At 43.9% G+C, this 128,258-nt stretch overlaps 4 protein-coding genes and 1 pseudogene across 5 annotated transcripts; 3 read left to right on the top strand and 2 right to left on the bottom strand.

Annotated features, from left to right (window-relative positions):
• The first annotated feature begins 4,571 nt into the window (after positions 1-4,571).
• On the top strand, positions 4,572-28,146 carry F11R (F11 receptor). Its single transcript, XM_082613203.1, has 10 exons — positions 4,572-6,265; positions 23,688-23,756; positions 23,923-24,030; positions 24,218-24,364; positions 24,656-24,858; positions 25,033-25,135; positions 25,266-25,373; positions 25,603-25,615; positions 25,921-25,969; positions 26,106-28,146. The coding sequence occupies exons 1-10, from the start codon at positions 6,202-6,204 to the stop codon at positions 26,139-26,141; spliced, it is 900 nt and encodes a 299-aa protein (XP_082469329.1). The 5' UTR covers positions 4,572-6,201; the 3' UTR covers positions 26,142-28,146.
• A 14,425-nt stretch (positions 28,147-42,571) lies between these two features.
• On the top strand, positions 42,572-49,189 carry LOC309799233 (intelectin-1-like; the record flags this gene model as incomplete). Its single annotated transcript, XM_082612212.1, is given in 10 exon segments — positions 42,572-42,586; positions 42,811-42,874; positions 43,497-43,598; positions 44,556-44,797; positions 45,124-45,282; positions 45,685-45,783; positions 45,787-45,805; positions 46,661-46,716; positions 46,718-46,765; positions 49,037-49,189. Coding segments are annotated over 10 exon segments (957 nt in total).
• Positions 49,190-49,388: 199 nt separating this feature from the next.
• LOC309799232 (non-selective voltage-gated ion channel VDAC2-like) lies at positions 49,389-53,970 on the bottom strand (annotated as a pseudogene). The gene is made up of 3 exons: positions 53,584-53,970; positions 51,445-51,744; positions 49,389-49,463 (listed from the first exon to the last, which is right to left on the bottom strand). The product of its transcript is annotated as a non-selective voltage-gated ion channel VDAC2-like (transcript).
• Positions 53,971-77,772: 23,802 nt separating this feature from the next.
• On the top strand, positions 77,773-102,712 carry CD244 (CD244 molecule). Its single transcript, XM_082615572.1, has 9 exons — positions 77,773-78,159; positions 91,618-91,956; positions 92,046-92,321; positions 93,772-93,879; positions 94,324-94,391; positions 96,538-96,591; positions 98,660-98,725; positions 100,167-100,223; positions 101,532-102,712. The coding sequence occupies exons 1-9, from the start codon at positions 78,099-78,101 to the stop codon at positions 101,610-101,612; spliced, it is 1,110 nt and encodes a 369-aa protein (XP_082471698.1). The 5' UTR covers positions 77,773-78,098; the 3' UTR covers positions 101,613-102,712.
• Positions 102,713-104,301: 1,589 nt separating this feature from the next.
• Positions 104,302-120,641, bottom strand: LY9 (lymphocyte antigen 9; the record flags this gene model as incomplete). Its single annotated transcript, XM_082612210.1, has 10 exons — positions 104,302-104,733; positions 107,064-107,135; positions 107,503-107,825; positions 110,810-110,863; positions 111,858-111,965; positions 112,952-113,221; positions 114,391-114,729; positions 115,252-115,527; positions 119,502-119,828; positions 120,629-120,641. 10 exons carry the CDS (start codon positions 120,639-120,641, stop codon positions 104,665-104,667), a joined length of 1,851 nt encoding a protein of 616 aa, XP_082468336.1. The 3' UTR covers positions 104,302-104,664.
• Between the last annotated feature and the right edge of the window lie 7,617 nt (positions 120,642-128,258).

Raw genomic sequence — 128,258 nt, 5'->3', positions numbered from 1 at the left:
TTTATCATTTTAGCAAAAATTTAGATGTTTGATAAAACACTTTTAGCAAGACTGTGGGAAAATAGATATGCTAATAGATTATGTAAATATAAATTGGTACAACCTCTATGGACGGCAATTTGTCAATATCAATAAAAATAATAACCACATATATCCTTGGACCCAGCATTCACACTTCTGGAGATTTATCGAACAAATAACCTTGCATCCGTGTGAAATGATATATGTATGTGTTTATTCATTACCTTATTTTATTTATTTATTTATTTATTTATTTATTGGCCGCAGCACGCAGGGATCTTCATTCCCCGACCAGGGATCGAACCTCTGCCCCCTGCAGTGGAAGCACAGAGTCTTAGCCATTGGACCACCAGGGTAGGCCCTCATTACGTTATTTATATTAGCAAAAGACTGGAAGCAATCCAGGTATCTATAAGTTAAAACTGGCTAAATAAACAACATTATAAGCATACAATAGAATATTATGTAGCTGTAAAAAAAAATGAGGAAACAGTGCATTTGCGAAGGATCTCCAAGACATGTTTCAAGTGAAAAAAAAAATGTAGCGTAAAAAAAAAGTAAGATAATATGAATATGTGTTTATAATTGCTTATATTAGCAAAAAGAAACTCTGGAAAGACACAGAGAGAATTAGTAAAATGCCACTCCCTTGAACACCTCTTTAGCATCCCTGCTGCTTTCTCCATCCACTTCTTAGGAAAATCCCAACTGTGGTCCCACCCAACTAACCACTTACACTTTTCCTGCAGTCAAACAGCTGGAGTAAAATTCATACCAGCTTGACTGGTCTCTCTTTAAATTTATGTCCAAAATATCTAGTAGGCACTTGATACTGCTCACCAGGCCTAATACACTTCCCTAGTATGTTCAGTTTCTGTCTCTGCTTCTCCCCACTCTACGATCTCCTAAACTTCCCTTTTTCCTCTGTACTTTTAGCTAATGGCTTTACCTCACGCTCCAGAGAACAGAAGGCAGACCAAATTTTTATCATCTTCCCACCAACAAATGTACCAACTGTACCATATACTTCCCTCTTGTCATGGTGGATGGTTGTCTCTGCTCCCTTTTGACCCTCAACTTGGGCTCTGGATCCCATCTCCTCTCTCCTCAAGAACTTGGTACCGCAACTAACCCCTCTTGTTTCATACAGCATTAATTTTTTCCTTTCTACTGGGTCATTGCCATTAGCAAACAATCATTTCCATGTAAACAAAATACCTGCTCTACCTTCATCCAGCACCCTTCCAGCTGCTGCTCCTTTTTTCTGCTGCCCTTCTCAGCAAAAACTCTCTTGAAGTGCCTGTAGCCATAGTCTATATTTCTTCGATTTACATTCTCTCCTCAGCCTACTCCATACAGGTTTTATTCCTTACTCCACTATTCCATTGACACTTCTTTCAAGGTGACCTATGAACAATTTACAAGGATTAGACATTAGATATATGTCTAATCCCTGTACATATCTAATCCCCTCCCCTGGGAAGGGAAGGGCGCATGTCTTTGGCCTAGGTGCCTCTCTTTGGTGGAGGCAATTCCCAAAGAGGCCAACAGCTGGGGAAATTGTTCTTCATTTCTGAAAGGGAGTCTGGGTAGCACATCACAGCATCACTACAGTATGTTTGTATGTACAGAAAACCCTACATTCCAAAAAGGATAAAAGAAAAAAAAAAAGTCAGGGCTAAGGGAAGATTGAATAGCATAGTCAGATGAAGTCAGGATAAAGTCAGGTGAAATGAGGAATGCATGTCAATCTTTGGACTTGCATTGCAAATTTGGGCTTGGTCTTCCTAGAGAGTAAAGCAAAATGACTAACCAGATTGATTATAAGATGTAAGGTATCCATATGACCAGCATATGACAGAAGCACATCATCTCAACAGGAACCTCTGGGAATAGCAATACCTAGAGTGCTATTAGCGTACTGTGCCAGCTTGGAAAGAGGTCACTTAAGGATTCTGTTTTCAACTCTGTCCTTCTTCAATATTTTTATTAACTTATTGAATTGGGTCATAGATAGCATGTGTATGAAATCTGCATATAACACAGATTCAGGTGCAACTGCTAATATACTGGATGACAAAATCAAGATTTACATTTAATAGTCCCTTCCAGAATTTTCTACTTTGCAGACAAACTCACCAGTCTGAAGTTTACAAAATCTGGCTTTCAAAAAAGACTACAGAAGGGGCTTCCCTGGTGGCGCAGTGGTTGAGAGTCCGCCTGCCCGATGCAGGGGACACGGGTTCGTGCCCTGGTCTGGGAGGATCCCACATGCCACGGAGCAGCTAGGCCTGTGAGCCATGGCCGCTGAGCCTGCGCGTCCGGAGCCTGTGCTCCGCAGCGGGAGAGGCCACAGCAGTGAGAGGCCCGCGTACCGCAAAAAAAAAAAAAAAAAAAAAAAAGACTACATAAAACAAATGTCAATGATAATGAAATTTTAAAATTTATTATTGATTTAATCAACTTTATGGGAAAAGGAACCTGGTGAATATCAAATTATTTGCATGCCCCAAAATTACTTTCATGCTTTGTAAATATTAATATATACATAAATGTTTTATATGGAAATAACTGGAATACATGTTATTTGTATTTACTTTAATCATTAACATTATTACGTGCATACTTTTCTGTATACATGCTCTTTTCTAGAGCTTGCGGGCTCTAGAGCACAGGCTGAATAGTTGTGGCGCACAGGCTTAGTTGCTCCACAGCCTGTGGGATCTTCCTGGACCAGCTTCCCGGACCAGCTCGAACCCGTGTCCCCTGCATTGGTAGGTGGATTATTAACCACTGTGCCACCAGGGAAGCCCTTGAGTTTATTTTTGAATATGGTGTGAGGAAATGTTCTAATCTCATTCTTTTACGTGTAGCTGTCCAGTTTTCCTAACACCACTTATTGAAGAGCTTGTCTTTTCTCCACTGTATATTCTTGCCTTCTTTGTCAAAGATTAATTGACCATAAGTGTGTGGGTTGCAAATGCATTCTTAGACTGTAAATAATCAGAGTGATGGAAATAGCTACCATTTCAGTACTTAAAATGTACCAGGCCCTGTGCTAAGCATCGTACGTCAATTGTATTATTTAATTCTTATTTTGCCATAAGGTAAGTCATATTACCATCATCATAACTACCTTCTGGATGGAGAAAGTTTCAGACAGATGTGAGCTGGCCAAGGTAGCTAGATTGGGGAACTGGGTTTGAACTGAGACCTGTCCATCCCATAGAGATGGTTTCTCCAGTGCCTGGTTCAGTTCTTGGTACAGTAATAAACACGGGGTTATCCAGAGGAGTGAGAGTAATTGGGGGGTGGCATGTAAATCTGTGCTATTTTGTAAGCAGATAAGTTAGGGGGTCCCAGGAGAAAGAGACCAGGAATGGCTTTCATGACATGAGAGAATCCATTTTGGCCTAAGCCATTTTGTGATCTAAGCCTGGCCGCAATGCTTGCCCCTTGAACAGGTCTCAGTAACTAATGATATTAAGGGAACAAAAGAATGCAAGAACAGAGAAAAGGCTGTCAAACAATAGCGCAGTGATAAAGCAGAGTCCTAGTTCCTCCTCAAGGGATATACATAATAATATATCCTTGAGTTCTGTAAGAACTAAGGCCCCCAACCAGGTGAAGGATGGAATGGTGACGTTGAACCTCCTGGCTTCAATCAGTTAAAGTTTGGACTCTGTTGACCTTTGCCCCAATTCTATGCTGAGTTCTCTGCTCAAGCCCCTTTATGAATATGCGTGTACCCTTAGCTTAAAAGTTCCCCAGTTTTGCTGTTCAGGGAGATGCTGCTTTGGGAAAGATCCCCGGTGCTCTCCCTACTTGCTGCTAGTAATAATAAATTCTTCCTTCTCCCGATCTTTGGCTTGGTTGTGTCTATTGGCTCGACACCCACCAAGAGGCGAACCCAGTTTTTGGGTAGCAATATGAAGACTATTTGAAGGATAGTTTAGCTTGGAGAAGGAAAGGAGGCTCATAATAAGAATCTTAAAATACTTAAAGGAAGGGCTGTCATTGGTAAAGAATAATGATACATTTTGTGTAACTCCAGAGAGCAGTGTTTGGAAGCAGGAGACATATTCCAGTTTTGCTGAAAGAATATTTTAACAATTAAAGGTTGTAAAAAAAAGGGAGTTTCCTGGTGGTCTAGTGGTTAGGATTTAGCACTTTCACCGCTGTGCCCCAGGTTCAATCCCTGATCAGGGAACTGAGATCCCGCAAGCGTGAGACACGGCCAAAACAAACAAACAAACAAACAAAAAAGAATTATTGAGTTTAACCAGAGCTTCCCTGGTGGCGCAGTGGTTGAGAGTCCGCCTGCCAATGCAGGGGACGTGGGTTCGTGCCCCGGTCCGAGAAGATCCCACATGCAGCGGAGCGGCTGGGCCCGTGAGCCATGGCCGCTGAGCCTGCGCGTCTGGAGCCTGTGCTCCGCATCGGGAGAGGCCACAACAGTGAGAGGCCCGCGTAATGCAAAAAAAAAAAAAAAAAAAAAAAAGAGTTTAACCAGAGGATGTTTAAACTCTTGGTGGTTGTATTGGCCTTTCTGTGAAGGGTGAGAGGATGACTTAAATGACCTCTAAGATAACCCTTCTACCCTTCTAAGACTGATCTCAGAGTTCTTTAAACCCCTGCTCAAGTTCCCCCATCATAAAATTTTCTCTGACAATCACAGCCCAGAGTGACTCTCCAAGCTCTTCCCTCTGCTCCTCTTTACTCTCTGACTTAATTTCATGTATATGTGTCTCTCTCCAAGAGTTTAAATTCCCTTGAGGGTAAAGAATAGAGCTTTCCAAGTGGCAGGCACCCAAATATTTGTTTCAATTTAGTAATACAAAGTTTCTCTTTTGGTTACATATTGTCCTGTTTTCTGTATTAGTCTTGGAAGTAGATTGTAAGCCATTTGAAGTCAGGGATTGTGGTTTATATTTATTTGTATTCCCCCACAGTACCCAATAGGTGCTTGATAAACATTGCTTTAAGTTGGGTGAAACCAGAAGTAGACTTTTGGCCCAAAGGAATGAGAACAAAGGTAAAAGAAGCAAAAGGTCAAAGAATACCACTGTTTTGGATACAAGTGTGGACCTCTTACTTGCAGTGAGATAAGGCTCAGGAAGTTTTCCCACAGGCAACCTGGATATACTAAGATTACAAAATAAAATCATTATAAAATAGAAACTAGAAATAGTAAAGGTGTTGAGCACGAGTTTCAATTAAAAATGATGTAACAGTATAAATATTAACGGAAAGCTTGAGTGTTAACATAGCCTATAGAAAGAGGGTTTAGTCAGCACCCAACTGTTAGTCACAGTGAGAAGATAAGTAATTCTGAAATGCAGAGCTCTGCTGACTGATTAAACAAATGTAAAGGACATATCCACAGTCACTCAGTGATGTTTATAGAGCGTCTGTTGGTCAGTTTGTATTATCTGGGTTTGTTTGGTAATGTGATTCTGCTTTTCCCACTATTGAATTGAGCGCTCCTTTCCCCTTTTCTCCTCTCAGCGCAGCCTTGAATGCTGCGAATGGAGTGGACAGAGGAAACACAGTTTGGGGGGTAGTGTCAACATATCATTCCCCACTTGTCTCCTGGTCTTCTCCCCCAACCCTTGCATATTAATACATGTGGTTTTCACTTGCCAAAGGACGGGACCAAGGTTTCTGCAGCACCCAGCAATTTACATTCGAACAAACAAACAAAAGAACTCAGGCCTGTCTCTCCCTCGTCCCACAGTAGGACTACCTTCCCTACCACCTCCTTTAAGGTATTCCTCTAATCTTCCAGCTCCAACACAAAACCTAGCCAGTCAGAAAGTCCCTACTTCAGGAACGCCGCCCAATCACAGTGTCCTCACCTGCAGAAGGTGAGGTCTGGGTCTCTTTACGCGACAGTCTCCTGGCCCAATCAGAGGCAGCTTGGTCTTGGAAAGGCGCCAGTCAGTCCTAGTGGGGAGTAGTGGGCGGAGTTGCACCTGGCGACGGTGAATCACTCAGTGGAGCGGCGGCTCCTTCCACCAATCGGAATGTGCACAGGCGGGACGCCGACCAATCGCGCGTGAAGGGAAGGGCTGGGCTGGGCTCAACCTGGCGGCTGGAGTTTAGTCCCCGCGCTCCTGCTGGGTGAAGCTGTGTCTGTTCCCGGGCTCCGGTGACTACTGTCGTATCGGGATCTTGATCATGTTGGGGACAAAGGCGAAAGTCGGAAGGAAACAGTTGCTTCTCTTCACATCGATGATCCTGTGTAAGTTCCCGGAGCTTTTGGAGGAATCTGTGGGTCTGGTCAGAGGTTGGAGGGAGGCGCTCCCCACAGCTCTTGTCCGCGAGAGGGGAGGGGTTCAGAAGCCAGTCCGCCTCACCCTCCTAGTCCTCGTTCCACCCCTGGCTCGTCCCTCTTCTTTCCCGTCCCCCTTACCCTGGTGAGTGGCTGGCTCCCCTCCCCCACACTGGTGAATAATGACCCCTCCTCTTACATCTCCTGGGAGGGAGCTGCCTTTCCGCACGTTCACCAAAAATAACGGGGAGAGGTTGGTTCCCCTTTCCTTCATCCTCACTTACTGGTGAGGGCCAGTGGGCGCGAGGGCCCTGCCCAGCCGGGATCACACACCTGGGAAGGGGACCATCCTGCCCCTCCAACACGCATCCAACATCCGAGAACAACACGAGAGAAGTCGGAAGCCTCTCATACCCTGACGCCCTTGGCCCCTGGATACTCTGCTACTTAAGGGTCCTCAGAGAAAATCTAATGGAGATGGGGTGGGGCGGAAGTTTCTTTCCCTGGCTGTTGCTGAAGGGTTTCTTTAGCTTTCCCCGGATCTTTGGGTTGCTATTGTTGCTCTGGGAAAAGTGTCTAGGTGCAAAATCTGGAAAAAAAAAAAAGGAAATAAAATTGAAACCTAAAGTTTCTCAGAGCACAGCATTCAAAGTTCCTTTCTAGAATAACTACTTCCAGAGTCCTTAATAAATGTTGTTGACTGAGTGACTGTTCGCAGGGGGAGGTCCTGTCTTTTGGTTGGCTGGTTCCTTCTCAGAGCCAGAACTCTGCCCTCCCCCCTGGCCTTGTTTGAGAGTTTTTGTTTCCTTTGTAAACTCCCTTTCCTGTGGAACAATGAGACTCACTTGTTGGGGCAGGCCTCCGTCTATAGATATGCTTGTGCCCGGCCGAGTGTGTGGTTTGTGCCTTAGTCTACCTGTGTCAGCACCTGTACACTTATCTGTGTGCTTCTGTGGATAGTTGTGTCAGTAGGGGATCTGTAAGATTCTCCATTTCCCTCTCAACATCCATGTTTTAGGAAATAAAAGAAATGAACAATTATGATCAATATTAGCAGTTATAAGATAATTCACTTTGCTTAGTTTGAAGGGTGTCTTAAGGCAGATGAATTGACTACTCCTTTGTCCCTTATCACAAAAACATTAACATTTGGGGTGGACTGGACCAGTGACAAGCCGAATCCTCTCCCTATTGTACAGATAAGGAAACAGGTACAAAGAGGGGAAATGACTTTTCCAGATTGACAAAAGGACCTGGGACTGGAACCAAAGTCTCCTGACTGACTTCTTTTCCCACTCCTGGCTCCAGCGTCTCAGGCACCCTGTGGCACAGGAACCAGGATATCAAAACATCAGTTTGGGATACTGCTCCAGAGTCCACTTATCTTACCTACCTTTTTCAATTTTTCTTTCCCACTAGATTCTTTCTTTTCTCACTTCTCGCTTTCATTCTACTCCTCTGTTTCCCCCTTTTCTTCAGTTTCCACTCTTTTCCTCCTCTTCTTCCTCATTTACTTCTGTCTGTATCTTAGAACTGCTAGTGATACCCATGGTCATTTTTTGGTTCTGGGTGGTACTCAGTACTAAACACGTTGCCAACACCTGTGCTGTACCAGTACCCCCCACCCCCAACCTAGAAGTTTCTGAGTCAGTGACTATTTGTGACAGTATTTGTCAGGCTTATAAGCTTCCTAGAGCTGCATCCTTCTCCCCTTTCCTTTTTCTTTTCTCTCCCCCTCATTTTTTATAATGATCACATACTGACCCTGAAAGAGTTGTGATATCACCCTTCTGAGCCTGGGAGTGTCCTCTAGTCTGTTTAGGGAATCAAGAAACAGTGGTTTAGAGGGAGCTTGAGATGATGTTGTATTAGCTTGATAGGACAGTGGATCCTCGAAAGTAACATGTCCAGGAGATGGAGGAACTGACCTTGTCACATGTAAATAGGGCTAGACCTGGGGGGAGCAATTTGGTTAGTACAATGAGGATGGAGATAGCAGCCAGGCCATCCCACCTGGGTTCTAGCTTGGCTTTCTGCCTTATTTGTGATCTTAGTCTAGTAACTCAGTTTTTTCATCTGTAAAACGGGAGTAATAATACTTGTCCTAACCTTGTCCTGAGGATCAACTGGGATAATAGCTACATTACATATACATGAAATGATTATTATCGGGCAGCTTTTATCCCCTTTGGATTTTGTGAGGATGAAAGGATGCTGCCCATAGTAGAGCAGGTCAAAGGAAGCAGGGAGAGACCCTGCTAGATTCCAAAAGGCGAGAGTGAAAAAGTAGGGGCTTTCTTGGGCGTCTAGTCTGTCCTCTGCCCTTGGGATACTGGAAGCATATATAGGATGCCTGCATGTTCTCCCTCCTCCCTCCAGGGCTGCTCCTCATGTGGGCTCTGCCATCAGGGAGGAAGAAGAAAGGATCAAGCAAAGGCCCAACCCCAGCCTGGGGAACCTAGTGGAGAGGAAGGCCTGAGCCTACTGAGACAGGGATGGGAGAACTGGGCCTGGGAAAAGTAAAACTGGTGACAGAGAGTACTCGTCTCCCTCCCCGTAGAGAGCCTGTGCTTAGAAAAGTTTCCAGCTATCTCCCAGGCAGGAAGAGGCATTTCTGCTTAGCAGGGTGTTGTGTGCATAGGATGACTTTTTGGTGTAACTGCAGAGGAGAAACAGGAAACCTAGGTTGGAATCCTGGTTTTTGCACACACACCTCTTACATCATGTAGTGTCCCCACTGAAACATTCCAGGAGGGAGGAACTGCTGCCCTGTGTCTGGGTCAGTCTGTGAGTCCCGGTGTTTCTTTCGTATTGATGTTTCTGCCTTTCTAGCTTTGCTGTTCAGGGTTAGATTTACCTCAAACTGTAGATTGGTGGGTCACTCCTCCTTTCCCCTCCCTCTACTGGGGGGTTGAAATTACTCTCATGAAAGAATTGTTCCCTCGAAACCAGAACCTAGAAACTAGTGACACAGCAAGTTGGAACTAGGAAGTGAGTGGTAGTGGAATTCCAGTGTCTTAGTCTTTCCCTCCTGGCTCCAGAACACTTTTCACTTTATGATGTTTCTCTTCAGTTTCTTTGTGATCTGGGCTTGCCTGGAGTCTCCAACCTAGTTTTGGCTTAGGGTGGAGCTGCTGTAATTAAAAAAACAAAGTTTATTTATTTAGAAGAGGTTAATACATTAGTGTGGTTCGAGAATCAAAATGATATAAAAGAGTGGGGTTATCACTCCCACCTTGTTCCTGTTCACTCCATATCTCCCCTAGTTTCCTATACATCTTTCCAGTGTTTTGTTATACAAATATCAGTATATATAAATATATATTTCTTTCTTTTCCCTTTTCTTACACAAAAAGAGGCACACTATATTCATTGTATTCCATCCTGTATCTTGTTTATTTCATTTAATATACCCTGGAGATCTTTTCATATTGGTGGTGTGGCCTTGGCCATTAGAATATTCCACCCCCTCCCCCGCCCTCCTCCCCAAGGCCTCTGGGTCAAGGGGCATCTGTTCTGTGGACTCAGAAGTGGCTGACACTCCTGCTCAAAGACAGATTTAAAAGCTATATACATTTTATGTGAGAGATTAGGAAATGATGGGGCTTGTTTTTCACATCTGTTAGCATTAAGGAAAGACCTTGGGGAATCTCTAAACTCAGACCTGCTTCCTCTAGAGGTTCAGGGAAGACCTGGATGGCCACTTGTCAAACGTAATTGTGGAAGAGGTTTCAGTGTTGTCAGGGGGTTGTGAGATGTAATGTGAGTGGATACATACTGGGGTTTTCCAGGCATTGAAAACTCAGAGTTCATCTGCCTGGGACTCCCTGATAAGCAGAGTTTCTGTCTAAAGTCCGCCTGGTGTCATTTGTTTTACAATGTGTAGGACAGGAGGAAGCAGCTGGTTGGCAGGAAGTTTGATGCCAGGCCCCCTGGAGTGAGCCCTGGGCAGGCAGGCAGAGCCTTCCCTTGTAATGGGGAGATGGGTGGGGGAGGAGAGCTGAGCAGGTAGAACTGGAAATTCTGCTGAGAGAGGGCAGGAGGGAGCAATGGCGTGAAAGCTCTCCTGTCCTACACTGCCATCACCACTTTCCACCATCCTCAGAGGGCCTTGCCAGTTGAACGACGTCACTGAAAATACAGCCAAGCCTGGCTGTTTAGAATCAGCCCAGCCTGTTGCTGGGCTCACAGAGCCTTCCTCTTGCCCACGCATTCCTTATCTGTCCCACCCCAAACCCCAGGAGTAACTTCAGTCTCTACAGGGTGAGCGGTGGGAAGGAAAGAGCAAACTGGGGATGGAAGCCCTGGGTCCAGGTTCTAATTGTATTGCAATGTCAAATTCATTTGTTAATCCAATAAACATTGGTGTTTACTATGTTATGAGCACTGTGCTAGAGATTAGGGATAAAAAATGAATAACATCTGCTATCAAGAAGCTCTGAGGGGAGTCAGGTATTGTAACAATTAGCCCGAGGCTCTAGCTCCCTTACAGTGGGAGTGTCCTATGAGGCTCATCTGCGTAGAGGGGAAGTTTGGATGAATTCTTAGAGAAAACCAGAGACTGGCTTGGCTGGCTGGCTGGCTTCCCTCCTTTTCCTTCCTTTGTTTGTTGTTTTTAAATGGATCAAAACAAAAGCATTGCACGAAAACAACTTAAGGAAAATTCTAATAATTAACAGGATGCATAGAGAAAACAGAGTTCTTAGTAAAGCAGCAGAAGGAAGTAGCTTTTCTGTTGTGGGTTTGACCTGCATGTACAAGGGAGGGTTGTTGGTGGGTTCTGTCAGATGTCTGGATGCCTCCACCCTCTGTGACCACCTTTCTCATCACAGCATTGCTTGAAAGTGGCAAAGCACAGTGCTAGGAACGGGGGAGGATAAAAACATAATTTGGTTTCTCTGTTCTCAAGGAACTACAGACATACATTGACTAAGTAGAATACAGAGCACTGTGTGTCAGGGGCTGTCATCGAAGCACGAAATGTTTGGGGAGCATAGAAGGAAAGAGTTACTTTTTAAAATGATAAATTTTTTATTAAGAAATAATAGATGTTCAATGTGGAATAATGGGAAAACAGAGGGATATAGAGAAAGTAAAGTCACATGTCATCCTATTATCTAGAGATAAACACTGATTGCTGGTTTTATTCTAGTCTTTCCACTATGAATAAATGTGTGGTATAGATGACCTGTGCAAAATATATCAGAGAAAATAAAATGGCTGTTTGGTGTCACTGACTTTTCCTTAAGTCTTGGCTCTGTGGGCAGAAATTGATTAGGGTCACACCAGCTCAACAGAAATCCATAGATATCAATGTTTAAACCAAACTGTGTACTAATGCTACTTTGAGCTGTGGCCGGTTTTTCAGATTATGTAGGAATTACAGTGGGAAAAAACAAAACTGTGTTATAGATCTCTTCTCATTTAGATTATTAGTTAATGACTGAATACTAGTTTTAAATGAGGTAGGTGACTACGTTCTATGACAGAGAGGATAGGAACATCTATGTGCCCTGGTATGGCGGTAGCATGTCCTGACTGTATTTTTGTTGTTGTTGTTGTTGAGCAAAATACACTTTAAACGAAATCCCTTCTATAGTATTCTACTGTATGGCTATCCTGTAATTAACTGTTCACCTTTTGTTGAGCATTTAAGGTTTTTTTTTTTTTCTTTGCTGTACGAAATACATTAAATTGTCCTTGAACATACGTCTTTAAGCTTACCTTTAATTATTTTATTTTCTTAGGCTATATTCCTAGAAGTTGGAGAGAGATTAATTTTGATTGGGGGAAGGCATGATGGATCAAGGGACACTGGAACAGGATCTTGAAGTATGAATGGTGTTTCCTTGCTGCTCTGCTGAAAATGCTGTGTAGTGCAGTAGTTTTGGAGACTCAGAGTTAGGCAGACTTGGGTTAAGATTCCCACCTTGTTGTTTGCAGCTGTGTGATTTGGGGCAACTGTACTAAGCCTCAATGTTCTCATCTATAAAATGGGATGATAGGGCCTCCCTGGTGGCGCAGTGGTTGAGAGTCCGCCTGCCGATGCAGGGGATACGGGTTCGTGCCCCGGTCTGGGAGGATCCCATATGCCGCGGAGCGGCTGGGCCCGTGAGCCATGGCCGCTGAGCCTGCGCGTCCGGAGCCTGTGCTCCACAACGGGAGAGGCCACAACAGTGAGAGGCCCGCGTACCGAAAAAAAAAAAAAAAAAAAAAAAAAAAATGGGATGATAACAGTAGTACTTGTCTCCCAGGGTTTTTCTTTTTTTTCTTTTTTTTCCCCCTCACAGAGTTTTTAATGACACAATGCATGTGCTCTCATTTCTTCCTGCCCTTTTTCTCTCCTTAAAATTTATCAGACTCACATACAGAATCTTGATAGTGTAATAATCTATTTCTTACTCATCTGTTACTTCATTTCACCTTTAAAGTCTTATTTAATCATTCTGTGCTTCCTGGTGTGTCAGTATTTGGGTATTTCCTGTTATTCTTTATCATCCTTCCTTTCCTTTTGCCTTTGTTTTTGACTCTCCTTTCTTGCTTTGTTTTATTTTTCTTTGCTTCTTGTGATCTTTATTATTCTTTTCCCTTTTTATTCCCCTTCCCACTCTTTTTTCTTTAAATTAAAACACTTAATACATACTTGTTTATTACACAAATGTAGAACATAGAAGAGAAAAGCTGCCTGTATTCTCATCTCTCAGATAATATGCACTGTCAAGTGTTTGGAGTCTATTCTTAGAGATTCCTTTATGTGTATATTCGGGTTATTTTTATTATTTGTAAAAATAGGGTCATGTTCTACATATTGTTTTTACATTTTGGACATATTTCTATGCCTGAACAAATTGATTTACCTTGACCTTTGAGATGGCAATATGGTTATTTTTATTTGTTTTTGTTTTACATAGTTGTGTAATGTATCATACCGTGGAGCCAGATTACCTGGGTTAGAATCCTAGCTCTGCCTCCTACTAGCTTTGTGAACTTGAGCAAATTACTTCAGTTCTATGCCCCGATTAACTCACATGTAAGATGGGAGCAATAATAATATTTATTTCATAGCATTATTACAAGGATTAAATGAACTAAACCTGTAAAGGGCTCAGAAGAGTATCTGGTACATAGTATTCAAGAAATGTTAGCTGCTATTATTTTATTCATGCTATTATTTTATTCATTTGGTCATGCTCAGTAACATGTGTCTAGAATTTGGATATAATTAATTAAAAGTATAGGACAAACCTTGCAGAAGTCTTCAAGAATTCTGTTGATTTTTTAAAAATTATTTTATTGAGGTATGTTTTGCATACAACATTATTTTAGTTTCAGGTGTACAACATAATATAATATTTATAGTTATTGAAGAATGATCACCACAGTAAATGTACATCTATCACCATACATGATTACAGAATTTTCTTCCTTGTGATGAGAACTTTTAAGGTCTACTCTCTGAGCAACTTTTAAATATGCAATACAGTATTATTCACTATAGTCACCATGCTGCCCATTACATCTCCATGACTTATTTCTTTTATAACTGGAAGTTAGTACCTTTTGATCCTCTTCACCCATTTTGCCTCCCAACCCCCCACTCCTCACCTCTGGCAATCACCCAGTCTGTTTTCTGTATCTATAAGCTTGGTTTTTTTTTTTTTTTTTTTTTTTTTTTTTTGCGGTACGTGGGCATCTCGCTGTTGTGGCCTCTCCCGTTGCGGAGCACAGGCTCCGGACGCGCAGGCTCAGCGGCCATGGCTCACGGACCCAGCCACTTCGCGGCATGTGGGATCTTCCCGGACCGGGGCATGAACCTGCGTCCCCTGCGTCCCCTGCATCGGCAGGCGGACTCTCAACCACTGCGCCACCAGGGAAGCCCTGTTCGTTTGTTTTTGATCTCACACATAAGTGAGATCCTGTGGTATTGAACTTTCTCTGTTTGACTTAATTCACTTAGCATAATGCCTTTAAGGTCCATCCCTGTTGTCACAAATGGCAAGATTTCATTCTTCTTTATGGCTGAATGATATATATATATATATATCACCACATCTTCTTTATCCATTCATCCATTGATGGACACTCAAGGTATTTCCCTATTTTGGCTATTGTAAGTAATACTGCAGTGAACATGGGGCTGCATGTAGCATTTTGAGTTAGTGTTTTCATTTTCTTTGGATAAATACTACCCATAAGTGGAATTGCTGGATCATATGATAGTTCTATATTTAACTTTGTAAGGACCCTCCATACTGTTTTCTACAGTGGTTGTACCCATTTACATTCCCACCAACATGAGCTTTGTATGAGGATTCCCTTTTCTCCACATCCTCACCAGCAACTGTTATTTCTTGTCTTTTTTTGGCCGTGCTGCGCATCATGGGATCTTAGTTCTCTGACCAGGGATCAAAGCCGTGCCCCCTGCAGTGGAAGCACGGAACTCTAACCAATGGACCACCAGGGAATTCCCTATTTCTTGTCTTTTTGATAATAGCCATTCTGACAGGTGTGAGGTGATATCTCATTGTGGTTTTGACTTGCATTTTTCTGATAATTAATGATGTTGAGCATCTTTTCATGTACCTATTGGCCATCTGTATGTCTTCTTTGGGAAAATGTCTATGCAGATCCTCTGACAATTTTTAAAACAGATTGTTTAGGTTTCTTTGCTATTGAATTGTATGAGTTCTTTACACATTTTGGGTATTAACCCTTTGTCAGATAAGTGAGTTGCAAATATTTTCTCCTATTCTCTAGGTTACCTTTTCATTTTGTTGGTGATTTCCTTTGCTGTGCAGAATGTTGATTCTTTCACTGTGCATACTTGAGTCAAGGCTGTAGTGACTGGAGATTCAACCAGAATGTCCACAGCTGATGCCCAATTTAAACCTTTGTATTGGTATTTTGGGGATGCCATGACAAAATACCAAAGACTGGGTGGCTTGAACAACACTAATTTATTTTCTCACAGTTCTGGAGCCCAGAAGTCCAAGATCATGGTGCTGGAGGGATGGTTTCCTCTGAAGCCTCTCCTTGGCTTACAATGGCAGCCCTCTTGCTGCCTCTTCACATGGTCATCCCCCCTATGCATGAGCACCCTTGGTGTCTCTTTGTAGAAGGACACCAATCAGATTGCATTAGGACATATCCTAAGGTCCTCACTGTAACTTAATTACATCGTTAAAGGGCTTGTCTCCAAATGCAGTCAACTTTCTGAAGTACTGGGGGTTAGGACTTTCACATATGAATTTTGAGGGAATACAATTCAATCCGTAAAAACCATGAACCATTTTGAAGATTCTGTAGAAAGAGCAGTGATCTAGTCAGGTGTCTCCTCAGATGACTTGAGTCTATTTGGAGTCTTGGGTTGCTCTTGTGATCATAAAAGAAATGGGGGTGTTGTAAATGGATTCACATCTTTTCCCCATTCCCCCCCTCCACCCATTTTAGACCTTGCATTAGAAGGTCTAAAATGTGTGCAGACCTTGCATTGGCTCTGCACACTTCTACTGGATGTGAGAAACCAACCTCTACTGTTGTGCATGCAGACACCTACAGGCACACTGCAGCCCAGGTGCAGAAATGAGGCCCTTTTGCAAAATGGCAGGAGGAAACCACTCATGTGCAGAGAACTTTAATTCTGTTTCATAACTATGAAGCAAACTAAAAACACTTAATTCTTAAATTGTGAAGCTAAATTAAAAAAAAAGATTAATAGAACACTCTTTTTTTTCTTCTGAGAACTAAACATTAAAAAAAAACACACTGTTGCTAGTATTAAAATTTTTTAAAGATTGGGCTTGAATCAAGTTTGTTTTTTCTTCTTCTTTTTAAAAATATTTATTTATTTATTTATTTTGGTTGTGCCGAGTCTTGGTTGTGGCGTGCAGACTTCTTAGTTGCAGAGTGCAGACTTCTTAGTTGCAGCACGCAGACTGTCAGCTGTGGCATGCATGTGAGATCTAGTTCCCCGACCAGGGATCGAACCCAGGCCCCCTGCATTGGGAGCGTGGAGTCTTACCCACTGGACCACCAGGGAAGTCCCAAGTTTATTTTTTCTTTATTTGGGCGTGCCCCATCTGCCAATTTGAAAAATGGGCTTATCTTTGTAGATAAACCTTAACAAGTAGATGTTATAGTGAATGGTCTGCTCTGACCTAATTTGTTAAGGCTCTATGTTGTTCAATGTCAGTTTGTACCAGGCATTATGCTAAGTGCTGAGAACTCAGAATGATAGATTAACATATTATCCCTGCTCCTTTGGTAGTTTACTGACTGATAAGGGAGAGATATAGGCGCATAGATGATGTCATTATAATGTGGGAAGTGCTTTGACAGTGTTTTGCATGGGGTAGTGGAAGCCTAGGAAAGAGACCTTAACTTGGCTGTGGTGAGGATTGGGGGTGGGGTAAGTCATTTCCCATAAAGTAATGTGTTTGAATACCTGCTGGCCAGGTGGAGAAAGAGGGGACAGGGTGTTCCGTATAACAGGAGTAGCATAAGCGAAGGCAGAGGTTGTGAAACTGCACGTCTTTGCTGGGAATTGTAAGTAGTTTTGTATTGCTGGAGGTTAAAATGCAAGAATAGGGAGTGTGGTGAAGATGATAAGCTTATCACCAGTTCTGTTGGTGCTAGAACTCTTGCCTGGCTGAAGAATTTGGATTTTATCTTACAGGTAATGTGGAATCATTGGAAGCTTGAAGCACGTGTTAGATTTGCACTTTTTAGAAGGCTGTATAGTGTAGCCCAGTCTCTGGAATTGGACTGCCTTGATTTGAAGCTGTACCACCACTTAACTGCTCTGGGCCTCAGTTTCCCCATGTAGAAAACAGAGGTGATAATAACAGTATCACCCAACTCCTAAGGTTGTTGTAGGAATTAAATCCATGTAATGTGCTTATAGCAGTGCCTGGCATATACTATTGTAAGTGCTCAATAAATGTCAACTCTTTCTCTAGCAGTGAGGTGGAGGATGAATGTGAGTGGGTCAAAATTAAACAAGGCAGAGAAACCTATTGAGAGACCAAATGCAATTCTTCAGATGACGATGGTACTAAAAAGTGGCAGTGGGTCTGGAGAGGAGGTGCCAAATTTGAGGGAGATTTGGGAGATGACATTGTAATGCTTTGGTGTTTGACTAGAGTGAAGGAAAGATGGTGATGGCTTAAAATGTTCTAGAGTGAGTGACCAAGTAAATGGTGATACCACCAACCTGGAGAGAGGTGGGGAAGCGAGAGGTAGTGGGAAATGGTGAGCAGCGTGAGATTGCAGGAGGGGGTGTGTGAAGTCCACGTAGAACCGTCAGGAGGCACAGCAGTAGGAGTCTGCAGCTCAGGCAAGAGGTAGTATCTGGAGCTGGCCATACACTGGTGTAGAGGAATGTTGTGTATTTGAGATTTCCTAGAGAGAATATGGAGAGGAGAAAGGGCACGGGATGGAATGCTGGGGATTACTAATATTAAGGGATGGACAGAGGAAGCAAAGTTCAAGAAGGCGAATAAGATAACACTGAGGTGGGGGGAGGACCAGAAGGGTTGAACGCAGAAACCAAGGGGGTGGAGTGGCTTGCGGAGGCGAGTGGTTAGCAGGGTCAAACATCTCACAAAGGCCACAGGAGGTAACTGAAAAAGCAAATACTGGATATCTTTAATTATAAGACTACTTTAATGTTTTAGAAATTGGGATGTGACTTACAGCCCATGTACATATTTAATACGATGTTCCCCCAAGAAGCTATTATTAAATTGATGTTATATCTTATAATCAGGGTATCTTAGAATTGAGGAATACGATTGGTGACCTTAGTAAAATCAATTTTAATTTCAAAGTGAGAGCCAAAGACGTATTGCAGTAGGTTGAGCAGTGAATGTGTATGTTGGGCTGGAAACAGTGTGTGTAGACTACTTCTTTAAGAAGTTTAGAGAGAAAGGGAGGAAAGGATTTTCACTAGAGAGGAGTGCAAGATTGAGTGAAGGTTTTCTGTACATGAAAGGGCCAAAAAATCTATTTTTTTTGGTCTTTGTGTACAGTCTTTATTTGTTGAAATACCATTAGATTTTTCCTCAGGACAAGAGCAAAGATCATCCCCTGCAGAAACTTTGGAACTATGTACAGAACTTTACAGAACAGAGGACAACACTTTAGCTGAAGCCTGCCTGCTGACCAGAGAAGGGTGTTCCGAGTGGACTCAGCAAAGAAAAGGAAATCAAGCGGGGAAAGAAAGGTGCCCATCTGAATCAAACTTCAGCTGCCATCAGGGCAAGTCTTGTGATGGTCACAGATTGGAGGCTCTGTTTATGGAAGTTTCGAGTACAGCACAGGGGTTCCATGTATCTTTACGGCTACACCTCAGGCTGAGGTGCCATTAAGTCAATGTCGCTCAAATTCCTGGCCAGCCAAACTCCGGCAGCAAAGAGTCCCAAATTAAGGATCAAGTTCCTCTGGAAGAGGCTTCCCTGGTGGCACAGTGGTTAAGAATCCGCCTGCCAATGCATGGGACACAGGTTCAAACCCTGGTCCGGGAAGATCCCACCTGCTGTGGAGCAACTAAGCCCGTGCGCCACAGCTACTGAGCCTGTGCTCTAGAGCCCATGAGCCACAGCTACTGAGCCCACGTGCCACAACTACTGAAGCCTGCGCACCTAGAGCCTGTGCTCCACAACAAGAGAAGCCACCGCAGTAAGAAGCCAGTACTCACCACAACTAGAGAAAGCCCATGTGCAGCAGCGAAAACCCAACACAGCCAAAAATAAAATAAATATATTAATTAATTTAAAAAAATTTCCTCCAGAAGTCACTTCTATCGGTGGCAAAGCGGTAGACTCCCTGAAGCCAGTCTCCCACTTGTCTGGAATTTCAGGAGCTTCATTTGCTGAGCCTGCAGTGGTCATGCCAGCCCCACTGGAAGCGATAGCAGCACCTTAGCGCTCTACAAGGCCTCTCAGCACGCACCTTCCAAAAAATCTATTGATGCCTTTGACTTTGTAGTTTTTCTTGTTGTGAACGTGGAGTAAATTAAACCTCACAATGGAAAAGGTGAAATTTCCTTCTGTTTTGGTTTACCATGTTAACTAGTAGGACATTTGTATGTACAGTATGCCAAGTATAGGTCCAAGGTTAAGTGCAAAAGGGAGGTCGTGATGAGGTAAGGGAACATATAAAATAGATGAGGAGAATGGATGGGGAAATTGTGGGTGTTGTGAGAGAAAGCCCTCAGCTCTGCTGCTCTATACATGATGGTTCTAGAAAAGAGTTAGTCTTTTTTTTTAACATAAATTATTTATTTATGTATTTTGGCTGCATTGGGTCTTCGTTGCTGCACTCGGGCTTTCTTTAGTTGCGGCGAGAGGGGTCTACTCTTCCTTGCGGTGTGCAGGTGGCTTCTCTTGTTGCGTAGCACGGGCTCTAGAGCACAGGCTCAGTAGTTGTGGCGCATGGGCTTAGTTTCTCTGCGGCATGTGGGATCTTCCTGGCGCAGAGCTCGAACCCATGTCCTCTGCATTGGCAGGCGGATTCTTAACCACTGCACCACCAGGGAAGCTCTAGAAAAGAGTTAGTCTTTCCAAGGCAATTACAGTGATAGAGCAGAGATGGTTTAGTGGGCTGGAATGTAAGCATTTTTCTGGCAGTATTTATATTTATTTATATGTCTTACTGAAGAAAACTTTGAAGTCAGAAAAAGAAATATGTACAGAAGAACCTATGGGCAGATGATGATAATAATAAGACATAATACTTATTTGGTGCTTCCTGTTGGTCAGACACTCTTGTAAGCATTTTATTTGTATTAGCTTGTTTAACTCTCAACAACAGCCCTTTGACATAGAAACTCTTATTATCCCCATTTTACAAGTGGGCAAACTGAGGTTCAAAGTGACTAAGTGACTTGCCCGGGTCACACAGATTATAAGTAACAGAGCTGGGATTTGAATGCAGGCAGTCTGGATCCAGAGGCTTGTTCAGGAACAAGAAGGGGAACGTGGATCAGGATGTCTGAGGTGTCCTGGGGTCACTAGGAAGGAAGGACATGGTGGGGAGGCTGGACTTGACTCATGGTGTGAGATGCAGTGACAGTAGAGTTTTGAGTACTGCAGTCAGGCCACAGGCAGACGTCAACAGTCCTGCATAAGAGGAAGGTGAGAAGGCCTTGAGGTGAAGGGCCCTGTATTTTAAGCAAGAGGAGAGAAGCCTGGACTAGGTAATAGCAGCCAGAATTAATGAGAAGGGGAAGATGCCAGTTGCCCAATATGTTTGTGTATATATGTGGTGGTGTCATTCCTGCACATGTTTTAGATCTGATAATCTGAGAGGACTCAAAAAAGAACTTCAGCTAAAGTTAGAAGTGAGGCAGAAGCAATCATCAAATTCATATGCTGTGATTTATTTATTTATTTTCTTTTGGGCGGCCCTTTATTTCAAAGGCTAGTTTTTAGTTTAATTACAAGCTGTTCTTCATTTGGGTGGTGTCATAGGTTGGGTTCTTGGGAAACTGACTCTGAGATGTCAATTATTGTAGCAAGACATTTATTAGGGAGTGTTCTTGGGATCCACACCTATGGAAGCAAGACTGGGCAGAGGGAAAAGCTGAGTTGCATTGTAGTCCCAACAAGGCCTCAGCTTACTGCACAGGGACCTTTGAAGCAGAAATAGCCCTTCAGTATTGTCCCAAGTTGGGGAGCTGGAGTGATAGAGCTGGGACTTCATATGTGTCCTCCCCCCACTTTTTTTTTTGTCCCACGTGGCACGTTGGATCTTAGTTCCCCAACCAGAGATCGAACCCGAGCCCCCAGCAGTGGAAGCAAGCATGGAGTCTTAACCATTGAACCACCAGGGAAGCCTCCATAAGTCAGTTCTTGCTGGTTCCTTTTTTTTTTTGGCCGCAGGACTTGCTCGATCTCATTTCCCCGGCCAGGCATTGAACCTTGGCCATGGCAGTGAAAGCCCAGAATCCTAACCAGTAGGTCACCAGGGAACTACCCCCCCAACTCATTGATCAGGCATTGGATGCCAGTGCCCTGACCCTGTTGCTGCCTGGTAGGAGGCATGGCCCTGGGCAAGGCAGTGTTCTGGGAATCCTCAGAGAGGGCTGATGGCTGCAGGTCTTCTTCTGGCAACAGTCCCAGCAGCTGAGACAGCAAGTCCTTCATTCCTGAAGAGAGATCTGGTTTGCACATCTCGGTGTACATCACAGGTAGCAAATTGTAAATTTCGAGAATCTTGAAAAAACAAGGTCCCATCATCAAAGCAGAGAAAGTTGACTTGGGCAAAAAATCAAAACATTTAATTGTCAGCGTTCTTGATGAGAGCTAGAGACTTCCATGTCCTCAGTTTTCAATTTAGTAAAGACTATTTGGGTTAATTTCTATATCTGTTATTACATCTGATTATAGATTTGACTTTGAAATATAATGCCAAATATACAGATACAAAGTAATATGATTAGAAATAATTTCTAGATAAAATGGACCTGACTTTTAAAAGAATCATATTTTAGTACATAGTTTGCCTCCATTACACTAGTGGCTTTTCTGAAAAGCAACATGGTGTATAAAAGTATGGTATAATAAGGGAAAAAAAGAGGTATAGGAGAGACCTGTATGCTAATCTCAGCTCTGCCATTTCCTAGCTATGAAAACTTGGATCAGCCACTTAATCTTTTATTTTTTCTATTTATTTACTTATGTATGTAAGTATGTATGTATGTATGTATGGCTGTGTTGGGTCTTCACTGCTGCCTGCGGGCTTTTCTCTAGTTGCGGTGAGCCAGGGCTGGTCTTTGTTGCGGTGCGCGGGCTTCTCATTGCGGTGGCTTCTCTTCTTGCGAAGCACAGGCTGTAGGCGCCCGGGCTTCAGTTGTGGCGCGCAGGCTCTAGAACGCAGGCTCAGTAGTTGTGGCTCGTGGGCTTAGTTGCTGCACGGCATGTGGGATCTTCCCGCACCAGGGCTCGAACCCATGTCCCCTGCATTGGCAGGTGGATTCTTAACCACTGCGCCACCAGGGAAGCCCCCAACCTAATCTTTCAGGTTTAAAAAAAAAAAAAAGAAAGAAACAAGAAAAAGAACCTAAAGGATTTCAGAGAACATCTAGTTCAAACCCCTCATGCTTCAGATAAGAAAAGGGAGGTTCAGGGTCGAGAGACCATATTCAGTTACTTGGGTAATTTAATAACGAAAAAGTATACTTGCATTGAACAGATGTGCTTGCATTTATCTAAAGAAGACAGGACTTTGACTTAAAGCTATAAATAAAGCATCCTTCATGAGTTTGAGCTTTGAAAACATGAATGAGAGTAATTGTGTATGTGCAGGTTGGTAACTATATCACACCATCCTAGAATCCTCTGGCACTGGTGCTTATTTTGGGACGTGTGGGCCCCTCCTGTGAGCCCTGCTGCCTCTCTCCCACCAGGTTATTTAATTAGCCTTGCCTCTCCTTACCTCCTCTCCCCACCTCCACCACACACCACATTTTCCTTCTCTTCTCCATTGGGCAGAAGGAGATTCTAATGAGATGATCTGAGCCCACTTCTGGTCCAGAACCAGCTGTGTGATCTTAGATACATTTCTTTACTTCAGTTCCTCCTGTAACACTGGGATGATAATATTTGTCCTGCTGATCTGTCATGCTTGTTTCAAGGATCAAATGATGTAACTGTATGTGAAAACACTTTAAAAAGCACAAAAGGCCCTACAAATGTATTATTATTATCCTATTATTGCTCCTCGCTTTCTTCCCTCCCTTGCCTCCAGCTTTGCTGGCTTCCTGCCAGGATTGTCTGACAAGTGACTGCAATTATTTGCTGAGAAGCTTTCTCTGAACCATGAAATGTCATTTAGAAAGCTGCTCTTAGATTAGGAGGAATCTGATTAGATTATTGGGAGTCACAGAGGGAAAAATTTTTTTTTTTTTTTTTTTTGCGGTACGCGGGCCTCTCACTGTTGTGGCCTCTCCCGTTGCAGAGCACAGGCTCCGGACGTGCAGGCTCAGCGGCCATGGCTCACGGGCCTAGCCGCTTTGCGGCACGTGGGATCTTCCCAGACCGGGGCATGAACCCGCATCCCCTGCATCGGCAGGTGGACTCTCAACCACTGCGCCACCAGGGAAGCCCAGGGAAAAAATTTTTTAAATAAAGAAATTGCATTAGGAGGAAATCTTTTATTTCCATTGATTAAAACAAGTATTAGCCTTCAATTGTAGCAAAAAGCATTTTTAAAAGATATTTAGAATATTTGTGAGAAAGTGTGAGATCCGAGAGGAATGTGAATCCCTTGACCTTGGAATCTCAGCATGGAGAGTCCCAGCCCTAGATGCCCATCAGCTGGGGCTGCTCTTCCCTCTCCACAGCATTCCTCTGTCCACTCCTGATGGACCCACCTCTCTTCTTCTTCTCAGGCTCACTGGCACTGGGCAGGGGTGCAGTGCAAACTTCTGAACCAGTAGTCAGAGTTGCTGAGAATAAACGTGAGTTGGGAGGGGCTGTGGAGGGTGGCGGGAGTTGGAGGGAAGGGAGGTGAGCAGGTGCAGACCCCTGGGGAACATCCAGCCCAGACTGTGGTTTGGGGCCATTTCCCCAGCTTCTCCATTTACTGCTGTTTCTTCCTCCCACTCACTTTGATCCTGTCTGCAGCTGCCAAGTTGTCCTGCTCCTACTCGGGCTTCTCCTCTCCCCGCGTGGAGTGGAAGTTTGCCCATGGCGACATCACCAGCCTCGTTTGCTATAACAACAAGATCACAGGTGAGTCGTTCCACCTCCTTGCTGGCTGCCTAGGTTGCAGGGGGCACACCCTGGGGCTGAAGTCCCCAGGGCCTTCCTGTCGCCTTTTCTGGGGGAAGAAGAGAGCCCCCTGTGCCTTGGGTGCCACCATCACCAGCTTTTCTTAGCTTTCCAGCTCACTCTGCCCTTGTTTCCTCTGTCCTGGTAGCTTCCTATGAGGACCGAGTTACTTTTTCGGACAGTGGCATCACCTTCCATTCTGTGACCCGGAAAGACACGGGGATGTACACTTGTATGGTCTCTGACGAAGGCGGCAACACCTATGGGGAGGTCACCGTCCAGCTCATTGTGCTTGGTACGTGCCACAGGTCTTCTGTGTGGACTTGCAATCAATTGCTTCCCTAAACCCTTAGCAGGCTCTGCTAAGCTTTGGAGCTTGCTGATGGTGAAAATGCTTGTGGCAGTGGGCTGGGGAGGGGGGTGTTCAGAGTCCTGGTGCTGTCAGAGAAGAACGAGCCCCTGGTTAGGGGGAAACTAAGGGCACAGTAAGGGAGGAAGGCTAGAGCTGATGGATGGGAGTGTCATGCTACTTGGCCTTCAGGCAGCCTTCCTGCTCTTGTGACAAGTACCTTCTCTCCCTCCCCAGTGCCTCCATCCAAGCCTACAATCAATGTCCCCTCCTCTGTAACCATTGGGACCCGAGCAGTGCTGACCTGCTCAGAGAAAGACGGTTCCCCGCCTTCTGAATACTTTTGGTTCAAGGATGGGGTACTGATGCCTACGGAACCCAAGAGCAATCGTGCCTTCAGCAACTCTTCCTATACCCTGAACCATAAGACAGGGGAGCTGGTATGGATGGGGTCAGGGTAAAAGATGTGTATGAGGGGGCGCAGGGTTATAGAACCCCCGAAAGTGGGAAAGAAGATCAGGCAGCAAGGTAACCTTGGCATTAGGGTCAGGAGACATAAAAGACAGGTGCTTGGCTTCTTCAAGCAGGAAGCCAATTCGTCTTCTGCCCTCCAGATCTTTGACCCCATGTCGGCCTCTGATGCTGGAGATTACACTTGTGAGGCGCGGAATGGGTATGGGTCACCCATGAAATCAGACACTGTGCACATGGATGCTGGTGAGTGAGGGCGTGGCTGGGGCTTGAGCTCAGACCCCAGGGTGGGGTTTGGGGTCTGCTTTCCATCCTGGCTTTGGCAATGTTGTCAAGGCAGCTTTCAGGTGCCTTACCTCTCATTTGTGTCCCATAGCGGAGCTGAATGTAGGGGGCATCGTGGCAGCTGTCCTTGTAACACTCATTCTCCTTGGAGTCTTGATTTTTGGCATCTGGTTCGCCTATAACCGAGGCTACTTTGACAGTAAGTATTTGCGCTCAAAGGCTCTCCTTTGTATCATCCCCATTTCAGGGCCTGGTTCTTGGGTGCCACCTGAGTACTGCCCTGATACTGAGCCCCGTGTGTGTTGGGGTTACCTCCCAGGGAGCACCGGTCACCCGTATCTCAGGGCCACACGCTAGGTCCCCCATCTTCCTGCGCCATCCTGTCTTCTACCCTGCTGACACTCATGGTCCCATTTCTTGTCTTTCAGGAGCAAAGAAAGGGTGAGTGAGCTGCTGTCCTAGAGCTCTCTAAGGTTGAGTACTTGGATGTATATGGTTTGAAGCTGAGATGTGCCCGGGGGAAGGGGTTGGAGGGGAAGGCAACTAGCCTGGTAGGGAAAAAACATCTGGATTTCTAGCCCTGTCCACTATGGTCCTGTGCTTGTCCTTTCTCCCTGCACCCAAACCTCCCTACCGAGAACTCTGTGCTTCCATTAAGTTATCAGTCCTGGCCTCTAAAGTTAACAAGCAGAGGTTAAGGAGAGGGACTTAGGGGACTGAGTCTCCATCTTCTGACTTGTCCATAGGACCTCGAGTAAGAAGGTCATTTACAGCCAGCCCACTGCTCGAAGAGATGTGAGTATGCCTGCCCTGGGATGGGGAGGACCTCCCGGCTGGAGTGAGGGGTTTCCAGATGGTGTTTATATGTATTCAGGGGATTATCAGCTAAAGAAGACTGTAGAGAGTTGACTTGAATGTTTTATTTCTCCAGGGGGAATTCAGACAGACCTCATCATTCTTGGTGTGACCCTGGTCCAGCTCATCTCCCGTCCTCTGTGCTTGCCTTACTCAGGTGCTACCAGACTCTGGCCCCTGATGTCTGTAGTTTCACGGGATGCCTTATTTGTCTTCTAGCCCCCACAGGGGCCCTCACTTTTATCTTAGTTAGGATGTGTTTTTTTTTAATAATGTCTGCCATGTGCACCTTCTTCCTTCCTGCCTCCCTTCCTTTCCCACCACTGCTGAGTGGCCTGGGACTTGTTTAATGCTCTTTTTCCCCATCCCTACGAGGGATCAGACAGAAGTCCTGACGGATGCCTGCTGAGTTCCCTTCCAAGTAGACTGCGAGGGTGGCGGGGCATTCACTGCCCCCTGCGTGTGGTGGTCCTCAAATAGGAAGGGATCTTGAGCTTGGTTCCTTGGCTCTTTCTTGCCGTACTGAGGACCGGTACCAGCTGTTCTAGAGTGGGGACTGGAGACTGGAGCAGCTGAAATGATTGTTTGTTGACAACGTCAAGTCTCTTCCGCCTCTGCAGCCCACTTTCTTCTGTCTTCCCGCCAGAAGTGCCATGGGATCCTCCTGCACCGTCCTCTTTCTGAACACAAGCAGACTGACAGCAACTATGTCTGTAGAGAAAACAAGAGCTTTTGTTGTGGAGATCATAGTAAACTTTCAGAGCACACGGAGCAGAAGGGTTTTTACACAACTGATCTACAGAAAAGAAAGCTGGAGCTGGTACCTCAAGCCATCACCCTTCCCTTGACTGGAACAAGTGGACCCACACTTTTAAGATGTGTCTGCAGGGTTGTGGGAATTTGTGTAGTAGTCAGCTCTGCTGAGCACGTGTGTGTGTGTGTGTGTGTGTGTGTGTGTGGTCTCAATTCTATACTGAAATTGAGTGTGTGTTGGAGGGCTTCTTAGCTCTTTGGTGAGATTGTACTGTGGGAATGGGAGAAATGAAATACCTAGGTTCCTTCTTAGTACAAACAAGAAAATCCCCAAAGCCCTGCTTCCTAGCAACCTGGGCTGGTCCCTAGCTCACTGTCCTACCCCTTCCTGGTTCCTGCCTTCAAGACAGACAGACACTGGACCCTCATTTTCCAGAGTCCTCTTGTGGCAGGAGAAGGGCACCCCGGGTGAAGTGATGGTGTACTCTGGCTTCTACTTGGTCTGATCCACCCAGTGAGAGGAGAAGCGCCCACCCTGCCACCTCTGGCAGCCAAATGCACTAATATACTTCCCTGAGGCTACAGGAAAAGCTGCTCCAGAACCTGAGGCAGGATTTCTCAAATCATTTTCAGAATCACTTCTTTAGTAGTAGTTTAAAGTAGTCCTATTTCTCTAGGGGGTAGGTGTAAGGAGAGCAGGAGTGAGCAGGGTAGTCCTGCCTGCCACTGCTTCCCTTGTCCCATCTTGACCCTTCTTTGCCCTTAAATCTGTTTCTCCCTCTACCCCAGCAGCCCCAGTCTATTTATTAACTAGCAAGAGGGCAAATAAGGGGTCTTCTAGGATTGATTTTGCTAATTTCTGTGGAGGATACTGAACACCACTTTGCCATATTCTGTTCCCTTATCTGACAATCCATCACAGAACTAAGTTTTCTTTTCATCAAGGATCCAGAAGGAAAAACAAAAACCAAATCGTATCGTCACGCACCAATAAAAAATAAGCTTTCCAGCTGGAAATAAAATCTAATTAGGCAATAAAAGTAGTGATTGTGAAACGGTTCAGTAAGAATGAGATTTTTGAAGTATGTTTCAGTTTTGTATCACTGTTGGGGGACAGGGTGGGAGGGATGTGGAGAAAAGGACACAGGGAAACAGAGGTGAATCATTGCTCCTGTAAGTCTGAAGCAAATGGCTCTTCACTCCCTAGGTCACGACTTGTGAGGAGTATGAGTCAGTTATTTAGCAGCCTTGGACTTTACTGCTCCAACTTACAACAGTCCCTTTGAGTTGGAAAACACCTCGTCTGCTTTCGTTTTAGAATGTTACAACTAATTTTTGTAATAAATGTTTATTTTTCACATTGAGTTTGTTTAAGTCCTGAAGTTTTAGCTTAAAAGAATTGGGACCCCCAAAGTGACTTGAAAATTCAAAAATCTTACCTGTAGTCTTTTTTAGAAAGAGATTAGAGATATCCTAAATAGTCTGGTAGTTAGATTTCAGTTTAATTTACCATTGGCCTGTACTTGAATAGGAATGCTTCAAGTGGACATTTCCTACATTAAAAGGAGACTTGGGGGTTGAGGAACAGGGTAATCCATAGAGATTAGTGTTTTAGACACGAACCCACCCTGATTAGGGATAAAATGATTGAACATTAAGGATGTATTTGTTGTCCCTGTCTCAACAGGATCTGCAGATCAAGGCCAGGGGAGGGGAAGGTGGGAAATGGGGTTGGTCCATTTCTGAATGACAGGACAGTATGTTCTATGGGGGCATGGGGACAGCTTAGTAAAGGAGATAAATGAAGAAAAAGTACAACTTGCACTTTAAGAAAAAAAAATCTCTAATTTTGTAGCTCTTCCAATTTATTATCCCTTCTTTGGTACTAGCTGTAAAAATTTAATACGAAATGGAACTTTTTTTGAGGGAAGTAATTTTTTTTTTTTCCTTTTGGCTGCACTGTACAGCTTGCGGGATCTTAGTTCCCTAACCAGAGATTGAACCCTGCCTGGGCCCATGGCAGTGAAAACCCCGTGTCCTAACTACTGGGCCACCAGAAAATTGCCCAGTAACTTGTTGAATAATTACTATCATCCACTAATTTCCTTACTGGGTATTACTACTATCCCCATTTCACAGATGGGGAAAAGAGGCACAGAAATGGTCAGGAACCTGCCCATGTTCACACAGTACTAGGCAAGTAGTAGATCTGGGATTCAAGACGGCTGGGGAGAGGCTGGATAGCATATGTCCTGCTCACAGTGACCCTACCGGAGGAGGAGCTGGAGATAGAAGTTAACTTTCCCTGTAGAGGTAGGTATGTGGGAATTAGAAGAGAGGACATTGAAAGTAATGATGTCCACCTGGGGTTTTCTCTGGACTGTTGACTACCCCAACAGTATCTACAGGACAGTGAGACAAGGAATTATGAAGCTCTTGGTAAAATGGAGGGCCTATGAGTGCCACCTTCTGGAATGAAGGATAACATCACTGCATTTTTGCCAGTGACCTAAATGAAAAACAAGGCATGCATATCATATTTGTGGATGGCAAGGAGATAGAACAACAACTTCATCAGCTTGCAAAATGAGAAGTCCAAAAGATCTCAGTAGGCAGGAATGATAAACTCCATTTAACAAGGTGAAGTTCAGTGGTAATAAGTGTTAAGATTCTGCCTTTGGGCTCCCAAAACCAATACTTTTTTTTTTTTTTTTTCTTGCGGTACGCGGGCCTCTCACTGTTGTGGCCTCTCCTGTTGCAGAGCACAGGCTCCGGACGCTCAGGCTCAGCGGCCATGGCTCACGGGCCCAGCCGCTCCGCGGCATGTGGGATCCTCCTGGACCGAGGCACGAACCCGTGTCCCCTGCATCAGCAGGCGGACTCAACCACTGCGCCACCAGGGAAACCCCTAAAACGAATTATTCATGTATAAATTTGGAAAGATGCAGAACGTCTAGAACCAGAGGGATACTCTGCTGATGGTACTAAACCCCTGTGTCAAGTTCTGTTTTAGATGTCAAACTTTAAGATGATTATAGACAAACTAGAATATGTTCATAGAAAGTGATCTGGATGGTGAAGGGACTTAAAACTAGAAGCCATCTAGAAGCTTAATAAAAGAATCAATGTCAAGCCCAGAGAATCAAAGACTCAGGCAAGACAAAATTAGATATTTGAAGATTACTGGATGGATGGTCCCAAGGCAGAAAATTAGGACCAGTGGATGATGTCTAAGAAGACTGGTTATAATTCAGAATGCCCTTCAGAGCTTTAAGGAGGAGGTGCTGTATGGAAGAAAGAATAGCAGTTTTGGAGTCAGGCAGAACTTGTTTGATTCCACATTCTCCTGCGATGTTGGCAAATTTTTCTCTCTGGGTCTCAGTTTTGTCATCTAAAAAATTGGTGATAGGGCTTCCCTGGTGGCACAGTGGTTGAGAGTCTGCCTGCTGATGCAGGGGACACGGGTTCGTGCCCCGGTCTGGGAAGATCCCACATGCCACGGAGTGGCTGGGCCCGTGGGCCGTGGCTGCTGAGCCTGCGCGTCTGGAGCCTGTGCTCCGCAACAGGAGAGGAGGCCACAACAGTGAGAGGCCCGCATACAGCAAAAGAAAAAAAATTGGTGATAATACTCACCCTATGAAATTTTTAGAATTAAATGAGACAAGATCTGTAAAGTACTTTATAGTACCTCACATTATAAGAGCTGTCCATAATTGCTTTCAAACTGGATGTTCTAGGCCAGGAGTTGACAAAGTTTCAATAAATGGCTAGATAATTTTTTTTTTTGACTTACGAAGGTGTTTTTTTTGTTTTGGCTGCCTTGGGTCTTTGTGGCTGTGCGTGGGCTTTCTCTAGTTGTGTGGTGAGCGGGGGCTACTCTTTCATTGCGGTGCACGGGCTTCTCATTGCAGTGCCTCCTTGTGGAGCATGGGCTCTAGGCACGTGGGCTTCAGGAATTGTGGTGCACAGGCTCAGTAGTGTGGCTCGTGGGCTCTACAGCACAGGCTCAGTACTTGTGGCGCACGGGCTTTGTTGCTCCATGGCATTTGGGAATCTTCCTGGACCAGGGCTTGAACCTGTGTCCCCTGCATTGGCAGGCGGATTCGTAACCACTGCACCACCAGGGAAGTCCCCTACGAAGGTGTTTTTATTTTTTATTTTTAAAAGGTTTTAAAAAAATTATGTGTAACATAGACAAAGTTATTTGTCAATAAATTTTTAAGGAATTTCACATGTTCTGATTCTTTCCACTGCCAATCACCTTAGTTCCTCCAAACTCATAATCTTCACGATAAAATAGCCCTTTCAAAAAGAAGTTGTCACGTGAGTCAGCCCACAGTTCTTTTGGTTAGGCTTCTTTGATCTCCCGTGGAATATGGACACACTTCAAAATTCCCCACCTGTAATCTTTGGTATCCAATTTCCTCAAGCGATTTACTTTAGGACCATGTTTAGAGTCAGGAGATGGATCTGCCTGGTTCTGAATTTGACATCCTCTAAAAATGTATTAGGTTAAAATCATATTCACTCCTAAGCCATCACACCCTAGAACAGTACAGATCATTGGGATATGCCAATACCTAAGATTAAAAAAGTTTGTTAGGTTTTTCATAGTTTACTTGGCAGCTGTCTTGTAGTTCTTTCCCACAGATCTAACAGGTAGTTCTATGAGTAAAGGAAACCACACCATTACTCTATGAGACGTTTCCGACGGTGTAGGTTTACAGAAAAGACCCCGTCAGGATAGACCTCAACACGAAGTTGTTTTTAAAAAGAAAGTTTGATAAGAAAATATACACAACCCGATTTTTATATCAGGAAAACAGTTGCTCTGGATGGGGGATGTGTAGAAGCAGTTGATTCCTCTGGTGAACACAGCCGTTGGTTATAAACGCTGGAAGTCTTCTAACATGATGATACTATTTGTATTAACCACCATTCTGGTATTTTTCTGTTGCCCGCTCGTTACCATCTCCACACATTCATCTACCACAGGGCTCATAAAGGGATCAGATCTCCACAGTATTCCTCAGACATGTCTGCCACAGTTTAATTTCAATGACAACTTCTTTTCTATACATTGTTTTCTTTTTTTTTGGCCGTGCAGTGCGGCTTGCAGGGTCTTAGTTCCCCTACCAGGGATCGAACCCCTGCCCGCTACAGTGGAAGCACAGAGCCCTAACCACTGGACCACCAGGGAATTCCCCATAAATTTTTTTTCAAATAGGGAGGGTGAGCTTGGCTCATGGTATCTGCCCAGTGGCTCAAAGTTGCCTCTAGAGGATAACTTTTTAGGCTTTGTGAGCCACACAGTCTCTATACAACTTTGCAGTTGTAGCAAGGAAGCATCCATAGACAATGAATGAGTGTGCTGTGTTCAACTAAAACTTCATTTGTTGACACTGAAATGTGAATTTCATGATTTTCACACGTTGTGACACAAGTAACAGATCTTTTTCAATTGTTTAAAAATGTAAAAACCATTCTTAGGTCCCAGGCTGCACAAAAACAGGTGATGGGCTGGCAATTGGTGTGTGTGTATATATATATATATATTTATATATAAGAATATTTTAATTCTTGTTCTTAGAAACTGTAAAGACTATACACCATTTGGAAATGAGTCTGTACCAAACAATGGCCAGAGAAGAATCATCCACTCTATGCCTTCTCTTTTGTCTGGTTACTCAGAAATATGTTATCAGTTATAACCGTTGTTGCTTGTCACCTCACATTATTTTTATCCATGTATTCACCATAGTCTAGCCTACTTTCCCTTCCACATAAATTCGAGACCACTTTTTCACATACTGATGGGACCGTTGGTATTTTATTCATAGTTGAAGTTAAAAGAAAGCAACTAACCCCCTTAAAATTTATTTATTTATTTATTTATTTTTGGCCGTGTTGGGTCTTCTTCGTTGCTGCGTGGGCTTTGTCTAGTTGCAGCGAGCTGGGGCTACTGTTTGTTGCAGTGCGTGGGCTTCTCACTGCGGTGGCTTCTCTTGTTGCAGAGCACGGGTTCTAGGCGTGCGGGCTTCAGTAGTTGTGGCTCGCAGGCTCAGTAGTTGTGGCGCACGGGCTTAGTTGCTCTGCAGCATGTGGGATCTTCCCGGACCAGGGCTTGAACCTGTGTCCCCTGCATTGGCAGGCGGATTCTCAACCACTGCGCCACCAGGGAAGTCCCCCCGCACTTGGTTTTGAATGCAGACTTTAAGATTTCTTTGGCCCAGGTCTGTAACATCCCTGGGGAGAAAGTAACTCAGACAACAGAGTGAGTGGGAGCAGCTGGACAAGAATAAGAGCTAAATCATTGGAGCCTGCAGGAGAGAAAGGATTGAATGGAAAACCAGTATGTCAGTGAGAAGTGATGTGGGAGGAGGGTGTTTTAACTAACAGGGAGACTCATCCCCACTATTTTAGAACAACACTTAAATCCAGTTTCTGTTTCTAGTTGGTTCTTAAACTATGTGGAAACAATAATACAGTCATTTTCAGTAATAAATTATTATTTATAGCTCCTTGTTTGATGTCACCAACTTCCTTGAGGGCAGGGAGCTTGTCATGGTACATGCCCAGTGTCTGGCACATCATGCCAATCGATAAATGGTGAATGAATGAGTATCATGTCCCCATATCTAAATAAGTCAAGGTAACTGAGGAGCTGCTATGTTGCCTGTCATCAGCATTACTACCTCTTGTTTTTTGTGTGGAATCCAAATGAAAATAAGCTGAATGGAGCTGGGGGACAGAGGAGCCCAGGCCCTGGATTTTTAAACGTGCATTTTGTTCTTGGTGTATAGGCAGTGGAGGCAGTGGAACAGGGTACAGGGCCAAGAAGAGAATGAAGTGGCCTCATGCCCTCCCTCTGGTGTGCTGAGTCCTTCCAAGTGGGCTGGGCTCCTGGATTTTCAGAGCTGCTCTTCCTACCTCTGAGACCAGCTCACGGTTTAAGGTGTTGAGGTGGCCAATAAGGAACACATTGAAACCTTCCTCAGGGAGACATCAACCCATACAGGAAAGGCTGAGTGCTGAGAATGAGGTCCCTTTACCCTGCTGTGGAAGGAGCCTGGCAAGGGCAGTGTGGCCAGAGGGATACAGGAGGAGCAAGGACAACTAAAGCCTCATCCCCCTCTCTCTCACCCTTTTCCACCAATGTTTTGGCAACATTCCTAAAAGGCTTGTGACTTCCAATTCTGTTTGCACTCAGAACACCTGAAGTCTATGCTGTAGGGGAAGAAAAACATAACTTTTTCCCACTACCCTCCTAGGTTCTCCAGTTGGGGCCCGTCATTAGACTGACAAGACAGATTAACAAGAGACAAAGAAACAGACTTTATTAACATGTGTCATGCATACACAGGAAGAACTCAGATGAGTAACTCAAAGGAGTGGTTAGAACTTGGGCATATACAGCATCATAACAAAAGAATAATACATTTTTAAAGAAGTGATGAGACAAAAGGAAAAGGACTTTCTAGGCTGGCAAATTGTAGGAAAGTAAGTATATGGGAAAAACTAATGCGAGATAAATGTTAGGTTTGTTATGTGGATTTCTTCTGGTGCCATCTCTGGGCTAAAGGTCTAGAGTTGTCTCTGGTGATTAACTTCTGTCCTTCCTGGTAGAGAAGGTAGGTAGGCAGGCACCTTTACAAATTTCTGTTCTGCTTTTAGGCAACTAGGGGAAGGGCAGAGGGCTTTTCTTGTATCCACTTCTCATTCCCTTCAGCTCGAAATGATCAATATACCAAAGTGGCATATTTTGGGGTGGCATATTCTGCTACCCTTCAATGTCTATTTTTGGAGGGGAGTACTCCACAAAACACAGGTCGAAATCCTTAAAGATGTCCAGGCTGAAAAGAGACGTCATTGTTGGGTAAAACCATCACAGATTAAAAAAGCTGTGAGAAACATGAGCATTCTTTAGAGCTCTAGATAAGCAGATTTAGGTGAAAAACAGCCTTATATTTTTCCCTCATGGGGCTATGCATTTAGGAACCACAGAAGAGGGGATGAAGCTGAAGCTGTTCCCTAGGGAGCAGCAATCTGGTTGGAGGGCAGGAGCTGAAGCTGTATTTGTGTAGTGCTTTACGTAATAATAGTTGGCCTGGAATTCTCATTAGTGCCAGGCATTGTTCTATTCGCTTTCAATGTACTAACTCATTTAATCTTCACACCTAAAAGAAAGGTACTGTTATCATCCCCATTTTCAGATGAGGAATTGAGGCAGGAAGAAGTTAGTGCCTTGCCCAAGGTCATATAGGCGTAAGTAGTAGAGCCAGAATGCCAACCCAGACAGACAGGCTCCAGAGCCCCAATTCTAAAGACTCACTATCCTGCCTCTACCATGGTTACAGAAACATAATTATCTATATGGAAAAGAGATATTGGAAAGCTTCCCTAAACCACCCCAGCACTGTCACTCAGCACACAACTCCAGAGGCTTTTTTGGAAAATTTACAGGTAAGAGATGTCACGTTAGGAGGCATTGCAGGCCAGAGGTGCCACTCTCATAGAATTCAGTGTGAGTGATACCAGGAGGACACAACTTGGGGCTCTTGCCTGTGGCTCCCTGTGGTGCCTGCAGAATCCAGGGCTGGATCTGAAGTCTGTTTCAAGAAAGCATTTTTTACGGATGCAGTTCAAATTTCCTATTCACTGAAAACTTGTTTAGTCCTGAGATAGGGCCTTATAGTGTCACCTTTAGGCCTTGGGCATGTAGAAGAGAGAAAGAAAAAAAGAAAAGAAGAAATAAAAGGAAAATAGGTTTGGGGAAAAGAAGCTGGCTAGTGGGGAAGCAGGTGCTGACAACCTCTAGTCTCCAACATTAGAAAAGAGCCTAAGGTCCAGGTGGTCTAAAGTTGCCCTCTGCTATGGTCTGAAGGTTTGTGTTCCACCCAAATTCATATGCTGAAAGGCGAACCCCCAAAGGTGATGGTATTAGGAGGTGGGGCCTTTAGCAGATGCTTAAGTCATGAGGCTGGAGCCTTCAAGAATGGGATTCGTACTCTTATAAAATAGGCTCCACAGCGCTCCCTGGCCCCTTCCACCGTGCAGGATACAAGGAAAAGTCTGCAATGAGGAAGAGAGCCCTCGTTCAACCACACTGGCACCCTGACCTTGTAACAGGGAAGAGCAAAATCTGACTCCATGTTGGATCTGTTTCTTTGACTTTAACCTTTGCTTTTCATTGCTTTTGTTATTATAATCATACATAATGGCCTGCCTCAGGGAACCCTGCCCACTTGTGAATGGCTGCAGAAAAGAAGAAACTAACACATCCCCTCCCATATGCTGGCCAAGCCAGGCAAAACTAATGGCCTTTTTACTTTACTTCCTCACCTCCTCTCCCTCTCTGCTCTATAAAAGAAATGGACATTCAGACCCCATAAGATGGTTCTCTGGGGACACTAGTCCACCATCTTCCTGGTCTGCTGGCTTTCCGAATAAAGTCACTAGTCCTTGCCTCAACACCTCGTCTCCTGATTTATTGGCCTGTCGTGAGGTGAGCAGAGTGAGCTTGGACTCAGTAACAATCTCAGACTTCCAGCCTTTAGAACTGTGAGGAATAAATTACTGTTGTTCATAAGCTACCCAGTCTATGATATTTTGTTATAGCAGCCTAAATGGACCAAGGCACCCTCTAGTATTTTAAAGAGTCTAATGGACAAAGGGACTAAACTACAGGTGTACTTGTGAAATGAGGTTGGTAAGAGGGTGAAGCCCAATGTCTGGCATGACAAAACCCAATCCCTTACCTTTCCCCTGTCTGGAACTTGGTGATAAAGGTACTACTCTCTCTTAAGTTGAAAGCTGGCTCCCCCAAAATACCACAAAATAATCTGTTGGTAAGGCAAAACCGAGTTTCTTGCTTATTGGAGTAACAGAGAGAACGCCATTGATAAAGTCTTAGTAGAGTCTCAGAATGGGGCTGCAAAGGCAGGGTATTGATGGGAATTCTGGAGTCTGGTTTACAGGGGGTATTTCGCTGTGGGGGGAGGCAGGGGTTGCTGATTGAGATTAGGCATACTCTGTGACAAAATAATTTAGGATTGGTGGGAAATATTTGCTAGGAAAGGGTTTCCTAGCTACTCTTGTTTGATGAGTTATTTTATGCTAAGGACACTTTGTCGGGATGTCTAGTTCCTGGGCAAGAGTTTCCTGGGTTAGTAAGGTCTTGTTAATGCAGACCTTCACATAGTGAAGTCAGGTTAATGTAAACAGCAAACTGTGTGGGTGTGGATTATTTTAGTGGTCATTTAACTCACAAAGTTTGGCATATGGCACATGCTGTAGCCAATAGGAAAGGGGTTAGAATACACGTTTTTTTCATTAGGGAAGAAGGGGCAGGAGATTTAAGAGGTAAGCAAATGTGCAAAGGCACAAATATCCCTGAAGTAAAGGTACAGTACTTTTCCTGCAACTAGATATGTAACCACCAGGTGGAGCTAGACCCTTCTGGCATGGGTATTCTTCCAAACGTGATGCTATGTTACAGGCATGATTTCCTGGACACAGAGTTAAGTATGAGGAATTAAAAATAGTTAACTTCACTTATCAGATTGGAAAGATTTATTATTATTATTTTATTTATTTATTTATCATTGGCTGCGTTGGGTCTTCGTTGCGGTGCGTGGGCTTCTCACTGTGGTGGCTTCTCTTGTTGTGGAGCATGGGCTCTAGGCGCACGGGCTTCAGTAATTGTGGCACGCGGGCTCTAAAGTACAGTCTCAGTAGTTGTGGTGCACAGGCTTAGTTGCTCTGCACCATGTGGGATCTTCCCGGACCAGGGCTTGAACTGGTGTCCCGTGCACTGGCAGGCGGATTTTTAACCACTGCGTCACCAGGGAAGCCCCGGAAAAATTAAAAAAGCTTGTATAGGGGAGGAAAGAATACTTTACCTCTACCCTTCCAAGTTCTTGGTTGAGGAAGCCCCCTCCCTCCAACATTAAAAAGATTAACAGGAGAAAAAACAGAAGTTTAATAACATATATACCTCCAGTACACATGGGGGAGTTCCAGGAAAACTCACCAAAATGGCTGCAGCTCTCACCTTAAATACTATCTCTAGCTAAAGACACAAAATGTTGGAGGTGTTGGGGATGCAGAGCTAGTTATGGGAGGTTTTCAGGCAAAACACAGTAAAAAGGGTAAGGTTTGTTATGCAGATTTAAGTCTGTGCTTTCTCCATTGATAAGAGATTTCTAGAGACTTGGTCATGCTCCTCTTCCTGGTACAGAAAGGGAGACACCCTTACAGATGGAGATTTCCCTTCAACATGTAAATTTCTCTTACAAAGGGTAACCTCTACTTGGTTTTCAGAGGTTTCCCGTGTCTGCTGTTTCTAAAAAGTAAGCAACTCAAGATAATCCTTATGTCAATGTAGGGGAGCAGAATTTGCCGCTTTAAAATATGTCTCATAGGCATATTTATTGTTTGGAGCTGGTTATTTTCTGAGGAACAACAGACATGGGAAGGGCTCTGAAAACCAAGTAGGACTTGCCCTTTTGTAAGAAACATTTACATTTGTGAGGGAAATCTCCATTTGTAAGGGTGTATCTTCTCTGTACCTGGAACAGGAAGAGGACCAAATCTCTGGAAACTCTTAGCAATGGAGAAGGCAATGACTTAAATCTGCATCACAATCACCCTTGTTTACTGTGTTGTTCCTGGTAGCTTCCCATAACTGACTGCCCCCATCCTAAAGGTTCTCTTTTGACTTTAGGTGAGGATGGTATTTAAGGTGAGGGCTTTGGCCATTTTGGTGAGTTACTCAGTTTTCCTGGGTCTCTGCCCTGTATACATGTTATTAATTAAATTTTGTTTGATTTGCTCCTGTTAATCTGTCTCATGTCAATTTATTTCTTAGACCAGCCAGAAAAACCTAGTTGGGTAGAGGAAAATTTCTTCCTCCTCAATACCAAAAAGGTATATTTTGGGTGGCATTTTCTGCTCCCGTTCACTTGATAATACACTTGATCACCAAGGCTGTGAGGGAAAGAAACACTTGTATGTTGTTGGTGTGAATAGAAAAGGGAGGGCGGGACTTCCCTAGTGGTCCAGTGGTTAAGAATCCACCTTCCAATGCAGGGGACACAGTTCGATCCCTGATCGGGGAACTAAGATCCCACATGCCTCAGGGCACCCACGCACCGCAACTACTGAGCTGACGCAGCCAAATAAATAAATAAATATTTAAAAACACACAGACACACACACAAACCAAAAGGTAGGGCAATTTGTCAATATCGTAAGTACATATACATTTAAAATTTGACCTGGCTATCATGTTACCAAACCAAACTCAGGTCCACTCACCTGCCATGCAGCAAAGCCAACCTATTGATATCAGGTTGTGGTGAAGCAAAGTACAGCATTTATTGCAGGGCACCAAGCAAGGAGAATGGGCAGCCTGTGCTCAAAAGACCCGAACTCCCGATGTCTTTCAGGGAAGGGTTTTTAAAGGCAACATTTGGGGTGAAGATTGCAGCTCATGGAGTTTCTTCTGACTGGTTGGTGGTGAGGTAACAGGGTGATGTTTCAGGAATCTTTTTTTTTTTTTTTTTCCACTCTATGTGGCTTGCAGGATTCTAGTTCCCTGACCAAGGAATCGAACCTGTGCCCCCTGCAGTGGAAGCACAGAGTCCTAACTCCTGGTCTGCCAGGGAATTCCTGATGTTTCAGGAATCTTAATCACCAACCTTCTGGTTCCAACCAGTCTGGGGTCTATGTGCTTGTAGTCAGCATGTAGTCACCATCCTATACCTGGGGCGGGGGTGGGGGGGGTCTTAGTTTCTGCAGAACAACTCAAAGATATGCATCAGATTGTTATCTACTCCCTTGAGGAGGAAATAGAACACTGTTTAGTGGCTGAAATATTGTTAAGCTATCATTACTTTTCTTGCTTGACTGCTTTTCCTTTTTTCTGCATTCCTTCACTTCCCTAATAAGTAACTGTTTGAGTCTGCTCTTCGGAACTCAGAGAAAGCCTAAGGGACTAAGTCCTTTTTCTACAAACAAGAAACAGGGGACAAGGAGGACTTTTTGTACCTGGGAATTCCCTCCAGGGTCCTGCTCATTTTTCAGTCTCCTCCTTTTCTTTGTTACTTCTCAATCCTGAGGGGAACAGGGGCGGGACAAGAAAGTGAATAAAGTTTTGGATAGAGAGGTTAATCATAAACTGAGCAGGAGAATTCAGTTTTAGGGGGACTCAGTTTCAATCCCATTCAAATTCAATCTAGGAATTTACCCTGAAGATATACCTCTAACAGTATGAAAATAAATGTAGGGACTTCCTGGGTGGCGCAGTGGTTAAGAATCCGCCTGCCAATGCAAGGGACACGGGTTCGAGCCCTGGTCTGGGAAGATCCCACATGCTTTGGAGCAACTAAGCCCGTGCACTACAACTACTGAGCCTGTGCTCTAGAGCCCGTGAGACACAACTACTGAAGCCCGCACACCTAAAGCCCGTGCTCCACAAGAGAAGCCACTGCAATGAGAAGCCTGAGCACCGCAATGAAGAGTAGCCCCAGCTCACTGCAACTAGAGAAAGCTCGTGCAGCAACAAAGACCCAACACAGGCAAAAATAAATAAATTAATTAAATTAAAACAAAAACAAAAACAAAAAACAAAGAGCATTTGTGGAATAGAGATTTATATAGTAGTCAGGAAGGGCCTTCTGGAATAAATCAACTAAGTTAGAAATAAGCTGGGCAATAAAACTTTGGGGTAGTCTTCAATCATTTGTGTTTTTACGAGGCAAAAATTGACAACTTAACGTGTAACTTCAGAGTTTAGACCCTAATTAATTGCAGCTAGTAAATGAAAGGTTTGTACCTTAGAGCAGCACTGTCCAATAGAAGCAAAATGCAAGCTGCATAAATAATTTAAAATTTTCTTTTAACCCTATATAAAAAGTAAAAAAAAAAAAGTGAAATTAACTTTAATATATGTGTGTGTGTGTAGCCAAAATATTATTATTTCAATATGTAGTCAATTAAAAAAATTTCTTTTCTTGCTTAGTCTTCAAAATCCAGTGTGTATTTAACACTCACATACAGCTCAGCTCAATTTATTTACTATATATTCATCAGAATTGTTGATGTTGCATTTAGATTTCATAAAATTTATAGTGAAAAAGTTGTTCCAAACATAATTAAAAATATACTGTGAATTCTCTGGCAGTCCAGTGGTTAGGACTGCTGAGGGCCTGGATTTGATCCCTGGTTGAGGAACTAAGATAATGCAAGCCGTGTGGTGTGGCCAAAACAGACAAACAAACATCCCCCCAAAAACCCACCCAAGATGCAAATAAAGACAAAGACTTACATTAATATATATGTATATATATATATGTATATATATATATATTTTTTTTTTTCTTTTTTTTTTGCGGTACGTGGGCCTCTCACTGTTGTGGCCTCTCCCATTGCGGAGCACAGGCTCCAGATGCGCAGGCTCAGCAGCCATGGCTAATGGGCCCAGCCGCTCCGCGGCATGTGGGATCTTCCCGGACTGGGGCACGAACCCATGTCCCCTGCATCGGCAGGTGGACTCTCAACCACTGCCCCACCAGAGAAGCCCCTTTTGCTTGTTTTGTAAACTCCCTGGGGATTGCTGCTGAGTCCTTTAGGAGGAAAGCCCAGTGATGCCACTGCCCACATATTTTGCTCAGTGGAGACAAGGACTTTGGTTTTCTCAGGGCCAGCCTAGGCTCAGCACAGACTCATAGACTTAGAATTTATCATGAAGTTCATTTACTTCCATGGGAAACAATGTAAAGTTATAAAAGTAAAAAAATTGCCAATTGAAGATTAAGAAGCAAAAATAGAACATCTGTTATCAATATTGATAAGTTGATAATTGCATGTAGTTATATATGAGGATATCCCTATTAGGCAAATACACACTTATCTAGGGGAAAGGGCCTTCATGTATGTAACTTACCTCAACTTGTTCAGAAAAAAGTGTGTTTGTGTATGCATAAAGAGAGAGGGCATACATGATAAAGCAAATGGTATAAAATACTAACTATAGGTGAATCTAGGTAAAAGCTATATGTGTGTTTTTGTGTTATTTTTATTTTTGCAATGTTCTGTAAATTTTCAATTATTTCTAACCAAAAAGTAAATAACACATGACAGTGTGAAGCATGTCATAATCTGAGTTGGGACAAAGTCCAGTAGTAGGACAGGGGAGAAATCCATCAGCTTTGCCTGTGGGTGGGCATGTCAGGGAAGGCTTCACAGAGAAGTTTCAGGAGAGACTTGAAGGATGCCGTCTTGACAGAGGTGTGTGAGGCACTGGAGCATCTGACTGAGGTGGGAGTAGGACAGGTTGCAGGGAAGAAGTGTAAGGTCCCATCCATCCTGAAAGTCTGTTACAGAATGTAACACTGTATGTGCTCTAACCCAGCAGGGTTCCCCCTCCTCAGACGGTGAGTGTCACCAGTGTGACCAAGAGCACTGCTCCTTGCCCCTCCAGCCAGTCACACATTCCTTCTCATTGCCAGGGTTCAAGGCCCGGGGACCTTCAAGGGAAGGACTCCCGAGGGAGGGACCTGCAGCCTGAAGTGAGCAGGGCTCAGCAGGGCCCTCGTGGTTTGCTCTCCCCATAAAGGCTCAGCACTTCACCCACCTCAGGACTCTCTGCAGAGGCGGTAGCTCTGAGTCTCCACTTGGCTGGGAACTCTCAGCTCCTGGCATCTGTGAGGAAGGAAGGAGGGAGCTCTCCGTGCTGTGAGGAAGGTGTTTCTGAGTCTGAGACAAGATCTGAGTGTGTGGGGAGCCATGATGCCAGCTCAGGTCTGGTCTTGGTCTCAGAGATGGGGAGTTTCAGAGAAAGGAGCCCATGGCCCCTTAAGGATTTGTAGCATTGGATAGGGGTGGGGGCTATTCCAGGAGGTTCCAGAATGCTCATAAGCCCATCACTTTCCATTTGAGGTTTCCTTACTCAGAAAGTTCAAAGAGCAAGGATGGAAGGAAAAGATGGACAAGCCTTTGACCTTGTGCATCTCCTTTCCCCTTAGGGGCCAGGGGCCAGATTCTGCCTCCTGCTGTTCCTCTCTTTGGCCAGCAGAGGGCCGAGTGCAGGTCAGTCACTCAGGAGCCGCAGTTTCTTCAGCTCACCTGAGGTGTGCAGTGGAGCAGAAGCAGTAGAGCCGGGCTGGATGCTGAGGTCCTGGGCCAGAGGGGAGTTATGAAGATGCAGAGAAGCACACTTTGCAGCCGACTTGAGATTTGGCCTGGGTGCTGACTGCTTGCCTCTTTGGGGTCTGGTCTGAAGCTAAGGCATGTCTTGGGGCTGCACTCTGTGCCTCTGTGTGGCTTAGGAGGCTCAGGGAGCCATGATAAAGACTGTGCTCCCTTCTAGCTACTCCTACTGCTATGGCCTTGGCCCGGGGATTCCCAGAGGGAGCTGGGTGGTCAGAGCTGTGTCCAGGGAATATCCCTCTTTAGTCCCCATCCTCACGATTCCATCCTCACAGTAGGTGTAATGATAATTTTCACTTTTAATTAATTGAGCAGAAGAATGCAAGTGTTAAGCCTGTACTCGATTGTGGGTCAGCTAGTCATAGCAGAGAGGATCCTGACCTCTGGGGCCTCATAGCGCAGTGTGAACTGGTGAAGTGGGCAGGGGCTGGGATCTGATGGCCAGAAAGGCTGCTGTCAGCAGTACCAGACTATTAATGAGAATTATCTTTGCATCCTCTAGCAGCGACCCATTCTCCTGAGACATTTTGGGAGAGCAAAACCTGTGCTTCTTTCCTGCCTAGAAGCATCAAGGAAATCAAAGAAAGTTGTGGTGAAGCAAGTGGTGAGTTATAAACCAACCCAGCATCCTCTCATTTGAGCCACCTTTAAGCTAAACGGACCCCAGTCATGGACAGCAAGAGGAGTGTGCCCATCACTCCTGTCTGCTCTGACTCCTGCTACAGCCAAGGAGATTTCCAGTGAGAATTTTGAGACTTTTTGGTCCGACCCAGGTGCAGCAGACACGATCTTCTGAACACAGAGAGAATGCAGTGTTCCTGGTGACAGGTGGTGGCCAGAGCAGTGATGAGTCTAAGATTTTCCCCTTCTTGTAAGCTAAAGAGTTAGCCTGCCACAGTTTCATAGATGCTGGCAGAAAATATGAAACTCCTGACAGTGAGACAAAGAAATTTATTATTCACATTCATAGCAGTAGCCAGAGGATCAGCATTTTCTTGTGCTGGTTCCCTGAGTCCCATCCCCACAGGGTGATGTGAAGAGGGCCAGGAAACATTTGCAGATTTAGTTTGTTTGCCAAGCAGCTCGTAAATTGGGTTTGTCAAGCAAATACAAACCTTTTCAGAGAAGATAGTTTATTCTCTTTGGGGCTGAGTATGAGGAGGAACTCTGCGCTTAGAGAATCTGAATCTTATATAAAGGGCTGAGACCATGACTACCCTTTACTCTTAGTTGAGAGGCTACATCTTGATGTAGACTTGAGATGTGGTTGGCTGCTGATTTCTGGCCTCTCCAGGCCAGAAGGAAGCACGATCCACTGAGAATTAATATCTCTGTCTTCTAAGGATGTTAGTGCTACAGAGTCTTTGAATATGTAGCATGGAACAAAGGCTGTCAGTGTCCCTGTTCATAGATGACCCATAGAGAATTGTACTCTAACAAATGGATATGTGCGGGAGCCTCTAGGATACATTTCTGACTTCCCAGGGTGTTTCTGGTTTTGGAGTCTGAGATGGACCCTGTGCTCACAGACACGGGCTCTCTAGGCTGGTTCCGTCCACAGATGGCCTGTATTTCCTCTACACTGAGAATGGCATCATCTACCAGGCCTTCTGTGACATGACCTCTGGGGATGGCGGCTGGACCCTAGTGGCCAGTGTGCACGAGGACCACATTCCTGGGAAATGCACGGTAGGTGATCACTGGTCGAGTCAGCAGGGCAGCAGGGCACACCGCCCAGAGGGTGACGGCAACTGGGCCAACACGTTTGGGTCTGTAGAGGCGTCCACCAGTGATACAAGGTTGGTGGCACTGACCACCCAGCTGGGAAAGGGTGGGGAGTGTGGCTGGAGCACAGCATGTGGAAGGGAGGGTGGGAGATGGGGATGAGGAGGTAGGGCCGGAGAAGAAGAAGGAAAAAGGTCCATGTCTTGAATCACGACTTTCTCCCCCCGGGTCTTTTTGGGCGGTGGGGCCTTACCGTCTGCTGGAGGGGGCAGGGGTCAGAGCGCTGTTGCCACCTGCCCCCCAGGAGCCCAGAGCTCTCAGCTCAACTGAGAACTGCATGTGTGGGTCTTTGGTTAGTGGGACCTCCTGGGCTGTTCAGGATCAGTGTGTGTGTTGCTCTGCAGAACCCTGGTTACTATGACATCCAGGCCCAGGACCTGGGCATGTGGCATGTGCCCAACAAGTCCCCCCTGCAGCACTGGAGGAACAGCTCCCTGCTGAGGTACCGCACCAACACTAGCTTCTTCCCGAATCTGGGACACAATCTGTTTGGACTCTACCAGGTGTATGGGGCTGCTGGCTGTTCACACTTCTTTTGGTGAACAGAGAGCCAAATGTCTGGGGTGAGGAGTAAGTCTGCTCTGGGTTCCGTGTCACTAGCAGGTGCTTGTGCTTGGTGTTTCTTCCACCTGTGGGTCAGGTGAACTCATGTGCTACCTCTCTCAGGAATCTGAGCTGAGCACGGGATGAGGCCTATGAAGGAGGAGAGAGGGGGTAGAGTGGGAGAAGGACAAGGGGCTTGAAGCTAGTTAGGAACCTAGCTATGGGGTGGTGGTGGGGGGAAGGAGTCACTATTATTTAGACTGATTTCTGCATATTGACACCCGAAGGCTCTAAATCCCCAAATTCCCAATGTGGCAGCTTCTCTACTGTCCTCACACAACCTGTATCTTGGGTCCCTGCAGAAATACCCAGTGAAGTTCGGATCAGGGAGCTGTCAGACTGACAATGGCCCAGCTATTCCTGTGGTCTATGACTTTGGTGATGTTGAGAAAACTGCATCTTAATACTCACCAATTGGTCATCGTGAGTATCTGCTTCCACAGCCCAGTCATCAATCCTTCCCTGCACTCTTGGGGAAAGTGTAAATAACAACAATTAACAATTGCTAGCATTTGTTGAACACGTACAATGTGCCAAACTCTTTTCTAGGAACTTGACATGGTTTTGTGTCATTTAATCATCGTTAGAACACTATGAAGTTAGAATTACTATCCTCTCCAATTTATAAGATATAAACCCAGGCTTCTTAACCAATATCCTGTATGGCTCTTAAAACAGTAAAAACTAGGCTAATGTTCACAGGTGAGAACAACTTGCAAAGTGGCGAGAAAAATTTATTTTTGTTATGATGGATAGCTATTATTTTAAAGAAGATATTTTTTCAGCATAATAAAGCCACAGAATTTAAGTCTTTGGTAGGAAAACAAGAGCCATTACTTTTTACATTTACTATTTCAGTGAGAGCAGCTAATGGTAGGTAGGGCAAATAAAGTCATGGTAATTGGATGAGAAGTGTGCCAGCATAAACAGATGGCCACATCTGATCATTGCTTATTGCTGCTGGACCTCTGGAGGTCTTCTTGCTGATCTTTCAGTGGAGTCTAATTTCTCCTATGAGCATTAGGCAGACAAGTGACCTCTTGTGAGCCCATGCCTTGGTCCTCTTTCCCCAGATGGAGGGAGGTTCTCTTCTAGCCAAGTTCAGGGTCAGGATGTAGCAGCCACTGTCCACAGAGGTGCAGGGCTCTCTCCCCACAGCTTGGAGTGTTGAGCTGTAACCTGATCTGTTGGTGTAGGGAATCCCTGTGCTGGTGAAAGGGAAGCTGTTTCCAGTTCTTCCTTTGAATACTTGGCCCTTCTCTGCCTCTTCTTTTCCAGGGGAATTTGTTGCAGGATTTGTCCAGTTCAGGGTGTTTAATAATGAGAGAGCAGCCCAATGCCCTGTGTGCTGGGATGAGAGTCACGGGCTGCAACACTGAGCACGTGAGTTTATTTATTTATTTATTGGCTGTGTTGGGTCTTTGTTGCTGCACGCAGGGGCTTTCTCTAGTTGCGGCGAGTGGGGGCTACTCTTTGTGGCAGTGTGTGGGCTTCTCATTGTGGTGGCTTCTCTTTGTTTTGGAGCACAGGCTCTAGGCACACGGGCTTCAGTAGTTGTGGCACGCAGGCTCAGCAGTTGTGGCTCGCGGGCTCTAGAGCACACACTCAGTAGTTGTGGCGCACGGGCTTAGTTGCTTTGTGGCATGTGGGATCTTCCCAGGCCAGGGCTCGAACCCGCGTCCCCTGAATTAGCAGGCGGATTCTTAACCACTGTGCCACCAGGGAAGTCCTGAGCATGTGATTTTTGACAAGATATACGGCCTGGTGTGTTTGTGTGTGTGAGTGTGCACACCCACCCTATGGAGTACGTTGATGTGTTTCTCCATGACTTGCATTTTTACTTTTTTGCTGGTATTTTGTGGACATAATTTTTAAATTGTTACTATTATTTTTTAATTGAGATGTAATCAACATATAACATTATATAAGTTTCAGGTGTATAACATAATGATTCTATATATATATATATATTTTGTTTGTTTGTTTGTTTGTTTTTTGTGGTACGCGGGCCTCTCACCGTTGTGGCCTCTCCCGTTGCGGAGCACAGGCTCCGGGACGCGCAGGCTCAGCGGCCATGGCCCACGGGCCCAGCCACTCCGCAGCATGTGGGATCTTCCCGGACCGGGGCACGAACCTGTGTCCCCTGCATTGGCAGGCGGACTCTCAACCACTGCGCCACCAGGGAAGCCCTATATTTTTATATACTGTGAAATGATCACCATAATAAGTCTAGTCAGCACCCACCACCACACATAGTTACAAATTCTTTTTTCTTGTGATGAGAACTTTTAATATCTACTCTCTTAGTAACTTTTCAATTTACAATACAGTATTGTTAACTATAGTCACCAGTCTGTACTTTACATCCACAGGACTAATTTTATAACTGAAAGTTTGTACCTTTTGACCACTGGACATAATTTCCTGTATTGAAGTGCAATTTATCTGTATTCTCAGATATGATTAGTACTTCTATGCTGTGTTTAAAAATTATTTCCATATGCTGAGGTCATGAAGATATTCTCCACTATTCTTATTAACTTGTAGAAGCTTTATGTTTTTGTTGTTTTTCCAGTCTTGTAGAAGAGAGCACCATAAGGGTGGTGACTGGAGACTGCCTTTGAGGGAAATTTTGTAGCTGGAAGGGCAGGAGGAAGATGGAGTCAGAGCTATAAGAATAAGGGCATTCCCGCAGGGCCTTTTCCTTCCTTTCCTTCCTGTCAGTCTGAGAAATGTGACCCTGAAGTCAAGAACATCTTCACTTCCCCCATTAATTATCAGTTTGTCCATTTGTCAGTCAAAATGAGGCATCTGTGACCTTGTGGAAGGACCCCTAGTTTGTGATTCGGAAGACAATCCAAACATGTGTCAAACTCAAGTTTGACATAGCAGTGTGGAGGATATGGATTCAAGAGCAGGGAAATTAAGGGCAGGGAGGTCATGAGGCAGATGTAAAGGTGCAGATGTGAAATAATAAGGACCTGAGCCAGGGTGTTCTTGATAAAGTTGAATGAGCAAGGACAGATACATAGATGGTGGAATCAACCGTTCTTGATGACCAAATGAATATGGGGAATGGCAAGTGAAGGAGACTGAACATACTTCAGGTTTTTGTTTTGGGTGACTGGGTGCTATCAATTAAGATGGGTGACAAAATGAGGAATAGATTTAAGGGCAGCAAGAGAGAATTAGTTTGGTTTTGCTCAAGCAGAGTTTTAGATCTAGAGATACTTAGGTGGAGACATCCAAGTGGCGGCTGGATATGGAGTTTCAAGCACAGAAAATATCTGGCTGACCTCCGACATTTAGGAGTATCTTGACAATATATGATTATGCTGGTACTAGCTAAAAGTCACGGGAGAAGATGAACCATCATCGGGGGAGTGAGGTGTGGACAGAGCCGTGAGGAATAGCATTTGGGGGATCGATCGAGGAAAAGAGGTGAGCTGAGGGGCCTGAGAATAAATATGAAGGAAGGTAGAAAGGAATTCAGGAAAGAGCATGATTTCAGAGTCCACTGGAGGGAGGGTTTTGTGTGGGGCCGTGGTCAAGGCCAAGTAGGATGAGGACCAAAGATTCCAGGGGATTCGACCATTAAGAGTTCACTGGTGTCCTAGCCAATCCCTCATTGTGTCTCTTTCCCCTGCCCCCCAGCACTGCATCGGCAGAGAAGGATTCTTCCCAGAGGCCAATCCCATGCAGTGTGGGGACTTCTCCTCCTTTGACTGGAATGGATATGGAGCTCACAGTGGTTACAGCTGCAGCCGGGAAACAACTGAGGCAGCTGTGCTCTTGTTCTACTGCTGAGAGCTGTGTGGTGTGAGACGTGGAACCCAACTCCTAAGCTCTGATACTCAGAGATGGAAAAACAGAATGTTAAGAAGGAGAGGAAGATAATAAATTACATCACATTGTGGTCCTAAGTTACTTTGAATTCTTTTTACAAATTGACTGAGACCTGGAGGGATGTTTTAAAATAATGCCTCTTATTCTGGTGATTTCTACTTTAGACGGTCTGAGTTTGGAACTTCAGGTCTCTGGTATCCCAGAACACAAGTTTGCCCCTCTTTCTAGGGAAACCCTGAGTGAGATTGAAGAGCAGGGGGAAATCTTTCTTGCTAAATTTCCTATCATACTGTTATTGTTTAATGAAATAAAGCCCTCAACATCAACATCTTAAGGAAGACAAGGTGACTTATTTAGATTCAGTAGGAAAAAAGAATTAGAGGTCACAACTGTCCATTTCTTTTATTCCTCCTGCTTTGACAGTCGGGATAGTATCCTTAAAATGATTCTAGAGCAATTCCAACATGTGTGTTGGGGAGGGTTCTCACAGCACCAAGAAATTCACTGACGGCTAGCTGGATGTCCTACAACTCAACTCAATTTTGACCCAGTCTATCAGGAGACAATGTCAGATCCCCATGTGAAGGGCTCAGTCCTACAAGTCTGCCCCTGGAATCCCTCACTCCAGATGCCAGTTGCAAGTCCAGATTGTCACCTGTGCTTCTGACTGACTGGCTATAGATTGGAGGTTCCAATGAATCCTTTCTTGGGTTCAATTAATTTGCTAGAGTCGCTCAGAGAACTCAAAGAAACATTTTACTTACTAGGTGATCAGTTTATTATAAAAGGGTATAACCCAGGAACAGCCAGATGGAATAGATGCTTGGGGCCAGTATGGCTGAAGGGCACAGAGCTTCCTTGCCCACTCTGAGCATGGCATTTTCCCCCAATCTCCACATATTCACCAACCCAGAAGCTCTCCAAACCCTATCCTTTGGATTTTTATAGAGGGTTCATTACACATGCATGAATGATTAAATCATTGCCCAGGGCAATTGGTTAAACCTGCCACTTCTCTCCAGGAGGGTCAGGGTAGGTGGGACTGAAAGTTTCAACCCTCTCATCACAAGGCTGATTCTAACTTCGTTAATATAACTGAAGGCACCCCTCCTTTTTTTTCTCTGATCCCTTAGGTATTGTTAAGTGTTTTAGGAGCTCTTTGCCAGAAACAGGATGAAGGCCAAATTTATTATTCATATTGTGATTCACAACATCATGCTCCCCAAGGATGGATGTGAATGGCAAGGTCTGGGCTCCCATCTTCTGTTGCTTATTCAAAAGGGGAGCCAAAGGTTCCAGTGAGGTCTCAGTGTTTCATCTGTGGAAACAGGAAGCTGATGACAGCAGTCCTGGCCTGTGAGCAGATCAATCTTTCTACAGTTTTGCTCAAAATGCACATCTGATCATAACATTCCCCACCTCCCATCACCATACTTTTTCTTTATTGCTCCTGTGGATTAGGGCAGTGGTTCTCAAATAGGGTGGGAGGTGGGTGGTATCTCTTCTCAGGTAGGGCAGCCAGATTTAGCAAATAAAAACACAGGAGACCCACTTACATTTTAATTTCAGATAAACAGTGAATAATGTTTTTAGTATAAATGTGTCTCCTGCAATATTTTTCTGGTGACCCTACCCCAGAGAACATTTGGGAATATCTGGAGACATTTTCATGACTGGTAGGTGATGTGTGGGTGGGAGAAGTACTACTGGATAGAGGCCAGGGGTGCTGTGAAACACCTTCCATTGCACAGGACTCCTCCCCCAAATGGAGAATCATGTGATCTGAAATGTCAGTAGTGCTGTGGTTGAGAAACCCTGGATAGAGGACTTTGTCTTTACTATTTTTTTTTAAAGCAATTTTCACAAAGGTCAGTTTCATTATTGGTGGTTAGTACATTTAACAGTTAAATAGATTTAAATAATTCAAGGTGACTGCATGACTGCAGCATTGGTAACTAGACAGATAACCAATTTAAGCAGAAGCCAGCTAACATGAAATTGCCTACACATTTAAAATACAGTTCTTGTTTAGATGGTCTTTTGTTTTGATCACTGGGGGTCAGGAGAGGGGGAGTGAAGCCTACTGTCAAAGGGGAAATGTATTCAGGCCAAACCTTCTGATATCTCTTCCCAGAAGTTTCTACAGCTGGATTCTCCCCCAACCCCAGAGAAAGCCCAGGTTCATGGCTTCCAGCAGTAATGTGCTTCCTGTTTACCAGAACAGACAGTGTCAGCTTCACACCAGGCACAGAGGCTGAATGTAGCCCATTCCAAGTGAACTACAATTGTTGACTTTTGCAGAAACAGAAGCAGTGGGATCCAACTGATATTTAGCTGCAATGCCCAAATGAGTGCAGCCGGTACCTAATATCCAAGCAAGATTCACCCAAGTGTCAAGATCTTCACATCCTTTCTGATTAAATTGATCCTCCAAATTCTGTCCCCAGAATCACTGGCATAGTATGCAGCTGGAAGTCCCCAGTCCTGTAGGGCACTGCAAATTTATTCCTTTTCAGCTTTTTTTTTTTTTTTTTTTTACATCTTTATTGGAGTATAATTGCTTTACAATGGTGTGTTAGTTTCTGCTTTATAACAAAGTGAATCAGTTATACATATACATATGTTCCCATATCTCTTCCCTCTTGCGTCTTCCTCCCTCCCACCCTCCCTATCCCACCCCCTAGGTGGTCACAAAGCACCGAGCTGATCTCCCTGTGCTATGCTGCTGCTTCCCACTAGCTATCTATTTTAGGTTTGGTAGTGTATATGTCCATGCCACTCTTTCGCTTTGTCACAGCTTACTTTTCCCCCTCCCCATATCTTCTAGTCTATTCTCTAGTAGGTCTGTGTCTTTATTCCTGTCTTGCCCCTAGGTTCTTCATGACATTTTTTTCCCTTAAATTCCATATATATGTGTTAGCATACGGTATTTGTCTTTCTCTTTCTGACTTACTTCACTCTGTATGACAGACTCTAGGTCCATCCACCTCATTACAAATAAGTCAATTTCATTTCTTTTTATGGCTGAGTAATATTCCATTGTATATATGTGCCACATCTTCTTTATCCATTCATCCGATGATGGACACTTAGGTTGTTTCCATCTCTGGGCTATTGTAAATAGAGCTGCAATGAACATTTTGGTACATGACTCTTTTTGAATTATGGTTTTGTCAGGGTATATGCCCAGTAGTGGGATTGCTGGGTCATATGGTAGCTCTATTTGTAGTTTTTGAAGGAACCTCCATACTGTTCTCCATAGTGGCTGTACCAATTCACATTCCCACCAGCCGTGCAAGAGTGTTCCCTTTTCTCCACACCTTCTCCAGCATTTATTGTTTCTAGATTTCTTGATGATGGCCACTCTGACTGGTGTGAGATGATATCTCATTGTAGTTTTGATTTGCATTTCTCTAATGATTAATGATGTAGAGCATTCTTTCATGTGTTTGTTGGCAGTCTGTATATCTTCTTTGGAGAAATGTCTATTTAGGTCTTCTACCCATTTTTGGATTGGGTTGTTTGTTTTTTTGCTATTGAGCTGCATGAACTGCTTGTATATTTTGGAGATTAATCCTTTGTCAGTTGCTTCATTTGCAAATATTTTCTCCCATTCTGAGGGTTGTCTTTTGGTCTTGTTTATGGTTTCCTTTGCTGTGCAAAAGCTTTGAAGTTTCATTAGGTCCCATTTGTTTATTTTTGTTTTTATTTCCATTTCTCTAGGAGGTGGGTCAAAGAAGATCTGGCTGTGATTTATGTCATAGAATGTTCTGCCTGTGTTTTCCTCTAATGAAAGAAATTAAAGATGATACAAATAGATGGAGAGATATACCATGTTCTTGGATTGGAAGAATCAACATTGTGAAAATGACTCTACTACCCAAAGCAATCTACAGATTCAATGCAATCCCTATCAAACTACCACTGGCATTTTTCACAGAAATAGAACAAAAAATTTCACAATTTGTATGGAAACACAAAAGACCCCGAATAGCCAAAGCAATCTTGAGAACGAAAAATGGAGCTGGAGGAATAAGGCTCCCTGACTTCAGACTATACTACAAAGCTACAGTAATCAAGACAGTATGGTACTGGCACAAAAACAGAAAGATAGATCAATGGAACAGGACAGAAAGCCCAGAGATAAACCCACGGACATATGGTCACCTTATCTTTGATAAAGGAGGCAGGAATGTACAGTGGAGAAAGGACAGCATCTTCAATAAGTGGTGCTGGGAAAACTGGATAGGTACATGTAAAAGTATGAGATTAGATCACTCCCTAACACCATACACAAAAATAAGCTCAAAATGGATTAAAGACCTAAATGTAAGGCCAGAAACTATCCTTTTCAGCTTTGATTTGGCACTGTCCCAGGTCATGGGCTGGTACCCAGCAAGCTAGCCACCACAGTCAAAGACAGCTGAACCACTGGTTGCAGGTCCAGAAAAACCCAAGTCAACATCACAACCAAGGTTTATACACTCCCTCTTGTAAAAAGACTTGATTTTGCCATTTTCCTTTACCATGTTAGTGTGAGAAGGTAGTACCAAATCTTATAATCAAACCTTGAAAAATCTTGTCCTCATTTGTAATTTAATTCTGCTCCCAGCATGTTATCAGTGTTCCTTTGTTCTGTGCTAGATCATATAGTATATGTATTAGGTCTCCAAGGTCCCAGGAAATTGACCTGTGTCCGTATTAGATGATCCAGATGTTGAAAATTTTGTGTCAGTGCGATTTTGTTTTCATATCCAGACAACCCCAAAACAAATCCTTCACTGAAAATATCTCCGGCAGATTTGCCAAGGTCAGCCCATGACAGAGCCCATGATAGAGGAATACACATTGTTCACACACTCCATGGCAAGACTGTGAGAAGAGGTGCCCTGTTTTTTCCTGAGGGGAGAACTGCAGCCACAGCTGAGGCCACTGCACTTGCTCTGGGTTGGGCGGCAGCTGTCCTGGCTAGAGGGTGAAATAAAAGCCCTGTGCTTGTTCTTGGCTAAACCTGATTTGTATGGTACTTGGTCAACTCCTGTTAATGTACAGTTGATCCCTGAACAATGTGTGGGTTGTGAAGACCAACACTTTGCACAGTCTAAAATCCACATATAACTTATAGTTTGTCATCTGTACCCATAGTTTTGCCATATCTGTGGTTTCTCTGTGTTTGTGGTCGCAGATTCAAAGAACCATTAATTGTGTAGCACTGTGTTATTTACTATTGAAAAAAAACCCACGTGTAAGTGGACCAGCACAGTTCAAACCCACTTTGTTCAAGTGTCAACTGTATTTGCTTTTTTCTAGTATCTTCTCTTTTTTTCACCTCCCTAATAAATCTTTGTTCCTTACTACCTCATTCCTGATTTTCCTTCCTGCTCTTTTATTCCTTCTTTCTCTACTCATCTTTGATACTTCTTGCCTTATTTCTCTCTCCTCATGTCAGGGTGTTACAAAACCAAATTTGAGTCCATATGCCTGTGTGCAGTATAGCCAATCTACTGACACAGTGTTGTGGTGAAGGAAAGTGCAGTGTTTACTACAGGTGCCCAGCAAAGAGTTCGGGTAGGTAATGTTCAAAAGCCCCTGAATTCCCAGTGGCTTTCAGGGAAAAGTGATTTTTTTTTTTTTTTTTTTGCGGTACACGGGCCTCTCACTGTTGTGGCCTCTCCCGTTGCAGAGCACAGGCTCCGGACGCACAGGCTCAGCGACCATGGCTCATGGGTCTAGCCACTTCGCGGCATGTGGGATCTTCCTGGACTGGGGCACGAACCCGTGTTCCCTGCATCGGCAGGCAGACTCTCAACCACTGCGCCACCAGGGAAGCCCCAGGGAAAAGTTTTTAAAGACAGGGCGAGGAAGAGGGTTACAGTGTGCGGCATCTACTAGTGGACATTTTTCTGATTGGGTTGATGGTGAGGTCATTGGGATCAACATCATCAACCTTCTGGTTCCAACTGGTCTGGGGTCTACCTGCTTGTGGTCAGCATATAGTTAACTTCTTCCACTTGGTGAGAGTTTTAGTAATCGCAAAACAGCTCCAAGGATATGGCTCAGAAGGCGTTTGTCATCTGGAAGGAGTATTTTTGGAGCACTGGCAAACTTTAATTTCTTAAACAAGATGGCGATTCATAGGTATTTTCTTTTCTGTAATTTGTGAAACTGTATATTTATGTTTTATATCCTTTTCTATATGTGTTTTAATTTTTTCCAATAAAGTTTTTTTTTAACAGTAAAATGTAAACAAGTCACTTGGAGAAGCTGAGCCGGATGTGAGGTTGGAAGGGGGTTGGCTATTTTCCACACTATTCTCTCTCCACACACACACATACTGTCAATTTTTTTTTTTTTTGCCTAAAATACATTTTGAATTATGTTGATAAAGACTGGTGATTGGTTATGAGTTGAAATTCACAAAAAGCAATACTCTATCAGAGTCAATTTTTTATTCCTTCTTTTACATTGTTACCAACACTCCTTCACCTTCCAACAATTTCCAGCTTGTCACCACACACAACACAGCCTCAAACTCTACCTTGTCTCCCCAGTTGAGTCTGTCCTGTAGTGGAAAGATCAGTTGGCTGCAATCCGTACCTCCTAACATTTACCTCACTTTTCCCAGCTCCTTTTCACTGCCAAAGCTGTAACGTTCCTTGCTGCTTCTACAGTTTCCCTCTTAACTTCTCTTGCTGATTCCTAACTTCTAGTGCACATGGAAATTCAGTGATGAGAGAAATTGATCTACAGGGCATAAGGGCACAAAGTGGGGAAGAGAAAGGTAGAGAGGGCAAGTGCCAGGTATTCACGCAATCTCACTGACCAGCAGCAATGGGTCCCTCTTCCTTTCAGATATATGAGAAATTTGACTCTAAAGCCCATCCTGACAGCCTGTTTCCAGAACCATTTCTGTGCTATTTATCTTAGCCTGCATCCTCCACATGTGAAAGCCTGAGGCAAAGATGAAAGTGCTAACACTTGAGTTGGAAGCTGCCAATTCAGAAAGATAAGGATTAGGAAAAAATGGAAGAGATGAAGAAAACATTAGAAACTATGTTATTTGTGATCTCTCTGCCTATCTCTTTATAATGATTCTGGAAGAGACATGGAGGACGCAGAGTCCTGGCCAGAAATCTCTCCCAGGTCCCATGGTGAATTGTCCAGTGTGGGAGAGAGCTTGGCTGACGACACCTGATTCCATATGAGGAACAGGAACAAGTAAGGGCAGAGAGAGGAAGGAGGGAAAGAGAGGAAGTGGTCAGGAGTTAAAGAACATGAAGAGCAAAAGAAGTGAGAGTAGGGAGAGTGATGGCAAAGTCGAGGTGCTGGGGGGTGGCAGGATCATTTAGGGAGGAGAGAAGGAGAGAGAAGGTATTCAAATGTCCCAGTGACACCATGTGCAGTAGAAACAAGCCGTCCCCACTGAGCTGTTCTTAAATTGCAGACTCAGGAGCAAAAGAAATTATTGTTGATGTGTTAAGTCACTGGGTTTGGAGTGGCTTGTTGTACCACAGTAGATAACTGATCCAACCTCCATGGTGTGCAGTTTGAGCCTGGTGCTCTAGCTGATGACATGACTGTTTTCAGTGGGATTGTGGTAGTGCTTTGTGGTATATAAGGACCCTTGCTGGCAGCAGCAGTGCGGGGAAGGGATTGGAGTGGGCCAACACTGGACACAAGTGAAGATTAGGAGGGGTCAGGAGGCCAGTTTAGGAATGGAGGACCTTGTTCTATGGTCACCAACATCATTCCATGTCCAGATGATTAGTTGGAGGCAATCAAAGTCATTCCACCCTTCTGGCCAGAGGCTGATTCTGGAGTGGGCATGTGTCCCATCTCTGCCCAATGAGACATTAGGAAAAGTGTGCTGGAGCCTCTGGGAAACACTTCATTTCTTCTAAAAAGGAGTCAGAGGAAGTGATCCCTCTTTTTGCTCTTGATATTTCTTAGTCTTATAGATTATTATGGGTTGTACAATAGAAAAATGGGCAGAAGACCTTAACAGACATTTCTCCAAAGAAGACACACAGATGGCCAGTAAGCAGATGAAAAAATGCTCAACATCATGAATTATTAGAAAAATGCAAATCAAAACTACAATGAGGTACCACCTCATACCAGTCAGAATGGCCATCACTGAAAAGTCTACAAATAACAAATGCTGGAAAGGGTGTGGAGAAAAGGGAGTCCTCCTACACTGTTGGTGGGAATGTAAGTTGGTGCAGCCATTATGGAAAACTAAAAACCAAAAACTAAAAGCCTCAGAAAACTAAAAATAGAATTACCATATGATCCAAGAATCCCACTCCTGGGAGTATACCCAGACAAAACTATAATTCAAAAGGATAAATGCATCCCTATGTTCACAGCAGCACTATTCACAATATCCAAAACATGGAAAAAACTTAAATGTCCATTGACAGATGAATGGATAAAGAAGATGTGGTACATATATACAATGGAATACTACTCAGTCATAAAAAAGAATGAAATATTGCCATTTGCAGCAATATGGATGAATCTAGAGATTATCATACTAAGTGAAGTAAGACAGAAAGAGAAAGACTAATAGCATACGATATCACTTATATATGGCATCTAAAATATGGCACAAATGAACCTATCTACAAAAACAGACTCACAGACATAGAGGGCAGACTGGTGGTTGCCAAGGGGGAAGGGTATGGGGAGGGAAGGACTGGGAGTTTGGGATTAGCAGATGTAAACTATTATATACAGGATGGATAAACAACAAGGTCCTACTGTATAACACAGGGAACAATATTCAATATCTTGTGATAAACCATAATGGAAAAGAATATAAAAAAAGAATTGTCTATATGTGTATAATTGAGTCACTTTGCTGTACAGCAGAGACTGGCACAACATTGTAAATCAACTCTACTTCAATAAAAAAATTATAAAAAAATATAGATTATTATGTGTTGAAATGTGTTCCCCCCAAATTCATACCAGAACTCTAACTCTGAGTACCTCAGAATGTGAGTGCATTTGGGGATTGGGTCTTTAAAGAGTTTATGAAGTTAAAATTAGGCCATTAAGCTTGGGTCCAATCCACTCTTATTGGTATCCTTACAAGAGGAAACAATTTGGACAGAGTCATGAGGGATGCATCACAGAGGAAAGACCTTGTGAGGACATAGTGAGAAGGTGGTCATCCACAATCTGCAAGCCAAGGAGAGAGGCCTCTCAAGGACCTAGACCTGCCAACATTTGATCTAGGACTTCTACCTTCCAGAAATTTGAGAAAATACACTGTTGTTTAAGTGCCCCGCTCCCGCACAAGTCTGTGGTGTTTTTTTATGGTAGACCTACAAAACTATTACACAGATGCTGCTTGGAGCACTGACAGACATTTTACTCTCAGCCAGAGGATGAGCCAGGGTAGAGAGGCTGAAAGTGCTGGGGTCTTGAAGACAGTGAGCTGGTGCCGAGTCAATTAAGCCTGAAACTGCTCTGCCTCTAAATTTCCTATTTCATAAGGTGATGTATTTACTTTTTGTTTAAGCCATTTTGAGGTGGGTTTTCTTTTTCTTTTCTTTTTTTTTTTTCAGTATGTGTAAACTTGAGTATCATCACAGCCTATGACCCAGCAATTCCATTTCTAGATATATACCCAACAGGAATTCTATACCAAAAGACATGTACAAGAATGTTCATAGCAGCATTCTCTATAATAGCTCCCAAATGGAAACTACTCAAATGCCTAACAATAGAATATATAAGTAAATTGTGTGATATAGTCATACAATGGAATACCATCCAGAAGTAAAACTATTTCACTCACCAGCAAAGATGAATCTTACATCATGCTAAGCAAAAGGAACCACTCAAAAAATTATACACACATCTAGCCATGACAGAGTAACTAGTACCAGACTAAACCTCCTGTCATAAGCAATTAGACAACTGTACAATATGTAGGAAATAACTGTCTTCAGTCATTGGACCATAGGCAGCCCGAGACAGTGATTTCTGAGAGAAAGGAAGAAGTGAAGTGAGCCCTACAATTTCCCTAGCTTTCTGCCTGGTGGCATTTACCAAATATCAGCATAGGAATGGGGGTCCCAAGTAAAGCATGACAGACTTGCTAAGCTCAGGAGAAAAGAGTCACAGCTTGTAGAGACTGAGGCAGCTAAAATTTGTGGAACAGACTACCAGAGAGATGGGAGCATATGTATGCAAAGGAGATCCAGAAATCTGCACAGGAGTTCCCTTGTGTCTCTGGCCAAATAGAAAGCCAAGCAAAGAAACCCGTAGGGGAGAATCTTTCCTTGCCTCTTCCTAGCTTCTGGTGGGTTTCCATCAATCCTTGGTGTTCCTTGGCTTGTAGCTGTAGGACTACTATCTGCCTTTGTCCTCACATGGCAGCCTGTCTTTGTGTGTCTGTCTCTGTGTCTCTTCTTTTCTTCTTATAAAGACACTTGCTATGGTCTGAATGTGTTCTCCCAAAATTCATAGGTTGAAACCTAACCCCAAAGATATTAGGAGGTGGGGACTTTGGAATGTGCTTAGGTCATGAGGATGGAGGTCCCATGAATGGGATTAGTAAGTTTTATATTAGTGAGCTTTATAAAAGAGGCTCCAGAGAGATCCCTAGCCCCTTCCACCGTGTGAGGACACAGCAAATAGATGCTAGCTAGCAAACAGAAAGTGGGTCCTCATCAGAAGGCAACCGTGCTGGTGCCTTGATCTTATACTTCCCAGCCTCCAGAAGAGTGAGAAATAAGTGTCTGTTGTTTATAAGCTACCCAGTCTGTGGTATTCTGCTGTAGCAGCCTGTAGGGACTAGGACGACACTAGTCGTATTGGATTGACCGCCCACTCTACTCCAGTCTGATCTTTTTTGTTTGCAAATATCTTTTTATTTCACCTTCATGTTGAAATATATTATTACCAATTGTGGGTTGGTAGTTTTTTTACCCCTTGTTTTTATTTGGTTTCATCAGTTTCAAGATGATAGTTCAATTTCCCCTGGCTTGTATTGTTTCTGATGAGAACTCATCAGTAATGTTTATCTTGGTTTCTCTGTATTTATTTATTTATTTATTTATTTTGCGGTACACAGGCCTCTCACTGTTGTGGCCTCTCCTGTTGCAGAGCACAGGCTCCGGACGCGCAGGCTCAGCAGCCATGGCTCACGGGCCCAGCCGCTCTGCGGCATGTGGGATCTTCCCAGACCGGGGCACAAAACCGTGTCCCCTGCATCGGCAGGCGGACTCTCAACCACTGCGCCACCAGGAAAGTCCTGGTTTCTCTGTATTTAATGCATCATTTATTCCTTGGTGCTTTAAAAAATAAATTTATTTATTTATTTATTATTTATTTTTGGCTGCGTTGGGTCTTCGTTGCTATGTGCAGGCTTTCTCTAGTTGCGGTGAGCAGGGGCTACTCTTTGTTGTGGTGCACGAGCTTCTCATTGCGGTGGCTTCTCTTGCTGCAGAGCACGGGCTCTAGGCGCTCAGGCTTCAGTAGTTGTGGCACATGGGCTCAGTAGTTGTGGCACAAGGGCTTAGTTGCTCCACGGCATGTGGGATCATCCCAGACCTCGAACCCATGTCCCCTGCATTGGTGGGCGGATTCTTAACCACTGTGCCACCAGGGAAGTCCCTCCTTGGTGCTTTTACGATGTTCTCTTCTCAGTGTTTTTCAACAATTTGATTTTGTTGTGCTTTGGTATGGCTGGGGTTTTTTTCAGCATTATTGGCAAATAAAATCATAAGATATTTAAAGTGTACAACATGATGATTTGATATAGGTATAAATTGTGAAAGGATTCCCCCATCCAGTTAATTATCACAGCCATCACCTCTCTTTCCCTTTCTCTTTTTCTTTCTCTCTCTCCCTCTCTCTCTTTCTTTATTGGTGAGAACATTTAAGTTCTACTCTCTTAGCAAATTTCACTTATACAATACAGTGTAATCAACTGTCGTCACATTGGTATGCTTTTCCTTATGTATATTCTGCTTGGACGTCTTTGAACTTCTTGGAATTTAATGTGTCATCAAATTTGGAAATATTTCTGACACCAGCTGTTTTTTGCCGCTTCCCTCTCTTGCTGGAACTCCAACACACATATGTCAGAACGCTTGATATTGTCTCACAGATTACTGAGGCTCTGTTAATTACTTTCCAGCCTTACTTCTCTGTGCTTCAGTTTAAAGGGTTTCCATTGCCCTGTCTTCAGATTCATTGCTCTTTGCATCTCCAGGGCCTAATTTACCCAGTAAATTTTTAATTTCAATTGTTGCATATTTCAGCTCTAAAATTTCCATTTGGTTCATGCATAAGTTCTACTGGGGTTGCCATAACAGAATACCACAGACTGGATGGCTTAAACAGCAGAAAATCATTTGTCACATTTCTGGAGGCTATCCCGTAACAAGGTGTTTGTATATTTGGTTTCTCCTGGGACCTCTCTCCTTTGCTTGCAGATGGCTGCCTTCTCGCTGTGTCCTCACATGGCCTTTTCTCTTGTTCGTGTACCTCCTTGGTGACTCTTCTTCTTCCTTGCTGGCTCTTCCTTGACAGTAGGTTGCTTGCTAGATCCATGCACTCAGTCTTGTCCTTCTCTAGACACACTTGCGACACTACCGGGTTTCCGCAGCCTCCGGGAGGTGGGTTTTCTATTAGTTGCAGTTGAAAGTCCTGTAACTGATCTAGACCTGAACTAATCAAGCGTCAGAGGCAGTACGACTCGAGGGCGGTGGTGTGGGAAACAGATTTAAGAGGAAGTAGGAGATAGAATAAATGGGACACAGTCATTGGTTGTGACTGGATGTAGGTGGTTTGAAGGGGTGCTGTCCCTAGTTTACTTCTACCATTTCCCCAGATGCTTAGGTGCCGTCAACTTTAGATCATTCCATAATTTATATCCCATGAAGGGTGGGATGCACAATGAAATTAAAGATGTCAAAATATGAAAAACTATGTCTTAGAATCAATAAAAGAATGTATTACAAGAAGCATAAGTTTTCTTTTTTTAAAAAAATAAATTTATTTATTTATTTTTGGCTGCGTTGGGTCTTCGTTGCTGCATGCAAGCTTTCTCTAGTTGTGGTGAGCGGGAGCTACTCTTTGTTGTGGTGCGTGGGCTTCTCTTTGTGGTGGCTTCTCTTGTTGCAGAGCATGAGCTCTAGGCGTGCGGGCTTCAGTAGTTGTGACACGCGGGCTCAGTAGTTGTGGCTCGTGGGCTCTAGAGCACAGGCTCAGTAGTTGTGGTGCACGGGTTTAGCTGCTCTGTGGCATGTGCATTCTTCTGGACCAGGGCTTGAACCCGTGTCCCCTGCACTGGCAGGCAGATTCTTAACCACTGTGCCACCAGGGAAGTCCCAAGAAGCCTAAGTTTTCTCTGGAGTTTTTCTTGGACACTTTTATTTTCCTTTATCAATGTACCCGAGTATTTTGTGTAAGTCAATACTTTGAACCTACAAAGACAGAAAATGTTAGCTTAACAACAACAACAAAAGGCTCAGCCTTAGCCTAAGGCTTGCGATGTTATCAGCAATATAATAAAGTGATGTATTAGGTATGCGGTAATCACTGTGGATGAACTGATCAATTCTATTATAGCTGAAGGGAGAATCTGAGAACAGAAGAATGCCATTGAGACAGAAATGATAGATGAAGCTTGAAGCATCAGAAGTGGTTTGTACTGACTTATCCTGAAATGTAGTCTCTTCATTTGCTCATCTGTAGTAAATATTCACCAGTTTGTGGGAAAATGAGAAAATAAAAGACAAAGTAGTGTCATTGTGTGAAATTACATTTATTTCAACTGAAGATTTATATGTATTCTGAGAAGATCAGTTCCAATTTTGTTCTTAAAATATCTTTTTTTCTATGAACTGATGATGATGGTTGATGTTTAATTGAAAACACTTTTTTTGTGTATGTTTTGCCAGAAGGAAAAACACAAGCAAAAAACCAAAAGTATCACCAGTTCTTATTAGTCTTGTCCTCATGTGTTTTTTTTTGTGTGTGAAAATAACACAGGTCCATGAAATCCCTGCATCTGGACACTATGCTGCTAGTTGATCTTTAAGATTTGTCTTTTATAGGCTGTTGAGCTTCTAGAGAGAAAGCTCTTAGGGTCAAACTGGCTGTCACCTCTTGGTTCCTGGTCCCAGTGTGGAGGGAAGTAGGGGACTATCTGCACTGTGCTGCTGAGACTCAGACAAGATCTGTGAGTGCGGGAGCCCGGATTCCAGCTCAGAGATGTGTGGAGGACAAGGGATTCTTAGCCTTTAAGTCTTTGTAGGACTGGACAGGGGTGGGAGCTGGGACTGAGGGAAAAACGATGATCAGGAAGGTAACCTTCATCTTGTTTTTCCTTAGATTACAAGGATCCACCCCGGCTTCCTGCTGTTTCTCATGGTGGCCACAAGAGGGTGCAGTGCAGGCGATTCTCTCCTGGAGCAGCACTTCCTCCCCTTCTCCTCTAAATGTCAATAACAGAACTGGGCTGGGCTCTTCTCAGGGTCCTGGAGACTCTGGGCCAGAGGGGATGTCTTTGAGCTGCACAGAGACCACTTCCTGCTGCAGATGAGCTTCACAGTGACCACTTCCTGCTGCAAACTTGAGATGCCTGAAGGCTGAGTGCTGATTTCTGGCATCTGGTTGGATCTGGTCTGTAGAAAGCAGTTCGGGTGTTGGGTGAAGCATGTCCTGGGTCCCAGCTCTGTGCCTCTGTGTGGCCCTCAGGGTGGCCCTCAGCGGCCTGTGGTAAGAACTGTGTCCTCTCCCAGCCTCTCCTCTCTCCAGTGGGATTGGTCTTGGGATTTCCAGAGGGGGTCGAATGGTCTGTTTTGTTCCCAGGACTGCTCTCTTCCCAGTCTTCCTCCCCACAGCAAGACTAGCAATGGGGGCTTCCCTGGTGGCGCAGTGGTTGAGAGTCCGCCTGCCGATACAGCGGACACGGGTTCGTGCCCCGGTCCGGGAAGATCCAGCATGCCGCGGAGCGGCTGGGCCTGTGAGCCATGGCCGCTGAGCCTGCGCGTCCTGAGCCTGTGCTCCGCAACGAGAGAGGCCACAGCACTGAGAGGCCCGCGTACCACAAAAAAAATAAAAAAAATAAAAATTGTTTTACTCCCCCAAATTTTACTAATCAACTTTTAGAAGTTTTATATGTCATGTAGAAACAATATTGCTCATCTCCATCAGCTGCTAGGTTGGGTCTGTGTCACTAGTTACTATATTGCACATGAGATACCACATAGCAAATACATGCTCTTGACTGAGGTGCATGGAGACAAAGATTTTAGGAGTGGTATTCGTGTGTGTGTATATATATATATAGTGCCTGCATATGTGTCTGTGTGTGTGTGTGTCCTGATTAAAGATGATTTATCACGGAAATTTTTCCATACTGTTTGCCTGTTGAAGACCCAGCATCAGTTATTCCTTTTGCTCCTGCTTGCAAAACAGACCACCTTTTCTCCCTGAGGTCCTGTCCTTTGTAATATAGAACCAAGGCAGCTGACATGCAGTGCTCACATTGTTTCCCAGAGGTCTTCCCTTAAAGCTCCAGTGCAGTAGGTACATCACATACCTCCTGAGATACCATAGGCAGCACATGTAACATTTTCCCTACAACAGAACACAGAACTCCATCCTTTTAACCTTCAAGATTAGTTTCTTCATCAGCTATAAGCATGCCACCAAGCCAGGGCTACATATTTGAGTTATTTCATGAGGCTGGGAGAAGGACAATGTTGACTTGTGCCCTGCCTGGTAAAGGCTTCAGCCTGAAAATAACCTTTTCTGCTTACATTCCTTGGCTAGAACAAGTCCCATGGCCCTTTTTAACTTCACAGATAAGAGATGCAGTCTTCCATGTGCCTCTAAAAAGAAGTGAATTGAATCAGAGTGAACAACACTGATGATTACCTGAAAGTTTTTCTGATGAAGTGACATTAGTGATCATTTCCTTATGGCTGTAAGAAACAGCAGAGATGCATGGGAGACAGGTCGGTCCTCTCTCTGTATCTCCTTCCCTCTCTCTCCTTCCTTTCCTCCACCCCTCCCTCTCCCTTTCCAATTTTTTTGTAATGACTTAGACACTTATAAACCATTACCCAACCCCAAAACTGGAATGTTATTAATAACCTATACCTACCCATGTGCTCCTTAGACTTACTTGGGCCAAGATTGTGGCCTGAGCTCTACTTCCTCTCATAGGCACAACAAAATTAAAACAGAGTAACTATTGATGAGAAAGATTGGAATCTAGCAGAAAAGATCTTCTACAACTAAAGATATAGAGAAGGAATCTCAAGGAGATAGGTAGGAGGGGTGGAGTCTTGATATATCAAGACCCATACCCTTGGGTGGATGACCCATAAATGAGAACATAATTACAATTGCAGAAGCTCTTCCTGAGGAGTGAGTGTTCTGAGCCCCACATCAGACTCTCCAGACTGGGGGTCCTGCACTGGGATGATGAGCCCCCAGAAAGTTTGACTTTGAAGGTTGGCAGGGCTTACTTTTGGGAGAGCCAGAGGCTGTGGGAAACAGAGACTCGACTCTTTTTTTTTTTTTTTTTTTTTGCGGTACGCGGGCCTCTCACTGTTGTGGCCTCTCCCGTTGAGGAGCACAGGCTCTGGACGCGCAGGCTCAGCCCATGGCTCACGGGCCTAGCCGCTCTGCGGCATGTGTGATCTTCCCGGACCAGGGCACGAACCCGTGTCCCCTGCATCGGCAGGCGGACTCACAACCACTGCGCCACCAGGGAAGCCCCGAGACTCCACTCTTAAAGGGGGCACACAGGATCTCACATACTCCAGGACCCAGGGCAGAAGCAGTAATTTGAAAGGAGCTTATAGCTCATAGCCACCTGCTTATCTTGGGAAGCCTCCTGGAGAGGTAGGAGGTAACTGGAGCTCACCCTGGTGACATAGACATTGATAGCAGCCATTTTTGGGAACTTGTTCTACTACCTGGGCACTGGTGCTGGCAAACACCATTTTGTAATCCTCTGTCTAGCTTATTAGCACTGGAACCTGCCCCACCCACAAATACAGTGATGCCTCAGGCCACACAACTATTTGGGGACACAGTCTCACCCACCAGTAGGCAGGCTGCCTTAAGACTCCCTGAGCTGACACCTTCCTTGTGACATGGCCTGTCCACCAGAGGGTCCAGGAACCTGCCTCCCACACCAGGGCATAGGCAGTAACCCTAGGACCCCCAGAGCCCTGCAGCCAGAAATTCCATGATCTGGCTCTGCCTGCCAGTGGGCTGGTAGGCCAAACAACCAGTAAGACAGAGATACAGCCCCATCCATTAAAAAAAAAAAAGGAACAAAAAAAAATATGTTACAACGAAGGAGCAAGGTAAAAACCTACAAGACCATATAAATGAAGATGAAATAGGCAGCCTACCTGAAAAAGAATTCAGAGTAATGATAGTAAAGATGATCCAAAACCTCAGAAACAGAATGGAGAAAATACAAGAAACATTTAACAAGGATCTAGAAGAAATAAGGAGCAAACAAACAGTGATGAACAACACAATAACAGAAATTAAAAATACTCTAGAAGGAATCAATAGAAGAATAACTGAGGCAGAAGAAAGGATAAGTGACCTGGAAGATAAAATGATGGAAATAACTGCTGTGGAGAAGAATAAAGAAAAAAGAATGAAAGAATTGAGGTCTCAAAGACCTCTGGGACAACATTAAATGCACCAACATTCGAATTATAGGGGGCCAGGAGAAGAACAGGAAGAAAAGGGTCTGAGAAAATATTGGAAGAGATTAGAGTTGAAAAATTCCCTAACATGGGAAAGGAAATAGTCAATCAAGTCCAGGAAACACAGAGAGTCCCATACAGTATAAACCCAGAGAGAAACACACTGAGACACATATTAATCAAACTTTCAAATATTAAATACAAAGGAAAAAATATTAAAAGCAACAAGGGAAAGCAACAAATAACATACAAGGGAATCCCCATAAGGTTAACAACTGATCTTTCAGCAGAAACTCTGTGAGCCAGAAAGGAGGGGCAGGACATATTTAAAGTGATGAAAGGGAAAAACCTACAATCAAGATTACTCTACCCAGAAAATATCTCATTCAGATTTGATGAAGAAGTCAAAAGATTTACAGACAAGTGAAAGCTATGAGAATTCAGCACCAACAAACCACCTTTACAACAAATGCTGAAGGAACTTCCCTAACTGGGAAACACAAGAGAAGAAAAAGACTCACAAAAACAAACCCAAATCAATTGAGAAAATAGTAATAGGAACATACATATCGATTATCACGTTGAATGTAAAACGATTAAGTGCTCCAACCAAAAGACACAGACTAGCTGAATGGATACAAAGACAAGATTCTTATATATGCTGTCTACAAGAGACCCACTTCTGACTTAGAGACACATACAGACAGAAAGTGAGGGGATAGAAAAGTGGAAATCACAAGAAAGCTGGAGCAGCAATACTCATATCAGATAAAATAGACTTTAAAATAAAGACTGTTACAGGAGATAAGGAAGGACACTACATAATGATCAAGAGATCAATCCAAGAAGAAAACATAACAATTATAAATATTTTTGCACCCAACATAGGAGCACTTCAATACATAAGGCAAATGCTAACAGCCATAAAAGGAGAAATCAACAGTGACACAATAATAGTGGGGGACTTTAACACCCCACATACACCAATAGACAGATCATCCAGAGAGAAAATAAATAAGGAAACACAGGCTTTAAATAACACAATAGACCAGATAGACTTAATTGGTATTTTTAGGACATTCCACCCAAAAGCAGAAGAATATACTTTCTTCTCAAGTGCTCACGGAACGTTCTCCAGAATAGATCACATCTTGGGTCACAAATCAAGCCTTGGAAAATTTAAGAAAACTGAAATCATATCAAGTATCTTTTCTGACCACAAAGCTATGAAATTAGAAATCAATTACAGGAAAAAAACAGTAAAAAACACAAATACATGGAGGCTAAACAGTGCACTGCTAAATGACCAAGAGATCACTGAAGAAATCAAAGAAGAAATAAAAAAATACCTAGAAACAAATGACAATGAAAACACGATGATCCAAAACCTATGGGGTGCAGCAAAAGCAGTTCTAAGAGGGAAGTTCATAGCAATTCAAGCTCACCTCAAGAAACAAGAAAAATCTCCAAAAACCAATCTAACTTTACACCTAAAGCAACTAGAAAATGAAGAACAAAGAAAACCCAAAGTTAGTAGAAGAAATCATAAAGATCAGAGCAGAGATAAATGAAATAGAAACAAAGAAAACAATAGCAAAGATCAATAAAACTAAAAGTTCATTCTTTGAGAAGATAAACAAAATCGATAAACCTTTAGCCAGACTCATCAAGAAAAAAAGGGAGAGGACTCAACTCAATAAAATTAGAAATGAAAACGGAGAGATTACAATTGATCCTGCAGAAATACAAAAGATCATAAGAGATTACTATAAGCAACTTTATGCCAATAAATTGGACAGCCTGGAAGAAATGGACAAATTCTTGGAAAAGTACAACTTTCCAAGATTGAACCAGGAAGAATTAGAAAATATAAACAGACCAATCACAAGTAATGAAGTTGAAACTGTAATTAAAAACCTTCCAACAAACAAACGTCCAGTTCCAGATGGTTTCACAGGTGAATTCTATCAAACATTTAGAGAAGAGTTAACACCTATCCTTCTCAAACTCTTCCAAAGAACTGTGGAGGGAGGAACACTCCCAAACTCATTCTACAAGGCTACCATCACGCTGATAGCAAAACCAGACAAAGATATCACAAAAAGAGAAAATTATAGACCAATATCCCTGATGAACATAGACACAAAAATCCTCAACAAAATATTAGCAAACAGAATCCAACAATACATTAAAAGGATCATATGCTATGATCAAGTGGGATTTATCCCAGGGATGCAAGGATTTTTCAGTATATGCAAAACAATCAATGTGATACACCATATTAACAAATTGAAGAATAAAACCATATGAGCATCTCAAAAGATGCAGAAAAACTCTTGACAAAATTCAACACCCATTTATGATAAATACTCTCCAGAAAGTGGGCATAGAGGGAACTGACCTCAACATAATAGCCATATATGACAAACCCACAGCAAACATCATTCTCAATGGTGAAAAACTGAAAGCATTTCCTCTAAGATCACAACAAGATAAGGATGTCCACTCTCACCACTGTTATTCAACATAGTATTGGAAGTCTTAGCCACAGCAATTAGAGAATAAAAAGAAAAAAAGGAATACAAATTGGAAAAGAAGAAGTAAAACTGTCACCATTTGCCGATGACATAATACTATACATAGAAAATCCTAAAGATGCTAGGATTCTAGAAACAAATGAAATCAGAAAACTACTAGAACTAATCAATGAATTTGGTAAGGTTGCAGGATACAAAATTAATGCACAGAAATCTCTTGCATTTCTATACACTAACAATGAAAGATCAGAAAGAGAAATTAAGGAAACAATCCCATTTGCCATTCTCAACAAAAAGAATAAAATACCTAGGAATAAATCTACCTAAGGAGGCAAAAGACCTCTACTCAGAAAACTATAAAACACTGATGAAGGAAATCAAAGATAACATAAAAAGATGGAGGTATATACCATGCTCCTGGATTGGAAGAATCAATATTGTGAAAATGACTATACTACCCAAAGCAATCTACAGATTCAATTCACTCCGTATCAAATTACCAATGGCATTTTTCACAGAACTAGAACAAGAAATTTCACAATTTGTATGGAAACACAAAAGACCCCGAATAGCCAAAGCAATCTTAAGAAAGAAAAATGGAGCTGGAGGAATAAGGCTCCCTGACTTCAGACTATACTACAAATCTACAGTAATCAAGTCAATATATGGTACTGGCACAAAAACAGAAATATAGATCAATGGAACAGGATAGAAAGACCAGAGATAAACCTATGCACCTATGGTCAACTAATCTATCACAAAGGAGGCAAGGATATACAATGGAGAAAAGACAGTCTCTTCAATAAGTGGTGCTGGGAAAACTGGACAGCTACATGTAAAAGAATGAAATTAGAACACTCCCTAACACCATACACAAAAATAAACTCAAAATGGATTAAAGACCTAAATGTAAGAATGGACACTATAAACTCTTAGAGGAAAACATAGGAAGAACACTCTATGACATAAATCACAGCAAGATCTCATTTTTTAAAATTAGTTTATTAATTTATTTTATTTTTTGGTTGTGTTTGGTCTTCGTTTCTGTGCAAGGGCTTTCTCTAGTTGTGGCAAGCAGGGGCCACTCTTCTTCACGGTGCACGGGCCTCTCACTATCATGGCCTCTCTTGTTGCAGAGCACAGGCTCCAGACACGCAGGCTCAGTAGTTGTGGCTCACGGGCCTAGTTGCTCCGTGGCTTGAACCCGTGTCCCCTGCATTAGCAGGCAGGTTCTCAACCACTGCACCACCAGGGAAGCCCCCAGCAAGATATTTTTTGACTCGCCTCCTAGAGTAATGGAAATAAAACCAAAAATAAACAAATGGGACCTAATGAAACTTAAAAGCATTTGCACAGCAAAGGAAACCATGAACAAGATGAAAAGGCAACCCTCAGAAAATATTTGCAAATGAAGCAACTGTCAAAGGATTAATCTCCAAAACATACAAGCAGCTCTTGCAGCTGAATATCACACTCACACACACACACACACACAAAAGCCCAGCCCAATCCAAAAATGGGCAGAGGACCTAAATAGACATTTCTCCAAAGAAGACAAACAGATGACCAACAAATACATGAAAAGATTCTCAACATCACTAATCATTAGAGAAATGCAAATCAAAACCACAATGAGGTATCACCTCACACCAGTCAGAATGGCCATCATCAAAAAGTCTACAAACAAGAAGTGCTGGAGAGGGTGTGGAGAAGAGGGAATCCTCCTGCATTGTTGGTGGGAATGTAAATTGATACAGCCACTATGGAGAACAGTATGGAGGTTCCTTAAAAAAACTAAAAATAGAACTACCATATGACCCAGCAATCCCACTCCTGGGTATATACCCTGAGAAAACCATAATTCAAAAAGATACATGTGGGCCTCCCTGGTGGCGCAGTGGTTGAGAGTCCGCCTGCCGATGCAGGGGATACGGGTTCGTGCCCCGGTCTGGGAGGATCCCATATGCCGCGGAGCGGCTGGGCCCGTGAGCCATGGCCGCTGGGCCTGCGCGTCCGGAGCCTGTGCTCCGCAACGGGAGAGGCCACAACAGTGAGAGGCCCGCATACCGCAAAAAGAAAAAAAAAAAAAAAAGATACATGTGCCATAAGGTTCATTGCAGCACTATTTACAATAGCCAGGACATGGAAGCAACCTAAATGTCCATCAACAGATGAATAGATAAAGAAGATGTGGCACATATATACAAGGGAATATTACTTAGCCATAAAAAGGAATGAAACTGAGTTATTTATAGTCAGGTGGATGGACTTAGAATCTGTCATACAGAGTGAAGTAAGTCAGAAAGAGAAAAACAAATAGCATATGCTAACGCATGTAAGTGGAATTAAAAAAGTGGTACTGATGAACCTAGTGGCAGGGCAAGAATAAAGACGCAGACGTAGAGAACGGATTTGAGGGCACGGAGGGGGAAGGGGTGGTTGGGATGAAGTGAGAGAGTAGCACTGACATATATACGCTACCAAATATAAAACGGATGGCTAGTGGGAAGATTCTGCATAGAACAAGGAGATCAACTCGACGCTTTGTGACGACCTAGAGGGGTGGGATAGGGAGGGTGGGAGGGAGGCTCAAGAGGGAGGGCATATGGGCATATATATATATACATATAGCTGATCACTTTGTTGTACAGCAGAAGCTAACACAACATTGTAAAGCAATCATACTCCAATAAAGATGTTAAAAAAAAAAGAACAACAACAACAAAAATAACAAAGAGCCTAGAAAAGAGCATAAAAAGGAATAGCCAATGGACTGAAAATGTGCCTGAGAAATCTTTTGGGGGTGATGAAAACGTTCTAAAACCAGTTTGTGGTAATGAAACTGCAAAACTCCATAAAGTTACTATAAGCCATTAAATTGTGCACCTAAAATGGGTGAATGTAAATTATACCTCAATAAAGTTGGGATGGTTTTTATTTTTATTTTTTTTTAAACAAAACAAAACAAAAGAACAAAAAGAACAGGGCAGGAGGAATCAATGCGTTTAGAAAATAAAAAGGGGCTGGTTGTGAAAGATAAAATGCTATTGTTCAGACTTGAGGAAGTGAATAGGAATAAAATTTCTGGGGTCCAAGACCCAAAAGTTATCCTTTGATATAGGCTGAGAAGAATTACTAGAATTAAAACACAAGGCAATAAGAGTCTCTGCCAAGGACTTATAAATCTGAAATGATGCTTTAAAAACCTCTGTTGGAATGAGGCTGATGTACCTTTTGACATTTAATGGTGTGTCTAACACTTGTGCTTGTGCTGGATTGCCCTGGCTGGGATGGAGGACAGAAAAGCAGTATCAGATAAGAGAGTGGAGCAAGGGGAGGTCAAAGTATGTGATCCCCAAGTCTCTTTCCTCACAAGAAGAAAGCACACAGATGTGCTAAGGAACACCAGCAGAGGCAGTTAGAACAGTCTGCCAGAAAGACTGAGAGAACTTCACATGAAAGTTATATAGGGAGGTTGGATGGGGGGAGAAAAAGGGGAACTCTTGGTGGATGGGAAATCCGATCTAGGCTCTTCATTTTTTGTGGTTTAATATGTGGGTATGTGGGCATGTGTAACCTGTGTAGTAGATGTAACTGCACATGGAAGCAGGAAACCTGTCAGCACTGATATGGATTATACATGATAGGCAAACAACAATGTGGAGAAAAGAAAATCCTCCAGAATAGAGCTTGCCATGTCAAGAGAATTTCATTTACAGTTTATTGCAAATGTTCATATCATTAAAAAAACAAGATAATTTGGTTTTAAGTTCCTAACTGCAGTATGAAACTTTGATCACATGTGCTTGTTTTCAGAGGTGCCAGTGTACCACAACTTAAAAAATTAAAGGGAACATTGGTTTGCACAAATTGCCTTATCATTCAAACCTCAATTTTGATCTTCTAAATTTATAATTCACAAAGTAGATGTAATTCACAAACTAGGTGGCAGGGCACCTAGAGTCATTATGTTTTCTTTTCCATTTTTGCAAAACACTCTGATATATTAATATGTCAAATGTAACAGTTTAAGTATAAAATTTGATGCTAAATCAGATTCTGATTTATACTATACAGTTGACCCTTGAAAAATGAACAATGTGGAGGTTAGGGGTGCTGAACCCGCCCCTACCAAAGTCTAAAATGTGAGTATAACTTTATAGGTGGCCCTCCATACAGGCGGTTCTGCATCCGTGGATTCTACCAGTCACAGGTCATGTAGTACAGCAGAACCTATTTAGTGACCAAAAAAAAAAAAAAGGTTTACTCTCCCTCAAGTAAGAGAAAATTCTCCTGCCTGATGACCTTCAAACTGAGACATTGGCTCTGCAGATTTTGGATTTGCCAGCCTCCATAATTTCATGAGTCAGTTCTCTATAATAAATCTCTTTATCTCCATCTCCATTTCCATCTCTATCTCTCTATCTATGTCTTTATATCTCCTATTGGTTCTGTTTCTCTGGAAAGCACTAATACATTGATCTTATGTTATGTAGTTGAAAACCTGGGAACTTGGAGAACTGATATTTTAAATCATCGCACATGTAATATAGTTATTGTAAAAGGTTCTGGACAGGAAGTATATGTGGAATAAAAAGTAAAAGTCACTCACTCACCTCTACTCAAAATTCTATTTCTTTATCTAAAAGTTGCCATCATGAATATATATATATATATATATATATTTATTATTATTATTATTTTTTGGCTGTGCTGGGTCTTGTTGCTGTGTGCAGGCTTTCTTTAGTTGTAGCAAGCGGGGGTTACTCTTTGTTGCTGTGCACGGGCTTCTCATTGTGGTGCCTTCTCTTGTTGTGGAGCACGGGCTCTCTAGGTGTGCAGGCTTCAGTAGTTGTGGCACCCGGGCTCAGTAGTTGTGGCTCATGGGCTTAGTTGCTCCGCGGCATGTGGGATCTTCCTGGACCAGGGCTTGAACCCGTGTCCCCTGTTTGGGGATCTTCCTGGACCAGGGCTTGAACCCGTGTCCCCTGTGTTTGCAGGCGGATTCCCAACCACTGCACCACCAGGGAAGTCCCCATCATGAATATTTTTCCCCAGGCATGTTTCTTTGCATTTACAACCATTCAGAGAACATAAATACACACACATTAGTTTGTCCACCTAAACAGAACTATATTATGCAGATGGTTTTGTGAGTGTCTTAAGGTTCTTTTCATGTGAGTCTGTAGACATTTATTTTACTCTTTTAAAAGCCTTCTTAATATACTGTAGTATAGAATGAATACACCATATTTTTAAAACTGTTCCCCACTGATTAACTCTAGGTTATTTCCGATTTTTTACTTAACAATGCTATAAGGAAGAATCTTGCTTATCTTTGGGCATTTGTGAAAGTATTAGTGAGAGTATTTCTGTGGGTAAATTCAAAGAGGGGTATTGCTAGGTGAAAGGGCATGTGTATTTAACATGTTAATGATTACTATTAAATTGCCTTCTAGTAAATTACCAAAATTGAAAGTGGTCTTAGGGACCCCAAATTTAAAATTAGTCTCAGAAGTGGGTGGATTGTTTCAGACATTACATGAAATTTCTAAAAATTTTATATGTTCTGGTATAATGTTTTAAATCATAATTCTAGTTACTACTTTAAAATGTATATCTCAGAAATAACTAAATTTCCTTGTCAATTGCATTATTATGAACTTTCATCAAATCTTTAACCATGATCATTTTTAAGTCTTTTGTCATTTACAGATAGTTCTGGATGTACTCTGATGCTTTTGCAAAAATGTTCCTATAAAAGGGTTTCATCTTCAAGGAATCCATGGAAAAGACTCTGACAAGTACAGGTTTCTGGTAACTGACTATACTGCTGAACTGAATGAATAAGCATTTTCAGAACTCTAATGGAAAACTGATGAATTCATAAAAGTGTTTACAAAAGATCAAGATAAAAAAATTAATTACATGGAACTGAGTGAACTGATGAGGAGGATTATAATTTTTGTGACTTTCTGTTTGAATAAAAAAAAAATCCCACAAGGACTCAGAGGCAAAAAATATACAAATCAATTTTCACTGCAAAGTAAAGGAGCTGTTACAGTGGAGGATTACTGGACTGAATGTCAATATTATGACGCAGTATGAGTGTGTTTCCTGTTTGGTAATTGCAAACATTGTTGCTTTTGTTGTGGTCATCCAAAAACAACAACTAAAAGAAGAAGTGGGTGGATTTGGGGACTCATCAGTGTTGTAGCTGGGATATACTAGAATGACCTTGACTCCTTGAAACATGGTGAAAGTGTGATTTGAGAAAAAGAAGGATGAGAGGGTGGGGGTTGATGAAACTTTCATTCTTGGATGGTCACTGACCGTTAAATGTCCAAGACTTACAAAGACCTGGGGAATATGCATGGGAAATGGGAATACAGGAGTTTCTGAGTTTATGTGGACTTTGTAGCATCTTGGGTCTTCATACTAAAGTGGCTGGATTACACAGAAGGTCTCTTTGTACAAGGATCCTGCAGGGCAAGATATAAACTCCATGAAGGTAGGGACCATGGTGACTTAGTTTACCAGTGTATCTCAGAGGGGAGGGAAATGCTCTCTCTAGGGAACTCATTCATTCCTTCAGCACTCACAATCTATAACCAACTATTAACAGCCAGGTACTGGGCCAGGCTCTGGAAACACTAAACTAAGGAGAGAAAAGACTTCATGTAGAAGACCTTAAGGTCAGGCAGGGCAGTGTGTAGAACAAGTAGCAGTTATCATGGGGTAGAGTATGGTAAGGATCACAAGACACAGAGTGGTACATCTGCTTCCAGTTCAGTTTCCAGGGGATGGTAGGTCATCCATGTGACTGGTGGGAAGAGGATGGAGCTGGTGCTGGGGTCAGGAGCGGTGAACCAGATTCCTAATTCATGTTGTCCATCAGTTGCTTGGAACAGATGGACCTTGTCCTCCATCTTTAACGGGAGGAAATTTACTCTTCCTTATTTTATCATGCCTTGAGCATCACTTCTTAAGGTCAAGGGCATGGCCAGATCAACTCTGAGGAAATTTCCCAAGGCTGGGGGCTGCCCCTTGGGAGGAGAAAAATGAGAGAAGAGCTGATAACCATTAGATTAGCTGGAAAAATCTGTGTCGGTCTATGTTTAAGGAAACAAACAAAACCTTACCGTTGTCCAGAGTTTTTTACACTCATCCTCTCAGGTACAGTTTTTCTTTTGCGGTACGCGGGCCTCTCACTGTTGTGGCCTCTTCTGTTGCGGAGCACAGGCTCCGGACATGCAGGCTCAGTGGCCATGGCTCACGGGCCCAGCCGCTCCGCGGCATGTTGGATCTTCCTGGACCGGGGCATGAACCCGCATCCCCTGCATAGGCAGGCAGACTCTCAACCACTGCGCCACAAGGGAAGCCCTCAGGTACAGTTTTTAATTTGATTCTGAAGCTACTTTGTGAGGGATGGGAGCCAAGTATTGTTGAGCCCACAGGTTCAGAAAGTAATTTGGTCAGGATCACACAGGTTGTGTGTTGCTGAACTGGAATTCAAGTCTACATCTTTGACTCCGAATCCAGTGCTCCATCCAGAATATCACTGCTGCCTTTTTTGGCAGGCAAGTCTTTCAGTCTGCCTCCCCTCAGCCCAGCTTCAGACAGGGTGACTGGAAATGGATCAAAAGATGGTAAAGGAGAAGAAAGACTGACCTGAAGTGAACTGAAAGTATTTTCTGCTAAGCGGAAAGCAGAAGAAAGAGAAAGGCGTAGAACTCTGGGGTGTGGTCTCAAAGCAATTGCAATCTGGGGAAGGTGGGATGCCTCCACCTCTCCCTGGCAGGGTGAAGAGGATCAGATGCTACCTGGCCTTTCTGGAGGGTGGAGTCAAAGTGCGTGCTGGGGGAAGCAAATATGGGTCTACATCCTGTCTGGGTGAGAGAAGCTGAGAGAAGGAATAAAGAACTATTACGGGAAAGTAGATAAAGAGGAAGGGAGGGAATTTAGAAATACAGATAGGAAACTAGGGCAAAAGCACATTCTTAAGAAAAAAATTTAATTTGCATATGCTTAAATTTTGGTATCAACTTGCAGAGATTCCCCAGACCTGTTAGATTTTTCTAGTGCCCCCTACTTGTCTTCTTCAACATTTCACCCAGTTATCTAGGGTTCCACTTCTCAGTGCACATCCTTCCCAAACCCTCTCCCCTCCACCTTCACAATGTCTGTTGGGATGGGACAGGCTCTGACGATGGCTGTTTGGTCCCCATGTAGGTTTCTCCATATTGCTAGTAGGATGCAGAGAACTGGAAAATTTCTTGGGCATCTGTCCTTTAAACAAAGCAGCTGGGCTGGGGCAGAGCTTGGGACAAGATTTTGAAGCTGGTTTTGTGAGTAACTGTGAACTCTGAGCACCCGCCCACTTGAGGCAGACTTTGCAAGTTTAGCTTGTAGGAACTATCAGACCAGGTCCAGGGACTGGGGCTTCCTCAATGGCCTTGTTAGCGTTCAGCTAATGAGAACAGCCTCAAGCTGAGAAAACTGTGGCTGGAGCGAGGCCGTTCTGCTCTCCAGCAGCCTCCTGTTGATGGGTGGCTGCTGAGCCTGTGCAGGGCAGAGCATCTGGTGGGAGAGGACCTGGCCTGACCCCTCTGTCTTGTGGGGATGTTGGGGCAAGTGCTTACCCTCACACTCTTCCTGCTCATCAAGGGGCATTGGGGCCAAGGTAAGGAGGCTCAGCCTGGCAGGGGTGGGGCTGGCATGGACTAGGGGCCGTGGCCTTCAGGGAGATCAGTGTCCAGAGCCTCTGGGTTGTGCTGCCTACATGGTGACCTGGAACTCTGACTCTGAACAGTTCCCTGCAGCTCTGGACAGGCTGGGTCAGAGAGCAAAGGCTGGCAGTGGGTTGGGAGGTCCTTGAGAAGTGCCTCTGGCCAAGCAATCCAGGCCACCTCAGTCAAGGTGAGTCTTTTCCACTGGCTTCAGTTTTTCTTTCTGTCTAGTGGGGAGAAAGTATCCTCCCTGCTGGCTGTAAGAAGGACAAAGGAAATATCCTCTAATTTGGTGCGATTACCAGCAGAGAGGAGAAGTGACCATGAGCTTGGGTTTCTCCAAAGAAGTAGGGGTACTGGAGCTCAGAGACTGACAGATTATTCTCTGAGGCAGGAGAGCTGAGCCCTGGCAAGGGGAAGGGGAGCGGGGAAGGGTGAGGCCAAGGCCAGAACAGAGGCTTTACCAGCATGGCCTGGTCCCTCATCCCTCAGCTCTTCCAGCAGCCCAGAGGCCATGGGATCCTGAGAATTATTAGGGAAATGTTGTCTGGGGGCAGGGTGCAGGGAAGGGAAGAGAAGGAGACAGTATAAGGAAGCTCCATAGCAAACTGATAACTGTCAGCAGGGCCCCGAGCCAACTAATGATTGTGTGTGTGGGAAGCAGGCTTCCCCTCTTTTTCCAACCCTAAGTCTAGGATGCTCTGAGACTTGGAGGCTGCATTTTAGATCAGCGACTCTTTGAGGGGCATCATGAGTGGGGGTTGCAGTGAGAGGAGGGCACACTTTTGTGCAAAGGGAAGAAACAGAGGCACAAGGAAGTATTTGTGCAGGGCCTGTTGGAAGCTATTCCTGGGTACTCAGCTCAAGCACTGAGCCCCTGAGCACTCTGGTATCCTTCAAGAAGACACATTCTAGGCTCTGGCTTTTGTAACGAGTACAGGCGGAGTAGGGCAGGGTGTAATGATGAACAGGGAACAGAGAGAGAAGTCTGGAGACTGGGGCTCATGAGTGGGCTGGAGGGACCCAAAGATGCAGGATCCTAGGTAAGAGAGCTAGGTTGGAACCTGGGCTAAGCAGCCTTGAAAGCTGAGGTAGGACCGACATGCTTTGATGCCTGGCTTTGGGGGTGGGAGGGACAGAAGGTTGAGGCTGACTCAGATCATGAGCCCAAGTGGCACGAGTGCTCCCTCCATCCCCATTCCCAGGGCTGTGGTGCTCTCTTTGGGTGTGGCTATGACAAGACCCATTGGTGGGAGGTAGGGGGGAGCCTGGCGAGTGATTCTTTGAGCACAGGGAGGGATGGACTTTGGTCTTAGGGAACTTCTCTCTCTTCTTGCTATGCCCTGCGTCTGTGGGGCCGGCCTGATGAAAGCTGACTGAAACTGCTCTGTTTATTTAGTTCAATTTTTAAACTTCTTAATTGAAAATAATTTTGAAGTTTCAGGGAAGTTGCAAGAATAGCACAAAGAACTTTTGTATTTCCTTCACCTAGATTCACAAGTTGTTAACATTTTATCACATTTGCCTTATTTCTCTTTCTCTCCAAATATAGGTATGTGTGTATAACTGTATAATAATAATTATTTTTGTGGAATATTCAAGAGTAAGTTGAAGACATCATGCCCCTTTACTCTTAACTATTTTAGCACACATCTTCTAAGGACAAGGATGTTCCCATATCATATCATATCATATCATATCAGCACAGTTATCAAATTTAGTAAATTTAACATAGATACAATCAAACATACAGTCCATATTTAAATATTACCAACTGTCCCCCAAATGTGCTATACGACATCTTTTTCCCCAACCAGAATCCAATCAGGATCATGTATTGCATTCAGCTGTTATGTATTTTTTGTCATCTTCAATCTACAATTATTCCTTTCTTTGTCTTTTGTGACTTTGACATTTGTGGAATACAAGTCAGTTGTTTTCTAGAGGGTTCCACAATCTGAGTTTGTCCAATGTTTTGTCATAAGACTTAGGTCATGCACTTTTGTCAGGAATACCACGAAAGGACAAGCATGTCTTTTTCAGTGCATCCCATCAGGTGGTACAATGACAGTGAAACATTTTTTCTAAGACTTGGTTTACTGAAGAATGTAATATGCATCACATATGTGTAAGAGGCTCATAGCACTCTTGAGCATTGCAAAAGTCTTCCAAAGGCTTCTCACTTCATGTAGAGTAAAAGCCATACATTTTACAATGGCCCACGTGATCTGGCCTCCCTGACCACTGCCCCTTCCTCTCTGGTCTTCTCACTGCATTTCAGCCATGCTGGCCTGCTGATCCTCACGCATGTTCCCCTTGGCGGCTTTGCACTGTTTTCTCCACTTAGAATGCTGCTTTCCCCTCATTTGCCATGAGGCTTGCTTCCTCATTCTGCTCAAATACCACTTCTGCGATGATATCTTTCCCACTAAAAATGTCAACCCCTTCATCCTGTAACTTCTTATCTCCCTCTTCATTTTTTTTCTCTGTAGTGCTTGTCTCCATTTTACGTACTATATGTTTACTTATTTGTCTTATTTTCTATCTCCTAGGCTCTTCTTTACCTCATTAGAATGTAAGATCCTTGAGGCCAGGGCTTTTGTTTGTTTTGTTCACTGCTGTATCTTCGGCATCTAGAACAGTATCTGGCACAAGTAGACCCTCAATATGTACTTAGTGAATGAATGAGTACTTTAAATAATCCATGGAATAAAGCGAGTTTATCTGCCTACCAGAAAGCTTCATTGGGAAAACTGTTTTAGATTTTAAAACATGTAAATACTAACTACCTCTGTGGCCTTGAGGAAGTTAACTAACTTCTTGTTTCTCAATTTTTCATTCATAACATGAAGTAAACAGTGGTGCCTGCTTCCTGGGGGATGTGTGAGGGTTAGATGAGATATAGTGTATAAAGTATTCAGAGAAATGTTGAGTTATAACAAGTCCTCCAAAATGAATGCTCATGTTATTCAGCTCTTTGGAGGCAGGGCATATATTTCACTTAGTTTTGTAGTCAGAGTAAAGAGGAGAGACTATTCAGTAATCTTTTGTTGACTTTAATTCATTGAATAGAGAGTGAGTTAGAGAATCTTGAGATAAGATGATAAAGTTTTAATGTGTGACCCTTTTCTGAGGGTTTCTCATTATCATAACCAGGATCTTAGGGAGATTTCAACATTTTTAACTTAAAGAAACATGTATTCAAGACATTTAATCACATGATTACATCGTAATGTAAAGTAGTCTGTTTTCACAATAGCATCTCCCTCTCTATTCCCATTCCTTCCCTGGATATGTTTTGAGTAGCTCTACATCAGGTGCTGGACAAGATATTTAGGATTCAGTAGTGATTAAGTACACGGCCCCTTTGTTCACAGAGCCGACACCATTTATATCCATCAGTACATAATTACAGCTGTGATTAATGCCCAGCGAAGTGCCCAACACAGTAAGTGCTCAAGACATGTTAGTTGAGTGAATAAATGAATTGTTTTCAGGCATCTTTGAGGAAGATTGGGATAATTTTTGGGTCAGATGGCTTGGGGACCAGGGACCTTCAAATCACTGCCCATAAGAGTGGACTTGGGCCCTAAAGTTCATTTTGGACCCTAAATTCAGATTTTGGCTATGCAGTCTGAAGAAACTACAAAGGACACACCAGAGGCTATAAATTCCCAGGGGCCACAAGGTCTGGGGTGAGATGTGCTGGACAAAAAAAAAGGGGCAGGGGCAGCATCTCACAGATTAGCTCTGAAGGCTGCAGGCTGTTCCCATAGGTTGTGTTGAAACTTTCACTTCTCAGGAAGGAGTCACTGATTACAACTGCTCTGGCTGGGATCCAGACAAGTTCTAAAAAGGCTGGATTTAGTTTTGTCCATCTTTTCCTTATCGTACTCCCCCTCAGACAAAGTGTGAATAGTGAAGTATCTGTCTGCAGGAGAGAGATCAGGACTCAGAGAACTCAGGGCTGCAGCACCCCTGGAGAGAACCAGTTCTATAGAAATCACTCCAGAGATAGCTGGGCCATTGTCTTCATGATATGTGTGCAGAAAAGTGTGCAAAATTATAAACGTACATCTCAATGAGTTATTGTTAAGTGAAAACACCTGTGTGTTTACCACATGTTCCCTCCTTTCCTTACCTCCACCTTCTTCCACAAATACAACCACTCTTCGGACTTCTAACATCATTGGTTAGTTTTGCCTGTATATAAATGGAATCATAAAGTATATACTCCTGTATTTGGCTTCTTTTGCTCAACATCTGATGAGATTTATCTCTGCTATCACTTGCAGCTGTTCGTTTTCATGGCTGTATTTCATTGTATGACTATATAATAGTTTATTAATCTATTCTACCATTGATGAACCTTTGGATTGTTTCAAGGTTTTTTTCCCTATTATAATCACGCTGCTAAGAGCCTTTAGGCTGAGCTGCTCAGCATGCGGGATCTTAGTTCCCTGACCAGGGATGGAGCTCGTTTCCTCTGCAGTGGAAGCTCAGAATTTAAACCACTGGACCACCAGGGAAGTTTTAGTGCATGCATGTCTGTTGGGTGTATCTCTGGGGGTAGAATCACTGGATATGAAGATATACCTCTAGTAGTTGCTGCCAAACTGTTTTCCAAAGTGGTTGAACCAAGCAGTGCGTGAGAATTCCAAGTTGTTTCAGGGCCACCAGCTTTGTGTTCTGAGGAACTGCAAATGGGAAATGAAAGTGCCGGGGTGTGGAGCCTGAAAGGTGAAAGTCAAAGCCAAGAAAACCATGTCTGTTCTGGCTCCCCTGGTATACTGCATGAAATTCCTACATGGGAGTCATTTCTGGGAGCAGAATTTAATTAATTAATTAACCGAACACTTCATTAAACCCTTACTATGTTCCAAGAACTATGCAAGATTTTGTGGAGGAAACAAAGATGAAACACACATTGGTTCCATCCTTAAGAATCTTTCAGACAATTAGAGGAAAATAGGCCTGTACAATATCAACTCTAAGGGAAGACAGAAAATTCTAAATGCTAAGTGTCGCTGACAGGCAAGATACATTTAGAGCACAAAGGGTGCAAAGAAGATGGAGATTCCTTCTAGGTAGGGACACTGGGGAAGTGGCCTTGAAGGATATATAAGAGTTCAGGAGATAGGGGTAACGTAGAAGGACAAGCTAAGCAGAGGGAACAGCCTAAACAGAAGTAGGGAAAACAGGTTTGAATGAGGAGACATGAGAAGCAAATGCACATGTTATCTTGGAGAAAGACAGTATTACAAATGGGATGATTCAGTTAACTGATACAGAGTGGGACATAAGCTAGGTAAGTTGATAGAGGTAAGGGGTTGCATTGTCTGAGAGATGGAGTCAGTATAGTCAAGAGGAAACCCCCCAGGGTGGGGCTAGGTGAAGAAGAAGAGAGGTGATGAATTGGGTTGTGGACCTGGAGGGGATTTTATCTACTTTATAATTTTGCCTTGACTAGGGCCGGCCCTGCCCCAGCACTTTTGGCATCTCACTGAGCTTTATCCACCCAGACCCCATCAGGAACCCCTTCTGTTGCCTTCACTTCAAGCCTGGTGGCATAACCCTGAGCTGAGAAAACCTCAACATCCTTTGTTGGCTAGGGGAAGTTATACTTTTCTGAAAGTTCTACTTTCTCTCCCCTGTCCCCTCTCCCAGGCTCTCAGGCCTCAACCTTCTTCCCATCTCACCCTTCCTCCGACCAGCAGGCCGAGGTCAGAGGAAGCTGAGCTGATAGTGGACACTGTGGGACTTTGGAGGCTGAAACTCCTGCACCCAACTCTGGGGCTGAGCGGGACTCACTACTGGGTCAGATCGTCTCCTTGACCGTCCTCTGTGCAGGCTTCCCTCTTCTTCCTGAGGAGGTGGTGGAATTAATCACTTGACCTCTGCCCTCCCTCTGCAGAGTTGTTTCACCCCTTTCTTTCCTAACCACCGGAAGAGAGGCCCCAAAGCTGTTGAGTGCCAACAACAGAGGTAGCAGCAGCCCTGGGGCCTGCTCTGACCACCGGAATCTGCTGTGGCCTCTCCGCTCTGAACAATCTGCCACTTATCGGGGCCTCCCCCACCTCTCACTTAGCAAGTGAGAACTTGTGTTGAAGTTATCTTTTCATACTGCCATTTCTTTTCTCTCCATTTGGCATATGTGCCCCTCTGGGACAGGGACAGAGGTCTTTCTGTCTCAGTCACAATACCCAGTACATAGTACCTTGCCCACTCACCTTTCTGCTGGATCCTCCCACTCCAACCTCACCCCACCGCCATCCCTGTCTAGCCCTGCCTCACCCTGAATATCTTCCTTTTCCCCACACTGGGCTGTTGAGGGCTGCAGAAGAAAATTCAACAACAAAGAGCAACTGCAGACTGAGAGCCTTCAATTTCAGCTGGGTCCTCCGTGTCTTGGGAATCCTTGTTTCTGATCCACAGCTTTCCTCTTTCTCCAAAGGGGTGATTCCAAACCTCCACCATCTCTTCAAGATCCTGTTCCATCATCAAAGGTTTTATCAGCCTACACTCTCCTTCTCCAAGTAAATGGAGGCCCCAATTAGGGATTCTGCCGACCTCACCAACAATCCCTCAACATCAACTGACCTCATCTGCGCCCATAAATGACCACATTCACCTCTGCTCTGCGTTAGGGAGCTCTCCTCCTTTCCTTGGTCTGTCCTTCCCCGTGTGCTCTGGACATCACGGCTTCATCTGGTAGCTCATCCAGGACCTGCCCAGTCCATGATATCTCTGATCTTTCTTCAACTGCTCCTTTTCTGTTGGCTTTCCACTCTTAGTTCATTATCCTCCCATTTAAAAATCTGTGTTGGAATACCATCCAGTTTTTCCCTACTCTGTCTTTCTTTCCCATGTGTCTCTTTTACTACTCATACAGAACACTTCGCTTCTGATACCTCTGGTCTCCAAATGTGTGTGTGGTTCTTTCCCCACACCAAGCAACTCTCTGTGACCCCAGCTGGGTGTCTTACAATTTGACTCAATTCTGACACCATCTGCTTGGAGACAGTGTTAGATTTCACAGGTTAAGGGCTCGTTCCCACAAGATTACCTCCCTCTGCCATTTCAGACACCAGTCTCAAGCCCAGGTTGTAGATCAGAGGTTCCAGTGATCCCCTCTTCTGATTCAATTAATTTGTTCGAGTGGCTCACAGAACAGTGGGAAACACTTACTTACATTTACCAGTTTATTAAAGGATATGATAAAGGTTACAGATGAACAGCCAGATGAAGAGATAAATAGGGCAAGTTCTGGAAGGGAGCTTCTGTTCCCTTGGAGTTGGGGTTCACCAAACTGGTTAGCTCCCCTAAACTCGTGCTATTGGGATTTTATAGGGGCTTCCTCATGTAGATGTGATCAGTTATTAACTATTAACTCCATTTCCAGCCTCTACCCCTCCTCCGAAGGGTGGGGAATGGGGCTGAAAATTCCAAGCTTTTAATCATGGCTTGGCCTTTTTTGTGATCAGCCCCTCCCACCCAGGAGTTCATCCAGAGTCATCTTAATAGAATAAAAGATGCTCCTGGTGCTCTTATTACTTAGGAATTTACAAAGGTTTTAGGAGCCCCATGTCAGGGATAAGACTAAATACTAAATACTAAATACTAAGACTAAATACTAAAGCAAGAGGTGCTTTTGTCACTGAGAAATTACAAGGATTTCAGGAACTCTGTGCCAGGAACCGGGGGGAGAGAATAATAAATATATTTCCATTATCTCACAAAAACCAAACCAACAAACCAAAATAACAGCTGGTGTTCTTCCTGTGGTAGCTTCTTTCCTAACTCCTTTTTAGTTGGAGACAAACCCTTCTTAAGTGTATAAACTAACACAATTTACATGAAAATATAATAGAATAGTATAATTAAAAAATGACTACAATGGCAGTATAGCATCAGGAGTGTAGATCACACATTTGATTCCTTAATAATTTAATAGTTTAGTTAATAACTTAATTATTCCCTGTATACTCTATATTCAGTTTTTAAAAAATTAATGAATGAATTAATTAATGGCTGTGTTGGGTCTTCATTGCTGCTCGCGGGCTTTCTCTAGTTGCGGTGAGTGGTGGCTACTCTTCATTGCGGTGAGTGGGCTTCTCATTGTGGTGGCTTCTCTTGTTGCGGAGCATGGACTCTAGGCACGTGGGCTTCAGTAGTTGTGGCACGCAGGCTCAGTAGTTGTGGCGCGCAGGCTCTAGAGTGCAGGCTCAGTAGTTGTGGCGCACGGGCTTAGTTGCTCCGCGGCATGTGGGATCTTCCGTGCTAGGGCTTGAACCCGTGTCCCCTGCGTTGGCAGGCCACAATTAACCACTATGCCACCAGGGAAGTCCTATATTCAGTTTTGTCACAATGAAGGAGAACCAGAATGAAGGCTCTATGTTTTAATCTGATGGTGGTTATTCAGGAGTTTACTTTGTAATTATTCATTGTACTATGCATTTATATTTTAAGCACCCTTTAATATTTGTGCTACCTCTCAATTTTATAAAAGGTAAAAATAAAATAAAACCATCACACCCCCCTAAAAATTAAACTCATGTTCTATCACCCCACTCTCCAGACCTGCTGGAGAGAGCTTTATTACCATCCTTAGCAGACCCATAAGCCAGAAGTATGGGTGTCTGTAACAATGTTGCTCTTCTGTCTGTGATGCCCTCTTCCATACTCCTTTCTCAATCTGCCTGGCAGGCCTGGGTGCCCCAGGCAGAGCCTAGCCCACCTCCTCTGGGAAGCCACTCCTAATGCCCCAGGGAAGAATAGAGCATGCTTTCCTTATGCTTGTGTCACACCTTGGGCATACCTCCATAGCACATTTCACATCAAGTCTTAGTTGGCTGTTTTAGGTTTATTTTCCTCTAGACTGTAAGCACAGTAAAACAGAGATTGTAACTTTTCCTTTACGTCTTTGCCCAGTGCCCTTAGTAGTCCCCTTCTCCAAAATAGGAGTGATATTACAAATATCTACTTACAGATATGATATGAACAACAGCAATCATAACAGATGCCAACTCTGAGCAACCTGGAAAGCTTTATTTTGTGTATTGGCTGAACTTCTTCCCTGCCTTTGGGCCAGTAAGATGTACCCGTGCATGCACCAGTAAACTTGGCTGTTCACTGCTCCCATATTACACTTATATGCTTCTGTTTTGGTCCTGTTCTCTTCTTATGATTTGGTTGTCATTCCTTATTTAAAATCCTGCCCAGCACTGTAGATTTCGGTTTTGTGGTAAGCATTTCTGGCACCCATCCTGGAGCCCTTAAACTTGGCATTTCTTGTTGGTCTTGGAGTTGGCTCCTGTGGGATACTCAAGATCCATCTGTAATCTCAGCCCTTTTGCTGCCTTAGGTGGGGTGGAGTTTTAGATACCCATTACTTAGTCCAGTGCCTAGCCAATGAAATATGTATCCATTGGTGTGGCTCCCTCTCTATTGAGACTTACCCTTGACCCTTCATATGACTGACACTGCTGTTGCCAGTTAACCAGTCTTGGGAGTTCCTTATCTTCCTTTAGCACTTGCTTGTTATGTATGGGGGGCATTTCTATCTTTCTGTGTACCATTTTATTTGCAACTCTCCCCAGCTCTACTTGCCTGGGTTAATCTCTTGAATGTAATTTGGTTGTTTTATCATCTCCCATTTCTAGAGTCTGTGAAGGTGATGTCCTGTTTCTAGGATATTAAGACTTATCATATGTATGTATTTCTTTGCAAATGCTGCCAACCACTAAGGCCATCTTGCTTAGTTCTTCTATCTCTAATATTCTGCCTAAGGGCTGCACTTTCTGCTTGATTCCCTGTCCTCAGAGGAGCTGTGAAGTTGCAGTTCCCCCTACCCAGAATGTTTTTTCTGTAGCTCTTCACCTGGTTGGATCCTTCATATCTATCATTTCTTAGCTCAGATGTCACCTCCTCAGAGAGGTCTTCTCTGGCCATGAATCTACCAGTCACTCTGTTATATCACCTTTTAAAACTACCTTCATGACACTTATGCTCCTCTGAAAGGATCTTGTTTCATTTTTCACTTATTTATGGTGTGTACCCCAACCGGAGTGTAGGCTTCATGAGAGCAGGGACCTTGTCTCTCTTGCTCACCCCTCTAGTCCAATGCCCTTGAGCAGTCGTTCTCAAGTGGGGACAATTTTGCCCCCCAGGGGACATTTGGAAATGTCTAAATCTTTTTTGTTTGTCATGAATAGGGCAGGGGTGCTGGCATCTAGCGGGTAGAGGCCAGGGATGATGTTACACATCTTTACAATGCACAGGACAGCTCCCGCTTCCTCTGCAACAGGGAATTAACAGGCCCTAAATGTCAAGTGTTGAGATTAAGATATCCTCCCTAGAGCAATACCTGACACACAGAGAGTATTCAATAAATAATTGTTGAATATAGGAGTGAATAGTCTTCTCATTGTATCAAAGGGGCTCACTGATTCTTATAGATGTACCTGGAACCTAGGTTTAGGACATCTTTGTCAATCTGTAAATTTGCCCAACCTATTTTCTAGTCTATTTTACCTGTGAGAATTTCTGATCCACTGATTTCTGGTTGTCATTTGAGTAAGTAACAGGAAGACTTTTCTAATATTTCGCCAAAAGGTGAGTGCAGAAATCTCTTGTTTTTCCACTCTTGCTATGGTAATGTTTCCACAGTAGCAACGTCTTACTTTACTCTTATCAAAGTACATTTTACTTAGTTTAATAATCAGAACAGCTCTCTGAGAGGTAGTAATTACTCTTTTTTTACATTTTGTATTTTTATCAAGATATAACTTACAGTAATGTACAAAAAGTTTAAGTGAATAGCTTGATGAACTTTTATATGTGTATGTACATGTAACTACCACCCATCTCAAGACGTAAAACATTTCTAGCACCCCAATAGTCTTCCTTGTGTCCCCTTCTACTTGATAATCTCCTCAGAGTTAACCAATATTCTAACCTCTTACCAAAGATTTTTTTTTGGATTTTGAATTTCGTATAAGTAGAATCATTCACTATATACTTTTTGGTGTCTGGCTCCTTTATTAATAACCACGTCGATAAGATCCATCCACATTTTTGCTTGTAGAAGTAGTCTATTCTTCTTTTTTTAAAAATTTAATTTATTTATTTTTGGGTCTTCGTTGCTGCGTACGGGCTTTCTCTAGTTGGGCGAGTGGGGGCTGCTCTTCATTGCGGTACATGGGCTTCTCATTGTGGTGGCTTCTCTTGTTGCGGAGTACCGAATCTAGGTGTGCGGGCTTCAGTAGCTGTGGCATGCGGGCTCTAGAGCGCAGACTCCATAGTTGTGGCACATGGACTTAGTTACTCTGCGGCATGTGGGATCTTCACAGACCATGGATCAAACCCATGTCCCCTGCATTGGCAGGCAGATTCTTAACCACTGTGCCACCAGGGAAGTCCTTGGCCTATTTCTTGTTCACCCTTACTCTTAGTGTGTAGACGTTTATGGTACCAACCCCAAATCTGCTGGATATTAGGTATACCCACTTCCTATCAAGAGGTTCCTGAACTCCATGTTCTCTTAGTTCCTTGAGCTTATTGTAAGCTCTGCTTAGCTTCTCAGCATTTCAGCTGCTTTTTATGGACTCAGAAGATGCCTCCAAGGAGCAGTAGTCAAAAATTCTGGTTTCACCTCTCTGAGTTTCCTTCTTCCAGATCTTGGCCCTATAACTTTATACTGCTTTATTAGATCTCTGATGCCATTAACGACATGCTTTTATACTTTGCCCGTTTTTTCTAGTTATTCTCAGTGGGAGCATTGGTTAGCATGTCTTAATCTGGCCTTCCATGATCAGAATTAGAATTCTTTAGATGATTATGTATCTCAACCTTAAATGTATGCTGTGGAATGAAAGCATGTTCTATTTCCAGATCACAAATTCTCTGGAGTCAGGAACCATATCTTATACATGAAGAGGCCCTGCCTTTTCAGGGCCCTCATTACAGTGGGGACTCAGGAAAGACTGAATAATTGGTGATGACAGTTCATGCCCTTTTTTTAGGTTTAGTAATTATTTCTCTGTTCACCTTTGTTCTCAACATCGTTAGGTAGTGCTAGGACCTCAAGAGACAAAGTCACAGGATGTAGATCACAGTCTCTGCTTTTGGCTTGGTAATAAGCAGAGCCAGTCCAAATCGTGGGAATATGAATAGGAACTTCATGTGTTTTACTCTTAGGAGTGTCATATCAGAGGAACATATTATATTAACCAGATAGTAATTACGAGTCCTTTAATTATTTACTTAGTCTCTTGAGAAAATGCTGAAATGAAGGTATGGTTAGGAGTGAGTGTATTTATAATGCATGTGGACATCTAAAGATCTCTCTCCATCGCTCTCTTCTCAATGTCCTCCATTTTAACAGATCTGTTTGTATAACTATCTCCTTCTTTTATTCTCTCCTCCAAATTCTCCCTGACCCTTTTCAACCCGCCCAGACAGACCCTTTTATTTCCAGCATCCACTGGGCCATGCCACATAGCTTCCCTGCCAAAAATGGCCACAGAGATTTCCACTTGTTTTCATTGATTGCACTGGGGTACTCTAGGGTAGACAATGACAAGCAGCTCTATGTCACATTCTCACGGTCATTAGCCCCCATCTTTGTCCTTAGAGAGGGATGTGCTAGGATGTGCCTTGGTAATATAGTTTTGTTTTTCTCTATTTGTTTTCTATGGAGCGATCCTGTGGATACTTTCTAGTAGCTAAAAAATTGACAAACACTAATGAATAAAGACCACAATCCTATGTGCAAAGTGCTACAAGAAAGGATTATGAATCCAGTTCTATGAGTATGGAGGACAGAGGAGGGAGCCATTAGTTCAACTTGGAGGGTTAGTCTTATTAGGTCTGGCCATTAAGAATTTCCAGCAGTCACTGATGGCCACTGTTGGTTGCCTCAGCACTGCAGGGTAGGAGTGACATCATATATGATATTTATAACATTGTGGTTAAGAATTCGTCCTTTAATGCCAAATTGACTGGATTTTAAGCTCATCTTTCTCACTGTGTAACTTGGGCCAGTTACTTTTAAGTTCTTTCTAACTCAGTTTCCTAACCTGTAAAATGGGGATAAGACTCTTTTAGGATCATTGTAAAGTGAAATAGTAAAAATATGTAAAGTGTTTAAAACCTGTCTGTCCCATAATAAGAACTCAGGAGATTTTAGCTATTATTACTGGTTTGTGGGCCCTTCAGACTCAGGCACAGAGCATGAAGGGAGGGGAGGCAGATAAGGGAGATACACTTTCAGGTTCTCTTAGACTTTGGGCTCCTCATATGCATTTCCATCTTCTTGGTTTAAGGGAGGTCACATCCAACAACCCACAATGCTCAGGCTTGAAACTCTTCTTTCCACCTCCAGCCTGTGTTCTCTTTCCTATAATCCCTAGGTTCTGCTGATACTGTCGTTGGAATCTCGGGAGAGTCTGTCTGGTTACGGCCCCCCAGCATACAGATAAGGACATACTCTGTTATATGGAAGATGCAGCCATACTCAAATTCAAGATGTTATTTGATACACTCTTGGAAGAATGTTTCCAGCCAGAGCGATGTAGGGAAGAGTTTGAATTGGACTTTAAATCATTTCAAAAATAGACTGAGCTTTATAAGCGAAAACTTAACTCTTCTCATCATGGCAGTTCGGCAGCAGGACAGTGGCCTCTACCTCCTGGAGGTCACTGAAGACACTGGGAAGGTTTGGAGACATAAGTTCCAGGTTTCTGTATTTGGTGAGTCCTCAGGACAGCTCATGTTACACCTCTGACTCCTGCAGGGCTTGTATTTCCAGCAGCTTTCTGATCAGAATCTCTGCTTCCAGATCGTGTTGAGAAGCCCCAGCTGGTGGAGAGATGGAAGTTCCTGGACAGGGGGTTGTGCCAAGTGACTCTGTCCTGCTCAGTCTCCAGAGGTGGTGATGTGAGCTATGCTTGGTATAGAGGGACTGAGCTGATTCAGACACCCAGGAACCTCACCAAACTGGAGGAGCAGATTGATGTCAGTGGTTTGCACTCATACACCTGCAATGTCAGCAACCCTGTCAGCTGGGCAAACCACACCCTCCAACTCACACAGGGCTGTCTGAATGCCCACCCGAGTAAGTGGAGCACTTTGCGCTGTAACAGGGGCTGAAGGTGTGGGACCCCACAGCCTGGCTCATGTGCAAAGGAGACTTGACTCTGAGATCCCTTGGCTGCCTCCCCCAGGGCTTTGCAGTCCTTCCCCAGGGAGGTCCTGGCCTCTAGGCACACAGTTTCCATAAAGTCAGGGCTGTCTTTGTCTGGGAAGAATTTTGTCCCAATAAAGAATCTCCTTCTGGGAGATGCGCATTTCTGCTTTATGTAGGGAATGCTAGTTGTTTGGTGAGTCGCAGCCCTGCCATGATGCTGATCATTACTTTCTTTCTCTGAGAGACTGATGGAGATCTACTTTCTCCTCCTGAGTGATAACTCCCCCAAACCATATAGCTCCCCAAGAGGTAACTATGCTGTACACAGTACTCTGGGTCATAGGGTCATCAGGATGACCTTGGGGGTAACTAGAAGAGTTCTTGGGGTTTTTTTTTGCTTATGCTCATCCTAAGAGTTACCCCGAGTTAAGTTTACACCACTATTGATTAGATAAACAAAGAATTACTGTGCCATCAGCATGGGCATGACAGGAAAATACAACCCACAGTTCCCATACTTAAGGAACTTATAATCAAATGGGGCAATAAACTAAGCATTCATGGGCAAAAAAGAAACAAACAAGCTGAAGTAATGTGGAGTGACAAGGACACTGGAGTTTGGGTCATGCCAGCCATGGCTTCATCATTCACTACATCTGTGAACTCAGGCTGACGCATTACCTCTCTGAGCCTCAATTTTTCTTTTGGGTAAAATGGGAATGATAATAATAAGTACCTCACAGGATTGTTGTTAAGGTTAAATGATATAATGTTTGTAAAGAGCCTAGTCAGCTGGCATCTGGAACTTTAATTCATTTCCCTTCTCCCCATGTTGGCTGGGTTATATAAGAGGCTACACGTGTGACACAAATGTTAAAGTTTGAATGAAGAAGAGCAGTGAAAGCAAGAATAGCAGAAGGTGAAATGGAAGACTTGCCTGGCACATAGTACGTGTGCAACAAATGTTTGTTGAGTTAAAAACAAAGGAGTGAATGGATTAACATTTGCTTGCCAGATGTTTTACATATATTAGACTCCATAATTAACCCCCATGTGTAGATAACATTATCTCCTTTCTGTAAGTGACAAAACAGAGGCTCAGAGAGTTTAATTAAGGAAGTTGCCCAAGGGCACAGAGGTTATAGAATTAGAATTGAGCCTGGCCTCTGAGATACTAATACCCAGGCTCTTAACATCACTCAGGGGAGGTCACCCAATTGAGAAGAGAGATGACTTTGATGGTGAATTCACAGGGTGCGAGGAGACCAGCCATTTGAGAGAGGAGTGTGGATTTTGAGACAGTCCCTGCAGCAGACAGGTGGGAAGGGAGAACAGAGAGGGCTTAGCACTCAGGCCTGGTGCCTTCCATATCCCTCAGATTTCATCTTTCTGTCCACTTTGATGAGCATCGTGATTCTCCTAACGGCATTGTTCCTGGGCACCCTCACCTGCTTCTATGTGTGGAGGTGGAAGAGGAAGCAGTCACGTAAGTGGAGGGTCCCTAGGAGGAGTGTTGCCTGATTTGACATCCCCAGTGGCAAGTACCTGGGAGCACAGTACCTGCTTTTTCCTTGGGGGCATTGAGGTATGTGTGTGTGTGCTTGGGGGAGGGGAAGCAGTGGCTGCTGGGCCCTCTCTCCCAGGTCGCGCCTTTTGGAGTGGCTGCTGGATGTTTACAGTCTGATCCCCAATGTGCAGATTTACCTGCACTCTGCCTGGCCTGACGGAATAGGTATGTCAGGGCAGGTTGCTGCCACTGTGCATTTCGGGTATCCTAGGAAGAGCACTAATCTGCCTCCTTTCTAGAACTTTTCTCAAGGTCTTGGTCATCTGGGATGGAGGGAGGACTGCCAGAAGCAGAAGCCTGGACAGGATGCCCTCTGGAGGTCTCTGCAGCTCTTTTCTTTGCTTCCTTGCTTTCCTCTCACAGAGACCAGACCAGAGGAATTTCTGACGATCTATGAAGATGTCAACAACGTGCAAACCAGGAGAAATCAGGTATGGCACCCTAGGGGCTGTGGTTTCTCTCAACTAGTCTGGGAGATGCACTTGGGAGGATGACCATCCAGAGCAGGGGGAAAGAGGACCGGACAATTGTCCTCAGTCCTCCCCATCTATCTTTTCTCCAACAGCCTCCTAGCTCTGGCCATGGAGGAAAAGAGGAAAACAAGGGGGCCGGGGTGCAGAAAAAATGGAGGCAGAAGGGGCATCTTGGTGCAGCATTGCACCTGTTGGGGAGGGATGGCCCCCTGGTGTCCTCATTTCTGTCCTGTCTTACCAGCCAGGCTCAGCCCCATGAAGAGTCCAACCTTCTTGTATTTTGTGTCTGACCACAAATTCCCGTGTCCCTGCAAGTCCGAGTTTACTTTTGCGGATCCCTTGATCGTTGCCCAGGCTGAGAGGGAGGCCAGCCTGAGCAGCCAAAGCACAGCAGTTTCACAGCTGGCTCAGTGGTCTGTGCTCACAATGCTTTGGGAGGAAGAGGCCCGAGTCTGGCTGAGGTGCTAGAGAGAGTAACCAGGTTAGCACAAAGGTTAGTTCCTCTGCGAACCTCTCTGGCCAGTCAGTCTCTGCAGGTAGTGGCTAAGTCTGCCTGTCATCCAGGGGTGTCGAAGAGGAGGAAACTGCAGGGGGCTGCAGGGGCCCTCCTGCTGTTCTGCCCCGGAGCAGGGCAGGATGTGTGACAGGCCTCGGGGAAAGGCAGTGCCCAGCTGAACTGCCAGGTGGGAAGGGTGATGGGCGTGGGGAGGAAGGGCCCTCTTCCCACCCCCATTCTTGGTGCTTCACCTGCAGGGGCGAGGCAGGAAGTCACAGCAGTGGGACTCTTCCTTGTCACAGGTGTGAGGCCCTGTGAGACCTCATAGAACAGAGAAGCAGCTTCCCAAAGGTCTGGGCTCAGTGGGAATTAGGAATCAGTGTGGCTCCCCTGGCCTGTTTCCTTGCCCCACCCATGGAATATTGGGGCATGAAAAACAAAAGGAGACTTTGTTTCTCCCATCATTACTGGATGCTGGTACAAATTCCTGAGAGCAAGTGCATCTTCCTACAGCCACGGATGCCCAAATGCTCAGTAAAAATAACCTTTCTTCCCCAACAAAATGAAGGTGACTTTAGATTAAGTAGACGGAGGAGAAGACAAAGGAAAATAACTACTCACAGTAAAAGAGACCTCTTGGAGATTCAGGTCTGTTACTCGGCATCTGACTCAGGGCTTCCTCCCTCTGTGGCCACATCTCTCCATGGCCTGTCCCTACTGTCCCCAAGGTTCTGCTTGAAGGCCTAAATCTCAAACTTCACGTGGTCTCGCTTTGGGCCCCAGCTTTGACCTTTCTGGAGACACTTCACTCAGGTCTGGGCAGAAGAGAAAAGCACAAACTCCTGTTTCTTGCCAGATGCCAGCGACTCCAGCCTCCATGGACGGCTGATGTTTCTCTGCTCCTCTTAGCGTCTTCCTGCTTCTGGAGAGTTCAGCTTCTTCCTTGTCTAATGGACTCTAATGGTCTCCATGGGCTCTCCCCCAGAGCCCAGCCTGGCAGTCTGTGTTTGGGGTCGAGCAGCATGAAATGCCTCCAGCCCCAGTCTCCCGTGGGACAGGACTGAAGAGAGAAGCAGGAGGGGTGTGTGCTCCCTGCCTTTGGCCTTGCTCCAGGGCTCCACCCAGTACCACAGCTGCTCAGAGGCTGGCTTGAGGCCAAAGGCAAGCTGGCCACCAAAACTGGATCTAGAGAGGGGGCTTTAGAACATTTAGAGTCCCTGAATTTGTGTCCTTATAGGTAAAGCTCAGATTAGAGCCCCACCCAAAGCTCTGCCCATTATCAGTAGTTATGTGGCAAATTTTGTCAGAAAGTCAGCAAAGGCAAGTTTCTAAGTTACCAAAGTAAAGCAAGTGACAGGAGACCCTTTTGGCAGGGTCACTCCATGCAATTCTTTCACACTTGGGAGGTTCCTCACTTCGGACACTAACTGCTGCACGGTGAGTCGCTCCTATGGTCTCTCCCTATCCTGAGATGCTCAAAGAACACCTCCCTCCCAGGTTCCTGGGAGTGCCTCTTCTTATGCTGTTTCTCCCCTACTCGAACCAAATTCAGACAGACACAGCTGTCTGCTCACGTTACCATATGTCCTTTTACTATCTCTTGTGCAGGAGCAGAATTCCCCTGGAGAAGGGAGCACCATCTACGCCATCGTCCAGCCCCAGGTACCACTCTGGTTTCTCGAATCCATTCTGTACCTGTCCATGGGGTTTCCTAATGCCCCCTAGACACTCACACCCTTGAATGGCAGAGTAAGACCTTGGTGCTCCTCGAGTCCGGAAGACAGCTTGGCCTCAGCTGCATTAAGTTGTTTGTAAAGATGAGTGTGATTCTGGAATGTCTCGACAGCTGAACAGAGCTGGAAAGTCTGATGCAGACATTCTTTTCTCTTCCATGCCTGGTAGCAAGTGTGGTCCAGATAAAGTCAGTGGGAGGAGGAAACTTGTCAGGGGACTCAACTTGTTTTCCCTGCCTGTTGCTTCCAATACTTGGGGACCTTGTACTTTTTATTCCTGCCCTTGATTATACCTGTTTTCAGGAGAGAATGCGTCTGTGTTGTTCTCTTTTATCTAATTATGACTTAACAATAGCATTTATTAAGCACTTAACATGTCTATTTTCTTATTGAATGTCACAAAACAACCTCATGAAGTAGGTCTAATAAAAACCCCATTTCGGGGACTTCCCTGGTGGAGTAGTGGTTACGAATCCACCTGCCAATGTAGGGGACACGGGTTCGAGCCCTGGTCCAGGAAGATCCCACATGCCGCGGAGCAACTAAGCCCGTGCGCCACAACTATTGAGCCTGCATGCCACAACTACTGAAGCCAGTGCACCTAGAACCCATGCTCCACAACAAGAGAAGCCACTGCAACGAGAAGTCCGTGCACCACAACGAAGAGTAGCTCCTGCTCGCCACAACTAGAGAAAGGCTGTGCGCAGCAACAAAGACCCCAAAAGCCAAAAATAAATAAATTGAAAAAAACCCCATTTTTTGGATGAAGAAACAAACTCAGAGGTTAACTAACGTGCTCAAGGCCACATAGCTGTGTTGCGGCAAAGCTGAGCCAAATGGTTTCCGAGTCTTCACTCCACCTCTACCTACTTCATCTCTAACATTCCGGGACTGTGGAAATTCACCCGTAAACTGGAGAAGGAGCCTGTAATATTGACTGCTAAAATGACTGTATTGATAACCCAGATTGCTGAGGCATCTCTCTCAAAGGAAACACTGCCCCCTGGTGGCCAGTAATGTTAATTTCTGATAAAAATGACATTATTTTACCTATTTATTTTTTAAAGAATTAAAGACTTGAAGCAGCAACCTCTTCAGCTCGGTGGCTAGGCTGCAGGGCAAAGAAAACTCTTGGGGAATGGTGATAAGCTTCAGAGGAAGATCAAGAAAAGAGGGAAGAGGAGAAAGGGAAGGGGAAGAGGAGAAGGGAAGGCAATGGAGGGGAGAGGAAGAGAGGAGAGAAATGGAAGAGAGGGAGGAAAGGAGGAAGGAAGGTGCCCGACCCCTCAGAGCCACTCTGGAATTCCCAAGCTGGGTGTTGCCTACTTCTACTCCCCTTAAGATAATGTGATTCACTGATAATGGGTCAAAGTCAAAGAGAGATGTAAGGGCCATTGATATCTGGCAGTTTTCTGGCTTTAGTCACATTGAATTCCAACAAGAGGAATTTAAATAAATGCAAGGAAGAAATCCTCTTAGACTGAGATGATGGTGAGAATGAGATTTCTCCTCTGGAGCATCTTAAAAAGAGGATGGTTACCTGCCTTTGAGGACACTTGGCTCAGGTCCAGATACGGAAGGCATGATGTCAAAGGGAGGCACCGAGGTGTTGAGGAAAGAACCTTGGAGAGTCTGAGGTTTAGATCCTTCTTCTACTGTGAGCACACTCTCTGACCTGGGCTATTTATCCTTTTGGAGTCTCATCTGTAGAATGGGGCAAATTATGATTATTCCTATTTTGTAGGAGTGTTATAAGGGTTAGGGGAGAATGCATATACAGAGTAAGCACTCAAAAAATAGCAGCTATCTTTAATAACAGAGCAGGACTAGCTTTCAGGTTGTCTGACCTCCCAACTAGTCCAGGATTCTTTTCACTAACACTTAAACCTGCTGTCTGGGCAAAGTTGAAGGGGAGGAATGGAAGAGATAGATGCCTGCCTCGCCAGGGTTGTGTTGGATCTCTGCTTCTGAAATGGTTTTATTTCTCTTTTCTTTAGTCTTCTGCTTCCACATCACAAGATAATGCACATCCATTGTATTCATTAGTACAGTCTTCCTGGAAGGTAAGTCTCCTCCACAGGGTGCTCTTTATGCAGATATGTATTTTGCCTGTGCATATGCAGGCATGTGTTTGCAGAGGGTGTGTGTGTGTGTGTGTGTGTGTGTGTGTGTGTGTGTGTACTTCTGAGTGAGTTGTCTTCCACTGTGTGTATCTGAGTAGTTTGTGTTAAATGACTGTGTTTAAATGTAAATGGGTCAGCTAGAAATGCCTTTCTGGTTCTGTCTGGAGAAAACGAACAGCTCTGAGATTAGGAGAAGAGTGCTTTCTATAGGAGTTTCTGTGGGAGGCGGAGGACCGTCAAAGACAGAAAGGAGGTGCTTTGTGCAGAAGGACCACAGAGTCCTAATTAGACCAACTGAGGCTATGGTGGGAGATAATGGAGTCATTTCCAAGGCAGGGGCATATAACCTGGAACTGGAGGAGTAGACTGGACCTAGAGAGAAACAGTGTTGACTTTCAGAAAATCAGACAAAGGCTCTGGCCAGTCACCTGCTGGTGGAGGTCTCCAGACCGAGGCAACCCATCACGGTCTCCTTGAATCCTGCTCCAAGCTGAGCTCACAGTTGTTACATGTGCCTGGGACCACAAAGTGGGACAACCTAGTGCCCATGGTCATATTTCCACCTTGGGGGGTGGGGGGGTGGGAAGAATGTTAATTCCAAGGCTGGAGTCACAGTATGAAGCCAAAACTTTACCATGATAGCATGGGAAGTTTGGAGTCTGCCAAACTGTGGGAGTGTTGAGTTCATGTGTGTCAGGGATCCTGTGTTTGTGTCAAATGGGGGAGAGGTTTGGGAAGATTTTTAGACTTTTCACTCACCCTCCTTCTAATAAGTCATTAAATCAACTTGGATTCTACCATGAGAGGTATTTATATTTAAATTATACACTAGAGTTTATGGACATATAGATGGTCCCAGGCACCATGATCACATACTTTTGTATTAGGTTATGAAGGCTCTGTATACTACTGAAAGTGCTTCTGAGTTCCTGCACTGTCTCCAGTGTTTCACCATGTTCAGGGTATGTGCTAGGACTGGTATTTATGTATGTACCAGAATTGTTTACACTAAGGTGTGTATGTAGTCTATGTGTTGAAAAGATACACAGTTTGAGGCAGTATTTGTATTAGGTTTGTCTGAAGGGGGTATGTGTGTGTGCTGGGGATGTGTGTATGTGTAGATTTTAGGGGTATGTGGGTGTGGGATGCTAAAGTCTTTTGGTTCAGAAATGTCATATCATAGGCAAGTATGTACTGTGCCTTCTTTGGAAACTGTAAACACCATTGTTTACTCCTGGGGTAGGAAATTCTATTCACTTCTGGCTGGGGATACTTCAGGGACTTTCTGGACCCTGAGTCTCCTTTGGGACCTCTCACATCAGTTAGGAGTGGGACATTTCTTAACTTGAAGTTAAGCACTCTTTACCCTCTGAATTTCTAGTCTGGATCCAAGAAGACGAACCGCAACACTTCCTTCAATAAAACTATCTATGAAGAGGTAAGGAACTCCTCTGAATGGGTTTAGTGCTCATAGCATAGCCCTGAAGTCATACACGTGTGAAAAGTCATCCATAGAGTCTCAGGGTTGTAGGGATTTTAGGGATCTTCTAATCCAAATCTTCATTTTAGAGATGAAGAAACTGAGGTTCAAGGAGAGTGATGGTCTAACCCAAGATCATATCCTATTTTGGAGTTTGACTCCTGTTGGGGAGATAGAGTTTTTTTTTTTTTTTTTTTTTTTTTTTTTTTTTTTTTTTTGCTGTACGCGGGCCTCTCACTGCTGTGGCCTCTCCCGTTGCGGAGCACAGGCTCCGGACACACAGGCTCCGCGGCCATGGCTCGCGGGCCCAGCCGCTCCGCGGCATGTGGGATCTTCCGGGATCGGGGCACGAACCCGTGTCCCCTGCATCGGCAGGCGGACTCTCAACCACTGCGCCACCAGGGAAGCCCGGAGATAGAGTTTTAAGTTAGGGCTATCCCCAGGCTAGCTTCCCAGCTGTGTGCCACACACTGGACATCTCTCCTTTCCACGGGTACCTGTGTGTTGGGGAATGGGGAGCAGAGAAGGGAGGATGCATGAATTTAAATGATTTTCCCATTAGTAAGTAACTGGGAATCATTCCAGGACATAGGTGATCTTCAGCTGCTGCTGGGATGGACACTGCACAAAAGAGACCAGCAAGCCCGGTGGCCGAAATGATTCCCATCAGGCCATTTAGGGAATGGAAAGTAGGGACTCAACGTTTATTGGAGGTTTATTGCACATATATATTAGCCTGCCAGTGACGTCATGTGAACTAACTTATTTAATCCTCACAGAATACTATGAGGTAGTATAATTATACTTCCCATTTATACCCAGAGAATTTAGAGCATGGGGAGCACCCCACCCATCAGCCTCATTTAACACCTGAGCTTCCACCTGTGGCCTGATAAAGATGTTGCCCCTGGTCACAAGGGAGAGGGTAGATGGGTGCCTGCTGGAATTTCTGGCACTTGAGCTGCGGCCCTACATTAAAGCCAGTTGGACAGGCCAGGCTTGTAAAGGACACCATGTGGGCCAAGGCAATCTAGGTGGGTCACGAAGAGGGGTGGTGTGGTTAAAAAGCACTAGAAATGGAGCCAGAAGAACTGGATTCAAGCCCCTCCTTTACTTCTTACTAGTAGTTGACCCTGAATTATTTGCCTTACCCATCTGAGCTTCCTTTTCTTATGAATTATGAATCGGGATAATAATTCATAGCCCACAGGGTTGTTATAAGGATCTCTTAGTGGGAGGGTCTGAAGTTCTCCTTTTCTTCTGCAGGTGGGAAAGAGAGCATCCAAAGCTGAGAACCCTGCTCGGCTGAGCCGCAAGGAGCTGGAGAACTTCTGTATACATTCCTAGTTGCCTGTTCTCACCTTTCTAACAGTCCAGCTTCTGTCACAATGGATGACACCACATGACTCTCTGCAGAGCGGTTCCTAGTCTGGAGAGGATATGAGAGTTTGTGCATGGTCTATATTTTGTTTTGAAAATGATTGCTAACAACCATTATAGGAGCAAGGCTGTTAAATACTATCTCAACTCACAGACTGGACAAGAATGAGTAGAGATATTGGGTAGTTTCCAAAAACGGACTCAGCAATCCAAGTACTGGTAATCTTTCAAGTGCTATGTAAATGTATGGTGGTGTTATTATTAGCATTGATTTCCTTCCTCTGGTTTTCTAATCTATGACTTGTCTTCCCTCCTCCCTAATCAGGGATGACCACGTTTTTAGACCCTTCCCTTGCCCAGGCCCATCTTCCAAAGAGGAAGGAAAGATAATGGGGATACAGAGGAAAAGAAACAGCCCCCTCTGTGAGGGTGGAATAACTAGCTGTAAGCCAGCTGGCAGGTTCTCCAAGGAGGCCATGCCTGGGCTTTGGTCACAAAAGGGTGTAGGCAAGAGCGAGGGTAGATGGTGCAAAGCAAGCCCATCTCTGAGTGGAAAAATCACCCAGAGCCCATGCCATCCTGATAACCTGGCAGTGGGACTAGCTTTGTCTACAGAACGATGTTTGACTTACAAAAACACATTATTAGACATCTATTTTGGCCTCTTCACAGTTAGAAACAATGTTGTATTTAAGTTCTGAGTCCTGATGTTCCCATGGCACATGCTGGAGGGAGGGCTCAGACAGCTGAGCAGTTGGGAACCAGGCACCTTGCTGGGCACCCCCTGAGTCTTCAGGCCAGACCCTTCCACAAGGCTGTGGAGAGCAGGCTGAGACTCTGGCCAAGCCCAGGAAAGGGTAAGCTGGAAGAGGGCCTACTCAGGGACCCCCAACAGGTGACATTGCATGGAGCCTTGTTCATCAGTTGCCCCACTCTATATTTAAGGTGTGAATTTAATATAGAACTGTGTTGTTATTTAGAGGCAGTTTAAATTTCTTTTCTGAATTAAATGTCTGGTCTCCTCTCTATTCTGTACTTTTCTTCTCTATAGCAGCCAAAGGGCACTCGTGGGCCATCAATAAACACGTCTGTTCAACTCCTGCTGGAGAGGAGTCTGGTTTCCTGGTAAGCTGTCAGTGTCTCCTAGCCTGTGTTCACACTGGAACCACAGATTCCAGGGTCCCCAGATCCCAGGGCCACTTAGTCTCGGGGGATAAGCCACTTGCTCATGCCCCACCTGATCCCTCTCCCCTGCAGGTGTGTGGTTGGCCAGGCTAGCTTCTTCCTGGAGACAAGTGTGGACAGACCACATCCTGGAGAAAGTGTCAAGGGTAAAACTTGGAAAATATATGCAAAAGGAAGGTGGGGAGGAGCCGAGGCACCTATTAGGAGCTGAGCTGCTCAGTCAAGGAGTTTGATGAGAAGAGGGAGTGGGAAATGATAGGGGTCACAGCAGGTCAGATGAACACCAGAGGTGTGGACCGTTGCCTGCTGCTGGCCTTTCACATGTCCTGAGTTGCATAGCTCTTGAACTGGCCAGATTTGTTTAAGGAGCAGAAGAGATCCTATGGGCCCAAGACCTTTTGGGATGCTCTATTCTGGAGTGTAATAATGTACATCATTATCGTCTTACATGTCTTTGTTGAGCTTCTGTGATAAAGCCTTACAAAGATAATTATCCATGCAATGACCAGCCAATGAGCAAAGCAGTAATTAAGCTCCTGCTGTGTAGGAAGCACTGCCTGGCTCCCTGGGAGTACTCACTTCAGGCCACAGAAGTCATACTGACCCCATGGACCATGTGCAGGGGTGCATGACAGCAGAAGCACAGTATTCAAAAACATAAACAGGATGCAAAGCACATGTAACGCAAGTGGACACGAGAGTATCATGAATGTAAGTCAAGGGCAGTGTAACTTACAGACAGGGGGACAGGGCTGAGGCCACAGTTTGGGGGAGAAGAGAGATATTATGGCTGTTTTGCATCCAGACCTGACAATAAGGAGGGAAATTCTTTTGGGTAAATACGGGAGGCTTATACAGAAGAGGCATTTTAAGCACTTAAAAAATATATCAAAAGAGTAGTACACACAAATGGTTTAAAAAATATCTGGCAGTACAAAAAGTATACATTAAAAAAATCCCCAAGCCAATCCAGTTCCCTCCACAGAGGCAGCCACTGATAAGATTTTTGTATTTCCTTTCAGAACTTATCTTTATCTACATAAACATACAGTTATTTTTTATCCAACTGGTAGCATATGATACACACTATCCAAGACTTTGTTCTTTCCATTAACAATATATCTTAGAGCTCATTCTATATATACATAGAGAGAGAGAGCCTGTTGCAGAGCACAGGCTCCGGACGCACAGGCTCAGCGGCCATGGCTCACAGGCCCAGCCGCTCCGCGGCATGTGGGATCTTCCCGGACTGGGGCACGAACCCGTGTCCTCTGCATCGGCAGGCGGACTCTCAACCACTGTGCCACCGGGAAGCCCAGAGCTCATTCTATATTAGTCTTTCCTTTCTTTACAGAAGCGGCAGGTTTTGCCATTGCATGGGCATACTTTCATGTGCTTAACCAGATTCCTACTAAATGGACACTTAGGTTATTTGTAGCCTTTTATTTAAAAAAATACTACTGTGGTCATGATTTCATCTAGATCTTTGTGTCTGTAAGTGAGAATATCTGTTGGATTTATCTTAGCAGCTGTTTAGAGGAACATGTGAAGGTCCAGGTCCCCTTCAACAACATGACAAGCCTTGGCAGAGTTTTGAGGTGTGCATCTGAGCTGAGAGGCAGAAACAGTAGGAGCATGCAAGGAGACAAACGGAGCCCAGAAGTTGTCTGACCTGTTAATGGGTTTGGGAAGTCATGGGGGTGAGAGGAAGGGGGAGGCACAAATCCAGGCATCGCTGAGACACTGAAGGAAATTCTGAAGTGCTTCTGCCTGCAGGAGCCCCAGACCCTATTAGGTCCAGTACTCCAACCTCATGGAGGGAGGCAGCTGCTTTTCAGGGGACATTTTCATAGGTAGATATTTCAGGAGATTCAAGATCATTCTGTTGCGGTGCTGGCACCACCTGTGAGCCAAAAGACACACAATAATATGGTTAATAAAGCAATTATCCAAGCTGATGCCAAGCATTTACAGAGAATCTCCTAATGGTGAGGGCCATGCTCTAGGCTCTTTGGAAGGGAGATATAAGACAGTTTAGTGCAGCAAATTGAGGGTGTTCAAAAATGACAATAAAAGGCCTTGCTATCATTAAGCTACAGTCTAATGATCCCAGTCTCTACCCTAACGAGAGAAACAATACAGACATTTATATAAAGATAATTCAGGTGATAGAGACTAAGTTCCAAAGTAATAGTCCAAACCATTAGACCTTCATATTCCAAGGGTTCTGAGGATCCCTTGTCTGAGAGTGTTCAGGAAAAGCTCTAAAGTGAAGATGAGACTTGAGCTGATGCAGAAAGGAGGTTAGGTACCATCAATAGCTTGGAAATAGCACAAACCTTCTTTGAGATATCATGCAAAGACAAGTGTCAGAAAATAACTGAAGTAGGTTTGAGAATTTCCTGATCAAGTGGGAAATAATGGTCTTAGGAGACCCAGAACCAGAATTCCTGGTCCTGAAAATTCTGAGGGCAAGGAATAAATTCTTTCTAGAATTTGGCTGAGAAAATGTACTGATTTCCACTTATATTTTGGGTGAGGGTGGTTTTAGGGGTCTTGAGTTCCTGGAGTGGTGTTGGGAGTCATGCAAGACTGACCAGACAAGGTGGGGGGTGTCACATGACCATTCTGAAACTCAGAGCAGGGACTGCTGTCCATGACTTTAAGATTGACCAGTATTGACCCAAACACAATGGGCCAGGCCCAAGCAGCTTTAGTGAATGTAGTGAGCAGTACAGATTTGGCCTTGAGGCCAAAGATAAAGTTTCTAGCTAGCTAGGCATTAGGCCATGCTCTAGAAATCAGGACATGAGGCAGATGATGGTTGAACCAAACTGTGTATTTGCACAAGTGTTTTACTGAGCAAATTCTATCCATCTTTTAAGGCCTTATCGAAATTACTTTTTTCATGAAGTCTTTCCTGGCTACCTCCATGCAGTGCTGTCTACCATTTCCAATGTCCGAAAAACCCTTGGGAACTGCACACGTAATAAGTAGTCATGTAGAGTATTTTCTCTCCCCTTTCAGGTGACTAAATCAATCCAACTCTCCTACATCAAAGATAGATAACAAGTCTTCAAAGTCAGAAGTGGTGCCTTATGGGCTTCCCTGGTGGCGCAGTTGTTGGGAGTCCGCCTGCCAATGCAGGGGACACGGGTTCGTGGCCCGGTCCGGGAAGATCCCACATGCCGCGGAGCGGCTGGGCCCGTGAGCCATGGCCGCTGAGCCTGCGTGTCCGGAGCCTGTGCTCCGCAACGGGAGAGGCCACAACAGTGAGAGGCCCGCGTACCACAAAAAAAAAAAAAAGTGGTGTCTTAAACGTATTTGAATCCCCATAGCACTCAGCCCAGTTCTGGGCAAACAAAAGGTATTCAATAAATATCTACTGATTGACTCATCAATCACAGAGAAGTAGCATAATTGAAAAACTTTGAGAGTTAAAAAAAAATCTTGTTCAAACATATTACAGGGAGGAAATTCTGGGGGAGACTTGAAAGCAAAGGTATGAGTGGACCCAATATTTTCAGGAAAGTGAAAGTAGAATGGACAGCCAGATTCAGATCAAGGTTAATTGTTTAAGACTTTTCAGGATTATTTAAAAACTCCTTGTGGTTTTTAATATTGAAATTTCAACCACTATCTGTGTGAACTTAAGCAAATTTAATTTTCTGAATCTCAGCTTCTCTGGCTATAAAGTTTGGATGACAGCACACTTGTAGAGTTGTTTTAAGGATCAGATGAGAATATGTTTGCTAATGTTTTGTAAACTGTAAAACTTTATATAAACTTATTATTAATGGGAAATTCTATGTTTAAGGGATGTTTTAACACTCTAATGACACCAATGTGCTGTAGTTAATAGCACATAGTCCAAAAAATCTTGGCATTAGACTGTTGGCTAATTTCCAATTGTTTTGAGAAGTTGCAATTTTGATGGATTAGAGATAGATTTAGAAACATACATGGACCATACAGTGTTTGGGTTTACAGACTCTTATTCTGGTAGTGTTAAGATTAATCAATAGAAGATATCATTAAATTAATTAGAAATGTTCAGCTTTTGTCCACACAGATGCAAATCAGGAATATTTGTTTCAGTATCTCTATGCACCATGGAGTGTGTCGGGGGGCCCACAGTGAGTGGAACTTGAGCTCCTCTGCTTGCAGTTAACATGGTCTGGGCAATATTTCCTCACTTTATGGGCCTTAGGATACAGAGAAAATTGTTCTCACCTTCTGAGATTTCTGTATAGAGCAGTAGATTGTGGCTGACCTCTCTTCCTTCTGAGGAACTGGGGTCTGTCTCTGTAACAGACCAACACCAGGATATCCATAATCACCAGACAAGAGCTTTCCAGAGATTTGCCCTCAACTCTTGAGGAAAAGGGGCATCCCACCAGGTTCTGATTACATATAGAGGGTGGGAACTGCCTTAGTGCAGTGGAAACACCGCCTCTGGTTTCCCAACACCTCCCTTATTTACGGCCCAAGAATGGGAGAGAAGTTCCTTCATTTCAAGGGACCCCAAGGTTGGTAAACATGGATAGAATCACAGTTCTCTGCCTTTGCACCACTGGTCCTGTCACCCAGTTTGGAGAGATTATCTTTCAGGTTACTGGATTGTCCTAGAAGTGGGAGGGGGAGGGAAGGTGTACTGATCAAAAGAGCTCACCTGAAAGTCAAGGAACACCTGTGTATACACAGTTTCCCCTTCAATCGCAAGCACCGGTATCGTGTCATCTGGAGTGATGAGATAATACTCTGCTTGCCCCTCAGAGTCTGAATCATGTCCAGCATCCTCCTGAGTGACCAAATCACACACCTGGTCTCTTCCATTGACGGGTTGGTGCATCTCTGTCTTCTCCTCATCCTCCTCAGTTGTTCCATTGCTGTCAGAGCTGCTGTCGGAGACGTGCCTGGCAGTCTTAGGGAAAATGTCCAGCTTCTCAAACTCTTGGGAGAGCATGGAGTTTGCTATGTGGTCAGCAGTGGGCTCTGGAACACATTGTGCAGGGTTGGTAAAACGTGTGCCAGCCCCCTTCTCTCTCTTGCTTTGTGCAAGGATCCAAGCTGCTCTGACTCCTACCCCAGACGAGGCCTAGAGAACTGGAGAAGAAGGTGTTTTCCTGTCTTCCCTCACAGGACTCCATTCCATTACCCCTTCCTTCTTCCTTTCAAGCATTCACTTATTCATTCATTTGATAAGCATTCATCGAGTGTGGTATGTGATGGACTTAGGAGTCCTCAGTGAGCAGGACTGGCCCCGTTGAATAAACCATCCTAACTGCCATGACAGGTACTCTGGGGAAACACAAAGGTGAATTAGACCTGGTCCTGAAGGAGTACACTGTCTACCTGGGGGTCAGATCTATACATAAATCAACTAATGTAAGGCCAACTGTGACAAGTGTCATAGGAAAAGTATGAGGAAAGTGCAGAAGTGAGAGGAGGTGGTCTCTGGTTAGGAAGCAGAGAAGAACTTGTGAAGTGGCAGAATTAAGGTAGGCCTTGACATTGGGGCAGGACTTTGATGTATTCTTGGTAGAGAGAACAGCATGATTAAAGGCAGTTATGAAACCTGAGGTACCCTCTCTTTTGGGAAAGGATGATACTTAAAATATTTAACAACCACAATGGTTTGGGCATAGGACAATCAGAATGGGTGCCTGTTATGAACAACTGGGTGGATGTCTACTGCCTTTGGGACATATCAAACAACCCATTTGATCTAAGTGTAGAATAATAATGGCTCAAATTTATTAAGTGCTTACTATGTGTCAGTCACTGTTCTAAATGTTTTTCATGAATAAATTCATTTAACCTGCATAAAACCCCATGAAGCCTAGACAATAACTATTCTTATTTATGTTTCGCAGACGAGGAAATTGGAGCACATAAAGGTTGAATATTTGCCTAAGTAAGTGGGAGGGCCAGGATCTGAATGCAGGTAGTCTGGTCCCTGGTGTTCTTAACTGCTACTCAATACTGCCCCCTATGCACTTTGTGTAGGAAAAAAGTAGACAAAAGTTGGCCTGGCCCAATACTGAGCGATAATCATAGTTATCACCTACTGAGTGCACACTGTGGGTGCTGCCCCACGCAGTCCTCACAGCAACTGAGAGGTTGGTGCCTTCATTTTGCAAAGTAAGGAAACTAAGGCTTAGAGGCTGAATTGCCCAAGATCACTAAAAAGGAGGAGAGCTAGGATAAAAACACAAGATTATCTGACCTCAGGACTCATACACATGACTACTAGATTATCTTGCCTTTTGAGTAACAGAAAAAGCCATGAGGAGCCATTGATGGTTTTAGAGCAGCCAGAATTAAGCTTTGCAAAGGGGGAGCAGAAGGGATAGAAAGGAAAAATTCTGGAGAGGGAATGGCCAGTTAGGAAACTATTACAATATTTCAGGGAAGAAGTTACAAGGAATGGGAATGTCTGTTAATAAGGACTTGTTGAATAAATTAAGGTACATCTGTAGAATGGAATAAATGGGAGTCAGTCTTAATCTACGTACGCTAATATTGCTAGGATCTACTGTTAAGTTAAAAAAGCAGATTCAGAAAAATGTTATAGATGGCTCCCATATGTGTAATCAAATGAAGAATATATGGCTTGTAAATGCATTAAAATGCTCTGAAAGGATTTAAACATACATATATCTTAACAATGGAGGTTTCTTCAGGGAGAGCTGGAGATTGGGATTTAGAAGGAGATTATTTTTAATTTATACCATGTGAATATGTGACTTTTCAATTAAAAAAAGAACCTGTTTAATAAAACAAAAAATTGATGACAGCATGAACTCAGGCAGTGGCAGAGTCTCCAAAGAGGAAACTCTGGAGAGATAGTGGAGAAATAAAAGTAGCAGACCTTGGGCACTGAGGAGAGGTGCCAGGGGAGGGAGGAGGGACAGGGATGACATTGGTGTCCCCAAAACTTTTTTATTCCTCCTCCTGTGCCCAGGGTGCCAAGGAAGGAGGGTTCAGGCTAAGGGAGACCAGAGTCTGTTCTGCCAGCTCTAAGGAGGAAGCTGGTAGGAATCTCCAAAGTCTAGCCTCATTTCCATTTGATGCTCCCTTTTTCTTGGTTACACTTTCCCATCAGAAAAGGCTGCAATGTTGGATTTCTGAGCCCCTGGCTCCCCCCCCCCACATTCCCTCCGCCTATTCCATCTCCTTGGGGCATCCCCTCCATGAGAGGTGACATAGGGTTTTTTAAAGCAGGGTTTGACTGAGTGGCCAGAGTTTGGGGATTCCTTAGAACTCCAGAGCTTCAGAGTTCAAGGTGGTAATTTAGGACACTGAGATTTGGGACGGGAAAATAAGGTGCAGGCATCTCAGCTCTCCACCCCAACACTCATCAGAACAGCTCCACTTTTACGTGCATTGTGATTTGGGGATGTTGCATAATATTTTGTTTGAAGAAAGCATTCCTTAGCTTTTTCAAAAGTTGGAAAACCACTGCCTCAGTAATACTTATGGGTAATAGGTATCTAAACATTCTTATGAGTTTTAATTTCAACTAAGTTTTAATTTTGCTTCTGTCACAGATTTACTACTTCATCTGGTCTTTGTTTCTCCATTCTTGGAGTGGAGACAGTAAATTCATCCTCATCATGGGGCACACTCCAGTGATGGCAGTCAATGCCTGAGGAATCCTAGAGACCCTGGAGGAAGGACTAGTTCTCCTAGCTCTGGTTACCATCTTTCAGGAGTTCAGCCTGGTTGTGGCTTTTGTTCTCCAAACCACCTTCTTTTAGCACGTTGCTTCTCAGACTTTAACAGGCATATGATTCACCTACAGATCTTGTTAAAATGCAGATTCGTGTTCAGTATTCTGGGGTGGTGCCCAAGAGTTGCATTTCTAACAAGCCCTTGGGTGTACCCACGTTGCTGGTCACACATTGAGTAGCCACACTCTGGAGCTTCCATCTGGCCTGGGAACCCCATAGTCTGTGTCACTGGTGATATATTACCTGGTGTGTCAGCTGGAGCCTCAACTTGACTGGAACTGAAGGCTGGGGCTGAACCTGAGAAATCAAGTTAGAGAAGGGTTATCATTAGGGCTGTGAGGGAAGAGAGTCTCTGATTCTGTGAGAGTCAAAGGAGAGGGAGAGAGATTTCTGAGGACATAGGGAAAAGGCTTTAGGGAGGAGAGTGAACCCTGATGAGAGTAAAAGCCCGTGGGAAAAGGATGGCCAGAGTCTAGGGTTATCTTCAGCTGAGGAGAATTCTCTCGAGTTTCCTGCCATCTCTCTGGAAGGGAGAGCTCCAACCCCTCTGTGGTAGCCACTCATCAGTTTGGTTTGCTGGCTCACAGTAATTCTTCCAGGGACCCTATATATTCTAACCAATCTGTTCTTTCTGGGAACTACTCCATTCCCACTTCAATACTGACATTCCAGAAGGAGCTACCAATCACAAACACTCATTCCATTGCCCACAGTGATTAGTCCAAGCAATAGTCACATGACCTAAAGCTGAGCCAGTCAGAGAGATTTCTGAGGTTCTTCAAATTGGAGTTGGAGGGGGAACATCTTTTTCCCCTTCTTGGTGTCAGAACTACTAGTATGTGTGAGTCTGGAGCTACCAGTTGCTGTGCTTTGGTACGTTCCACCCCCACCCCTTCCCTTCAGCTGGCTGTATTAAGAGAGTTAAGCTGGTTTATAGGGAAAAATAGGGATGAGAGATGGAGAGCTCTGGTGGCTTTTGAGTCTCTGGTGACATTTGTCTCTAGGCCAGCTCTTCTCTTCCTTGCCCATAGACTGATTATGTGAGTCTCCAAATAATAAACCACTCCCCTTGCACCTCTCCCCACCCTTTCTTGTCTAAGCTAGTTTGAGTTGGGTTTCAATTATTTGCAACTAAAGAGTCCCAGCTGACACTCCTCCCCTATCATTCTGAGAAGAAATGAGGTCTTGGGAGAGAAGGGGCAGGAGGGAATTATGAGAGGACAAAGATGTCTCCAGAGGTCCTAGGGAAATGGCCTAGTACTTGCAGATATCATTGATCTCAGAAACTCACATCGTCCTTTTTTCTTCCAAAAACACCAGCCAGAGATCCCAAAGCACAGAAGGGTGAAAAGAGCCATCAGGGAGAGCCCAGACCAAAGTGCTGTCCTTCTCTCAGGTCCTGTGAAGAGGAACTGAGTGATATCAATATAAATAACAACAAGGGAGTTGGGGCAAGCAATGGACAAAACTTAAAGGCCATCCTATCTGCTTCTTAAAATCCCATACTATTGCAGGAAATATTCCTTTTCATTCATTCATTCATTCTACAGCTATTTATTGAGCAGTCATATTCCAGGCAAGAAATTATAGCAATAAGGCAGACACTGTTCCTGGGTAGAGAGGTTTATTGCTTGCCCAGTGTCACAGAGTTTTAAGTACCTGAGCTGGGATTTGAATGCAGGCTGTCAGATCCTAAAACACCCTTATCCGTCACACTAAACTGCCCCTCTCTATATATGGCATAAGGAGAGTTCTAGACAGTGAATCCAGATTACTATTGATCAGGCCTCTAAAACCATTTGCCAGACACAGCCTGACACAACATTTTCACAGCCTGGGTAGACTTTCCTTTTTAATTTTAATTAATTAAAATTTAAATTAAAAATCAGCTACTCTATTCCTTATTGAAAAACTGATAAGTATATTTGGAACAACTCAGATATAAATATATTTTTTCAGCTGCAAATTTTATGAAATCTGAATACAGATCAACTGCTGGTCATGAGAATTTAGCATCTGAATTAAGATGTGCTGTAAGTGTAAAACATACTGGATTTCAAAGACTTAGTACAAACTGAAATGCAAATTATGTCGTGAATAATTCTTTATATTGACTACATGTTGAATTGATGATATTTTGGATATATTGGGTTAACTAAAATATATGACTAAAATTAATTTTACCTGTTTCTTTTTGCTTTTTCTAATATGACTATTAAAAATTTAAATTACCTATGTGGTTTCCATTATATTTCTATTGGAATGTGCTGCTCTAAAGACTCTCACTTACACTCCCTCACTGCACTTTATAAAGAACCACTCAGAATGAAAACTCTTGGGTCCACGGACTTAAGGCTCTGAGGTCTGGCTGAACAGGAGAGCAACCTGGACAGAGGTCCCTAGAAAGAAACTGCTGGGAGCTGTTGCTGACAGGATTGCTGGCTCTGCATGTGAAGCTGGGGTGTTTTTCTCCACTTCTCCAGGAGACGCTGAGGTGAGCTCCCCCTTGGGACACGACAGCTCCTTTCTGTAGGGGGTTCCATCTGTATGTCACGTTGTGTCCACTGTCCTCCACTGAGCATGTCAGGCTGACCCTGCAGACACCATCCTCTGTGAGCCCGAGGCTCCCAGTGACTTTTGGCTTCTTCAGCCTCCCTATGTGAGGAGAAAGGCAGACCAGATGTGGAGTCAGGGCTGCACCCTGGGCAGTTACCATTCAAAATATATTCATGAAGTTGTGGGTTGACACTGCCTTAGGGCTGGGAAGGTGTCTCCAGTAGTGCACCTGGACTTTTCTTTGATAGCTCTAAAATCTCAGACTCATCACTTTACTCATCTTTGGTCCTTGGAAATAGAGGGGTTAATGAAAAGTGAAAAAAGATACCCCATCATTCTATACATTATACTGTGAAGAACAAGCAAACCAATCAACACAAATAAGCACAACACTTCCAAGTGCCCTGAGGCCCTTCAAGGCTTACATTTTGAGGTCCCATCATCTAATTTGTTTACTTACATGAGATAGGGAATATGGAGAGGTGAGCACAGCACTGTCACAGAGTAAGCACTTAATAAATGTTAACAATTTTAAAAGAAACGTAAGACTGACACTCTTTGTTCCCAATTTCTTATTCTTTTTGCTTGATCTTCTTCCTGGTTCTTTGATATTTGAGTCACAGTAGGCAATAGATGTGAACTAGCTGACTTGCATATTTTAACAGGACCATGGACAGTGACTCTTTTCTCATGTACTGAGACACCAACATGCCCAGGAAGGGGCTAGGTTGACCATGCCTGAATGGTACAGGTGAAGGAGCTGGCAAATATAAATTATACAAACCGTCCAGCTAAGCTCCTGTGAAGCACAGGGCTGAGGAGGAAGACTCTGAGTTCTTTCCCTCATACTTAAGGAAGCCAAGTAGCCTTCCAAGCTCTTGGGGGTTACAGGACAATAAAGATTTTCTCCTCACTCTTCTATGATTTTACCCAGCCAGCTCTGCCTTTATGCAAAATGATAATGTTCTATAAAAATACAGGTTGGAGAGTTCCTTGTCCCACCCAGTAATCAATGCAGGAGGACAGGGCAAGTACCAGAAGTTGGTGGATTGAGGCTTAACTGGAAGCCTAGAAGAAGGGGGCCTGGGCCAGGGGAATTTGCCCAGCTGCTGATTGTATTGTCCTCCTGTGAACTTACTGGTGTGAACTGAGTAGCTGTCCTGTGAGTCTGAGGCATTTTGTAGGAGGAGGGATGTGGGATAGGCAGCAAAGGGGAGAAACTTTTCAGGGAATGAATCTAATGATGGGCGGTCTACTCAGAAACTCACGGTAGATGCTCAGGTTGATATGTTTTGTGCTGGCAACTCTGGCGTTTGAGCACACATAGGCGTGGTAGGGGCCGGCATCCTCCATCTTCAACTGGCCAATCTTTAGGGAGTAGTCCTGACTGGAGACCCACGCCGTGTTCTGATTTGGATCCTTGAACTTAATGAGTTGATTGGCTGTTGCTTCTTTTCCCCGCTCTTTGCTGATAATAGAGGTGTTAAACATCCAGACAACGTTGTCTATGTGTTGACTGTCCGGAAGCGCCAGGGACAGGGTGATGGACTCCCCCAGGATCCCCGCCACTGTCTCTCCCATTGGTCTTCCTCTGGAAGCTCCTAGATCTGTAGCCAGAAGTGAGACATTGCAGTTTCAGCCACTGGTCTCGATCCCTTGACCCTCAGCCTGCCTGAAGGGGACCATAGCCCGATACACCCTCCTGCCCAGGCCTCCTTCCCCCTTTCTCTGATGAGGCATCCCTGCTGCTTTCCCATGACCACTTGTCATGCACAGGTATGCACCTGGCTCTCCCTGTTGTATACACAGGCCTCTTCTTCCCTCTCTGCCCTTCTAAGGACACCTTAGGAGACACCCCTACCCAAGCAAAGAGCAATCTGGATTTCTGCATCCATACTCTCTTTCCCTCTCTTGTGTTATAGACCCTTGGAGTTTCAGAGTTCCCTGGGAGTTCCCAAGTCCCCTACCAGTCTCTCTCAGGTTCCTGAGGGTAGAGAAAGAGGGATTTTTCGGCCTGTTCTCTTACCTCCCTACCTCATCTGTGTCCTGCCAGCATCCTGGGGTTTAGACTCTATAGCTGCTTAGACTGTTCCTGGAATCCCCTGGAGGGCCTCAGTGGAGCCAGTTACCTGTACAGAACTGCCAGGCATGGACAGGGCGGGAGCTGCTCTGGCTGACTGGGTTCTTGGCTCTGCAGATGTATGGCAGGTTTGGGTCACAGGGCAACCAAGAGATGGTGAGACTAGGCCCCACCCAGGATTCAGAAGCATGGGGATCCCTCGAAGTCCAGTAGTACTGAACACCTTCCCCTGTCCCCTTCACGGAGCATACAAAGGTGATGTTACAGGAGGCGTTCTCAGACATGTTCACAGACTTCATGGTGACTCGGGGCTCCTGCAGCTGTTCTGCAGGAACAAGGGCAATAGGAAGACTACTCAGACTGCTTCCCCAGCTGGAAAGAGCTAAGGGAAAAAGGTGGTGTTGGTAGAGGAGCTGGGGGCCAAAGGAAGAGGCCAGCATTATCTGTTTCAGTGGGAAGTCTTTTTTTTTCTCTTTGTATACCATGCAAGCTAGGTTGATTGCCTTTCCTCTGTGCTTCCGTAGTATCCTCTGCAGCTGTTATCACCAAGACTCAACATGACAATAGTCTGATTATTCTCTCTCTCCCCCACCAGTTAGTGAATTCCTTGAGGACAGGGCCAGTGTCTGTGTCTGAACATCTAACATCTGCCTGGTCCATGAAAGACACTCATGAATGTTTGGTAAGTAAATGGATGAATGAGCCAGCCTCAAACACTGGGGATTTGGAAGCTCTGCCTCTATAATTTGAGTTGACCTTGCCTTTTGGTCTAGATTTGGGACCCACTGTGCTTCCAGACTTTCTTCCTGGTCCTCTCCTTTTCTTTTGTTCCATCTCCTCTGTTCACAGCCTCTGTGTGTGTGTGTAAGTTCATTTTCTTTTTCTTTTTTGAATAGGCAATACATACATAAAATTGAAATTGCAAAGATACAAAAAGGTACACATGCGCACACACAAAGAAACAAGCTTTCTTGCCCCAGCCACCTAGTTCCTCTCCCCAGGAATTATTGTTCTTGGAGGCAATTACAGTTATGAGATTCTTGTTGATCTTTCCAGAGATATTCTAGCTGTAGACACATATATATATATAATAGCATGCTGTACATATTGACCTTAAGCTTTTAAAAATTTTAAGAATATATCTTGGAAATTGTTGTATGTTAGTACATATTAAGTTGATTCATTCTATTTCTGTTAACTGCATAGAATTCCATTTCCATAATATATCCAGAGCACCCTAAAAAACCAATCAGAAAGGTCAAACAATCCAATAGAAACACAGTGTTTTAGGCTAAATTCTGTCCCCACAAAGTTCATATGTTGAAATTCTAACCCCAAGTACCTCAGAGTGTGATTGTATTTGGATATAAGACTGTATTTGGAAACGGAGGTAATTATTTTAAAATAGGGTCATTAGGATGGTCCCTAATCCAACATGTCTGGTGTCCTTATAAGAAGAGGAGATTAGGACAGAGACAACACAGACAGAGAGACAACCATATGAGGACATAGGGAAAGAAGGTGGCCATACACAAGCCAGGGAAAGAGGCCTCAGAAGAAACAAAACCTGCTGACCTCATGACCAGCCCCAGATTTGTGAGAAAATAAATCTCTGTTGTTTAAGTTACTCAGTCTGTGCTATTTTGTTATCACAACCCTAGCAAACCAACACAGATTTTGGCACCAGAACTGGGGTGCTGCTATAATGAATGCCCAAAAATATTGAAGTGGCTTTGGAACTGATTAACGGATAGAGGCTGGAAGAGTTTTAAGGTGCATGTTAGAAAAAGCCTAGATTGTCTTCAGGAGACAGTTCATAGAAATATGGATGTTAAATGTGATTCTGGTAAGAGCTCAGAAAGAAAAGAAGAGAGCTGTAGAGAAAATTTCTATTATCCCAGAGATAGACATATTATTGTCAATATAACATTGGTAGAAAGATAAACATTAAACGTGTGGCTGGTAAGGCAATAGTTGAAAATGAAGAGCATGTTACTGGAGGAAATGTGATACTTATAAACTGGCAAAGAACTTAGACAAATTATGTTCTATTGTTTTGTAGAAAGTAGAACATTTAAGTGATGAACTGGGTATTTAGTTAAGGAGATCTCCAAGCAAAGCGTTGAGGGCACTGCCTGTTTTCTCCATTTGCTTGTAGTAAAATGTGAGAGAAGAAAGATAAATTGAGGAAGGAATTGTTAAGCAAGAAGAAACCAGAATTTAAAGATTTGGAAAATTCTCAGCCTATCTATATAGCAAAAAATGAGAATTTGTGTCTGGAGGAAACACTGAGAGTATGGATAGACAATGGTGTAATTCAAGGATCCAGTCAACCATTTCAGTAGAAATTCTGCCACCTTGGAGTGAAGGGACACAGATGGGACAAAATGAAGGAAGACTGTCAGATTTGGGGGATTTTATAGGCTAAGCCAATAGAGATGTCCAGCTGAGACCATGCTTTATCCTTCAAGAAAAGGGAAGAATGACCCCAAGGGCAGTTCAGAGGTCAACAGGTCTGCCACTGGCACCACAGGCCTAAAGGTCATAGGCCCAGGGGCCATTGGTGGTGTGGTTTCCTCCTTGGTTCCAGGGGGCAGGGCTGCTGGCCAGGGCCCAGGACCAAGGAGGTGTGGCTGCCACCCAGTGGACAAAGACGATAAATCATAGTGCCAAGGGGGATTATTCTCAGACCTAAGAAGATGTGGAGACTTCCCTAGTGGTGCAATTGTTAAGAATCTGCCTGCCAATGCAGGGGATATGGGTTTGAGCCCTGGTCCGGGAAGATCCCACATGCCGTGGAGCAACTAAGCCTGTGCGCCACAACTACTGAGCCTGCGTGCCTAGAGCCCATGCTCTGCAACAAGAGAAGCCACCACAATGAGAAGCCCATGCACCGCAACGAAGAGTGGCCCCTGCTCACTGCAACTAGAGAAAGCTCGCATGCAGCAACAAAAAACCCAATGCAGCCATTTTTTTATAAATAAATAAAGTTTATTAAAAAAAAGAAAATGCATCATCAAAAAAAAGATGTGGTATATATATGTACAATGGAATATTACTCTGCCATAAAAAAAGAATGAAATAATGCCATTTATAGCAACATGGATGGACCTAGAGATTGTCATACTGAGTGAAGTAAGTCAGACAGAGAAAGACAAATATCAAATGACATCACTCATATGTGGAATCTAAAAAAAGGGTACAAATGAACTTATCTACAAAATAGAAATAGAGTTACAGATGCAGAAAATAAACTTATGGTTACCAGGTGGTAAGGGGGGGGAATAAATTGGATTGACATATACACACTACTATATATAAAATAGATAACCCAATAAAAATTTTAAAAAAGTCTAATAGAATTTGCCCTAATAGGTTTTAGACTTGTTTGGGACCTGTGACCCATTTCTTCTTTCAGATTTCTCCCTTTTGGAATGCAAATGTCTATGTTGTGCCTGTCCCATCATGAAAGCAGGTAACTTGTCTGGTTTCAAAGGTTCACAACTGGAGAGGAATTTTGCCTATGATGACTTATACCTTAAGTCTCACTTATACATGATTTAGATGATATCTAGATAAGATTTTGGACTTGAAGTTGGAATGGGTTAAGACTTTGGGAGCTGTTGAGATGGAGTGAATGTATTTTGTGAGAAAGACATGAGTTCTGGGGTGCCAGAGGGCAGAGTGTTATGGGCTGAATCAAAATTCATATGTTGAATTCATAACCCCTGTTACCTCAGAATGTGACTGTGTCTGGAGATAGAGATTTTAAAGAGATAATTAAGTTAAAATGGGGTTGTAATGTGGGTCTTAATCCAGTATGACTGGTGTCCTTGTAAAAAGAGGAGACTAAGACACAGACAACACAGATAGACGGACGACCATGTGAGGACACATCAAGAAGGTGGCCATCTGCAAGCCAAGGCATGAGTCTCAAAAGAAATCAAACTTGTTGACACCTTGACTTTGGACTTCTACCCTCTAGAATTGTGAGAAAACAAATTTTTGTTGTTTAAACCACCCAGTCTGATATTTTGTTATGGCAGCTCTAGCAAGCTAATACAGATGGATAAAGGATATTAACAGAGAGAGAGAATCCAAATGGCAGAAAACAGAATCCAAATAGCTCTTAAACACATTTTGGCTGTTCTTCACTCTTGACATCTGTATTTATGGAATTGGGGGAAAAGGACCAATGTGATAGTTCTCTTTGTCCTAGAGAGATTAATTCCTGGAGAGGAAAAAACCCTGCTTTTAAAAATAAAAGGTCAAAACCCACAGACGCTCTCTGGAACTCACCATAGATAGACAGGATGAATTTCTCACTTGTGGTGACTTCAGAATTCTTTTGGTTTATCTGGGCTTTGTAGGATCCTGCATCTTTCAGAGTGAGCTTGTTGATAGACAAGGAGTTGTTCTGGGTGACGTTTATTCGCCCCTGGTAGCTTTTGTCTATAAAGGTAATCTTTCCTCTTGCATCTACTAAAGCCAAAGCTTCTTGGGGCCCACTCCAGGTGATGTGCTCAATTTCTGTGTCTACTGAAATGTTCACGGAGAGAATCACCGAACCTCCTAGAATCCCTTTCACTACTGTTGGGGCTGAGTTCTTTTCAGAGGCTCCTAGCCCTGCAGAGACAAAAGAGGGACTTGGAGGAGGAGCTGGAATCCTCACGCCAGCGTTCATTTGTTTGTTCATTTATTCATGCATGCATGCATTCATTCATTCAATAAACACATATTGGTAATAAATGCCAGATGTTGAGAAATGAAATGATATTTTGGCTGTCCTCCCTCTAGGTCCATTGCTTAGCAAATGGACCTCATTCATCCATTCATTCACTTCCCAAACATTCTCTCCCAGGAATGTAGCTACAATAATCAGTAAAACAGACTTTATAGGTTTCTATTCCTACAGGGAAATTAGCATTGTGGCTTTCGATGAATTTCTGAATTTCTCTGAGAATCAGTCTACTTATCTGTAAGATAGAAATGTTCACACCTGTACCATCTTCCTCCAGGAATGTGGTAGAGATGAAATAAAATCAGGTTGCTGTAAATCGTAAAGAACTAATGCAGTAAAATATGGAGCATCTTTAAAAAAAACAAGATGGATTGATGGATGGCTAAAAGGGTGGATAGATGAATAGGTGTGTGATAAAGGAAGTAAAGTAAAACACCAGTGATAGAACTGAGCTGGGAGGTATCTGAGTGTTCACTGAAAAATTCCTTCAAGTTTTCTGTACATTTGAGAATTTTCATAATAAAATATTGGGAATAAAAGGAGAACCTCTCACCTCTGTTATCACCTTACCTTTCCATTATTGTCCACGGATCTCAGCCTGACTTTGGCTTGGCCAGGGAAATCTGGTCTGTGCTTGGGAACAAGGTTTGGGGTTGGGAATAGGTAGGTAGCATTGATTCAATACCTGATTTCCGCATCTCAGGAAAGACTCAGATCTCTGATAACCATTGTTACCAAGGGTTCCAGAGGCCTGACAGCTTATTTCCTTGTAGAGGTCCTGTGAGTATCTGCTGGGTGACCCCAGCCTGGATTTCCAGATTCCAAGGCTTCTGAGGCTCTAGAGAGCGCTCTGTAAACCCTAGACCAACTCAGATGGGTTCAGGACCCAGACTACACCAGGAATTCTGGGTGGAAAAATACGTAGAAAATATGTAGAAAAATATGTAGAAAATGTTAGAGAGAGAGGAGTGTCCAAAGTACAACCTGGACAGATGGGAAAAGGTTGAAGTGTTTTGAAAGCCTAAAGGTTACAGGTTCCGTAGACACAGAGAAGAGATTGGTGCAGGCCAAGGGGGTCTCTGCCCAGACCCCCATCAGCAGAGCACTTGGACCTTGTGGCATGGTAGCTAGGGAGGACAAAGGACTAGGAACCCTGGACATGAAAGTGTCAGTTCAGGTAGACTCTGGGGGAAGATTCAGAAGACAGAAGCTTAGCTGATGTGATGTTGGTTTGAGGTTGCCTAAAAGAGAGCTCTTCTCATCCAGAAGACACTGCTTAAGTTTGCTATGTGTGTATTAGGCACTTTGTAGAAATCACTTCATTTAATCCTCAAAATTATCGGATAAGTAGCCCTGTTTTTCTGATAAGGAACTGAAATTTAGAGAGTTTAAGTCACTTGCCTGAAATCACAGGTTTGGTCAGTTGCAGAGCCCAGATTCTATGTATGTGATGCCCCAGAGTATAGAGGCCAAAAGCACTGACCACCCCATCCTGGAAACCCAGAGGTGCTTGGTCTTGGCTGGGCTCATATGAACTTGTTTTGACATCATCTTTCCTCACATCAACGATAAACAAAGCCTCTCATACTGTCAGTGGGAGGAGCAGGATGTGGTCCTGATCATATTGTAGCAGAGTGCTACACAGCTCCCTGCAGAGTGACAGGAGTCCCAGGTATCAGCCATCTTATTTTTGAACTACATCATTTGGCAAATAATTAAAGGGGGGTTCAAAGATTGTGATAACTGAATTTGACTTGCCCGTCCTTGAATAGTGTCTGAGAATAATGTACTTAACAGTGATTATCATAATAACAAACATAGCTTCCACCAACTATGTGCCAAGCACTGTACACATACCATCTCTATCTATAAAACAGTCTTGCATAATACATCTTATTATTTGTATTCTACACTTAAGAAATAGAGGCTCACACACCTAAGAAATGATGGAGCAAGGACTTAATTTCAAATATTCCTGGTACTAAAGCTGGGGGCGAGGGGTCAAAACTTTTCACCTTACTGCCTCCCAAGTTCCTAAAACAACTCCTTGGAAACACAAAATCCTCAAGGAAACTCCCTTCTAGACCCAAACAGTGAAGTTTGAGGTAACCCTAATTGGTGGAGCCAGACAGAGGGAGATGTCTCTTTGCCGTGAACTGTTTGAAATTCCCTGCATTGACCATCTGAGGCTTGGAGGTCGTTGGATGTGGCTAATTCCAGGTTTATCCAACGTAGCCAAGAAGCACCTCGAGAGCTGGGTGTGGATATAAACAGCCCTGCTGCCACCTGTGTTTTTATGGTGAGCAAAGATGAGATAGAAAGTGAAGAGAGGGGGCTTCCCTGGTGGCACACTGGTTAAGAATCCACCTGCCAATGCAGGGGACACAGGTTCGATCCCTGGTCTGGGAAGATCCCACGTGCCACAGAGCAACTAAGCCCTTGTGCCACAACTACTGAAACCCATGCGCCCCAGAGTCCGTGCTCTGCAGCAAGAGAAGCCACAGCAATGAGAAGCCCACGCACAGCAACGAAGACCCAACACAGCCAAGAAAAGTGAAGGGAGGTCAAAATAAAATTCAGCCTTGAGGTCTAAGCTCCCTCTACCCCCATACATGCTTCTAAGAGTTTTCTAGAGTTTTCCTCACTGCCCATCCCCACCTCCATCCTCACTGCTGTCAGGTACTTAGTACTACCTTCATTATCCTCCCTGAATCCCTGGTGAGGAAGAAGGATTCCAGACTGACAGTAACTGCCACAGTCCCAGGTGGTTGAGATCCTCCCTGGGGTACTGGGTTAGCTCTGCCCACTGGAGAGTGGTGAGCAAAGATGAAATAGAAAGTGCTCTTGAGAAAAGTTTCTCAGAAACTAGCCAGACTTGGGCCTTGAGGGGGAGGTAGGATGGTGGGGAGAAAGGATATTCACATAGAAGCCACCTAGCTGAGGGCAACCAGACCATCTCCAGATCCCCAATGAAGTCTCCATACATGTGATAAACAAGGCAGGATGTAGAAAGAAGCTCCAACAGTTCCATTCTTCCCTAGGAAATTGACAGGTGGCTTATCCTCAGGACAAGTTCCCTCTATCTCTCTGTGTGTTTTACCCACAGTGTACAGGGGACAAACTCATCACCCAGTATTTCTCAGCAGGAAAATGTGAGGGTGAGAGGAATAGAATCTGAGTCCAGAGTTATTTGTGACCGGGGCTAGAATGTCACCTATTCATGGTGTGTAACCATGCATACTCACACACACACATACAGAGCTCAGAGTAAGGTGGAACTTGCAGAATAATTACCAAAAGGAGAAGAGTTTCTTGCTTTTAACAATTAGAATCCCCAGCAGAAATGTGACCAGCCTCAGAGGAATACCAGTAGCAAGCAGCGGTGGCCATAGTGTGGACTTACCCATGAGCAGGAAGAGGAGAGGGGTCCATAGAAAGGGAGAGGATATGTGTGGCTGACTCTTTGGTGGCTTACTGGAGAAAGTTTGTAGAGCCCAGCCATCTGTTTGTCTCCCTGGGCTCGCCATGATGATCTACAGTCAGATAACATGCTGAAGGAGGAAACACTTACCACAGCTTCCGCAATTGCATGTGAGTGTGTGTGTGTGTGTGTGTGTGTGTGTGTGTGTGTCCCAGGGAGGGTTGTTTATACACAGCACCACGGACTCCTCCCACATGCTCAGGCTGGGGTAGAGGTCTGAAGTCGATTAATAACCTTCATGGGATTTGCAAACCAAGAGCGGGTATCACTTGCTTCAGCCTCAGGAGACTTAGGTTCTAAACTTGGCTCTGAAGATGCCGCTTAAAGATCTCTACCTCCTGGTATTCATGCCCTAGTGTAATCACCTCTTCTTGAGTGTGGGATAGATATTGTGACTTGCTTCTAGTGAGCAGAATGTGGCAGAAGGGATGGAATGTGGTGGCTTCCATCTTGTGCTCTCTTTCTCCACCCCCATCCCTCCCTGAGCTCATGCGAGGAGCCAGGTATTATGCCGTGAACTGCAGGGCCCCAAGATAAGGAAGGCCTCCAGCCAGCATCCAGCATGGAACTAATGTTTCTGGCCAATGGTCGATGAGAACCTGAGGCCTTCCAAGAGCCACAGGAATGAAATTGGAAGTGGATCCTCCCCTAGGAGGGCCTTGAGATGATGGCAGCCCTGGCTGACACCTTGACTGTAGCTTAGTGAGGGACTCTGAGCCAGAGGCATCCAGCTAAGCTGTGCCTGGATTCCTGATTCACAGAAGCTGTGAGATAATAAATGTTTATTGTTTTAAGCTGCTAAGTTTTGCAGTTTGTTACACAGCAATGGATAACTAATACAATGGTCTAATAAATTCCCTATTTTGCTTAAGCCAGTTTGTGTTGGCTTCCTGTCAATGCAACTGAAAGACTTTGAATTAATCCCGATAAAACACCAGGGAAACTGTGCTGAGGATGGATGTTGCAGGTGACAGTTGTAGAACTGGCTGAGTTGAGAAGGTAAGTTGTGGGGGGGTGTAGCATAATTCCCTTTATTTGCCTTGGGAAGCTGACTTCTTCTTTTAATTGATAGTGTAATATCTGGTTAAGCTGTAGCTTGTTGTATCTTGAGATTTATATGTTTACTTAGGCTATAACATTAGAGGACTTAGAAAACTTCAGGATGGTGGAGGGTGTGGTTTTAGCTAACATTCAGTGAGTGCTTCTCTGGTGCTAGGCCCTCTTCTAAAACTTGACACAAATTAACTCATTAGTCCTCACAACAGCTTTATGAGACAGGTATTTTTTTTATCATCCCCATTCTATAGATGAGAAAACTAAGGTATAAGGAGAGTAAGTCGCTTGCTCTGAGTTTTGTAGTTACTGAGAATGTGAACTCAGGAAGTCTGGGAGGAAGGAGGGAGAGAGCGGGACAATTAGGATAACAGGCCTCTGCCCATGGAGAGCTTCTTCAGAGGCTGGTCATGAGCTGATGTTGTACAATCCTGAGAGGGAAGGCTTCCTTAAATTTGTGCTTTAGACACTTCTCTCACCTCACTCTAGTACTGGCCCTGTGGTTAGAATATGGTTGCCTAGAGAGAACTGCAGGATATGGGGCCAGGAATGGTTGCCGCAGCTCAGATAAAGGGCCTTACAACCTAGGAGCTATGGACTAAATGTTTGTGTCTCCCCAACATTCACATGTTGAGGTCTAATCCCAAATGCAATGGTTTTAGGAAGAGGAACATTTGGGAGATGATGAGGTCTTGAGGGTGGAGCCCTCAAGAATGGGATTAGTGTCCTTATACAAGAGACCCCAGAGAGCTCCCTCACCCCTTGTGCTATGTGAAGACACAGTGAGAAGATGGCTGTCTATGAACCAGGAAGCAGGCTCTCACCAGACGCCAAACCTGCTGGTGCCTTGATCCTCGACTTCCCAGCCTCCAGAACTGAATTTCTTGTTTATAAGGCACACAGCCTATGGTATTTTTGTTATAGTGGCCCAAATGGACTAAGACATAAGACTACAGGCAGTGATAGTCCAGCAAGTGTTTTTGAGCAGAGGCATGGCATGACTCAAGGACTCGAAGAAACATTACTCCAGCAGCAGAGTGGAAGGTGGATGGAAGGAATGAGACTGAGATATGAGAAGACAGGTCACTAGGAAGCCCAGGTGAGAGCATGAGAGCAGGGACAGCCTGGATGGGAAGAGAGAACAAAGGTGGGAGAAGGTTCAAAGATATTGTTAATAATAAAAATAATCACTAACATCTGTTGAGTAATTGCTGTGGGTAAGGCTTTGTGCTTGGAGTTTTACATACGTTTTCTCTTTTAATCCTCACATCAACCCTATTTGGTTGGTACTCCTATTATCCCCATTTTAGAGATGAGGAAACTGAGGCTTAGTGAGGGAAATGTCATTGGAAGGACCTTCTTTGAAGTTGTGAACATAGGTAGACGCAGTCTTGTGATAGACAGAATCCAAATGAAGTATCATTTAAGTATAGTAATTAAGTACAATAAAAATCTAAAATAATTCGAGTTTTGATATAATGCAGTTGGCAAATGGGGTCTTGTACTCACCCAGCCCCTGTCTTCACACACAGAGAGCTAATATTCTCACTGGGCCATGAATGCAAAGGCACCTAGTGTTGGGAAGCAGAGTGGAGGCAGGTTGGTCCCAGCATCTCCAGTTTCTCAGTGTCCTTGTACCAGACCAGCAAAGGGTGCAAATGACTGGAAAGTCTGGAACCCCTGCTATTGTCTTGGAAATCCAGCCAGTCACAGGCTCCTATTTACTGGGCATTGCCTTCAGGTAGCATCAAACTCCAACCTGGGCTGCAATTTGGATCCTGCAACCATAGTCCCAAATTTAGTTGCATAGATTCACCATGAGCCCCAAACCAGCCCTTCAATAACTTTACAATTAAGATGACCCTGCATTTTACACAACTGCATTTTTTGGACTTCACTTTTAATGTTATGTGGGGTTCTAATATGTACTGTTCCTAAAGATTGGAAGAATATGAAAAGAGTATAGAATTTTGGCAAGTTCAAAGCTCTTTACACCTAAATGGAAAGAGAGTTAAATATCTTAAGAGCAAAAAGAAATGCAAAGGAAAAATCAAGTTCTGTAGCTGCAGGAAGGGGAAAAATTAGGTAATATCACAGTGTGCAAATTGAAGCTAGGGGACAAGGGCACGAGACCAGCCTTTTAGAGGGCATCAACAAAGTAAATAAAGGGACCATCAGCTAAAGTCTCAGTGATATCTGGTCATTAAGCAGCTGTCCTTGGTTGAGAAGGTGGCCCAGGGAATAGTTGGGATTGAGATGATTGTTTCCTTTGTAGTTGTGAATCTTTCAATCCTGGAAAGATAAGGAATTCAGAATAGACATGTTCAAGATATAATTTAATACTTTTTGTTTAAGCATATGTATTGTTTAAGAAATTCAGCTTATTAAAGTAATAGTTAACTTTGTGGTTCTGATTTGAACTGTGTTAATTGAGTAATTGATTTACACTGATTTTAGTTGGAAATCTTAAGTATATATGAAGTACTGAATATTTTAAAACAACTTAAGAATTACCATATTTAAAACTTTAATTATTAGATTTCTAAGCTCTCTTTAAGTATTTGGGGAGGCTTATTTGTTGATTAAAATACTTTAGAAGGAAATTAAATATATGACATTCAATAGTGAGGTTTGAAGTCCTTAAGGGAATCAATTTATACATTTGTAAAATGAGTCAAATATTATCAATAGCCCCTAAAAAGGGTTATTAAAAGTTTCCTCACATGTAAATGGAACAATATGTTTGTAAGCTGAACTGGCCTTAAGGCTGACAGGTTTTTAATTTGTCTGTTTGGTTTTTTTTAGTAAACTGAATATGAATTCTTTTTTTTTTTTTAAGTATTTGTTTATTTGGCTGGGCCAGGTCTTAGTTGCGGCACACAGCATCTTTGTTGCCACATGCGGGATCTTTAGCTGTAGCACGGGGGATCTAGTTCCCTGATCAGGGATCGAACCCAGGACCCTGCATTGGGATAGCGAACTCTTAACCGCTGGACCACCAGGGAAGTGCTTGAATATGAATTCTTAAAAGCAGTATAACCTATGAATGATTCTTTTAAGCACTAAAACCACCTTCAGGGAAATAAATGATAGTGGGGGAGTCTTACTGACTGGAAGGTAATTTGCTAAGGTCACAGGGCTAGCAAGCAGCAGAGGCAGGATTCAGATCAAAAAGCTTCACACACACCCCACTACACCTGAGGCTAAATCATTCACATAACTTTATTTTTCTATTTATGTGACTTTCCCCCTGGCCTATGAGCAACATGCTTGCAGAAACTTCTTTTCATCTTTGAATCCCCAGTCTCAGCACAGTGCCTTTGCAGCTCCCAGCAGGAGCTCATATGGGTGTTGAATAATTGAGTGAGGAGAACCCAGTGAGAAGAGCATCCTGGAGCACCCTCAAGAGAGGGTTTCAAGCAGGGAGTGTTCCAATGTCAAATTCCACCAAGCGGTCATATAAGATAAGGACCAAAGGGTCTATAGGATGTGACTGATGGGAGACCGTTGGTGACGTTCTTAAAAGCAACATAGATTCTCTTCAAGTCTTGTTGGGGCACCTAGCCTCCACACACTGAAGGCCAGGGAGATACTTATCAAAGTCCAAGAAGTAAGGGAACCTTATTTCTGACTAGATTGTGACTAGTGACAGGAGACACTAGTCATAATCACATTCTCATGGAGATGTCAGAGGAGTCTGCATAGCCTAGCAAAGCCATCAGGACTCCTTGGTGTGGAGAGGTGGGGAGGGGAGCTCCATAGCTGCCCCAGCTGCCCCCTC

Source organism: Mesoplodon mirus, assembly GCF_964341445.2.
Source record: "Mesoplodon mirus genome assembly, chromosome: 3".
Lineage (NCBI taxonomy): Eukaryota > Metazoa > Chordata > Mammalia > Artiodactyla > Ziphiidae > Mesoplodon > Mesoplodon mirus.
This window is presented reverse-complemented; position numbering and strand designations above follow the sequence as displayed.

Excerpts from the sequence above, each read along its gene's own strand:
- F11R (XM_082613203.1), top strand. The coding sequence starts at position 6,202 with ATGTTGGGGACAAAGGCGAAAGTCGGAAGGAAACAGTTGCTTCTCTTC. Across the intron at positions 25,136-25,265 it reads CACTGTGCACATGGATGCTG|CGGAGCTGAATGTAGGGGGC; the intron begins GTGAGTGAGGGC and ends TGTGTCCCATAG. Across the intron at positions 25,970-26,105 it reads AGCCCACTGCTCGAAGAGAT|GGGGAATTCAGACAGACCTC; the intron begins GTGAGTATGCCT and ends TTATTTCTCCAG.
- CD244 (XM_082615572.1), top strand. The coding sequence starts at position 78,099 with ATGTTGGGGCAAGTGCTTACCCTCACACTCTTCCTGCTCATCAAGGGG. Across the intron at positions 92,322-93,771 it reads CTGTCTGAATGCCCACCCGA|ATTTCATCTTTCTGTCCACT; the intron begins GTAAGTGGAGCA and ends CATATCCCTCAG. Across the intron at positions 94,392-96,537 it reads TGCAAACCAGGAGAAATCAG|GAGCAGAATTCCCCTGGAGA; the intron begins GTATGGCACCCT and ends TCTCTTGTGCAG.